Source organism: Colossoma macropomum, unplaced genomic scaffold (assembly GCF_904425465.1).
Source record: "Colossoma macropomum unplaced genomic scaffold, Colossoma_macropomum, whole genome shotgun sequence".
Lineage (NCBI taxonomy): Eukaryota > Metazoa > Chordata > Actinopteri > Characiformes > Serrasalmidae > Colossoma > Colossoma macropomum.
Window position 1 is genome coordinate 5911116 of NW_023494801.1, and position 144179 is coordinate 6055294.

The 144179-nt window shown below is 39.9% G+C and overlaps 2 protein-coding genes across 5 annotated transcripts; one reads left to right on the plus strand and one right to left on the minus strand.

The window, feature by feature from the left end:
* The first annotated feature begins 6993 nt into the window (after positions 1–6993).
* Positions 6994–45192, plus strand: ezh1 (enhancer of zeste 1 polycomb repressive complex 2 subunit). Of its 4 annotated transcripts, none has more exons than XM_036589190.1 (20): positions 6994–7182; positions 9601–9747; positions 11495–11620; positions 17911–18033; positions 21093–21210; positions 22344–22532; positions 23062–23164; positions 24073–24236; positions 25642–25751; positions 26125–26287; positions 30900–31081; positions 34477–34568; positions 34948–34976; positions 35224–35349; positions 36672–36850; positions 38397–38492; positions 38628–38709; positions 38832–38912; positions 39486–39570; positions 40866–45192. In XM_036589190.1, exons 2-20 carry the CDS (start codon positions 9604–9606, stop codon positions 40897–40899), a joined length of 2226 nt encoding a protein of 741 aa, XP_036445083.1. In that variant the 5' UTR covers positions 6994–7182; positions 9601–9603; the 3' UTR covers positions 40900–45192. The 4 variants fall into 4 exon arrangements, with proteins under 4 accessions (XP_036445083.1, XP_036445080.1, XP_036445082.1 ...); XM_036589187.1 differs by having other exon boundaries at positions 40877–45192; XM_036589189.1 differs by having other exon boundaries at positions 25642–25733; positions 40877–45192.
* Positions 45193–53435: 8243 nt separating this feature from the next.
* cntnap1 (contactin associated protein 1) lies at positions 53436–117563 on the minus strand. The gene is made up of 24 exons (XM_036590259.1): positions 117315–117563; positions 91253–91354; positions 89104–89297; positions 87038–87191; positions 86471–86674; positions 85469–85653; positions 84848–85000; positions 83340–83601; positions 82904–83053; positions 82516–82687; positions 77974–78080; positions 77764–77886; positions 75571–75774; positions 74253–74409; positions 71320–71447; positions 67867–68040; positions 67346–67564; positions 65479–65718; positions 63741–63983; positions 62290–62417; positions 62093–62186; positions 60317–60547; positions 59946–59990; positions 53436–56378 (listed from the first exon to the last, which is right to left on the minus strand). Exons 1-24 carry the CDS (start codon positions 117379–117381, stop codon positions 56179–56181), a joined length of 3936 nt encoding a protein of 1311 aa, XP_036446152.1. The 5' UTR covers positions 117382–117563; the 3' UTR covers positions 53436–56178.
* Positions 117564–144179: the final 26616 nt, after the last annotated feature.

Consider the following 144179-nt stretch of genomic DNA (forward strand, 5'->3'; position numbering starts at 1 on the left):
TGAACCGTCAAGTTTCTCAGTGCATGTATATCCACACTCTGACTTTTTCTATGTAAGTGAAATCAGAAGCAGATTAGAGCTGCCCAGAAAACAGTAAACACTAAACACCTATTCAAAGTTGTGAAATTGCAACATCACTACATTATATACAAATTGACACCAAATAAACTCCTAAACAAATATTTTCTTCATGTTAAAAAAACTGCAGCAGGAAATTTGAATTTTCATCACATCATGCTTGTTTAAGTTTAATGCTGCGTTTCTCACCAACAGTAGAGGTGCATGTTGTGTATTTGGAGACCCAGTGTTTTCTTATTATCAGATTACTGAAGGGCCTGTGAAAATGAATTATTGCCAAAGTTAGATTTTCTGCAGTTACAAAACTGTCATGTCAATGTACAGGGATGCCGTATGGGGGGAACAATTAGGACTATTCTAAGGGCCTGTGACTGACAGTGGCCCTAAAAAAAATATTAGAACATTCGTTACTTTTTTTCAGTATTAAATTATTAACAATAATAGAATATTTTATTTATGATGCACTTATAAAACTAATGGTTTCTTTTTCTTTTTTCTTTTTAGCAAAAAGTAAACATCCAGAGAGCCTCTATACTGCCCAATACCTGCCTCTATTTACATAAAATTGTTCAGTCCTGCCCCTTTATGTCTCCATTATGTCTCAGCTTTCTACTGTTACACTCCTTATAACTTCCCCACTTCCCCTCAGTTCATTTTAAAAGAGCTTGGGCCCAGAGAAGGTGGCAGCACTGCTGGATCCTGTTTATATGTGGTTTCTTCTTTGCATTTTAGAGTTTTAACTTGCTTTTGTGGATGCAGTGATGAACTGTACTGCCCAACTTAGTTGTGAGAGGGTGGAGCTAAACTGCTGTAGGCTGAATAGATGGATTGATATGTTTGTTGAAATGTATTGGTTTATATGACAGCATAGCAATGGGAGTAAAAATGAACTCTTTTTTGCAGCTTAGTTTCCATAAATGGACTGAGAGTGAATGGTATGTTTTGAGAATTGAACATGGTTTACATTTTTGTCAAACTATTTTATTTAATAAAAAAGGAAGAACAGCTTTTTTTCATGTTTTCCATGATATGGGCTCCTTACACTCAGCAGATAAACAGTAATCGTGCATTAAAATGAAGGTGTCCAAATGTAAGTTGCTATTATAAGCTATGTATAAGGAATGTTTGCATGTGTTGAAATTAGTTTGGTTTAGTTTATGTGTCAGCTTTCTGAAATGTTTGATGGATTATCAAATATTAGTCTGTGTATAAGAATGGCTAGCAACACTTAGCCTACTGAACAGCCGATACTTAAAGGGGAACTCTCTAAAAAGGGAATGTCTCTAAAAGCTCCCTAACAGAAAATTGTTAAACAAAATAGTTTAGTAATAGTTAATACGCTGCCTGAATGCCTACAACATTGTTTTATAATAGTTTTGTTTTACAAAGGTTTTGGTCTAAAACATCTTGTTAATCCATTTATTTGAATCCATTTGTGGCAAAAGGGTACATGTAGGACATTGTAAGGCAAAATAGCCCCCCAAAAATATATGTCTTTCAGATTTCCCACTATTTTACCATCATAAACATTATATATAAAATTGTGTGTAGGTTTATCAGTGGTTTTGGATAGTAAATAAAATAGCTATATTTGTGTTGACCCCTGGTTCCCATCACCACCAATGTAAAGAAATCTGAGTCTATAACTTTCTCTGCAACAAGCTGTTTTACATAAAACCACTCTGAATTACTGTGTTTACATTGCAACAACTGAATTATGCAAAAATTCTGAAAAATCAGTGGAATTCCCCTTTTAAGGTCAATGAGCTACACAATTTGTACTGCACAATGCTTCAAAAGGCCAGTAAAGTAGTTAAATATACAGTATGCTGTTTCCTTAAATGCAGGGATTGAAATGCACCTGCTTTCAATGAGCATAACAAGTTTAAGGACAGCATGTAATTACATATTTATTGATGTTTTGCCTGCCACATTGCATTATTTGCTTGCTAGCTTAATGTCATTCCAAGCAACAGTGTATTCCCCTTTCATTTGACGCACAGTCGTCTTTCCAGTGACGTGACAAAGCAGCCTTGTAGATTGTCTGTTTTGCATTATGTAATACAAATGAGGAGTCTTCATAGGACCTAGTCCTACTGAGGATCCGTCTTTTTACCTTTTAGAGCCCAGCAAATGATACTGACCTTGTATTCAAGTGCAACCGACGACACCTGAATCCTGTATTTGTCACAGCACCAATATTTCCAGTGCAGTGTTCCCAAAAGCTTTGGCTTCTGTCATGGTTTCTTCTCCAATTTCTGCTCCTCATCACCAGCTGAACCACCTGAGCTTTTTGGAAAGTGCACTGACTGTGGATCTATGGAGGAAAACAAAGTGAAATTTTTATTCTGTAACAGACAGTCACTTGTCGTCATATCATCACAGCGGTAGCTCACTAGGTCTTATACAGCTACCCATGCACTACACTTCTAAAAAGATGGTTCTTCAAGGGTTCTGTGGTAAAGAAAATGATTCTAAATGAAACCACAAACACTCAAAGAACCTTTTGCTTATGATTAAAGGGTTCTTTTGCATTGAGAAAGCATTCTTCAGATTGATATGGGTATGGTAAGACATTTTTTTGAATAGGGTACCAGATAGCACCAAAAAAGGTTCTTCTATTGTTACAAGCTTGACATTGTAACAGTAGAAGAACCCTTTTAGGGTTACATGAAGCTGTATGGAACCATCCTAGAGATTCTCCATCAACCTGAAGAACCCTTTCACAATGTAAAGAACCATTTAATCATGAAAAAAAGGTATTCTGAGGGTGTGTGGTTCTATATAGAACCATTTTCTTTACTAAAACCCCTGAAGAACCATCATTTTTAAGAGTGTACACAGTACTGTGAAAAAGTCAGAGGTCCACCCTTTATTCATTGTATTTTCCAGTGAGTACAAGTCAGTCATTTTTCAGGCGATCTTTCTGAAGAATTATGGTAATAATTTACATAATTATGAGATAATCAAAGAAAAATAAGTGAAAAAAAAACAGAAGTTTGCACACGTGGCCTACAAAAAAGTATTAAAATATGTGGAGGACTGCTGGAATGCTGGAATGCTGGCTATACTTGTGCTGTAGCCTGGAGGAAATGGACCCCTAACAACCATGCAAAACTGGGTAGACCACCAAAACTGTCCCCATCCCATAAACTTACAGCTTCTTTCTGACTTCCTGTCTTTTACACTTTACAGAGTGGACACAAAGTTTGTGGACACCTGCTCATCAAGGCTATCAACGCTCTATTGCACAATGTTGCCTCAGGGCAACAAACCCATTTTCCTCGCTTTACAATAATATTATACATATTTAAAGACAACAATACAGTTAACAATAAAGGGAGGAGCTTGACTGAGTCAATTAAAAGCATTTACTTGGTCATACTGTCTCTTAGTGGGCGCTTTTTAAACATTCACAAGAATTTTTTCTTGCTGGAAGAATTTGCAGAAATATGTTTGTTGCCTAGAAGCAACAATGTGTGACAGTTCAATCAATTTAGCCAGTCAAAAAACAAGTCTCACCACTTCAGGGAATATGGGTCTACATCATTTCTTCTCATTGTTGCACAATGTTGCCTCGAGGCAACATCCCCCAAAAGAACCCCAGCACACATTACTGTTATTAAATGTTTTTGATTTTAATAATCAGATCCATTTTATGAAAGAAAAGTGAATCAAACTTTTTTTTAATCTCTGCTAATACGTGCAGGGTTAATAGGGAGCTACTCCCTTTTTGCTGCAGTAACAGCCTCTTCTCTTCTAGGAAGGCTTTACACTAGATATTGGAACATTGCTGCGTGGATTTGATGCATTCAGCCATAAGAGTATTAGTGAGGTCAGGTACTGATGTCGAATGATCAGTTCTGGACACTCCAACTAATCCCAGAGGAATTGGATGGAGCTCCATCACTTCAGAGATCACAGTTCTACTGATCCACAGCGCAATGCTGGGGGCTTTATACCCTTCTAGCATACATTTGCCATTGGGTTTGGTGATTGTAGGCTCATGAGCGGCTGCTCTTAAGTGCCCCATTCTATTGGTCAGTGCTTTTTATGGAGATTAAGTTTTGTGTGCACAGTTAAATGCTTGTGTCAGTAATATGTGCACCTTGAAGTAGCTGAATTCACTAAATAAGGGGTGTCTGGATACTTTTGGATATATATTGCCACTTAACTAGTCCTGGACTGCAATTTTCATTTGATGGCAAATCTCCATTCAGAGTGCTGTGTAGTCCAGGACTAGGCTTGATCCCTGTATGGAAAGCCTGCCCATAGTGTGTATGTCAGTAAGAGATGATGAAAAAGGCTTCTGTGCCTGAGTTGCTTTTGTTTTTAAACAGTGGAAAGAGCAGCATCTACAGCGTCCATTCACTAATCATAATGACATCAATATGGCATCAGTGGAGGAGCTGCAGACTGAGGAGTTTGTGCTGTAGTGGGTTTTTGTGTGGGTCTCTCTAATGCGTCACTCTATAAAACGACTTTATGTCGCCATCTAGTGGATCATTTGCTCGGTGCATCTTAAAGAACAATCCCGTTAGAAAAACAAGCGGAAAATATGTCAAATGTGGAGGGAGGAGGGGGAAAGGCAAAGAGGGTCCTACTGTACACAATTAAACGACCTCTATGAGTTAATATGGGCATGAAGTAAAACAAACAAACAAAGAAATAAGAAAAAGAATACGTTGTCTGGTGCATGTACCTGCCAAAAAAAATAAATAAATGACTATATAAATTAATTAACTGAATTACTATTATTATTATTTTATTTACATTTTAGCTTTCTATTGGTTTACCTGTCTGCTTGCTTGCTTGCACGCCTTTAGTTACTTTAAGCTTTGTCTGAAGGGCTTTTAAATGGCGAAATAAAAAGCAGATTTTATGTTACTTTTATACTGTTCTTGTAATTGTATGTATTTGTTGTAAACTGTTTATTTAGTTGTTTGTGTTATTTGTGTATTCACTCGTGTCTGCCGCCTTAGTTCCTCTTCTGGCCTTGCATGTCTGCGCTTTCATGCAATGGAGAGTTACCGGCGCTGTCCGCTGGGCGGCGCTGCGCGCTTAATCCGAGTCACGTGTCAGGCAGTCAAAGCAGCTCGGTTCCAGCGTTTATTATTTTCCACCCGTATTCCGCCAAGCCCCGCCCACCCGCTCTCAGCTTTAGCGTTCTAGAACAGAGCGGTCCCACAGACGGTGAGTATCACCGATTAGCCAATCCCAGTTCAGGAGGCTGGTCAGGCTTAACCAGTCATAGCGCGGACGGGGCGGGGCATGTCGAAGTACAGTTAGGAAATAAATAAATAAATAAATAAATAAATAAAGTCAATATTACTCCCACATAGATTTGTGCATCTACTAATAATGAGCACAAGGATTCTAATCAGTGCGCTCTAAATGTAGTGCACGCTGGCGTTACGGACACCGATAAGAAGTAAGACAATATGAAATTATGAAGTGTTATTATTGAGTTATAACTGGTCTAGCAGGCGCTCCCGTGCACTTTAATTTCTCTCCAATAGAGCAAGCTAAAATAATAATTGGAACATTGCTGTGTGGATTTGATTGCATTCAGCTATAAGAGTATTAGTGAGGTCAGGTATCCATCACTCTCAAGAGAACACAGTTCTACTGATCCACAGCGCAATGCTGGGGGGCTTTATACCCTTCTAGCATACATTCGCCATTGGGTTTGGTGATTGTAGGCTCATGAGCGGCTGCTCTTAAGTGCCCCATTCTATTGGTCAGTGCTTTTTTTATGGAGATTAAGTTTTGTGTGCAAGGTTAAATGTTTGTGTCGGTAATATGTGCACCTTGAAGTAGCTGAATTCACTAAATAAGGGGTGTCTGGATACTTTTGGATATATATTGCCAGTTAACTAGTCCTGGACTGTATTTTTCATTTGATGGAAAATCTCCATTCAGAGTGCTGTGTAGTCCAGGACTAGGCTTGATCCCTGTATGGAAAGCCTGCCCATAGTGTGTATGTCAGTAAGAGATGATGAAAAACGCTTCTGTGCCTGTTTTTAAACAGTGGAAAGAGCAGCATCTACAGCGTCCATTCACTAATCATAATGACATCAATATGGCATCAGTGGCATCAGTGTGCTCTAAATGTAGTTACTGACACCGATAAGAAGTAAGATATTATGAAATTATGAAGTGTTTTTATTGAGTTATAACTGGTCTAGCAGGCGCTCCCTTGCACTTTAATTGCTCTCCAATAGAGCAAGCTAAAGTAATAACAAGCTAATAAGACAATAATAACAACAGTGGTGATTTAGCAGCCGAATTTGATAATAATCTAAAACAAATAGATTAACAACAACAACAATAATAATAATAATAATAATAATAATAATAATAATAATAATAATAATAATAATAACAACAACAACAACAATAATAATAATAATAATAATAAATCTACATATAACACAAATACCAATGCTAATATTATTACCTTTATTGTTACTATTGTTACTAATCATAAAGATAATAATAATAATAGACTTTCCCTCTGGGATTAATAAAGTGATCTATCTATCTATCTATCTATCTATAAAATACTGATGCTACTACGTCTAATACTTCTACTACTACTACTACTACTACTAATAATAATAATAATAATAATAAGTAGTAGTAGTAGTAGTAGCAGTAGTAGTAATAGTAGTAGTAGTATATTCTGAATAATTATATGTTATCACAATAATATTATCATGTACATTATCATTATTTTATTAATTGTTATTATTTCCTTAAATAATTTGCATATAATTCATCAAACTTTTATATAATCAGTGATGTGATGAGTCATGTTTGCTGCTGTTGAGTGTGTGTGTGTGTGTGTGTGTGTGTGTGTGTGAGACTCCGTGCAGTCGCTCCTAATAAAGACGTCACACTCCGACCAGCCCCGAGTGCGCAGCTCCTAAAAAACTGGAAGGCAGCTCAGCTCGAGCCTGGGCCGCTGCGCGCGCTGCGGTGCTGCCCGGGCGCTAGCGGGGGGGATTAACCTGCGCTCCCTGCGCGGAGTTTATCCGGAGGCTGAAGAGGAGGAACTGTGAACGCGCAGCCATTTAACCGCGAGGACACGAGAGTCCAGAGGTATTTCACTAACTGTCCGTGCGCGCGCGCGTGTGTGTGTTTGTTTCACAGCAGCAAATCCTCTGCAATGTTGCACGCGTGTTTATAGCCGCGTTCCGCGTGCGTGCTGCCATTGCTAGCACGCGCTGGTTTGCGCGGAGCGGCGTGTTTTCTGCTGTTTCGCTTCTTCGCTGCACTGAAAGCTTCTCTGCCATCTCAGAAGTGTTTCCGAGCGAGGCTGAAGTTGGCTTCCTATTCGCCAGCGTCTTGCTCGAATTTTCCCGTTCCACCTTAAATGGTGCAAGCAGTTACATGAATGCTTGCACCATTTAAGGTGGAACGGAAAAATTCGAATAAGAAGCTGACTTCAGCTTCGTGTTTTTTCGACGCTAACGGCTCGTGCTGTTGTTGCTCGTGAACACCACCACCACCACCACCACCATCTCCCCCCGCGCGCCCCCACTCTGCTTTCCCTTCACGCGCTGCTGCTTTGACTCACATTTTATTTAAATACATATTTTCATTCGGATTGAAAAAGACATCGAGGGCTTGTTGTGAAAGTGCACTGCGCACTTTTTAGCCGCGAGGAGGAGGAGGAGGGGTCACGCCCACTTCCAGTCTCGAGACGAGAGAAGCTGCATGTGTGTTTTTCTCTCCACACACATGCCCTGACGCACACACACGTGCACGCGCCTCCGTGATGGCCTTCACGCGCACTATAGACCCCCCCTTTGTACCTCCGTATGAAATATCAGGGCTTTATGAGGAGAAAGGCTCTAATGCTGTGTGTGCATGTGAGTGTTTTTCCAGGAAGGGCTTTAAACCCCTTTAAAAATGGTGAACGGCAGTTGTGCCGTGCTGCCAGCAGGGGGCGCCCGAGCGAACAGGTTCACAGAGTGAACAGCGGTCAGTGACAGAGTTTGAGTCATGCGTGCTGTAATTCCCATGTGTGAGTGTTTGTAGGTGTGAATCACTGCAAGTAACGGGAAAAGCTCTCTTATTCCCGGAAAGCTTCTGGAAAGCTGGAAATGCTGCTATATGTGATCTTATCACATCTGGAGGAGTACGCTTGGCATTAGCTTGAAATAGCCTCTGTAAAAGTTGTGGGCACATAAAAAAAAATGTTTAAAGGCTCATGCCCCACATTTTTTTTTTCTTAAGGACTTTTTTTTTTGACGTCATAGGAACTCAAAACATTTTTCCTAACCTCTCTTTATCCACTGGAATTACACAGGCTGATATAAATAAATGAGCTCTGCTCTGATTGGCTGTGCCTCGATTGTCTTGGCTGAAACACTCCTTATAACGTCAGTGTGAATGGGCGTGGCTAAACTGCAGTAGGCACAGTAGGTGAACATACACCAACCAGCCATTGTCCATTTTATCACCTCCACTTACTATATAGGTGCACTTTGTAGTTCTACAATTACAGACTGTAGTCCATCTGTTTCTCTGCATACTTTGTTAGCCCTTTTTTACCCTGTTCTTCAATGGTCAGGACCCTCACAGGACCACCACAGAGCAGGTACTATTTGGGTGGTGGATCATTCTCAGCGCTGCAGTAACACTGACGTGGTGGTGGTGTGTTAGTGTGTGTTGCGCTGGTCTGAGTGGATCAGACACAGCAGTGCTGCTGGAGTTTTTAAACACCTCAATGTCACTGCTGGACTGAGAATAGCCCACCAACCAAAAATATCCAGCCAACAGCGTCCTGTGGGCAGCGTCCTGTGACCACTGATGAAGGACGAGAGGATGTCCAACACAAACTGTGCAGCAGCAGATGAGCTATCATCTCTGACTTTACATCTACAAGGTGGACTGACAAGGTAGGAGTGTCTAATAGAGTGGACAGTGAGTGGACATAGTCTTTTAAAACTCCAGCAGCACCGCTGTGTCTGATCCACTCATACCAGCAAAACACACACTAACACTTGTTTCGGTGTTCTTTTTCCTTTATTGGGTATTCAAATAAGTCATGTATGATTTTTAATTTTAAAAAAGAAAATAAAGAAGGTTTTGCATTATCTTGTTATGCAAAATGTGCCATCGTTCATACATACAAGTATGAAATATTTTGGAAATTTTTTAACATGGGAGAAAATCACTGCCAGTATACTTGGGGGGCCACCCAAGTATAGCCTGAGTGTGGGAAACACTGGGCTTGTAAGTGTGTCTTTAGTGTGTTTGAGGTCATGGAGGTGACACACACACACACACACACACACACACACACACAAACTGTAGCATCACTGCCTCCAATTACAGTGATATTGTTTTGTTCTCTGCCTCAGGAATGCAAGTGGCTGTGGCTCATTAGAGCTTTGTGGATAGATAAAGACAAAAATAGAAGCTAGTATTACAGTCATCACTGGAGCGTGTTTCCCTGTGTGTTGTGTAAGGCCTGTGCGTGTGTGTTGAGTGTGTCCTCCTGTGTTTAAGGTGATGGAGGAGATGGATGAAGCATCCAGCACCCGGCTGTGCCCCACTAAAGCCCCCCGCAGCCTCATGAAGTGGAGGAAGAGGGTCAAGTCTGAGTACATGAGGCTCAGGCAGCTCAAACGCATCCGCAAGGCCGAGGAGGTGAAGGTGAGGATGCTGGAACGTGCCCTACCTCACTTAACACCCACCTGCATTATGGCTGGCGGGGGGTCACTTTGCAAAACATCGGAATAACAGTGTATAAAACAGTTAGTTCCAATCTGATTGGTTGAAAAGTGTTGTACTCATGTTATTAGAGCTGGGTATCATTTAGAATGCTTTGATACTGATCTGTTCATTTTGATACCAATTCCTGAATAATTCTTTCTATTTGATGCCTTATTCTGAAATAAAAACCGACAGTGGATGTGGCTAAAATCAGTGTGGGATGCTGGAAGTTGGTATATTCACTGAGTGCAACTGGCTACAGACTAATCAAGAAGCGCTCAGAGCAAGCATTATGGAATGTAATTTGCACAGCCAGTCAGAAGTCTGGAACAGGCTAACCAATGGGTCATTAAACAGTTAGTGGTGCAATACCAGTGCTAAGGTTATCACTTGCAAACATGTCCACTACTGAAAAAATTATTAGTTTGATCATCCCTCAAAAGAGCTCAGTAACACTGAGATTAATAACTAATCATCACATTGATTTATCAGTCTACTCAGGCTTTAGCAGAGCTCAGTAACACTGAGATTAATAACTGATCATCACATTGATTTATCAGTCTACTCAGGCTTTAGCAGAGCTCAGTCACACTGAGATTAATAACTAATCATCACATTGATTTATCAGTCTACTCAGACTGATGTCCTCTTAAGGGTTCATCTAATGAGCTGATACATGCAGTGTGCTCATTTAAAAACCAGCATCAGTGGTGTTTCTTTTTAAAATGTTATGTGTTTTTAATTTAGTGGTATTTTAAAAGTATTTTCCTTGGACTGTTCTGAAATTCAGAACAGAACATTTTCTAAACAGAATGTATTGCATAAACACAGCAAAAACATTTGTGGAGACAAAAAAGAAAGCATGAATTAAGAAAAGCTCACCTCTTACCTTTTTATAGTGCTTACACTTGATTGGCAAGTTTACAAATCAAGTGTTTATACACCTGACGGCCATGTTCCATCAGTTCACAGGTGTGGTGTTTTGACAATGGCAAAGAAGTGACATCATGTTAATTTCTGTGTCTAATGTGGAAGAGTGTGTTTAGTGGTCTGCAAAACACAGTGTGTAGTGTTTTGCTAAAAGTGTGAGGCTGAGAATGAGCTTTAGTAGTGCAGATCTGGGCTGAGGTTTTGCTCCTTCAGTTCCAGGTTTGACTGACCATGTTACTTTTAAATTTAGCATTTAAGCAATCATAAAAAAAACTGTAAATGATTTGAAAAAACAAATGGAATATCACGAGATATATATATTAGAAATAATAAGACGTTGTCATAATGGCCTGAAATCCAATCAGCTAATTGTTACTATGCAGTTAATGTGGTTCTTGTTGTTTACAGGTTTCCTATATTTGTCTAAATTTGTCTTCGTAAACGTGGTTATTCAGTGTCCTTCAGATGATGCCCATGAAATACTAAGAAAAGCGTATTGTGAAGTATTTTATCCTGACAGCAGTAAAATGTTGCCATATTACTCACCCCTAACTCAAAGCTCTCTTCACGTGGTCAGTCATGTTTTACCTCATCTGTGTTATCACGCCTTCATCACCTGCTAATTTAGATAAATTTCGCTAGTGAGACAAGTGATTTTGTCCCCCCTGCGAAACACGTTATTATGTGTATTTGTGTACATAAAAGTCACTTTGGCTGGCTCATGTAGGTCCTTTGTGTGTGTGCTCGTACGATCTAGGCGCTGTTCCTGTCAAACAGGCGTAAGATTGAGGGACGGACGGACCTGCTGAATGAGGAGTGGTCAAAACTCAGAATCCAGGCCATTCCTTTCTCCACACCGAGCGGGTCACTGCCCAACAAGAAGGTCAGAAAGAGAGACATACTCAAAGGAAGATGTTTAGGAATAGAACCTGTCCACAATTAGCATTGGTCACTAAGGTTACACGAAGGTCACTAAGGTTACCATTTATTTGTATGGTGCTTTGTAGATTCTCACCTAGTGTTCAAATTGAACTTAGATTGAACTAAATATCCACTGCTTTCACCTTAAATGAGAATTGTTCTTCATAATTCAGCCGTGGAGATGTAAACAAAGTCATTCTATGTGGTTTGATGTGAAATTGTTAGTTGTAAAGAAACACTGACACCTGTTTCTCTACACTGGTGGTGACAGGAACCAGGGTTCTCCATGTCCATACTGCACAAATGTAGGCATTTTATTAACCATCCTAAACCAGTATAGAACCTAGAAGTCTTCTGAGGTTTTATATGTAATGTTGATGATGCTAATAGTCATAAATCTGAAAAAAAAAGAGTTTTCTTTGGGGATTATTTTGCCTCACAATGCTCTGCATGTACCTCTGTGCATTTCAGGCTGAGAAGTTCTGTAAAACAATGTCTCAGTCGTTAAGCAGCATATTCATAACCATTTTGTGTAAAGACATTTTAGAGACATTAAACTCTTCAGACGTCTGGTTCCTATCACCAACACTGTGAACAAAGTTTCTCTAGAACTGAACATTTCACACCAAGCCACTCTGAATGACTTTGTTTACATCTCAATAATTTAATTATGCATACATTTTGAAAAATCACTGGAATTCCTTTTAACTTCCCCTGATCTTAGACCTAACACTCACACTAACCCTCTCTTCAGTCTACAGTTATTACTGTTTTGCTATATTATTCAAATGTACAATATGACTAATATTGGTACGCAATGAACTACATTTAGTTTTGATTTACATTCTATGTAAACAACTTTTGGTCTTTATTAATGTCAAAATATCTCAGAAACATGGCAAAATTGTAAAAAAAATATGCCTTTTAAAACCAAGACTGCAGACACAAAAACATTTTTCATCAAATTCAAATCATAATGTCTGCTTTTGAACACAAATGTACTGTTGTTGTATGGAAGTTTAGAACCCTAAATAGAATTTCTGTCCTATGAATGAGAAATAATCTATATCAGAATTTTCTATGCTTTTGTTTTTGTTTTCATAGTCATATACAGCATCCCTGGTCAAATTACACGTTTTGATGATTTTCTAAGTGAAAATAAGTGAACACATCTTTTACAGAGATCAAACTTGAATATGGAATCTTTCTGCAAAGTTTAGGGCACAACATCTATTTATTTGCTGAGTTTAACATTGAGAAAAAAATGTAGAACGTGCCATAACTTTTCCACAGAGCACATTTTATGTTTATGTGTTTAGCCAATATGTTAAATTCAGTAAATGAACAGTAGTTGTGTATTAAAATGTGCAGAAGTGTGTTCTCTGTATAGAATGTGTTCACTTATTTTCACTTAGAACTTCAACAAAACATAATTTGACCAAGGGCACCCAAATTTTCACATATGACTCAATCTAGCAATCTAGTCTAATCTAATCTAATCTTAACTTTAAACCTGAGTCTGGTCCTAAACCTTAGACCCTGCCACTATTCCTAATCAACTGAGTATGTTAACAGTTTGAGCATCTGCAGATAAGCTGTAGTGGACCATCAAAATAAAGTGTGACCGTCATGGTCTAAATTAAGGCTGCCCAAAGTCAGACCCATGAGCCAGTTGGCCCACAGGGACATTTAATTTGGCCTGCCAGAAGGTTTCAAACCCCTTTACCCAATGAGAGAATGAATATATTTATATATCACTTATTTTCTTTTTTTTGACTTTTGAGTTTTGATTTTTGTTATCAACAAACCATTTAATGTGAAGTAAAATTTAAAAAACCCTTAACGCCACACATTCGTCACTGTGACGCACATATAATAATACGTTAGTAGCTGCCAGTTATGAGCTAATAACAAACATGGACAGTAGTCATTACAGATAGTGGCACAGAGACAGGAGGAGATTTAGGAACTATTGAGTGAAGGATATCTTTGTCAATTTAAAGAGCCCAAATCTTGTTTTTTCCTGATTTTCCCCTCCCCAAAGGTCCAGATACAATGTTTGTGTGGGTTTCTATAACCAAAAACAGTCATAATTCATTTTTACATGACTATTTTAAACTGGCTGTTTTTGTTACTGTGCCTTTAAGACTGATATACAGTCATATGCATATATTGTTGATCTTTGAAGTGAAAAGAAGTAAACATAACATTACAATATACAATTGTTCTGCAAATCATTATACACAGTTACTTTATTTGATTAACTAGCAATTGTGGCATGTGCAAATGTTCTGATACCCCGCTAAGTTTTTGCACCCACTAACCTTTCAGAAGCTTTCCTGCACTCTTCGTTGCGGAATCTTTTTTAGTTCTGTGATGTTCTTGGGCCGTCCTGCATGTACCGATTTTCAGTGATGTTCAAATCATGGGACTTTAAAGTCCAATCCAAAAACTTCAGTGTGCATTTCTGGAAGTAGTTCATGGTGAATTTTGAGATATTTTGGATCATTGTCCATTTGTAGAAGTCAACCTCTTTCTATCGTCAGTTTCTTCACTGGCTATGTCACATTTGCTAATATTTGGAGGAAATTAATTCTTCCCTCAACCTATGCGATGTTTTCTGAACCACTGGCTTCCACACAGCCCAAAAGCATAACAGATCCACCCCAATAATTAACACCTGGCACGGTGTTCTTTTCATCGAATGCTGTCCCCAGAGAGTTACATTTTTACTGCATCAGTCCACAGCACTTATTCCTGAAATGCCTGTTGCTAATCAAGAATTTGGAGTCTTCCAAGCAGATCATGTTTGTGCAAGTAATGCTGCACAGTAGAACAGTACACCACCACTCCTGTTTCAGCTAAACCTTCCTGCACCTCCTTTGATGTCATGTGGGGGTTTGCTTTGCCTTTCTGTTCAGCATATGAGCAGTTCTAATTGAGAACTTTCTTGGTCTTTGAGTTCTTTTCTTGAATTCCTCAGTTCCCCTTAACTGCCATTTCTTGACATTTGGGACCGTGGTGAATAGTGAACCGGAAGTGCTTTGAGACCTTTTTAAAGCACAAGGTTTGAGATTTAGCACAAGGTTCAAAGAGGCAGAGAATTTAGTGCACTCTGGGATAGCCACTGGCTGACGATTCCAAACTCTTGACCAAACTCAATCCCAGCTCTTGACCTGCCTAACCAGTCCTAATATATCAGTTAAGGCCAATCGAGTTGCAAGGCTTAATGACTGGAAGAGTGTACAAACTTATGCACACGCTTTAATAACTTTTTTTCTATTCTTAGGTTAATTAAATCTAAAGTAACTGTGCCAGAAGAATATTACTTTTTAAAATAGTTTGCCGCAGACAGTGTGTTTACAGCTTTTCACCTCAAAAATCAACAAAATTTGTGATTTGGCCTGGAGTACCAAAACGTTTACATACAACTATATGTAAATGATCTCTGTTCTGATTGGCTGCCATGCATTGTATCTCATTCAAAAAGCAGTCTGGGCTAAAACACCTCTTATAACTTTAGTGGGGACGAGCAGAGCTAAACTGCTCTAGGCTAAATAAGTGAATGTAAGTAAATGTGTTGGTTGTTGTGACATCACAAATCGGGCCGTTTAACAGTTTAACACTGATTTTGCAGCTTGGTTTCCATATGTGGGCAGTATGGCCGGTTATATACTACTTCATACTGTTTTGTTTAAAAAAGGCAAAGAAAATGTCAAATTTTCCATGATAAGTAGAAAATAGTCTGTTTCCTGTATAAGAAAACCACAGCAGGATGTAAAGAATACAACATTCATTAACATTACAAACACTAGCTGTGACACTCTGGTAACATCACACTTTTGTCCCCCCAACACAGCAAGTTTGGGCACCCTTAGTATAAATTCAAAAATGCCCCTTTGAAGAAGTCATTTTGCATATAAACGGTTTAAGAAAATCAGGTTTCAGTCTCTGCTACACATTTCCATTCAGTCAGCATATGAAGATTTTATCTCAAATTAAAATGCATTTTCATTTTCAGTCAAACGTCCCACCTGGTTCATTCTTTTCTGAGTGTGAACTGATTTAGCTGCTAATGATCTGATAGTCAGCGGACCCAGAACGAGCCTCTCTGCTGCTGTTTTTCCGGAGCTGCTCCATCATATCTGACAAAATCTGCTCACGGCCAGAATGAAAACCGTGGAATACCAGAAATGCTGTGCACTGTAATTTTTCTCTAAATGGAACAGCAGCGCTGCCAAGAAGCGTGTTTCTAAGGCCGCCAGACGGAGGCCAATAAATAAAGTCTCTCTGAAATCCACAAAAACAAAACAGCCTGAGGTCAATGCAGACTCGTCTGCTTTAAACAGCACATTTCAGCACTACAGTTACACAAGCCAGATCAGTCGATGGAGCGGCTTCACAGAAAATACAACACCATAAAACGTTATTTAGCTGTTTATGGTGCCAGTTTAGTGGAAGTATTTCACTAGTGAGCATCATTTGTTTAGGAATAGTACAGGAAGTTTTAATTTTACACAGTTCTCCTCTTTACTGCAAATATAGTTGATCAGCCAAGTTTGGTGTCTGAAGTTTGCTTGTTCAGTTTTACACAGGAGGTTAATGTAGCTCTCAAGTAATGGAAGTGTATACATATGACAGTTAGCATTGTGCTAACTGTGTGGCTGCCCCAGTGTGGAGTTGTTCAGTAATCTATTACACACACATACATATACATATATATTTAAACACTGTTACCTATAAACAGCAAGTCAAATTTATAATTTATTTTAATTTTTTATTTATTTATTTATGCACTGGGACCCATAAGATCTTAGTTACACAACAGTTTCATACAGCGTGAGGAACCACATCAGCAAGTCTGTTCGCTTGCGATTATTTTGCCGTGCAGTTTGCGTGATGCTAATTGGTGAGATCGCTGCTTGTCTTGGCTGCATTACATTTGCTGTGGGTGGGACAAACTGTGTAAATTCAACTTTTTGCCAAATTACTCCTCAAACTAGCACTATTAAGTAGAACAATCAGAAGACCAGAGCTCCACAACTGGTGTTCTTCATTTAGTTCAGTCGTGGGCTTCATTTTCAGTTGTTTCCAACCTCCCTTGTTTTGAGTAACTATAACGGGGTCGGCAACATGCGCCTCTTTGACTGCCCTGTTGTGGCTCCACAGCAGAATCAGATTTGTAGGTAATAATAAAATAATCCTCCTTTACAGTAAAATAAAGCTCTGCTGATCGTTCAACACAGTTTAACTATAAATGGTCTTAAATGCTGGAGTTAATGCAGAACTGCTAATTCATCCTTTAACCCTCAGACGGCTTGTCACCATAGCAATGCAGACAACAGTCTCGCCTAGCTAGTATCTAACGAAAAAGCAAAGAGAGAGATTTAAGATGAACATCGATAATTTAGAGATAAATGGACTTATTTGCATTTATAATGACTCCAGCTGGTTTCCTGATACGTTTAATCTGCAAGGAGAAACTGTCAAACACTAAAATGTCGTGAAGCTGAAGCAGTTTCTTGGAGTTTCTTCGGCAGTTTCTTGTTTGAATTTTCCCATTCCACCTTAAATGGTGCAGCAGTTACATTCTGCCAACTCAGGTGCCATTTAAGGTGTAACAGGATAATTAATAAAATGTTGTGGCTCCCAGTGTGGTTTGATTTTTGTTGAAAGGACAAAATGGCTCTTCTTAACATTTGGGTTGCCGACCTCTGAACTACAACAACACTGTCCAGTTATGTGGCGTAGCATTTTAAACTGGACACTCAATATTATGTAGCAGAACTTTGAATTTTAAGTCATTATCCCAAAATAATTTTTCACTTTTCGTAAAACCTGATCGCTTGTTATACTGTAATGGTAGGTTAAATCTTTGAGAAAATAAGTCAGTATTTTGAGATACTAAGATACTAAGTTCTGAGAATGTGATTGTTTTAAGATACTCAGTCAAATTATTGCAATAATAAGGTCAATATTTAGAGACTCTCATTCAACATTTTCTGAAAATAATGCATATTTCATGACACTAATTCCATATTTCAAAATAGTAAGTCATTATTTAGAGATACTAAGTGAAAAAATTTGTCATAGTGCTGCCAGAAACAGAGAAAGCAGAAAACCAGGTGATGGATTTCTGCTGTGCCTGTCAGGAACGAGCTTCCATATTTAAGTGAACTGAGACTGTTCATAGTTTTTGGAGACATGCTGACCCTCTTTCTTGTCACACCCCCCTTCCCCATCCAATCACAGCAGTGCATAGTGGAGTTCGGCTTCCCATCCTTTCCCAACCAGGCAGTTGCCATGCGACCCCTGACAACCGTTGCTGGGATACCATTCATGTACTCCTGGTCCCCACTGCAGCAGAACTTCATGGTACTGCGACACTCACACACACACAGCCTTGTTTTTCAGCCACTGAATTGTGTGTGAGCGAGAGAGAGAGAGAGAGAGAGAGAGAGAGAGAGAGAGAGAGAGAGAGAGAGAGAGAGAGAGCGCGAGAGAGATTTGTGATTGGTCATTTGTGAAAATAGGTCACCTTGCATCAATACACACCCGCACTTGTTCTGTTCATGTCCTTTTTTTAATCTTCTCTCAGGTAAAGAAGAACACGGGCCCTCAGAAAGAACACCCACACTCACATAGACTAAAACCATCACTCACCCGCACAGCACTGCAGTCAGAGACCACCCTTTTATTTAGTTCATTTACAGTCAAAACGGCCATTAAGTACAAGTTATATACTTTATAAGAAAGGACGTCAAAGGAAAATAAGGGAAAAAACAGGAGTTTAAAAGAGAGAGAAAATCTGACTCCGTACTACTGTGCAAGACCTGGTAGACACCAAAACTGTCCCCATCAGATAAACAGCACTTAAAGCTTTCATCTCTGAGAGAGAGGAGAAAATCAAGCTGCTTCAGATCTGAAAACATCCACAGGTGTTTCTGTCCATCCTTCCACTGTGAGAAGACGACTCAGCGCTGTGGGTCTGAAAGGATGTGTAGCTGTCAAGAGGATTTCTGAGAAAAGGAGACACATCAAACAAAGAAGCTGAACAATGGACTGATCACCCCAGAGTCCATATCCCAACATCACTTAATGTGTTTGGGATTATTTGGATCGTAAGAATCTGAAAATGCAACCAACTTCTAAGACTGAACTTTGGAGTTGTGTAAAAAATATCAGATTTCTATGAGAAACTGAAAGTGAGTCTCCTGAAAAGAGCAGAAGCTGTAATGAAGGTAAACACAGTGAACACAGTAGATACTGATAAAGTTATATTGCATTCATTGAGGGTTTTGTGTAATTTTCTGTATGTGTTTTCGTTTTTTTTTCACTGAAAAATAAATAACTTGTACTTAATGGCCAATTGGACTGGTTAGGGAACTAGCCTTGTGACCATAAGGTCGCCGGTCCGATCCCCTGAGACCCCAACTGCTCCCCAGGCGCTGTGGATAGAGCAGGGCAAGTGTGCTCACTGCCCCCTAGTCTGTGTGCGTTCACTAGTGTGTATGTGGGAGTTTCATTGCACGAATGAGTAAAAATGTGGAGGTGAAATTCCCCTGTTGTGGGACTAATAAGGGTCACTTAAGAAATTAAGTACTGTATAAAAATGCAGTTGCCAAAACCGGACAGTGCAGTTTTGAGTTCCGTTGTCCGGTTGGTAGTCACATTCTAAATGCGTTCTGAAGTAGAGAGCAGTTCTAGTCTTATCATTGTCTTTCTCTCTCTATCCTTCTCCCATACACACCTACAGGGTGTTCCACTATATTATTAGTACTGTAGTGGATTGAGACTCAGTCTGTGTGCAGGCATACAGTTAAAGCTAGACTTTGTTATGGAGGGGAGAAAGTATCACAAGGCCAGACGTGATCGTTTAGCAAGAAAATCTGGGGACAACCATGAGAAATTTTGGATGTAACGTGGGTGCGAACGTAGACTTATTGGTGTGGTAACAAACTGAGTGTGAAATTTCTTAACAAATCCAATGTTTCGTGCAGACGGAGCTGAGAGTAGTGGGCGATGGTGGCTTCAGTAGGCTTCTATGGAATGAGCTTCCACAAACACATTCATAGACTATGCCATCTATCCATCGGTGCAAATTCAGGGGGGGGGTCGTAAGGGGATGCTTTATGAAATTATGTGAGATAATCTGTGTGAGAGAGCAGGATGGTTGTCCAAAAAAGTGCATTGTTTATGTTATGGATAATATAAAGTATCCATACATGTAATTTCTGTTATTAATATTGTTGTCTTAGGTTTTAATACTGACATGCAGTTGAATGCAAAGGTTTGAACAGGGAATTTTTAGTGCTTAATTTCCATTTAATTGGGTTTAGAAAAAAGAACAGAAAAGATATTTACTATAACATTTGCACAGGATTTTCTTTATATTTAATATTAATATTTTAGATCATCATCATAAGTGAAGTGCTTCAATTAAATAGAGCTCATTTTAACGCTTAGTGGTTTTAAAGAAGAAATACTGGATTAGCATCAGCCGACGCTGTAGATTTCAGTATCAGTATCAGAACAGAAACAGTGGTATCGTGTCATCTCTAGCTGCTAGCACTGCGTGTAGGCTATAGCCTCGTGATGTTGCCCCCCTCACCCCGCCACTTGTCAGACCGAATTTGCACCAGTGCGTCAGACACAGCCTGCGTTTAATAAACAAACAAACAGTGCAGAGTGCAGTGATAGAGTAAATATTTCACACCTTTAACGGCTAAAATACTGAACTGCAGGTTGTGTTGCGAGCAGTACAGACGCATTTTTAACCGTTTCAGTTATGAAATTCGAAGGAAAGCTGTGTTTCAACTCGAAGCAGCCGCCTCTGTATCACACTGAACACCCACTTACACACAGTGATAAACACACACATACAAACACATTCATGCTCACACGCCAAACACCCACACTCACACGGGAACCCACCCACAGATCAGTTCAGTACAACCTTTTTCATACTCTCTCCCTTTCTTTCTCTCCCTCCCTTCCTTCCCCCATTGTTTTGCTCCTTTTTATCCCCTTTTAACTGTCTGGTTCTCTCTCTCTTTTCTCTTCTCTCTTTTCTCTCTCTCGTTCTCTATTTCTCCTTCTCATTCCCGCTTTCTCTTATTCTTTCTTTCTCCCTGTCTTCTTTCTCTAACACCTCCTTGCTCCCATGTTTTTATCTCTTTCTATTTTCTTTCTCCCCGCTCTCTCCTCTCCCTCCCTCTCTTACTCCTCGCTTCTCACCTCTCTCTTTTTCTTTTTTCTTATTATCTCTGTCTTTTTTTTCACCACCTCTCTGTTCTCTTTTTATCTTTCTCTCCTTCTCTCTCTGTCTCTCTCTCTCTCACACTACCCTTTCTTCTCTCCCTCTCTCTTTGCATCCTCTCCCTCTTTCTTTCTCTCTCTCTCTCTCTCTCTCTCTCTCTCTCTCTCTCTCTCAGGTGGAGGATGAGACATTTCTCCATAATATCCCATATATGGGTGATGAGGTACTGGAGCAGGATGAAGCTTTCCTGGAGGAGCTCATTGATAACTATGATGGGGTTCATGGAGACAGAGGTGAGGCTCACATACAGAAACAGCCTCCTGCTTCTTATACCATTACCAGCCCACCCCCTTCTTGATCTTCTCACAAGCCTGAGGTGGGACAAAATCACGCCAACGTGCAAGTCCTTGAAAGGAATAGTTTAGCAAACATGCTAATTTATATACACTATATGGACAAAAATATTGGGACACCCCTCCTAATTGAGTTTGGGCGTTTCAGGTACACCCATTTGCTAACAGGTGGATAAAATTAAGCACATAGCCTTGCAGTCTCCATAGACAAACACTGGCAGTAGAATGGGTCGTACTGATGAGCTCAGTGACTTGAAACATGGCACCATAGGATGCCACCTCTGCCACAAGTCAGTGTGTGACATTTCTATCCTGCTAGTTCTGCCCCTGTCAACTGTAAGTGCTATTATTGTGAAATGGAAGCACCTAGAAGTAACTACACCATAGCCACGAAGCGGTAGACCACGCAAACTCTCAGAGTGGGGCTGGCGAGTGCCGAAGCACACAGTGTCTATCCTCTGTTGAATCACTCACTAAATAGTTCCAAATTTTCTCTGGAAGCAACATCAGCAAAAGAAATGCACATTAGGAGCTTCACAAAATGGGTTTCCATGGCCGAGCAGTTGCATGCAAGCCTTACATCACCAAGCATAATGCCAAGCATCAGATGGTTTGGTGTAAAGCACACCATCACTGAACTCTGGAGAAGTGGAAACGCATTCTGTGGAGTGTCGAATCACCCTTCTCTATCTGACAGTCTGATGGCCGAGTCTGGGTTTGGCGAAGGCCAGTAGAACATTACCTGCCTGACTGCATTGTGCCAACTGTAAAGTTTGGTGGAGGAGGGATGATGCTATGGGGTTGTTTTTTCAGGGGTTGGCCTAGACTCCTTAGTTCCAGTGAAGGGAAATCTGAATGCCACAGACACTCTCCAAAATATTGTAGAAAGCTTTCCAGAAGAGTGGAAGCCATTACAGCTGCAAAGAGGGGACCAACTCCATATAAATGCCTATGGATTTAGAATGGGATGCCATAAAAGCTCCTGTAGGTGTAAAACAAAAATAAAACGCATAGATGAACTCCTCCTGTCTCTCACTGTGCTCTGAATGGCACTGTGTATGTGTTGGGGACAGAGGGAGGCTTCATAAACGACGAGATCTTTAAGGAGCTGGTGGAGGCCCTGAGCCAGTACTCAGACCAGGAGGAGGAGGAGGAGAGCACGGAGGAGGAGGAGGAGCGAGTGACAAGGAGGAGTGCAGGAGAGAGCGCGGAGGACAGCAAGTCGCTGTCCTTTAAGAGGAAGCGCAGAAGAGTTCCTGAGGGTAAGGCTGGACCAGTCACACGCAGCAGCCTAGTGTCCACATTCACAGTGTCCAGAATGACCCAAGCATCTAATGAACATGCGGAGAAATGTGCGGTATTGAATTTGCTTGATTCATGTAATTGATACATCAGCACCTTTTTTATCTTTTTGTTTACTTTTGGCAGTAATTTTGTTGATGTAATATATTTTATTAATATGGAATAATGCATCACCTTTTTCAGTGTATATAAACTTAAGCATATGAACTGTCGGTGGTCTATTTCAGTGCAATATTAAACTACAATGTACAAAATTTAAGCATAAAATTATAGATTACTGGCTCCTAGTTGCATTTCTTTCACATTAATTTTCTGTGTTGAAATGATGTAAAAAAATAAAAATCAACAATAAGGGAGATACATTAAGGAAGTCCAACAGCCCTCTGATTCTTTTTCTTTTTCTTCTGAATGTGCATGTTTCTATCAAATGAGATTGATTTTTTACCAGTATTTAAAGTGACTGATGTGTCTGATCTTCTGTTCTGCTAGGAGGTGAATTGCCTGCCAGTCAGAAGTTCCCTCACGATAAGATCTTCACCGCCATCGCCTCCATGTTCCCTTACAAAGGCACAACGGAGGAGCTGAAGGAGAAGTGAGGCACATTTTTCACCCAGCCTCTCCTAAATAAGCACTTAGACCTATGATAGGTGTGATAGGGTCTCACTCTGTCCAGTTCAGTCCAGTCAGACCATTTGATATACTAAGGATTTATCCAGCAGCACCTGCAGTTCAAAACTGACGCTATACAACTGTTTGTGTATTAAATATCATGAATGTTTCGTCTAATTAACCCTCTGAACTGTTAAGACTTTGTTTGTGGGTCCACAATTCAGTTCCTCCCTCTCATGAATACAGTATGTGTGTTAGTTTTATAGTAGTTATTGTAATAATTAGTATTAAAGGGACCATATACTCAATTTTTCTTCTATGTTATTTTCCCCCAGAGGTCCACTTACAACATTTATGTGAATATAGATACCAAAATCAGTCAAAATTGATTTTTGCATGATAATTTTCCAACCTCTTTATGTATATTAAATTACATTGAATAGTTTGTCTTTCTTACTGTGCCTTTAAGACTGATATGTACATGAAATTTGTTCTGATTGGCTCCCTTATATTGTGCCTCATTCAAAAAGCAGTCCAGACAGAAACACTGCTTAAAACTTGAATGTGAGCAGGTGGGGCTTCACTGCTATAGGCTGAATAGGTGACATCACAAGTTTGTTTGTACATTCATTTCCATATATAGACCGTATGGACTGGGGAATTAATGGTACAGTTTGGAAACTTTAACAGTATTTATTAAAAAAAAAAGTTTTATTAAAAAAAAAACAGAGGAAAACATGTTTTTTCCATGAGCCCTTTAAGATTAAGAACAAAATAATAAGTTTAAGTTTAAGGGATTCATTTTGCTGTTCTCTTCTTTCTCACGTTCTCTTTCAACCTTTCAACCCCTCTCTCTCCCTCTCTCTCTCCCTCCCTCCCTCTCTCTCTCAGGTATAAGGATCTGTTGGAGCCTCCTAGCTCAGTGAAGCTTCCTCCACTCTGTACACCCAACATGGACGGCCCCTTCGCCAAATCTGTTCAGAGAGAGCAGAGCCTGCACTCCTTCCACACTCTCTTCTGCCGCCGCTGCTTCAAATATGACTGTTTCCTCCACCGTAAGAGCCTTTTTATTCCTCTCTCTCTCTCTAATAAATTATAGTATATTATATTTGTATAACAGTTTTCAGTACCAGAATATCATTTTCATTGGTTGAGAATACACATAAATAGATAATAATAATTATTAGATCGGTCAGTCACAATAAGTAATCAGAACGAATCGCATTCTTTTGTGTAGTTAGTTGTGATGAATCGCAGTTGTGTTATTTTCTCAAATGTGATGCCAAAGAAAGCTTCTTTTCATTTGTAAAGCAGTGCACTTCACTATAGCTGTATAAGCTTCATCAGAAAGACTGAACATCACATGATTTCCACAGAGTGACCACAGTTTCCCATTTTCATCGGAGCCACAATGGCTGCGTGTTTCAGTATGAGTGTATATATTTTATATGTCTTACATACAGTCAGTGATTCAGCAGTGGTGATTGTAGCCTCTCGCACTCGTTCATACAGCACATGGTTTCTTGTTACAGTGGAGGCTCTCGAGGGGAACTGGAGCTTTACACTTTGCTGATTCTTTTGTTAGTTTGCTGCTCATTGATTTATCCATAGCTCTCACATAAACTTTGTCCATTGTAATCAGCTAAGGGTGCTAAAGGTATCACTTCAAAAACGTATCAAAAAATGCTTAAAAGCTTATTTAAATGAGAGAGCTTCACTCACGGATTCTATCACAGCAACATACAGTGCGCTGCAGCTGGGCTTCAGCCTGCACTGATACCGATGATTTGAAGGGACATGGAAAATTTTATACAAATTTTTTACAGTAACAAATTATTAATGCATTAACTTTGATAGCCCTAATAAAAATACATTTTACTATTATAATAATACATTTTAGTTAAATGTGTGTGACGGCTTTGTAGGAGTCCGACGCTCGCAGAACGGGCTGTGGTTAAAATGTCTAATAAAGGGTAATCTAGAAACAAAGTACAAGAACAGGCAAAGGGTCACACACAGGCAAACGGGCAGTAAAGGCTAAGATAAATCAGAGTGTAAGACACAAGCAAAAGGTCACAACACGAGAGAGGCAACCAGAGTCAAAAAGGGTCAGGCTAGAATCGTAAACGAGCGAGGAAACAAACCGGAAATGAAACACTGGAACAAAAGGCTTGGTAATGCACAGGAGGCTGATACAGTACTTCGCAAGGAGGCGAAGGAAACACACAGGTTATATATATATATTGGCACATGAACAAGCGACAATCAATAATCAGGTCAACTGGAGCGTGGATGGTCCGTCATACTTACCACCATCTCTGTGTATTCCAGCATGGTTAATATTATTTCTTGCTGTGTAAATTTGTCTAAAGGAGTCTGTGTGTGTGTGCGTGTGTGTGTGTGTGTGTGTGTGTGTGTGTGTGTGTGTGTGTGTGTGTGTGTGTGTACGTATGTGAGCAGCATTCCACGCCACTCCTAACGTGTATAAAAGGAAGAGTAAGGAGATCCGAATGCAGACAGAGCCATGTGGATTAGAGTGCTTTCTGCTGCAGGTACAACAAACTGCTGACGTAAGCTCACCATATTGATACAGTCGTTTAAAAAAGTTTGTGCACCCCCCCTTCTTAAATGACCTGTTCACTTTCTAGGTGAAATAAGTACACATCCTCTACAGAGACCACACTTCTGCACATTTTAATCCACAACCACTTTATTTGCTGAATTTAACATATTGGGAAAAAAACATAAAATATGGCGTGTGCAGAAGTTATGGCACATTTACATTTTTTTTTAATTGGTGGGGTTTGCACTCGCACTTTCATTACTTGGTAGCCACATTATCCTTGTAGCTCCAGCACAAATGTAATATTTTTTCCCTGCTCTCCTCCGCTCATCTTTTCTCTCTCTCTCTCTCTCTCTCTCTCTCTCTCTTTCTCTGTGTAGAAAGGAGCTAAAGAGTTTGCAGATCAGTACATGCTGAGGTCTCAGAGATCTCGTCGGCGACGCCGTCAGCCCCGCCCCTCCAGCTCCACTGGCCCCTCCCCTTCAGGTTCAGCTGAGGAGGGAAAAGATGGAGACAGTGACCATGAGACCACCAGTTCCTCAGGTACACACACACAAACCAAATCACAGGTGCACACTGACTCTTCAAAGTTTGAACATCCCTGGTCAAATTACATGTTCTGTTGATTTTATAAGTGAATAAGTCTAAATAAGCCATTTCTCAGAGAATTTAGTGCACAGCTTCGGTTCATTTGCTGAGTTTAACATGTTGGAAAAAAATTAAAAATAGCATTTTAAGTGTGCCATAACTTTTGCACCAGCCACATTTTATGTTTTATTTTTCCAACATGTTAAATTCAGCAAATAAACTGTAATTGTGCATTAAAATGTGCAGAGGTGTGTCCTCTGTAGAGGATTATTCACTTATTTTCACCTAGGAAAATCAACAAAACTGTAACTTAACGAGGGGTGCCCGAACTTTTGCATACGACTGCATACCAGTAAGGCCACACAATGCATTATTTGAGAAAGGTGTGGCGTAATGCGATAAATAATGATTAAATTAATGTGTTTTTTTCTGGATGTACTGAAATACAGATTGCTTTTTTGGTGTAAACAGGCCTAATCTCTCCTTTAAAGGGAACCCCACCATTTTTTCTAAATATATGCATAATTAAGGTTCATATGTCAGCAACATCGTTCAGAGTGGTTTGGTGTGAAATGCTGTGTTCTGGAGAAACTCACAGAGTCTGAGAGAATGGTTCACCATGGTGGCGATAGGAACCAGACGTCTGAGGAGTTTCATGTCTCTATAAGCTCCCTCACAGATAGTGATTACAGGAAATGGTTATAAATAGACAGCCTGATCTCTGAGACATTGTTTACTGTACTTTTGGTATGAAGTTTTGGTCTAAAACATATTTTAATCAATTTATTTTAATCCATTCAAAGTGGAGGGATACATGAAAGGGTGTTCTAAGGCAAAATGGAAAAGAAGAAAACTTTATTTCATAAAAATAATTATTTCAAGTTTCATAAAAAACTCAGAAGACATATGAAGGTTCACTGGTTTCAGCACAGTCCTCATGGGAGGGCAGGGTTCAAGCCCAGTGCTAGGAAGCTAACATCACGTTCCCACTAATCTTATTATGTCACGTTAATAGAAACGCCTGCCTTTACTTAGAGTTATTGGCCATTTTACACCTAATATAGGTGCACTTTGTAAGTTTATTCCAGCTCATCTGTTGTTTACGCAGTTTGTCAGCCTCTTTCTACCCCATCCATCAATGAAAGCGACCACCATAGGACCACTGCTGACCGGTTATTATTTGAGTGGTGGCCCATTCTCAGAGCAGCAGTGACACTTGACATGCATACCAGAGGCTTAGCAACTGTTAAGAAGCAAATGTGGAACCAGGCAACAGTATCATTAGAATGCATGAGCTAGTTTATGATCATTCAGAGTGAATAAAACAGCGTGGTATGGACCACATTTTCCCGAAGTGAGAATGAAACTATGGATGGCAAATGTGTTTTTTCCTTCTTACAGCAAAGTAATTAGCTATTACGGACGAACAGCAGATGCCAGATGAATCTCTTGAAAGCTTCTGCAATTCGCACTGTATTATTAGAGCTCCATGAGTTTTTAATATGAATATACTGTTGACTAGTATCATCTAAAGAGGCGGCCTTGAGTCAGAGGATTTCCAGGTAGATGATAGAAATGACATGGTGGAAAAACACAGAAAGGGATGAAAAATAGTATTTTTAATTGCTAAAATAAAAATGGTTGCTCATAAATAAATTGTATTATATGAACACAATAACTGCCAAAACAAGTACACTTAAGGAAGGCAACTGAGTTGATGTAAAAAATTTCTTTGGATGCAACCACTTGACCCAATGAAATCAAAAACCTCTTATTTCAGTGTATCGGCTGCTGAGCTGTTGAAGTACTACTTTTTAATTGGAGGGGGTGCATAATATTTGAATGCATGTGATGTATTACATTCAGGTGTAGCCGGTCACATCCTGGATATTTTGTAGAAAATGGATTAAATGGCCACTCTTTTTTGAAATCTAATTAATGTATTGTGATATTGTATTAAAGTATAACATATTGTAATAAATTAGCATAATGTAATATATTACAACACAAGCATAAGATGCAGGAGTTGCTTAGTAAGTGTAACTGTTAACTGATTGTTATTAACTGATCAGTTGATCAATTTAACAGTGTCTGATTATTGGAAGACTGATGTCAAATGCGGTTTCCATTTGAATCTATATATACAGTCATATGCAAAAGTTTTGGCACCCCGATCAAATGTGATTTTCACAAATGTGATGCAGGGAACATTTTATAGTTTATGTTTAAGTGTTGTGTTAATCCTTCTTAAAATTCCTTTTAATGCTGAATACTGAATACTGCCTTGCTGGACAGGCCGTACTGGACAGCTTTTGTGTCTGAGAGTCTTCAATTGGCATCCACAGCTTAGTACCATGACGGTCCTGATGCCCAGAGAAAACAAGCACAACAAAGAAATTACCTGTCGTTTACCAAAACATGCATTTTCTCTAAACAGCACAAATTATTTTTTTCAAATGAGCATATGTGCCTTTAAACACATTGAGTGAGTTTACATGCACTTTATAATCCGATAACTGCAGAGAATCAGAATTGTCAGTAATCTGATCAATGCATTTACATGCACTTGAGTAGTCAGATAACGGGGAAACTCCAGGTCTACATGAGTCAGACAGTGATCAGATTTCTGCTTTGCAACCAGCCAATAAACTCACAGAAGAAGACCTGAAGGGACGTAAATGTGGTTGGTGTAGTGTGGTGGTTAACACCTCAGCTTTCTATGCTGTAGACTGGGGTTCAGTCTCTGTCTGGGTAAGCACCCTATACTATACCAATAACAGCCCTTGGGCAAGATTCCCAACTCTGCCTTCACCTACCTGTGTAAAATGACCAAATTGTAAGTCGCACTGGATAAGAGTGTCTGGCGAATACCATAAATGTAAGCATAATGTAAAATTTAAACTTCATGCTGTGGCTTTCTTTTAAAACTTTGCACCACTTTACCTGAAAATATGAACGTACATCGTTTAGAAGATGAAGAATATTTAATCCTTCATTTCATCAATTATATAGTTAATTTCAAAGTCACCCTAAAAGTGGTTTGTTGCCGTTCTGCGTTAAACTCTGCTTGCTTATTTCTGATACCACAGTCTGTTTGGGCACTTTGACTGAGAAATCCGAAAGAAATCTGAGTAAGAGTTTACGTGCACTGATAAATCTGATTACTGGGCTAAAATCCAGCTCTCTTTATCAGATTCCCCTAATCAGATTACTAGACCTTAATCCAATCTAAGAAATCAGAGCGTGCTGTTTACATGACCATTTGAATAATCAGATAACTGCAGAAATCTGATTATGATCGGATTACTGAGTGCATGTAAACGCACTGATTGTAATGCTTGCATTTGCATTAGAGCTGGCTAACTAATTCTAGTTTTATCAAGAAACAATTATCAGTAAATCATTTTCTGAGAGGCCGTCTTTTAAAGTATGGAAACAGCAGCTCTGTTGCAGTGAGAGCGACCAGAGAACAGAGATGAAGCAGCACTTCCAGTCAAAAATAGCTCAACTCTCAGAAATAGCTTTACTGCTCTGGAGATGTGTGCAGAGCTCCATCATCCCAGCAGCCCTGCAGTTTATAGTGCACTGAAGAATCAGGACTGAAAAAAGATTTTAAATATCAGTGCTAAAAATAAGAATTTTTAATTTAAAAGCAGGTCTGGAAATAAAGAATTTTAAGAAAAAACGTGCTGAAAATGCAGACTTTGTATAAAAAAATCAGCTCTAAAAATAAAAAAATTAGCACAGAAGCTGATTTTACAGCTTGAGTAATAAGATGAATAAATATTTCATTTTACACTGAGTTTCCATTTTATTAGAAATACACACTGGACACTTCATTAAGTGCACCTCTTTGTATCTACACTGTGTATCTCTTTGTATCTACACTGTGTGTTGTGCTGGTAAGAGTGGATCAGACACAGCAGTGCTGCTGGGGTTTTTAAACACTGTGTCCACTGTCCACTCTATTAGACAATAGCTCAACTGTTGCTGCACAGTTTGTGTTGGTCATCCTCTAGTCCTTGATCAGTGGTCACAGGACCCTATTGGCTGGTTATTTTCAATTCTCAGTCCTACAGTGACAGAATGATCCACCACCCAAAAAAACCTGCTCTGTGGTGGTCCTGTGGGGGTCCTGACCATTGAAGAACAGCCTGAACAAAGTATGCAGAGAAACAGATGGACTACAGTCTGTAATTGTAGAACTACAAAGTGCAATTAAATGATAAGTGGAGCTGATAAAATAAACAGTGAGTGTAGATACACTTTGTAGGTTCACAGTTAGAAATTGAAGCCCATCTGTGGCTAGACAATTTATCACCCCCCCCCCACCCCATCCATCAGTGCATAGGGACCACCATAGGACCCCCACTGAGCAAATATCTTTTGGACGCTGGTCCATTCTCAGCACTGCAGTGACACTGACATGGTAGTGCATGTGGTGCTGGTACGTGTGTATCAGGCACAGCAGTTTTGCTGGGGTTTATATTTGAAGACAATTTACATTTCTCTCTTTCTTTTTCTGTCTCTGTTGTTTTGCGTGTGTGCCCACCTGCATGTGTGTTAGAGGGTAACTCTCAGTGTCCCACCCCCACCAAACTGAAACAGAGTGATGAGCAGGTGGAGGATAGTCAGCCTCCTCTGCAGTGGAGCGGCGCAGACGAGAGCCTTTTCAGGGTCCTACACGGCACGTACTACAACAACTTCTGCTCTATAGCACGACTCATAGGCACCAAGACCTGCAAACAGGTACACCCACAAACAGGCACGCACTCCAGCAGCGTACACATAACCACAGAAAATACAGCAGATAACGAGGCCCAATCCCGTTTTTTATTTTTACCCCTACCCCTTGTTTTTGTCATCTTGCCCCTTGGAACGGAGTTACAAGGGGTAGCGGTTGAAATCTTCCCTACGAAATGGGACCCTCAAATAAAAAGAGCATTACTTCATTAACAGCTACTGGTGGCGCTCTATAGGCGACCCTGCCAGTCTGCAGTGACAGCAGAGGAGGGTAAAGTTCAGCTCCTCACTGCGGGTCTTTAGTTACATTTAGGGCATCATATGCTTTGAAAGAGAGGGGGCAATTATTTATTATCACCCTCCCCTAATTCTTCAGTGATACGAAGCTGAAGTCAGATATTCACCAGCTTTCTCGTTCCACCTTAAATGGAGCAGCAGTTACATTCTGGTGCTTCAGGCGTCAGAACTGCTGGACTATTTAAGGTGGAACGGGAAATTTAGCTACTGATACATTAGCATACTAGTAGTGATTTTTTTATGGTTGTTCTGAAGAAAAGGACCATAATACACTGAAACAACATTAAACTAAGATAATACGATGGTTATCGTAATTTGTTAACGGAGAAAATTCTCACATTTGTGGGTTTCTTTGGTCTCTTGCTCAGCCGTCTTGCCAGTTTTTCTTTTTTCCTCACAACACTCTGTTCGGAGTGAAGCTCTGAAAAACCTCAGTTTGGAGGGCCATGTAGCCCTAATACTTCACCCTACCCCTCTATCTCAACACAAATAGGGACACCCTACCCCTAAATGTGAATGCGCAACATGGAGGGCTAAGGGCTAAGTGGTAGGGGTGAAAAGGGATTGGGACTGTTAGCATTTCTAACAGTAAAAAACCAACACTGTGGCTACACCCACCAGGGTTAGATTAAACTAAGCTTAAGAGATTATCTGTAATTTAAATGGTAATTTAAATTAGACTTTAATTTTATAGAAAATCAGCTGGCAAAATGGGGACCCCAAACAAATCCTGCTTAGGTTTTTCAAAAGGCTAGGGCCAGCTCTGTTTACAGCAGCAAGATTTGGATTGATTCATATACAGTTAACCCCTTAAATGGCCAACAGGTCCAAACTTTTATTACACACTCCTATATATTAATTTTCCACTCCAGATGTAGTCCATCAGCCAAGACATGTTTGGTCCAAATTTTGCTTCTTTAGTTTAGAACTGGAGCTATGTGGCTAATTTAGATAACAAACAAGCCATGGGACGAGCCACCTGGCGGACACTAAAGGATGGTCTTCAGTGCAGAGCAGCTGAGAGCAGGGATAAAGGTGCAACTCAGAAAAGAAATGAAAAGGGGCTAAGAGCTGGGAAAACAAACTAGACAAAGGATGAATTAAAAAGGGAATGTGGTAAATAAGGAAAGTAACAGGTCACCGGGGAGATCAAACCCTCAAACACTGCGTTGTTACAGTACTAACATGCTATGCAGCGTCCCACTGAAGGGGCATAATGGCCATGCTAACTAAAGACTTAAAAGGTTGAACCAAACTAAGAGCTCCCTGAAACCGAAACCAAAAAACTCCCTGCTTATAAATCCTCCTCGCCTCCTCCTAAACTCGGAGATTGAGACGCAATACTTATGCTGGAGAACAAATAGAGAAAAGCAAAGACTCGAAACTCGAGACAGATACTGAGATTACCGGCTGAGTCAGAGTAACGTGCTCGTAGCAGCCTGAATTCAAGACTAACTGCTGATCAGCGTGTGAGCACCTCTTAAGTAGGGTGCCTACAGCTGCTACCACTCAGCCCTCATTACTCAAGTCATGGCTCTCCAGCCCTTCCTACCGGCCAGAGGTGGCCTAGCAGGCTGCATGGACGTTATAGTTGATGCATAAATCTGTGGTGATTCAACTGCATTTAATTTTGGAATGTTAAAATCAATTATGATGTATTATAATAAAATCAAATAGAAATGTGGTGACATACCTGGAAAAAAAGGTTTTGTTTTGTTTTGTGAATGTATATTATATGTCCTCTGTGTGCTTAGATGCAGTCTAAAGACACAGTAACACCAAATAAGTGTAAAATCTTTTGAATGGCAAAGACAGTTTAACTTTCGCTTCGCACCGAATGCATCTAGGTGAACCTGAGAAGCATCAGCCAATAAAAACAAGAGGGTGGGGCTGTGGAATCTTCTTTCTGAGAAATACTAAACAAAGAATCTGTTTCACAGTGAACATAAAGTCACTTGTCACTCACAGTTACAAGAAAACAAACTAGTTACCCAGTTATCTAGTTATGTTAACCATTTATAGAACTATACGTTCCCTCCAGAGCCATCATATCACTACTGTACTCCCCTGACTTCAGCTCCACTGTTGCAAAGAGAATAGTAAGGTAGTCACAGTGTCCAGTCAGAATGAGACTGTAGAGTGTAGGACAGTTGATCCAGTATAATAACAACATAATAACAGCTTCAAACAGCTCTTTATATCTCTCTGTCTGTGTGAGGTGTGTGTGTGTGTGTGTGTGTGTGTGTGTGTGTGTGTGTGTGTGTGTGTGTGTGTGTTTTTCTCAGAAAGCCTGTGGTTTGGCCAACTGCAACAGCGCTGACCTCAAATCACTCCATGTGCTTTTTCATTTAGGAAACAGTCCAGATTTGATTCTGGAGAGTGTCATTTATTTTAGTTGTGTGTGTGTGTGTGTGTGTGTGTGTGTGTGTGTGTGTGTGTGTGTGTGTGTGTGTGTGTGAGAGAGAGTGTGTTTGCTTGTGTGTTTTGTTGCATGTGCATGTTTTGTCGTGTGTGTGTGTGTGTGTGTGTGTGTGGGAGTGTGTGTTTGCTAGTGTGTGTGTGTGTGTGTGTGTGTGTGTGTGTATTTTGTGTGTGTATGTTGTGACTGTGTTATGTTGTATGTCATCATTTGTCACATTTATGGTATTTGTATGTTGTGTGCGTGTGTTTTATTGTGTGTGTGTGTGTTTTGTTGTGTATCATGATTTGTCACATTTCTTGTATGTGTGTGTTTTGTTGTGTGTGTGTTTTATTGAGTGTGTGTGTGTTTTATTGTGTGTGTATGTCATGATCTGTCACATTTCTTGTATGTGTGTGTTTTGCTGTATGTGTGTGTTTTATTGAGTGTGTGTGTGTGTGTGTGTGTGTGTGTGTGTGTGTGTGAGTGTGTGTGTGTGTGTGTGTGTTGTTGTGTGTGTCCTGATAGCTAACAGTCCTGATTAAAGAGCACTGACACTTGTTCCTGCTAGATCAGCAGACTGACGCAGCCTGAGTGGGTGTTTGACGTTGTTGTGGTGAAATGAAATCTTACATGTTTTTGTTCTTCTGTGTCCTCTCTCACATGTGTGTGTGTGTGTGTGTGTGTGTGTGTGTGTGTGTGTCAGGTGTATGAGTTTGCCAAGAAGGAGGTTCTTATTCATCGTGTTCCTCTGGAGGATGGAGGGATCTCACCTCAGAAGAAGAAAAGAAAGAATCGGTAAAATGGACGACTCTTTTCTTCTGTCAACTTCTGAACTGTTACAGTTCATCAGTACTACATCAACAACAATAACAATACATTTTATATTTCATTAACTGCATTATTATATGAATTTTACATGACTGAATACATTTTAATATTATATACTTTTGTATTATAAATTATAAATATAAAATATAAATTATGAAAAGTAATATTGCTATTTGATAATAATAAATGCTATATAAAGATAATAACCCTGTGTCTGAACCAGGTCCTATATGAATAATACAGTACAGTGAATTCTAAACTATATAAAACTGTTGTTATGAAAAATAATATAATAATATTGTTAATAATAATATTCTGACCCTCTCTCTCTCTCTCTGGTCTTTAGGTTATGGGCCAAAATCCAGCTGAAGAAAGGTGAGCTCCTTTTGTTGTACCTTTAAAATAAATAGATATGAGGACAAATGCAGAAATACATAGTGAGGAATATGGGAAAAGATCTTTCTGTCTGTATGTCTGTCTGTCTGTCTGTCTGTCCATCCAGTCATTCATTTGATCGTTGAGCACATGAATATCGAAGATTGCTCCCATTTGTGAAGCCATGATTTAGTTTGTTCCTCAGTTTTCTTTACACTTGTCATTTTGTTTGCTATTGTTGCCTTAGATAATTCGTCCAATCAGGTGTACAACTACCAACCATGTGACCATCCAGAGCACCCGTGTGACAGCTCCTGCCCGTGTGTGATGACCCAGAACTTCTGTGAGAAATTCTGCCAGTGTGATCAAGAGTGTGAGTGATGCACACAGACACACTTGTTTTCATATAGGTGTGTACACCAACCAGCACAACTCCTTGTAGCTTTACTGATTGTCCATTTTATCAGCTCCACTTACTATATAGGTGCACTTTGTAGTTCTACAGTTACAGACTGTAGTCCATCTGTCTCTGTGCTCTGTTAGCCCCCTTTTACCCTGTTCTTCAATGGTCAGGACCCCCACAGGACCACCACACAGCCGGTACTATTTGGGTGGTGGATCTCAGCACTGCACTGATGGGGTGGTGGTGTGTTAGTGTGTGTTGAGCTGGTGCGAGTGGATCAGACACAGCAGTGCTGCTGGAGTTTTTAAACACTGTGTCCAACGACTGTCTACTCTGTTAGACACTTTCGACCTTGTTGGTCCACCTTGTAGATGTAAAGTCAGAGACAGTAGCTCATCTGTTGTGTTAGTCCTTCATCAATTTAAGACTGGGTTCTGTAGAGGACGTGTTGAAATGAGCATCACAAAATCAGACATTTTAGCCTCTGTGAGTCTCTCTTTTATTTTTGTCCCGAAAATGCACAAGCCCCCCCCCCACACACACACACACACACACACTAATGCTCAAAAGAGCCTCTTTGTTTTGCATTAGGGAAAGTATCCAAGGGCTATTTTTGTTTTCCAAAGAGGCTTTTTATCTGTCTCTCTTTCTGTGGAATGAAAGCTCTCTCTCACAAAGCCAGGTAAGATGAGAGCAGGTGTCTGTAAAAAGCCTCTTTTACTCTGTCTGTTTTTCCTTATTTTCTCTTGCTTCTTTCCTCTTTCGCTGCTTTCTTGTCTCTCTCTCCCCCCCCCCTCTCTCTCTTTCTCTCTCGGTAGACATACAAAAACATGAAAATTGTGATCTTTTATTTTGTCTTGGCTAGGTAAGGTAGTACAGTCAGTTGGTATGCAGCTTTGGGGCTTTTCCAGTGTTAGGTTTAATCTTGGAGTTCAAAAAGAGCCAAAAATGCTTCTAAACTGAGCAGAGTTAAATGTTTCTGCAGAGTGCTGTGCCACACCTCTTTTTTCACTATGCAGAGATGTTCATCACCACTAGAGGGCAGCAATGCACAGACAAGTTCATTCCCTATGTTTATTAAGGACCCGTTTCCTAAACCTGGATTAAACCTAAGCCTAAGGCTTAGCAGAATCCACACTGACATTGTAATTTAGTCCAAGGCTAGGCTTAATCGATGTTGGCAGCCTGGCCCCATGTGTTTTGCCCAGAGAGAAGCTGTCAGAGTAAATCAGCTCCACTAACACTTCCTGCCTCTCTAGTTTGCTGAACTAACCCGGCTGTTATCGCTGTAGGTCAGAACCGGTTCCCAGGCTGCCGCTGTAAGACTCAGTGTAACACCAAGCAGTGTCCGTGTTACCTGGCAGTACGGGAGTGTGACCCTGACCTCTGCATGACCTGTGGAGCTTCAGACCGCTGGGACAGCAAACAGGTGTCCTGCAAAAACTGCAGCATCCAGAGAGGACTGAAAAAGGTACGCATTACAAATAAATAACACACTCTTTACTAGTTACATTAAACATGTTTCATCGTTATATGTTATATTGTTTGTAGTAGTAATAATAATAATAATAATAATAATAATAATAATAACTCTAGAGCTGCTATTGTGGTTTTGCAATATTATTTAAAGGTAATTACTAATAACATATTACAAAAGCAGTTTGTTTGTTATAGCTGAATGAGTGGATTCACCAGAATATATTTACTTGCGTAATCAGATAATGTGAAACTCCAGTTCTACGTGAGTCAGTCAGTGATCAGATTTCTGCTTTGCAACCTGCCAATAAACTTACAGAAGGAGGCGTGACGTAATGTAACGTAAAGCTCAAACTTCATGCTGTGGCTTTTTTATTAAAACATCTGCCACTTTACCTGAAAATATGAAAATACATCATCTAGAGGAAGAAGAATTTCAATTCAAGCATAAAGTCAGTTTCAGTGTCGCTCTAAGAGTTTTCCTGCCATCTTGTGGCAACGCTGTTTGCTAATTTCCAGACACAGGTCCGTTCTCGTGCACACCTGCACAGACTGAGAAATCTGAAAGAAATCAGAGTAAGAGTTTACATGCGCTGATAAATCTGATCACTGAGCTAAAATCCAGCTCTCTTTATCGGATTTCTCAATCAGATTTCTAGGCCTTACTCCAATCTAAGAAATCAGAGCGTGCTGTTTACATGACCATTTGAATAATCAGATAGCTGCAGAAATCTGATTATGATCGGATTATTGAGGGCATGTAAACACACTCGTTGATAAACAAATTGGTTTATCGAGAGGGCCATCAACAGAACTCTTCATTTAAAGCTGTATCTAAATTCAAGGGCTACAGTAGCTTCAAGTCAAGTTACAGCGCACAAGCAGCTGGGCTTTAAGGTGTTTAGTATGGAACTACAACAAGAACAAGGTTGGCCTTTTATTTGAATTTGCCATTCTGCCTTAAATGGTACAAGTGCCACAATGTAACTACTCCATTTAAGGTGGAACGGCAAATTCAAATACGAAGCTGACGAACAGGAAGCTACATTCAGCTTCATGAAACGATGAAGGGTCTGAAAGATAGGAAAATGCATTAACAGTGTAAAAAATGTTAATAATTTATTGCATTAAAGAAATTATTAATGTGTTAACTTTGGCACAACTAATAATAATATAATTCATTACATAGTAAATAACATATTAAATTAGTCTATTACATTCTGTATCGACAGGTTAGAGTCGGCACTTCAGTTTCAGTGTCACAAAATCATAATTAAGGTTAACGTGCACCTATAACTTTGTCAAATTCAGATCATATTAAAATAACTACCTCCTGCTTACAGACACAAATATGGTATGGATTGACAGTTTAGAATCTACATGTTCTGCAAAGTTCTCTGCTTGTCTAAATGAGCCACAAGTGAGAAATAATTAATGTCAACATGCTTCTGTTATTTACAGCAATAACTGTGACTTCTAAGAGTTAATAATATTAATAGTAATAAAAGAGAATTCAAAGCTCTGTTCACTGACCTCTCTAGCACCTCCTCCTGGCCCCGTCTGATGTAGCAGGTTGGGGAACATTCATCAAGGAACCCGTCCAGAAGAACGAGTTCATCTCAGAGTACTGTGGAGAGGCAAGTGCAGCCCAGACCTGATCGAGTCCACATGAACAGAGTTTTACATCTTTAATTCTCACTGGATTAGAAGTTAAAATGATGAGGATTTTTCCATAATATGATTAATATTGATCTGTATGTGTATGTGTGTAGCTTATTTCCCAGGATGAGGCAGACAGAAGAGGTCGGATCTACGACAAGTATATGTCCAGCTTCCTGTTCAACCTGAACAACGGTAAATATCATTACGTGCTAAGAAGTGCTTTGCTTGGCTTCATTTTATCATCCACACCACCAAACCCTCCACTCAGAGACGTCTTACGCTGCCTGTGTTTTAACCGATTCTGCCTTAAACAGACTTCGTTGTGGACGCCACTAGAAAAGGGAACAAGATTCGCTTCGCCAACCACTCTGTCAATCCCAACTGTTATGCTAAAGGCAAGTCTCGCTTCTGAAGTCAAAACCTTACACTTCACCAGCAATGCATTCAGAGCCCCTTTATCTGGAGCTGTGCGCTACTGTGTTTCCTATCACTGTGTAAAAGAAGCTCCATGCTGCCTTTATTGTTGGATGCACTACACTAAAAATTGCACTGAATTTACTTGATTCAAATGTGTACTTTGGTTCCACACTTATAAAATATATCACATCAATACGATTCTTGCCAAATCTATTACAAAGATGTGATATATTTCATTCATGTGCACACATTTCAAATTCAAAGCAAAATATGGTTCAATGTACGATAGTTTCAGAGCACAAACCACATCACTATTCATGTGAAGTCTATTCCCATTAGTTTTCTTGCTCAAAAGGGCAAAAACCTATGACCCTTCAGATTTGCTCAGTTACGTTCATTACACATAAAAAGATATGTGACAGTAGCATTAAGTAGTGTTATTAAAAGGCTAATCTTTTTCTCCACATAAGAGTAAATTGAGGATTATAAAAGGGAGAATGATGTCAAGGTTTTGACGTGTTTTGATGGGATGTGACTGCTCTGCGTTACAGTTGTGATGGTGAACGGGGACCACCGTATCGGAATCTTTGCCAAACGGGCCATACAGCAAGGGGAGGAGCTCTTTTTTGATTACAGGTATGCCTTGGGTATTCATTTGCTTGTAAGGACCAAATTTTTTCTACCATAAAGACCATTTCACACTGACCCACCTAACAAATAACGCCACCATTCTGATTGTGATTTGGCTTTATATTGTTCCAAAATAAGTACTGATAAGCCAAAAGAACCCACATGAAATGTAGAACATTCCAGAACAGTATGGATGCAAAAGAACATACTAGAGTGGGGGAACATTTTAAAACGATGTGAATGGTGGAGAACATTCTCCACGTTCTACTCTGTAAAAAAAGATTGTGTTTTAACTTAAAAAAGTAAGTGAACCATTTGCCTTAAAATTTTGAGTTAATTGAACTTCTAATAGTAAATTAACAGAACAATCCATGTTTTACATCCTGTTTAAGTTCAATGAACTCAAAATTCAAGTTACCAAGTTATCTTAATTTACCAAGTTACTCAAACATTAAAATCATTTTACAGTGAAGATCAGTGCATAGGGGGAATATTCTAGCACTATATGAACTGAGGAGAGCAGTCTTGAACAGTGTGAATCAGAACATGCTAGAACAGTATGAAGAGGGTAGAACAATCTAGAACAGTGTGAATGGTGGGAGAACAATCTAGAGTCTCCCATTCTAGAGTCTCCCCTTTGTGTTTGTCGGTGTTTGTAGGAGAACATTGGGTCAGTGTGCTCCGGGCTTCATTGCCATAGAAGAACCAGTTTTGGTTCAATAAAGAAACTTTTAATAAGTGGTTCTTAGAGAATCTTTTTTGTAAATGAGATGTGTGAGTATAAAGAACCTTTTGAAAGAACCTCCACCGAATGTGAAGGTTCTAGGGAGAACCCTTAAATTGGTAAAAGAACCTTTTTATTATTATATTATATTAAGCAGTGCTATATTATGATCTATTTATTATTATAAGACAAAAGTTAAAGATATAACTGAAATATTCAATGATGGTCGCCTGAGCATTCTTGTTCTCTTTCAGCAGTCTATAGTTGCTTGACAACAACACCATACTGTTAAGGAACTACATTTCATGTTAAAATTATTGTTTATCTCAATTATTATTAATAATTACTTTAATTCTTTATTGAAAATGGTGTATTTTCTCATATTTCATGCTGTACACCGTTTGTAAAAGCAGTAAGCTACTTGTGACTGTGCATTACAGTGATTTTATCATGGGTTAGATGGGTTTAATCGTGATAAAAATCACTGTAACATGCCACCTTTTGTGGCTTGTTGCTGTAGTGTATGATAGAATTTGTCCTCTGTGCAGGTTGTAGAAAGTACTCTGATGTATCACAGTTCCTTCCTAGGTACAGCCAGGCTGACGCCCTGAAATACGTGGGTATAGAGAGGGAGATTGATGTCGTGTGACTTTACCCCTTCCACCTGGCAATGCTGTTACTGCTACTACCCACAACGCGTCTCTCCTCGCTCAGGACTGCGGCTCTAATGTGGGCAATCTGGATCCGTTTCTGCTCACAGAAAAGGATTCTTTGATGTCATTTTTGATATGATATCACAGAATCGTCCTGCAACTTCACCCAACTCGAGGGTAAACATGCTCTTTCTGGTCATGAACTTGAGGTCAGTCGAATAGTCTGAACTAGCAGGTTTCTTGGTTTAAAAGGAATCAGTGGACTGAGGATTATTAAAGCCTGCTTGAATTCTCAGCCTAAGAAGAATAACCTCAGATAGCTGCATCACTTTCAATACCGTCTTTCAGTCTGACAGCATTTCGGGCGAAACGAAGCTGCTAGTTCAGACCATTTATGGCCAATTGCTCTAGTTCTTCACATTGTGGTAGACTCTGTACACAAGCTTGTCAACCATACACAGTTCTTGCCATCCTTATATACTTAATATAACACAAAACTAAGAGAAACGTTTTTAGTTGGTTCATTCAGGCACGAAAGCCTAGATCGTTCTTTCAGTTGAGTTACACGTTAACCGGTAGTATTCAGTCGTCTTCAGCGTCTTTCCATCACTGAACGACCTTCACTTTTGACAAAACCTGCAATAATATCGTCTTCAACTATACTGTAGTGTACTGTGATGTTAGCCTGTTACTGTAATCTGCAATGCTCTGCTGTTTTCCAAGCCTGTTCGTTACCTTTGCTAGCCTTGCCGTTCGTTTTTAGCCGTAGCCAGGCTAGCAAATGCCCTCTGTTACGCCGCAGTCTCATACTGGCTAAGCTAATCTATCTCTAGCCTGGATCCTCTTCTCTTCCAGCTGTAAGCTGCTCGGCTGCTGCTAACTATGTAGCACAAAAAAAAAAAATGACTATTTGTAAGAGGTAAGCGTTCAAAGCTAGTGTCGCGCTAAATGGCAGGTATCCTTCATTTCAGTGTCTGCTTAAATTGTGGAATAGGTCCAATGGCAGCGTTCTGCAACACAAAACAAAAGAAGTAACCATACAAACCGACAGACTGAATGTGAAATTTGAGCTGGAGAGAGAGACTTTTGAAGCAAAGAAACGTGGGAGATTCCTTCTTAGGGCTTTTTTTTTAAGGGTTTACAAAAATCCAGAGTGGGTTCCGCTGTCATTTGTCCCTTTTGTCTGTTAAAATAAAGAGTAAAACCAAACTACAGCCGCCATAGTGACTAAAAAAAATGCCCTGAAGTTATATTTGCACTTAGCATGGTCACTTCAGGAAAGATTTGAGAAGGCATGCTAACGCTAACTCATTCATCCACATTCTAGATTCTGTAGCATTAAAGAAAGCATGATAATAAGAGATTATTCTTGTATTGCTAGATCATATAGGCCTCATACTTATTTCTAAGATGTATTAACCACATATGGCCAGACAATTATCATAATTTATTGTGTTTATTACAATATTAATTTATTGCTATGTTATCAATTACGTTACCTTTTTTTTTTTTACTATATATATATTTTATATGATGGACATCATCGATGTAATCCTTAATTACATTAACCCTCATTCCTCTAGCTGAATTTGCCTCCTCAAATCTTGCCTGAAGAAACATTTGTTTGCTGTTTGTTATTGGGAGATTCATAAGCCTTCAGTACTGTTATCATGCTGAATGCCTTGTTGTCTAATTCCACACTGTGACACATGGGATTAAAACACTCTTTACATGCATGGTTAAGGATGCTATTGATTTATACTTATTTCATCATCATGATAACATCTCAAAATCTTCACAAAACTGATTCTGCCACTAAATAACCGGCCATTAGCCAATGCACCATCTAAGTTCATATATCTTTAAACGCTCTAAACCATCTTTTCAAATATTTTCTCAGTGAAACATCAGGTGCACACTGATCAAACAAGCTTGGGTGGTGATGCAAAATGAAATATTCATTTATTCTTATAATTATCATATAAATAACAATGACAAAGTCTTCAAGCAAATGTATCTCCAGTTTACATTCAGTTCCTTTAACGTGAAGCCGTGCACATATTTGCAGATAAACAGTCAAGAGCAGGGATGTGGGAAGGTGTTTTAAGTTGGGGGTGCTGAAATTTTAAGCAGTCTGACGTGACTGATGAGGTCATTCAATATGATTTGCCATTTGTCATTTGATTCTTTTTGTTTTTTAGGGTTTTGAAACTGAGCATGTCATACAGCGCTATGTTGAGGCGAGAGGCGACAATATTTACGTATAATTGACACATCAAACCGGTGACGCCCATCAGCGCTCTGCTCTCTAGTTCTGGAGTTCCATCTCTCCATCTAAAATTATTATAAAGCTCAGATTTATTAATAGTAATATTTTTAATAGTGCAATCCTGAAATCGGGGTGATGCAGCCCCCTCAGCACCCCCCACTTCCCACATCTCTGGTCAAGATTCACAGTTTGTCGCATAGAATGGGCTGCTTTCCACAGTACTGTGCAAAAGTCAGAGGCCACCCTTCATTTATTTCATTTCCAGTCAAAACAGCCATTAAATATACATTATTCATTTTTCAGCGTCAGGAAGAAAACAGAAAACATGCATTTAACAGAAAATTACACAGGATCTTCTTCATCCGAATATAATATCACGCATTTCAGTATTTATTGTGTCCACTCTTTACGTTTATTACAGTTTCTGCTCTTTTCAGGAGACTCACGTTCAGTTTCTCAAAGAAATCTGCCGAGATATTTTCCACACCTCCAAAGTTCAGTCTTAGAAGTTGGTTCTACTTCTTTACGATCCAAATAATCCCAAACACATTCAGTAATGTTGAGGTCTGGACTCTGGGGTGGTCAGTCCATTGTTCTGAGTTGTCATCTCACAGTGGAAGGATGGACAGAAATTCATATGGATGTTTTCAGATCTGAAGTAAGAGTGGACCTTGATTTTTTCAAAGATGAAAGCTTTGAGTGCTGTTTGTCTGATGGGGGCAGTTTTGGTGTCTACCAGGTGTTCCAGGTGGTTGTTAGGAGGCCCATTTTCTTTATAATTTCTATTGATTTTTTGAACACCAGCTTTAGAAACTCATGTTTTTCCACTATTTTCCTTTGACTTTCCTCTTCCTGATGCAAGTGGATTATCTTATATCTGTTCTTCTCAGAAATATCTCCTGAAAAATGGGTAATAATAAATACATAAAATAAATACATAACTATAATAAAATAATACAATTAATGAAGGGTGGTCTCTGACATTTGCACAGCACTGCATTAGCAAAACTACTTCTATTCATCTGAAATTACGTGGCTTCATTACATGCAGTATATAAAGCTGATAAAACTCTCCTGGCTGAAGTTAGACATTCCTGAATGCCTTCAAAATACGGTACTGTGCATCTGAGAAACTGGTGTAAAGCTGTTTATCTGGGCAGTAAGTATTTATTAGTTTAAAAACACTAACATTAGAATGAATACAAATAATAAACAAAACAATACATTGTGATTTGATGCGCGTTAATTTAGCCATTTCAACAAATCAATACAGTGGCTGGAGTGCAGCGAACCAAACCTGTGTTCCTTTAACTGATTTATTCTAACCAACATAATATCTTTAAAAAAAAAACTTGTTACATTTTAATGTATTTATGCTTATTTGTAATTATTCTAATGTTTAATAGCAAAAACATACTTACTGCCTAAATAAACTGTTCTAAACAATTTTCTTGGGTGCCTAAGACTTTTGCACAGTGCTGTAGTTGAAACCAAAAATGGCCCGTATTAAAACGTCGTAGCTGCGTGTGTTCATTTGTCTGATATTACGTATAATGATATTTCCGTTGGGTTCTTAATTCATCTGTAACACAGAAGTCTTCCCATTTTACAGTATATGTGCCAAATACAGAAATGCTGAATCAGATGACGAAGGGTGGTTTAATAATAGAGTCACTTTAAAAGTGTGAATTATTAAGTGTAATAATGATTCTGTAAATGGAAACATTTCAAAGCCCTTTTTGTAAAATACCATGTACATTCTACATGTATATTGTGCAGTCTTCTGGATCTTCTGGATGTCACAACATCGTTATTTGTATTATTTCTCTAATATACACTGCCATCATATTCATCCCATGCCATTCAAGCCCACTTTATGAAGAGAGCTCTCGGCAGAAGACTGAAATGCTATGGAACTTAGACATGTATGTAAAAGCAAGTAGGTATGTGTATGGAAAATAAATTTATAAGTTACTTTGAAATCTGTCTTGGTTTTTTGTTTTAGATTTTATGTACCGTAAAAGAAGATTTTATAACACAATTCCAGGCTCATTATTCAGTGACTACATAGACGGCAGTGCAAACTAGCTGAGTTATTAAAGCTACACTGTGTACGTTTTGGGGATTTGGAGACCTCTCTGGTGGAAATGTGTTATTGCGCCCAACATGCAGAAAAACATTTTGTAACATGGGTTGTGCTTCGGGCCCCTTACCTGAGTAGATGAATATGATGACTGCAAGCGCACTGAATGAGTATTCAGAGAGAAGCCTGTCTAAACCTGGTAAAGGTTGGGGGTTCTGAGGATGTCAAAGAATGATTTACTCCTGTCATAATATCCTTATCAGTATGTTGATTTTGCATTTTTGAGACCTAAACATTGAGTCGGGCCTTCTTTTTGAGCCTGTGCATATGACATTAATACGTAAAAGGCGTTTCACGTGGTCCGAAAAATTTCCACAAAACCTGAACCTCTAAATTAAACAAATAGGTCTTTAACTTTTAAAATGATAAATTAAGGCTTTACAGGGTGACTCACAGCAGCACACGCATCATATTCTATGGTCTTTTTTTATTTTAACTGAATGCTTACATAGTACGCACCTTTAAGTTGTAGAAGTGTGTAATAAAAGTCATTTAAGGAGATAAAAAAGAAACATGGCCAAGTTAAAAATTTGACTTGAACCTCTAATACCCATGTGTCAAACACAAGGCCCGTGGGCCAAATCAGGCCCACGACACAGTCCTCTCCGGCTCATTGAATAATTTTAATTTTTTATTAATATTAGCCTGTTTCACAATGCACTGCAACGTTCTGTGCACTCTGACTCTCCTACCCCAGCAACAGTCTATGGGACAGCAGTTACACCTCAGTTTCACACAATTCTACACCAGTTCCACACCAGTCATATCACCAAACGCTCTAGCCTGATTTCAGCTGCAGTTCAACCAACATAAACACCTACGGTCAGCTCAGCAGCTCAGAAACTGAGCCCAAGTATTAATGAACTTGCAGCAAAGAAAGGATGGCAGGTGTCCAGTTCAATCAGATAGGTAGGTTTAAAAGACTGAGCTCCTGGGGACATTTAAATTTTGAATATATTTCAAGTATTTATGACATATTTTAATGTTCACTACACGTGCCTATTTTAAATAAACAATGGTCAGTACGGGTTATAGCACAACAACAATAATTAAAAATAAAATAAACATTGTTTTGAGATTTTTAATATGACCCTTTTACTCGTTGAGCTTGACACCCCTGCTCTAATAGTAAGTAAAGGGAATGTAACCATCACTACATCTGTTGTACACATGCCTACTTGCCCCCTATGGCGGAGCCGCAGTAGACTATAGAGTGAGAATTTCCAGTTTAAAGGATAGAAACACCCCCTTTTAATGTACCGTGAAGGTGGGAGGAGCTGAAAAGCCATAACAGGTGGATTTTCAACAGTTTGGAAATGTATTTTTTCTGTGTTAGCTGGTGAATGCAGAAGACAGATAACAGCTATCTTTACTACTATATTTCATTGCAGCCATTCAACTGTTTTCATATAATCATTACAGTAGAAACAAATGAACTACTTGAATTGACAGAAATGACTCGGCAGGCGAGGAGAAGCTGAAAGCCGAGTTACAGTGATGCTAGCTTGGTTGTTTTTATTAGACTTTTAATTAGATCAGTGGCTATTTTAGAAGCCAGGATTGATTGACACCACAGGGATTCCTACAGAAGTTCAGAGAGGCCATGAGGTGGTTGCAGATTTCTTAATTGTTGTCTTGAGATGAGTTAATTATCTTGTGATCGAAGATAAAGTTGTTGAGATAACAAGATAACTATCTTGTGATCAAGATATCAAACACAGTTGTTGTCAAGATAACGAGTTATCTTCAAGATAAAGTTGTTGTCTTGAGATATGGAGTTAACTGTTTTGTGATCAAGATAAAGTTGTCTTGATAATGAATTAATTATCTTGTGATCTCAAGATGACAAAGTTGTTATCTTGAGATCACAAGATAATTAACTCGTTATCTCAAGATAACAATCCAGAAAATTATAGCAACAGCCCATGGCCTCTCTGGACTTCCGTAGATTCCCAATGGATCTATGATGTATTTGCGTAATGCATGCTGGGTATTGTAGTGAAAGAACACTGATGAATGAAAACAAGCAATATAAAATCGTGAATTCTGTCGAATGATGGGGTGCAGTGCTCTGCTACATAAGACCACAAGTTAAAAAGTTTTCAAATCAAAGTAAAATCACATTTACCCAGGTGTGAAGGTCAGTGAAAATCTTAGGTGCATAGTTTTAGACTGGAATTGGTGGGTTCTGTCCTGTTATTATTTGAAGTCCAATCAAATCTGATGTTTAGTTCAACACATTACATCATTTATTCTACTGTGTGGAGCAGAATGCAAAGCTGACCAAGCTGAGAGAAAGTAGAAGAGGGAGAAGTTTCCTTCAAGCTTGTTTTATTGAAGTGTCAGTTTGGTGTTGCTTTCTACACAGTCATGGTACTTACAATGAAGGTGTCACAAAACAAAACAATTAAAAATAGCAGGAAACTTCCACATTACAGTTGTGTTAAATTTGCCATCATAAAGCCAAAACTGTATCTCCTAACTAGACTGTGACGGGTGAGATGATGGAGATTAGTCTGATTGAAGAGTGTTAACCCATTAAACTGCATTTACACTGAAAAGATGCTGCATTGAATTTACTTGGTTGAAATGTGCCCATCATTTCCATACGAATATAAAAAGATATTACACAGTGTTAACAGTTACTGACAAAAGGAAAGCAAAGCTGCTGATGCAATATATTTTATTAAGGTGTAAATGAGCAAATGTACACATTTAATTGAAATAAGTCCAATGCAGCACTTTGTTTAGTATATTTAGTCATTTTTGTTAAGACTTATTATTCAATAACTACCCTGAAACTGTTAGTTTTAATGAGAGAGGAAGTAAATAGGACCACATTCAGGCCCTTACAGTTGAAGTGGTTAAACTGGGCCCCTACATACATGTGGTTTGGCCCTTGGGGTTATCATAGTGTCCAAGCCCACCCCAGACTGGTGACACTGCACACACAGATTTGATGACTGAACAGCATTAGAAGCCAAGTGACAATGTGTAACACAAAAAAAAATGGTGCTTTGAAAAAATATATAATATATTAGCTCGACACAATCACTGCCTTTCAGTTCACTCTTGGCAATAACTGTGTTATAATACATTTTATTCAGTCAGCACTTGAATTATTCTGAGCTTACAGTGTATCAAAGGCCTGCACTGCTCAGGCCAGGCAGGACCTTTAACATATCACTGTCGTAGCAGAACCTCTTAACTCTGTTTTACATTTTAGACCACATGTGTCAGGCTCCAGTCCTCGCAGGCCAAAGCACTGCAGACTTCAGCACACTGCCTCAATAAACAAGGCCTTCATGACCTGAATTCAGATGAGGGTAAATGCTAATCTGACAGCACGTTGGCCTGGAAGGTCCCCAGTTTGACATGCCTGTTTTAGACTATTTGAAACCACCAGCTGACTTTTATATTAAGTGAATGTTCCATGATGAATGGAACAACAGAAATGGGCCAAAAGTGCTTGAAAATAAATCTGGTTATATTAACATATTAGCACTATCAGCCTAAGAAGGCTTTGGCGCTTAATATGCATTAGCATTGTTAGCATTGAAACACTTCATAGGAGAAGGTAGAAGTTACCATTTTACAGATGTGAGGTTTTGTCACGACAGCAAATGTGATAAAGGTACTCGTCAGAACATTTCACAGCACATTCATGTCAATCTATGAAAAGAAAGATTTGTACTACAGGCGCACAGTGAAGCTAGTAAAGACCTGTGATAATGTGAACTTTAAGGTAAAATTGGAGAACATTCTGTTTAAGAGCCTTCAACCTAATACAGTAGAGGTTACATTCCAGTTAACAGAAACTGAGCATTCAAACATCTGCTACACATGGTCTTACATTAATATCATACAAGCTCCTCAATCAAAACAGATATCGTTAGCTGAGATTAGCCAAGCTGTACATGAACCATCACCTCAGCGCTACCGGGGAGAGATATTTTGCTTTCATGCTCTGCCCACAAATGTGGTCTTACATAGCACTTTTGCTAGCCTGGAAAAGCTTTACAGTCCAAAAATCCCCTTTCAACATATTAAAATTTCAGTACAAACCTTGATTTATATAGGATAAAATTTACACAGGGTCATTTCCTCTTTTATCATCTCCATGATTTTCCAGGCAGATGTTCATGAACACTGATACTTGCCCTATTTACACTTACATTACTGTTATGGCATCTGGCAGTCGCTCTTATCCAGAGCAACTTACAATTTGATCATTTTTACACAGGTAGGTGAAGGTAGTGTTAGGAGTCTTGCCCAAGGACTCTTACTGGTGTAGTGTAGGGTGCTTACCCAGGTGGGGGACTGAACCCCTGTCACTATTAAGTCTTCTAGCACACATATCCATCTGAAACACTTCCCAAATTGCGAACTTAAATGGGATTTTTACCAATGTTCCGTAAAGCTTGTCCACTTTTGGTTCCCTAAGTAACTTTTTAAAGGTTCTTTAGAGAATCTTTTTTGAAAAATCAGGTGTATGGGTGTGAAGGACCTTTTGTTTAAGTGTACAGAACCTCCACATAATGTGAAGGACTTAGAAAGAACACTTAAGTTGGTTTATAGCATGTGAAGGTTCTTTAAACCTTTAACAGGTTGTTCACACTCATACATCTGTTTTTCAAACATGGTTCCTTAGGGTACCAAAAGTGGCTCTTCTATGACATCATTCAAACTTTTTGTAGCACTAGAGGGTACCCTTACAAATCACTCCCAGAGAATACCAAATTCCGGATTCGAAATCATTTCCACAGAGAGACTTCCTATATAAATTATTCCCATAGAAATCATTCCCGCATTCCCATTCCCAAATTCCCATAGAAAGACATCCTATAGAAGTAATTCCCATATAAATCATTCCCAGACACTTTCTATAGAAATAATTCTCATAGAAAATCATTCCCACAGAAATAATTCCCACAGAAAGACGTCCTATAGAAATAATTCCCATAGAAATGATTTCCACAGAAAGAATTCACATTGAAATCATTCCCATAGAAATACTTCCCACAGAAAGATTTCCCATAGAAGTAATTCCCATAGAAATCATTCCTACAGAAAGAATTCCATTGAAATCATTCCTACAGAAATCATTCCCATAGAAAGAATTCACAACGAAATCATTTTCACAGGAATCATTCCTATTGAAATAATTCCCATGGAAATCATCTCTACAGAAAACATTCCAACAGAAAGAATTTACATAGAAATCACTGCCACAGAAAGAATTCTTTTTAAATAACTTCCATAGAAATCCTTCCTACAGAAATAATTCCCACAGAAATAATTCCTACAGAATTCACTGTGTTTGTTATTCTAAACTGTACAGTTGGTTGACATTTGATCCTGAGTGAAGGGAGGCAACAAACGAGGAAACAAAGGGATTGAGGAGGTGGGAATAAACACGGAGGAGAGGTTTAAGGAGGAGGAAGACAGCTGCTTAATGTCACGAGTTTGAGGCTGTAACATCCGTCTGCTCAGAACTCCCTCTACAGACACACTAATCAAAATAGCTCCACTTGTCTGTTTTACTTAATTTATATAAATTAGATTCATAAAAATCTACTCTTCATTTACACGTCACTAAAACATCTGAAGCACAACAGACACCACAGAACGTGTGCGGTTGATGGAACTAGCACTGGAAGCAGCTGATTATTCTTCATTATTGCATTTTAATGAAAGTGCTGTCGTCATGCAGGATGCATAGCTGTTAAGGGCTGCAAATGTCTCCTACTTCTTTATTGTTATTATTATTTTTTAAGCACTGCTCCTAGTTATACTTCATTATGACTCATGATGCTCTAAACTTTGGTTATGATTGTTATTGAAAGCAGCTAGAAAGCAGTGTTAGCAGCAGCAACTGTGGTTTTAATACAGCGAACGCAAAACTAGCCCGACGTCGAGAAAAAGCACTAAACGGACATTTTTACATTGTGGTTCTCCCACATGGAGCCATCATGACCAGAACAAACAGAAGCACCTCAATATAGGTTTCTTGTGAACTGGGTAAACAGATTAGATGCCATATACAAAATAAATGAATGAAAATAATAATAAATAATAAATAAAAAAAAACACAAAAGGGAAAACGCAAGATATCGCAACGTATTACTTTTGTACTAAAATCTGAGATTATTCCGTTTATATCAGCAGTAAAGCACCCTATAAGACTGGCTTTCCTGCTACTTCACAGGGAATTAGGAACCAAATAATGGAGGCATTGATTAGACATTTTCCCACAAAGTTAATATCCCAGTAGGCTGTGATATTAACATTACTGACAAATTGGGATAACAGTTTCTGTTCAGCATTGGGCCTCATTTCCATTAGAATTTACATCAATGGTACAAATTATAAGATCTGTGCTGATTCATATAAATAAGACAGATTCAACATCAAATATCAGTAATGCTTGTATTAAGTGTATATGATGTATTTGATAAATTGTTCGCCAGCCTATTCAATCTATATTAATCTATGTCTGTATTGTTAATCTCTTTGATTAATCTATGTTAGAGGTCAGTTAATTACATATAGACTGAACTGGTTGACAAATACTGAAATATTTAGCTATTTTAAACAAATTTCATAAATAAGGACCACGCTGAAATGAGCAACGCTTACACTCGCAAAAATGACGTGTCAAACAACAACTTGTGTCATCTGTTTACATTTTGTGTCTTATTGTCCTGTAATGATGTGCCAACATGTCCATTTGTCAGAGAAGTATATTGTCATTGTTTCTGGATCTAGCTAACATCTAGAGAAGCTAGCTTAGTTATCATTAGAGCTGCACTTCTCCACCTTCTCAGTCACGTCCTTAACAGAGGGTCATTGGCTACGTCCACATTCAGGCACTCGTGTTTCATAGTAGCAAAGTGTAATGCAAGTTTACAGACCTGTTAAAACATAAAATCAGTGTCGCTTCTCTGTATATTTTCTGATTTCAGTGTTTGAATATTGACAGTACAAACAGTTAACCAAGTACTTTGACCTGTATTTGACATGTAATGTTTTACCTTATTAACTTTGTTGTTTTTTGTATCTATGCTCATTCTGAAACTGATGCCTGCAGCATGTTCCAAAAAAGTTGGGACAGAGGAAATTTAAGACTAGGAACATTAAGAAATGTTCAAAGAACATTTTAAACAGGTAATACAATCATGCTCGGATATAAAAGAAGCATTCAGGAAAGGTCTACTCTGTTATGAACAAAGACGGGTCGGGCTCACCACTGCCAAAAATGCATCAGCAAAAAATCTGACAGTTTAAACATAATGTTCCTCAGCCAGGGATTGCAGTGACTTTAGGTATTTATGCCTTGTAGAGGCTAATCATCAAAACATGCAGGGAATCCAGAGAAATCTCCGTGCTTAAAGAACAAGGCTGAAAACCACAAGTCCATGACCTTCCATGACCTTCAACCCTTCAGACATTACAAAACGGCATGTTTCTGTGATGGACATCACCACATGGTCTCGGAAAAGCTTTGCCAAACCACTGTCGATAAACACTGTCTGTTGCTGCATCCGTAAATATTAGTTAAGACTATACTCTGCACAGTGGAAGCCAGAAACACTGCCAACTTCTCTGGGTTCACATTTTGGAGCGACATATGCTACTTTCTAGGTGCTGTCTTTTTCAGGGGTGTCCGTATATGTTTCAACATATCAAGTCACATTCTCAACGTATTACAACAGCATGGCCGCGTAATCAGAGGTGCTGGAATGGCCTGCCTGCAGTCTAGAACTGTCTCCCACTGAAAACAAGTGCCTTTCTAGGCTCCAAATATGACAATAAATGCCCTGTACGGTCGCACAGTGGAGGGCATGTGTAACAGAACAATGGCAAAAATGCTTTCAAAACTAAATCAGTTTGTGTCGTATCCACAGTTGTGTTACTGTGACATAACACAGTGCCAAACATGCTCCCAAAGTGTTTGAAACATGTTGCAGGCATCAAATTTGTGTGTATATTTACAAAAACAATAAAGCTCTGAAGGTAAAACATAAAATAGTGCGTTTTAATACCATTTTTAATTTAATGCCGGTCAAACCGAATGTACTAAATCACTGCTTTCTGTTTTTATTAGCATTTCATACACTGTCCCAACTTTTTTTGAAATGGGGTTGTAGAAGAAAAGAAATGAGATGTTAAAGTAATTAGTCATTTGTAATGGATCTATTTCTTAACTACCCCAACACTGGTTTTAACCCATTTTGTGTTAACAGTAACACAGTTGTTAGTGTTGTTTCTGGCACATCTATTTTGAGAGTGTACAATGAATAAATCAAAGTTGCCATCACTTCAGCTACATGGAATGTGAAATCTCTATGAGTGCTCATTTCTGTGCCAACTTTCAACAGAGCAACGGGTTTTTGACTGTTTGTAACATCTGTTTGGGTCAATTTGTAGCACTGGAGCTGAAGCTCAAATCATGAGATTACATTACAAACCACAGCATCTGTGTCCTGACACACTTGGCATGTTAAAGACCCTCATAAGACAGCAGGGGAGGAAGTAGCGCTGGGAATACTGATGGCTTGAACGCAACTATCTTTCAATAAGATGTGGACAAAATACTGTGTGAGTGTGAAGGGGGTGTTAATGGTGTTAAGCGCCTAACAGAGTCCAGCACTTCATCTGACTCATTAACTCTGGTTAGTGTTTGGGCAGGAACAGACCCCAGAAGGAAAACCACGTATGCATATCAGACTTGATTCACACACACAAAGACAATCACGCCTGCTGCTGATTCCTCTCAGCGCCTCCCCCTACTGACATACTGGAGAGCTGCAAGTGAAGTACTTCGTTCACCACGTTGGTTTACAAGGTTCCAATATGAAAAACGCTGGTAAATATGAAAATAGATTAATGAAATTAGGAGTTTTAGAGTAGAGGCAGTGAAAGGAATCAGGACCGTAGTCTTTAATCTCAGCAGCTGTGGAAACAACTGTTTTCAACCCTGAGTCAAGGCATACCGACACACGACATACAGTACATTACTCGTCCTCGTTTCATAGGGTAGTATTAGTGAATGTTGAGGATTTGAGTCCCTCGCACAAAAGCTAGAATGTAATAAGATTAGGCCAGAAACATACCTCATGCAAGTTGGCAAATGCTTCAAGCTAAGCGAAATATGTTTTTTGCGCAACCAGCACAAGCTGCTTTCTAAGCAGTGCTGCAAGGGGGCGCTATAACCTACAGATACCTGGATTGGACATTAAAAAAAACAAAAATCCCATTGTGGAGGGACCATGGTATCAGAATCATATCACTATCAGGAGGCCGTCATTTATCTTTACTGTTTATCGGCATTGGACAGATGTTTAGACCTGACCGATAATTCTTGAACATTTAGATTTGCACTCTGTCGCCCCCTTGAGTACTGAACTTTATAACTGGCATGGTAGCGTAAGAACATATGTTGAGTATGTACAATGTAACCGTGTGCTCGCAGTGTTCTGGCTGGGCAAAGTCATTTGCGTTTGGTATGTTTCTAGCCTTAATGATTCCTCAGTACATGATCAAGCACAGTATGGCTCTTCTCCATAACCATAAAAACCATATGGGGAGGTATATTTATGCTATATTACCAGTATTTAACGAAGCTAATGTTCCTTCTAAAAAAAATCTTCAGTCATTCAGAGCTGTTACATTGTCCTGGTCTATCAGCAAGCAATAGTCATAGATGAAGGCAGTAATATAACAAATATATACTTACATCCCATCAGCTATTACGAAGTGATATATCAGATAATAGCTAACCTAAGTCTTCATTTTTTACCAGAAATACTGTAGATACAATGTGTGTAAACATGTACATTTTTCAAAACGGCTGTTTTCTAACACTGATATTCTTCGTTGTGCATTTTGTGCTGTGTCTTTGATAAAATCTGACTTTCTTTTTATAATGCGAACATTGCTGACATACCAAGCCATGTTACGCTGATGGTTCTTTCCAAAGTGCTTCTTGGTCTGTGATTCCTGCACAGTTACTGAGGCACTTCAGCTGGCCAGCATTGCTATGCAGTGTGGGACACAGACTCTGAGGGAAAAATCGCCTTCATTCAGTCTCAAAACCCTGCAAATGTTCAACACTCAGCCGAAAAAAGCACCAGATGTCAGATTACACCCAAATCACGCCTGTATGCAGTGAACGGAAAACGAAAAACACTGAAAGTGCTGCGCTGAATTTACTCGTGTACATTGTTTCTACATGAATGAAATGATTATATTGAGTGAATTTTTCTTTTCCTGTTTATGTACTTTTGGAAAATGGGAAACCCTCACTGCCTTTTAGGGACTCATTTTTATCTGTATAGAAAGAATCACTGTAAAACAGCTACAAGCTTCAAATGAAACAGAGAATGTCTTTAACAAGCTTTAAATATCCATGTTTAATCTTGAGCAATGTGCATCACCAATAGCATAGGGTTAACATACTATTAGAAATCCCATAGGGGTGCTAGCAGAGATTACCATTATCATAGAGGTGGGTTTTTCTCATTTTTGACCACATTTTACTGTTTACCACTGCTTTTGGAAATAACTGTGCAGTTGTGTGTTTTATTCATGTAGAAACGATATACACATTAAAATTGTGTAAATTCAGTATAGCACTTTTTTCCTTTATATACTGTAACAAAGTTGAGCTAAAAAAAGACAATAGAGGAGATATACAGGAAAAATATAGACACGCTCTGCAGTAGTAATTTAACTCATTTTGCACACTCATCCCGTCCTGTTCTCTCTTTTTCTCACTTGTCCTCCTGTTCCCCCCTCCCCTCCCCATTTCTATCATTCTGTGTTAGTCGCTGGGCACCTCCTCCTGTATTTCCGGAAGACTTTTCTTCTCCTTCCGCAGAGTTTCGGTCAGCGGCCGTGCTGAACTGGGGGACTCCAGGTTTTTGGGTTCGTTTGTGTGGTAACTGCCCTTATACCTGTACAGGTAAATGTACATGCCATACAGGATCAGGAAGAGCAGCATCAGAGATACGGTGACAATCACTGTGGAGACACAAACACAGCAATCAGCAATTATTAACCTTGTAAAACCCTATCATAAGGCTTTGAATGAAGCAATTACAATGCAAAATGGTTATTCTTAAGCTACTGAAGTTATTATAAGTTATTAAAAAAGTTACATGTAATTAATACGTTGAGCCTATTGGTAAGTAGGCCTGGACAATTGGGCGATGTAATCAGATATCAGTATGTTTTCCGGAGTGTGACAGTCTGTCTGAGGAAAATTCTTAGCATTTTTCACATAGATTAAGAGTCCTGATGACTTAAATGAGTTGTAAATTTATGAAAATATGAAACTATAATACTTCAGTCTCCCATGGGCATTTATAGCTGAATTCCAGAGTGCTGCAACTCTGCCGATGGAAAACGCCTACTTTTTGTAATATGTAGAGCATGAGGACGTGGCTTTAGAGCTCACTAATTTAGAGCATATGCTGCAGTATGACGCTTCTCCAGCAGAGGGAGCTATTATAATACAAGCCATTGTGAACCCACACCAGCAGGAGCTTATTAATATCTGTGTTTCAAGTAACAACTTTCAAAACGATTTAAAAAAAAAATTGTTACTTAGGACTATATTATTTAATGTGATTTTCACTGAAGAAATCCACCAAACTAATTAATATTTTAAAAATATCACATAAGGTAAAATGAAATACACACAAATATTATTTTTAGATATGACCCAGGTCTATTGACAAGTGCTGGCTGTTTAAAGAGTTAATACTGTGCATAATATCTGTAGAGTATTCATGCAAATCTCTTCATGAGTGATGTTTGGTATGCTCATGTCCTACTGACTCATCCTCTGCATAGACACTGTACTGTATTTACTCGATTTAAATGTGTATATAATTTCCATATGAATAAGATATATTTGATCAATACTGTGATTGCCAAAAGTAAGTAAACTGAAAATATATATAAAATATATTTTATTCATCTGGAAATGTAATGATGTACATATCCATTTGAATTATGTTCAATGCTGTTTCTCAGTGCAGAGTCTCACAGACAGACTGGATGATTTCTAATCCCATACACACACACACACACACACACACACACACACACACACGTCTTTAATCTACTGCGGAATCTGTGCCCAACTGGCAAGGGGGATTATGTACGTGTGTTTGGCACATCACAGTCTAATCATCCTTGTTTATCCTGAGAAAGAGATATACAGCTGTATAAAACAAGGAGAATATTGGATGCTGGATGAGCGAACAAGAAAACAATTATGAGTGTGGTATAAAATGTGTACCCTGTATTTATTTAGTGGTTCAGTTTCTGTTGCATTTTTATGGTTTTGATAATATATTAAACCTATGCTGTCCTTTTAAAACAGTAAAGCACAAGTGAAAATTAAGCTAATTAATTGGGCTAATACATCACACAAACACAGCTATTCTCTCCAAAGTTCAGTGCACAATTTCTGTTTATATGCTAGTTTAACTGTTACGGGATGGCAGGGAGGCGGAACCGAGTGCAAAGATGAAAACCCGTGAAAAAGGGTGTTAAATAAATTTATTGAGGCAATGGAGTATGAATTTGGCATGTTGGGGTTGAGGTGGGGTTGAGGTGGGTCTGGGTCACCTCACCTGGGTCTGTGGAATTACCGCTGCACCACTGGGAAGCTTAGGCGACAGTGGGTAAAACACCTCAAAGAACACGAAATAAAAAGGCAGGAAAAAGGGCAAACAAAGGGAACGCTGAAAGCAGCGTGCTCAAACAAAGGCTGAACTAGAAACGTGAAATAAAAGATAATGAGAAAACAAAAATGACTTCCTCTGTAATTATGAGGGGAAGGCAGACTTTATGTTTCACTTGTTTGCTCTTAGTGGAGCAAACACCTTTTGTGTGGCTTGGAGGCGTTTGTAGCTCAAGCCTTCTTGTGGGGTTTTTTTTTGGAGTAGTTTTGGGGCAATTACTCTCTTCTGTTTTTTTCCAGCCCTCTTTTCTTTTTGTTTCTTTTTGTTTAAATACCCACCTGGGCTGCGTACCATACCGGTCACCCCTCTACAAAGGTGTGACAAAGGGCTGCTGTTTGCCACAGCCTTAAGTAGAGGAGTCCACAGGTGTGTCAGGTTGGGTCTAATCAGCCCAAGGGTTTCTGGGAATTGGAGTTCCATGAAGTTATGGCCCTTCGCCGCCGTCGCCCGCTGCTGGCGGCCGGCAGGGCAGGCTGGACACTTACGTTAACATATGCAAAGTATAAAATGTGCCATATTTTTGTGGCACAGGCCACATGTTATGTTTTATATTTGTTTCAAATTCAGCAAGTAAACAGTAATTGTGTATTAAAATGTGTAGAAGTGTGTTTTCTGTAGAGGATGTGTTAACTTCACTTCACAAAACATGTAATTTGAACACCCAGTCTTTTGTTTGCGACTGTCTCTATAATTTTTATAATTTTATAATTTTATAATTTTAATATAATTCTTGTCCAAGGAAACGTTTGACTCACATAAGCCGTTCTGTATATTTCATCACTTTTCTTTAAATACTTTGATACGAATAATTTAAATATCTTCAAAAACAATATTCTTCAGATTCTTTCATTTTCTGTTAATGATTGTAAGACACTTAACTTCTCATTCATTTAAATGAAATCAGTGCTGTCCATCTGATTTTTCACCAAACTATCCCTTTGAGCCTCATTTTCTTATTTCAGACAGTAGGAAATATCACTCGGTACACGTTACATAGAGTCTTCCACAGAAAGACTCAGGTTAATCCCAAAAGGCCACACCCTGATATGCTCAGGTCCAGTGCAATACTTCAGAGAGAGTAGAGTCAAAAACAGACAGAGAAATACAAACAAACAGGAGATCAGTAAATGAGAGAGAGAGAGAAAAAAGGGAGATAAGAGATGAGACAGAGAGAGAGAGAGAGGAGGGGAGGAGTTAAGAAAGAGGAAAAGAGAGAAAACAGACAGAATAAGAGAGAAATAGATGAGAAAAGGAGAGAAGAAGAGGGGAAAAGATAAGCGAAAGAGATGTGAAGAGATGAAAGAGAAACAGGTGAGACAGATAAAGATAATAGAAGATGAGATGTCAAGAGAGAGAGAAAGATTAGGAAAAAAAGGGGTAAGAGAGAAAGAGATTAGAGAAAAAGAGAGAAAATGATGAGAGAGAAAGAGATAAGAGTAAAAGATAAGAGAGAAAAGAAAAAATTATAAGAGAGAAAGTGATAAGAGATAAAAAGAGAGACAGATGAGAGTAAAAGATAAGAGAGAAAAAGAGAAAAAGATAAGAGTGGGATAAGAGAGAAGAAGATAAGAGAGAAAAAGATAAGCGAAAGATGAGAAGAGATGAAAGAGAAAGAGGCAAGATAGATGAAGATAAAAGACAAGATGTCAAGAGAGCGAGAGATAAGAAAGAAAAAGGGGTGAGAGAAAGACAGAGAGAGAGAAACTGAGAGCAGCAGATAAAGGGAGAGAGAGAGAGAGAGAGAGAGAGAGAGAGAGAGAGGTATAACTGGGTAAATTAAGGGCACAGAAGTGCAGATGAATAATTCAGTGAATGCGTGAATGTGAACACTTACACGTCATCCAGGGTGGAGTCACGTCATCATGAATATAATAAAAGACTGCGGAAAACAGATGAACACAGCTTCAGCACAGAGGACTAAACATCACGACCTGCTATGACCCTCACTATGACCTGACTCAGAGCAGAATGATTTATTTAAAAAGTTACCTTTTCAGGATATGCTTTACAGTTTAACTATCACATTATTACTATTACTATTAATCATATTTGAAGTACACTTATGTTCTAAAGTCTGGAAATACAGTTTCCAACAATATAAAACCAATTTGAGATGTAAAATTAATATAATGTGATGACAGTGCTTTGCAACCTCAAACCGAAAACTGCAACTGAAAAGGTGCATGCTGGGTAATTTAGTCTTACACAGTCCAGTGAACCACGGGTCATCCTCCCAGGGCACGTAGCCTAAGACTGGCGGGAACGCCCCACAGTTAGACTCCACTACATAGCCCTGGGTCGTCACAGGTGGGTTGGTTACATTGGGCCGGAAGTAAGCCTTTAATGGGGCAAAGATGTTGTAGCGGACCCCCGAAATACAGCCCACTAGACCGGGACTGTTGTGTCTTTGAATGTCGTAGTCAATGTCTCCAACCTCTGAGAAAGCAGAGCAAGGTCAGCATCAATAAATCAATCAGTTAATGAGTTTGTTACTGAAGATTTTCAGGTCATGATTTTTTATGTACCAAAAATAGTGGTAATTTTTTTTTACATGGCCATTTTCCAACCTCTCTTCTATTTTCGTACTCATTTGGAAATAAGCCTGTTAAATGCTGTTCGGTCCAGCCCTAAAACCTGGTAATCAACTGATAATTTTAATCAGGTGTGTCTGAGGGAAAATCAACAAAAAATGACTCCAGTCCTCCAAGACCAGAGCTGATCTCCCCTGCCTGAAAATTAAACATGCTGTTTTTGTTACTGTGCCTTTAAGACTGATATATGCAAATTAGCTCTGTTCTGATTGGCTGCCCTATACAGTGCCTCATTCAAAAAGCAGTCCAGGCTGAAATGTACAGAATAAACTGTTAAGTTCAGACTGAAATCCCAATGCATGTGGGAAGAAATCAACTTAAGCTGCTTCTGTGTTGATCCTTTGAAACACTGCAGTGATGCATTTGCTTCCTGACAGCCAGGAACAGTACAACGTTTAATCAAGCGGTCCCCAACCCTGGTCCTGGAAAGCTACCTTCCTGCAGAGTTTAATTCCAACCCGTGTCCAATAAGCTGCCCCGCCCCTTACATAATACTAATACATCTGTTCCAGCCAAACCAGGGACTTGTGGAGAGTTTGATTAGCTGGAGTAGGTGGTTGAAACTAGGCTCTGCAGGAAGGAAGCTCTCGAGGACCAGGGCTGGAGACCCCTGGTTTAATCATTTTCCCACATCTTTCACTCTAATAACTCTGCTACAGGCTGACTACAGGAGCAACACTCCATATCACTTCATCTTTAATGGGTGAGCCTCAGTGCTGTGGAGTGAATGTATGATCGTATGTAAATATATTCATGGTTATGACATCACAGCCATGATGAACTGACTATAAGATGTTGCTTATGATATTTAAGCTCTTAATGGTCTAGCTCCAGTATGTCTTACTGATATGTCAAAGCTTTATAGCTTGTCTCCAGACCACTTTATTCAGCTGAAGCAGGCTTACTGCAAATGCCCAGATCCCTTACAGCTCAGTTGGTGACAGATTAGGAATGCAAGCATGTTTTCTAATTCAGATTAAAAACTAATTTGTTTGAGTTCATATATACCTTAAATATTGTTCCTTATTTTTCCCATTTGTAATTGTGCTATTTGTGTTATTTTCATTTAGGAACACATCAGCATCTATAATTAGAGCTTTCTGCGTGCTGCCATGTTTTCTATGACTATATAAAAGATGCATGAGGCTTCCTCTATTGTTGGAAACACTGCGATTTGTTTACTAGCAACTATGTGAGCTCATTCAGAGTGCAATTCAAATCAGTAAGTGCTTATTATTGATTTGTTTAATCAGAGTAATGATAAAGCACAACTACAGGACAGAGAAGCCACATTATTGATGTGTTTAAACGGCAGAAATAGCTACATTTTTGCTTCAACATTAAAGGGTTAAAGAACATATTTGAATATGAGAGCCAGCCTTGTTCTTACCCATCACTCTGCCCAGAAAAATGGACTTAGGAGAGTCAAATCTGGGAATCTCCCCAAGAGTCAACCTCTCGACCCACGGCTCCATGTAATCCACCTAAAACACACTTTCGTATGAGCACATATTGACATGCACACGTGGTGTTGGTGCACTGTGTAAAATTCTTTAGTTTTTACCTGCATTCTGTGTTAATTCATACCTGAGTCCATACAGTGTAGTTGTGTCTGGTGATGTTGACAAAGTGAGGGAAGCCGTCAGCCAGGTTTCTGCTGGTCAGCTGAAATTTATGAGTTAACAAGCCTAGCCGGTACCTCAGAGACAGAGAGCCTGGAAAGAAAGTGACACAGTAAATATTTATGGTGGTGACAGAAATAAGTAAATTAAGCCTCCATCAAAAAAAACTTAGCAGCTGGAACTGTTGCACACACTTTCTTCACGGAAACAGTCTGAACACCTGAAAATTTATAGAGCTTGTCCTGTTCCTTGCTTGACGTGTGTTTTTTTTAGATTCCTGTTTTGTGCATTTATTCCTAATATTTTGTGCTTTGTTTTGTAGATCCAGTACTTTCTTAGGTAGTTTTCTTGTTTAGCCTCTCCTTTGTTTCTGGTTTTTCCTTGCTGCCTTCATCATGGACACCAATAAAACTATCAGCTTCCTACTTCCTTGTCTCCTTCATCCTCCAACATGTTACAACTAGTCTTAAGTGACAACAAAAGCATCTTTTAATTTTCTGTTTCATGCATTTGGCAGATTCTGCAATCCAGAGCCATTTACAATTTAATGATGTTACAGTATGAGGTGAATGTAGTGTTAGGAGCCTTGCCCAAGGACTCTTATTGGTATAGTGGGGTGTGCTTGCCCAGGCAAGACAGTCGAATCCCAGTGTGCTTCATGGAGGGAAACAGTGTTACTACACCAACTATTTTACATTAAACTATAAGTCGCTCTGGATAAGATTGTCAGCCAGAAGTGTCAATATAAACGTAGATATATATTTTTTTCTCACATTTAGCAAGCAGAGAAATTCTGTCAAAAGTGAGGATTCAAAACTTAAGTTAGTGTTTACAGTTTTACATTTTTGCCTTGATTTGGTAGTTTCTTAACCCTGTAAATGGCCAGGGCCCACCAGCAGGCCCAAAGTTTTATTACCCACTTCTATAATCTAAGAATAGCTCAGCTAGTTTGCTCTGGCGTCCCTGTAGTTACTAAATACTAAGCCTTGGTATGTAACAAGTCTGTGATTTTAAGGGGTTAACATAAAAAAAACAAAAACAAAAAGCAAAAAGTCAGAAGTGCAGACTCGAGCCTGTAGATGGAGAAGGAAAATCAAATGTATATGTAATTCTTGATGTAACTATGTAATTAATTATACAATCATACACACACACACATCATCTAAACCGCTTATCCTTCTGGGTCGCGGTGGGTGCTGGAGCCTATCCCAGCTGTCATTGGGCGGAAGGCAGGATACACCCTGGACAGGTTACAATCATACAATTATATGTAACTCTTGTAAAGGTTTTGTCAGTGTAAACTGTCAAAGAAAACGTTCATCTATTAAAATACGTACATTCACAAGCAAAGTGCACGCATGTGTGTGTGTGTGCGTGTGCGTGTGTGTGTGTGTGTGTGTGTGTGTGTGTGTGTACCATCTTTCTTGAGCAGAACAGCGATGTAGTCTTTATGAAAGGAGCTGATGTAGAGCAGGACTGCTGGGGTCTGCTGGGTGCTGAAGCTGAACTCGATGTCGTCAGTGGTGGTGTTGTAGCCCAGTGTGAAGTTGTGCCAGTGGGGCTCGATCCAGAAGTTAGCCCACCACGCATCATCTGGAATAGGCTCTTTACGGATGTCATAGCGCAGCCACGCCCCGACATCAAAGTACGCTCCAATGTCTGAGAGAGGAGACCGAGAAAAGAACGTACTGGTCACTGTTGCTACTACCTGTTATATAGCAGGGGTTGTGTACACTCTGGTTGCAAGACACACCTTTTTATTATTTACTTTTTCACGCAAAACACATTACATTTACCATTTGAAGCTTATCCCTGGCGGTGATGAAAGTTTTCACTCATAGCTCTTTGAAACAAGTGAAAATGGTGAAAGTGCAGGTTTAAACTTTAAACTATGAAACTTTGAAGTGAAGAAATAATAATGTCTTCTACGTTTTTGCCATGTTTTTGTTATTGTTTAGCATCGACACAAAGCAAAGTTAGAAGTACCAACTCAAAGCTGTTGATACAAAATGTCAATCAAATATAAATTAAGTCATTACATAACTAACTTTAATTAATTATGCAATTACTAGGAGTGTAATGATTCACAAAATTCATCATTTTAAACAAAATTCTGTGTATCTTGATTTAATACATTTAAGTTTATTAAAGCACTCAATATTACAAAGGTGCGGTATGTAAACAAATCTGTTTCATAGCTTAACATGCTAGCTATGAGCTAATGTGTTAGCCCCAAGCTAACACTCTAGCTACAAGCTAAAATGCTAGTCACAATGCAACGATATGGTTAGTGTAATGCTGTATTGTACTGAGTAAATCAAATGTGTAGCAAAATGATGTCGGAGCACAAGTCTAGACTTCTAATCATATTAGGCACATATTTGGACAGGTTATGACAGATTAGGGTGAATCAGATAAGGGATATGTTCCCTTTGAACATAGATTTCCACTATTTTTGCTTCTGGCAGCTCTTTGGAACATATCTAAATCCACAAAATAGACTTCAGCATTGATCCTGAGTTACACAGACAGATTAACCGCACATAACACGGCTTGCACACAAACGCCTAAACTCGTTATTCTCCATTGATTTTCAATGCTCAAATTAAATCCACTTAATCTTGATTAGATTTAGTTATATGAGATCTAATGAAATGATGCTACAGAAGCATGGCGGTATTAAATAGCCATGCCAGTGGCTGTTAATAAGGAGCGTCACAGTAAAACATGATTCACTTCAGAATGAGGATTTTGGTGACATAAAATATTACCAACCAGATTAGTTTGAATAACACGCTGATTCACAGATCAGACAAATCCTTCTGACCCAGACCGAGTCACTGCAGCTACAACATTAGGACATTTCTGCGAATAGTAGTCTTTAAAATTGTTGTTGTTTGAACAAAACCGAATATCTACAAAAAAGTAACTTTGCAGGTGAAGGAAAATGGAAGTTCATATAAAAAGATTTTATTTGGAGTCATTTTGGGCCATTTCTGTCATGATCCATTCACCATGAACTTTCACACAAAGTAAAACAGCAATAAATGATGCAAGATTTTGTTCAAACAGAGACAATATGATACTCACTTTTTTTAAAAAAAAGCTAATTGTCTCCAAACCTTTGACGGGCAGTGTGTCTGTGTTGTCTTACCTAAGTGGCAGTAGTAGCCGTCAAAGGCTGTGTTGTTGCAGTCGCAGGTGTATGACGCATAGCCGTCGATGCACTGGCCTCCGTTTCTGCAGGGTATTGAGGCGTTTAAACACGCTCCTGTACAGTTCCTCCTGATCCCGTTCCGCTCGTCCACTTTTCCTTCCAGATCCACAGGAACCCCGTTCATCCGCAGGCCACGCAGACAGCCCAGGAACGGCCGCAGGGTGTGATTAGCAGCACCTGCACACAAGGTGTTTTAACATGAAGATCAATTATAAATAACAAATGAGATCTTTTAGGAGCTTTTTAGCTCATCACAGGATACAGCTCAGATTAACGCATGTGGCAAAATGACCAACATTAAATAAACATGCACTTACATATCTACAGCGTACATTTGAGAGTGGAATAACTACTGTTTTTTCAAAACCCCTACTACTATAATTGATTCAGTAACTGCTGTAAATGATTCAGCAGCTACTATAACTACTATAAGTTATTCAGTAAGTACCATATATTATTCAGTAATTATTACAAGTGATTCAGTACTATAAATGATTCAGTAACTACTGTAAATGATTTAGTAACTATTATGCATTATTCAGTAGTTACCGCAAATGAATGCAGTAACTATTATAAATTATTCATCAACTACTATAAATGATTCAGTAACTACCGTAAATGATTCAGTAACTACCATACATTATTCAGTAATTACAACAATTGATTCAGTAACTACTATAAATTATTCAATAACTACTATAATTGATTCAGTAACTACAATAAATGATTCAGTGACTGCTATAAATGATTCAGGAACTGCTGTAAATGATTCAGTAACTACTATACATTATTTAGTAATTACTACAAGTGATTCAGTAATTGCTATAAATGATTCAGTAACTACTATAAATGATTCAGTGACTGCTATAAATGATTCAGAAACTACTATAAATGATTCAGGAACTACTGTAAATGATTCAGTAACTACTATAAATGATCCAGTGACTGCTATAAATGATTCATTAACTACTATAAATGATTCAGGAACCACTGTAAATGATTCAGTAACTACTATACATTATTCAGTAATTACTACAAGTGATTCAGTAACTGCTATAAATGATTCAGTAACTACTATAAAAGATTCAGGAACCACTGTAAATGATTCAGTAACTACTATACATTATTCAGTAATTACTACAAGTGATTCAGTAACTGCTATAAATGATTCAGTAACTACTATAAATAATTCAGTGACTGCTATAAATGATTCAGAAACTACTATAAATGATTCAGGAATTACTGTAAATGATTCAGTAACTACTATACATTATTCAGTAATTACTACAAGTGATTCAGTAACTGCTATAAATGATTCAGTAACTACTGTAAATGATTCAGTAACTACTATACATTATTCAGTAATTACTACAAGTGATTCAGTAACTGCTATAAATGATTCAGTAACTACTATAAATGATTCAGTGACTGCTATAAATGATTCAGAAACTACTATAAATGATTCAGTAACTACTGTAAATGATTCAGTAACTACTATAAATTATTCAGTAATTACTACAAGTGATTCAGTGACTGCTATAAATGATTCAGAAACTACTGTAAATGATTCAGTAACTACTATACATTATTCAGTAATTACTACAAGTGATTCAGTAACTGCTATAAATGATTCAGTAACTACTATAAATGATTCAGTGACTGCTATAAATGTATCAGTGACTACTATACATTATTCAGTAATTACTACAAGTGATTCAGCAACTGCTGTAAATGATAAAAATCTGATGCTGAGCAGGCTGTTACAACTATCGTAACCAAAAACCACGCAGAACTGTTTTCGCACCTACGAGCAGGGGTTGGGTAAACTGCATGTTGATGTAAGTCTGGCCAGGAAGCTTGTGTATGGCTGGAGGGAAGAAGTCCACTTTGAGACGCGCCATTTTAGGGTTGATTTCTGCCTCCACGTAGTGCCACTCGTTGTCATTCAGAGCCTTTGGAGTGCGCAGGGTCACGTTTCTGATCCCATCACCCACCATGAAGATGAATATCACCTCAGTAGTGGCTGAGAGAGAGAAAAAGAAAGCGAGAGAATGCAGTGAGAGAGTGCATATTTCAAAAGGCTGAATTAAAAGTGAATTAAAACTTTTTCATTTTCTAACCTCTCCTACTTTCTTGACTCCAGCCTGTTAAATCTATCTATTTCCCCTTTATTTACCTCATTGCTTACAATATAATGAGTGGGGTGTGTCTTAAATGCCTGGGTGGTATCTGATGCATCATTGACTAATCACTCTGCACTCCAGGATACAGCAGAACCACAAAAGAGGTCTCCAGGTCTGAGAATGAGAAAACATGAACACTCACAGTTCAGCTCGATCCTGATGAAGTTACGCAGGTGGTCGTCAGAGTTCTCCAGGAAGACCCCGTTGGTGCGGTAAGTCCTGAAGTGGAAGGTGATGTCAGCACTGTTGCCAGGTCTGAAGGTGGGGAAGGTCAGGTAGGTGGGCTTAGTGATGGCAATGGTGTTCCAGATGCTTCCTGTAAGAGGGGACCAAGAGAAGAAAAGCTAAATTGCCTTCAGGAAATAAATAATGAACTACACTGATAGAGACAATAAATACTGGACTACCTACAGGAGGGTGGGACATTAAAGGAAAAATCAACATCAAGTGTCTCATTAAGGTGCTGGACCACCATGAGCCACCAGAACAGCTTCAGTGCACCCTGTCATAGATTCTACACATCTGGAGGGGTGGAACATCGTTCTTCCAAAAGATATTCCCTCAACTGATGTTTTGATAATGGTGGTGGAGAGGACTGTCTATCATGAGAGTCCTAATTCTCCCTTAGGAGTTCAACTGGGTTGAGATGTGGTGAATGTATGATTTACATAATTTTCATACTCTTTAAACCATTCAGAGACCCCTCGTGCCCTGTGAATGGAGGCACTGTCATCCTGGAAGTGGACCACTCTTATCTGGTGATCTGTCAGAAAAATATTGTATTGCTTTGCTGTAATTGTTCCCTCAAAGCCAAGGGTGTGAAAGTGGGTTCCTCCTGGGCTGCAGCTTTGCAGAGATTAGCGTTTTACATCTGGTATCAACTCACAGAGATCTTGCTAAGGAAGGCCTGAGATGGAACGTTACAGTCTACAGATTTTTCATCCTGACAGGACTGAAGTCTGACATGCTCTAAGGCCCATGTGTCAAACACAAGGCCCGCGGGCCAGGTCAGGATCAGACGCAATCATTTTAATTGAGCATTTTAATTTTCTATTAATATGAATATGTTTCACAATGCACTGCACTACAGTCCCCAGCATGCACTGCAATGTAATGTGCGCTCTCATACCCCAACAACAATCTATGGGACAGCGGTTACACCTCAGTTCTACACAGTTCCACACAAGTCGTATCAGCAAACAACTAACTGCAGTTCATCCAATATAAGCATCCAACATCAGCTCAGAAATTGAGCCCAAGTCTTAATAAACCTGCAGCAAAGGAAGGATGGCAGATGTCTAGCTCAAGCAAATAGGTATGTTTAATAGACTGAGCTCCTGGGGACGTTTAAATTCTGAATATTTCAAGTATTCATGTAATATTTGAAGATCTACTACAAGTGATTATATTTTACTGTTAATGTTTTTGCATATTTTTTAAATAAAAAATGTTCCATTCGGTTTATAGCAAAATGTGAATTAAAGATTAAATAAAACATAGATGTTCTCTGGCCCACGGATTTGTTTGACACCCCTGCTCTAACGGGACAAGCGGACCCAAACCATGCCAACAAAACACCCCCAAAGCTAAATAGAGTCAGTGATCCCCCTCGCTGCAGGGGTACAGCATTCAGGCCTGAACCATTCCACTGGCCAAACATGGACTTGCCCACTTGTGGAGCACATGGTGAAGTAGAGGTGGGCAATATGGCAAAAATGTAATATCAGAAAACTTCAAGACATTTACACGTTACACGATATGTCACAATATTTATTTTTCCTATTTTTAGTTTTTCAGACAGTGCTGTAGTCCAGTGCTATGAGGGGTTTATGCACTGCAGCTCTACTGTAATGTCCCTCTCTATGAAGTTATGGACTGTTAATACTGACATGGTCTGATCACGTCCTGCACTGACATTCTTAGCCACCTGAGGAAAAGCTGCTTCTCTGTTTTCCTTACAAACCGCTCTAATGCACCAGCATCACATTTACTCAACGTGTGCTTTTAACCACAATTTCCAAACGTATTTACTGAAGTCTTTCCCACAGATCTACACACAGATGTCAATTTAATCACTGTTCCTCCTGAAGCACTGGCAAATCTCCTGCCATCCGTTCCCCAAGAATGAAACCTCTTTCAAAGGCACTTTGAAAGGCCAATTGTGCTCTCTTGGACTCCCGGCTATGAACGGCTGTAGCATCACCAGGGACAGAACCCGTGATCTCCTGATGATAGGGCCAACGCTTAGATGCTTGCTCCACTCGGGAGCCCCAAAATTTTTGGCTTTTACAAAAATGATACTTTTTCTGCAAATGCTGATGCACAGTTACTCTTTATTTAATTAACTTCAAAAATAGAACAATAAATTCATAATTAAGACGTGCAATATTTTGGACACCTCATTAAGTCAGCGCTTCGTAACACTCCCTTTGGCAGATATCACAGCTTCGTAGTCTTTCTAATCTGGTTTTAGGAATTTTACCCCTTCTTCAAGTGTCTCTTCTAGTTCTGCAATATTCCTGCTTGCATGGCATGTTTAAGATCTACTCACAAATTTTCAGTGATGTTCAAGTCATGTGACTGTGAGGGACATTCCATGTACTTTATCAGTCCACATCACTTGTTTCCAAAATGCCTCTGGCTTACCTAGATGTTGTTTTGCATACTTCAGACACTGACTTTTGTGATGAGGTTAAAGTTCAGGTTTCCTTCTGATAAGCCCTCTATGCAGATCATGTTTGGCAAGCAATACTTCACAGCAGAATGGTGCACCACCACTCCTGTGTCAGTAAAACCTTCCTGCTGTTCCTTTGCTGTCATATGGGGATTTTGCTTTGCCTTTCTAGCCAGTATACGAGCAGTTCTATCTTGCCCTTTCAGATGTTACCTTGGTTTCCACAGTTCCCCTTAATTGTAATTTCGTAATGACATTTCAGTCAGTGGAAATTTTGAGCTGGAAGTGCTCTGATAACTTTTTACAGCCTTCTTCTGCTTTACAGGCATCAGTTAGCTTAATTTTCAGATCCTCAGCCAGCTGCTTAGAAAAGCCCATGGTTGTTGAAAGTTAGAAGAAAGTTTGAACAGTCAGAGAATTTATTACACTTTGGAATTGTCACCAGCTAAACAAAGCCTAATGAGTTCTGAGACTTTACAATTAGAAGTGTGTCCAAACTTTTACACGTTATTTACAATTTACTATTTTTTTTCTATTTTCAAAGTTAAAATAATGGTATAATAAAGTAACTGTACATCGACATTTACAGAAAAAACGTTCTTTTCTTAATGGTTTGCTGCAGAGGTTATGTTTACTTCTTTTCACTTCAAAAATCAAAAGAAGTTATTTGACTAGGGGTGCTCAAACTTTTGCATACAACTCTATCCTATTTGTGTTTGACTGGTTAATACTGTGGTGTAAATGGTACAGAACAATGCATTTCGGGTGGAGACGGGAGTTTGGAGGGTACAAACTATTCGCCTCAAGTGGGTGCATCCCCTGCGGACGATGTTCTTCATCTCTTTATGAAAATAAAGGAAACTTCTCTGTTTTATTCGACTTCAATTTAAGTACTTTGCCACCACAATATCTAATACTCACGGTCTCCATAACAGCGCAGTGGTCCTACGCTGAAGTGGGCCTCCGAGCCAGTACGGTTCGTGTCACCAATGACAACTCTCCTCACAGGCAGGTGGTCTCGGAACATCACATAGCCCTTATCAGCGTACCTTAAACAGAAGAACCAGGCAGAGATGTCTACATGTATCACAGGTCTACACAATCTCATATGATTGGCTGTAGAATTCTAGTCCAATATCGAGATGTTTTGTCTTGGACATGTTTTGGACTCGGCAGTATTTGTACTCATCCTTGTCTCAGACACTGGTACCTGCCACCTGGTCACAGCCAAGTTCAATTACTATTTACAAAAAGAACACTTTCTTCCTTTTAACTGTCACCAACACTCACTCAGGAGCAGACTTTGCAGTAGGTAGGCAGGCGCCTAAGGCCCCCATTAGCCTAGGGCCCCATTAAAATAGATATTGTATGTAATATATAAATATATATATACACATGTTCAAAATAGCTGTTACTGGCAATTACAGTGATTATTTTCAGTAATTTCAATGTAGCTCCACCCTACGGTCGTGGTTGCTTTTCCATATTGTTACGTGATGACACAACTGCATAAAGACAGACTAGTATGAAAAAGGCAATTAAATGATAATTAAGTGATAATTACTAAAAAGGAATTTGTTACAACTTACTAATCTCTTCTAGTGAACTATGATGGGAATACATTACTTATTGTTTCTTGGAAAAAAATGACTCATTCCTTTATTTCTTTGTTATTAAGTATCAAATTATCTCACTATATTGTCAGATCATTTTGCTTGTTTCAAGCACATTTCTTAAAATGAGCTTACTCATTTTCACTTCATCAGATTAAGTAAAAATGTCTGAAAATAAGTTAAATAATCTTGTATTATTCTTACAACAATGTCAAAATGACAAATATTATACACCAATCAGGCATAACATTATGACCACCTCCTTGTTTCTACACTCATTGTCCATTTTATCAGCTCCACTTACTATATAGGTGCACTTTGTAGTTCTACAATTACAGACTGTAGTCCATCTGTTTATCTGCATACTTTGTTAGCCCCCTTTTACCCTGTTCTTCAGTGGTCAGGACCCCCATGGACCCTCACAGAGCAGGTACTATTTGGGTGGGGGATGATTCTAAGCACTGCAGTAACACTGACGTGTTGGTGGTGTGTTAGTGTGTGTTGCGCTGGTCTGAGTCAAGCTCACTCAAGCTGTTTAGGGGTTTGGCCAAAGCGAAATGGAGCAGAAATACAGCTTCGGTTTGTCTCAATGGCAAACAGAGCTGAGCTCCGGTGCTGTAAGCTAATGGGAATGTAAACAGTTTGGCATAACATCTTTGTGAAATCTACTGAAGTATTTACAGTGATAAAAATCCGTCTCCAAGTTTGTTTTTGGTCTTTGTTTAAACGGTTCTCCTCATATAGTGCAGAGTGTAGTGACAGTGTAAGTACTGATTGGTTCTATCTGTATTGATCTGGTACTATTTCATGACCTCTTAACTAGATAAAGATATTTGTTTCAATTTCATTACTACTCAACAAGTAGCCTGGATTATTGGCTGGTGTTTATCCTGTTAAATCTGAAAAAATTCAAAGCATTCTGGAACAGAGACGTCTAGTCAAGTTTCTGTTGGTCTGTTACATGTAAATGTGTCTTTACTGAATTTGATAGCCTGGCTGGCATAACTGTGATGTTTATTCTGCTGTTTTGCTAACTGACTGTTGCAAAGTCAGTTAGTAAAACAGCAAAATAAACATCACAGTTTCACCAAGAAGCTGAAGGAGTTATTTTAGCTAACAGTGTTTGTAATTTAATATTAGTGATATAATATGTCTAATCTAATATTTCTAAAATAGAGATACATTGGTTTTGTTATGATAGGTAGGAAGGCTAGAATTATTACATTAGTTTGAAAAGCATCTTTGATTTTGAAATTTGATTGGATGGCACTGAACTATTAATCAACCATTGATTTAGACTGAGCATTAGTTGCATTAATTCAGAATGGGCTTTGGTTGGATTCACTCTGGACATTAGGTGGATTCACTCAGAGTGGGCGTTGGGTGGATTCATTCAGAGTGGGCGTTGGGTGGATTCACTCTGGACATTAGGTGAATTCATTCGGAGTGGGCGTCGGGTGGATTCATTCATTAGACAGTAGGTAGATTCATTCGGAGTGGGCGTTGGGTGGATTCATTCATTATAGACAGTAGGTGGATTCATTCGGAGTGGGCGTCGGGTGGATTCATTCATTATAGACATTAGGTGGATTCATTCAGAGTGGGCGTCGGGTGGATTCATTCATTATAGACATTAGGTGGATTCATTCAGAGTGGGCGTTGGGTGGATTCATTCAGAGTGGGCACCTGTTAGACTCTTTTAGCGCGGGCACTGGCTGCATTCATTTAACACAGGCATTGATTGCATTCAGAGTGGGCACTGAATGCAAAGAAACTTTCAATCCCCACCACGTTTGTGTTTGTAAGTCGAAGAAAATCCCTTCTTCATATTTTTCCAGTAATTTGTACTGGAAGGAGGTAATGAAAGGAGACTAAGTAAAGCTTGGTCTTGAAGGAGAATTGGTTCCTGGGTTTTGGTCTTGACTCAGTCCCAACTAGTCATGATCTTGGACTTGTCTTGGTCTCAACAAAGGTGGTCTTGACTACAGCCCTAGTCCATATGAATTTCTTCAGGTTTCGTTGAATTGGTGTCATTTTCAAAGGACTTTCATTCCAATAACTCCTTGTCAAATGTGATAAGGCCTAATGCAGGGACATGAATTCTCTTTTCGGGAGGCCTCTTCTGGGGAAATTGGGAATTATCTTAACTCACGAGTCTGACATTTTCATTTGTTTGTTCATTGATTTATCCATTCAGTCTCATGCATGCATTCATTCATTCTCACTCTTGCTCCCTCTCACCACTGCCGGTAGTCTGCATCACAGTTGCACCAGAACTTTGAGTCAGTGCAGGTTTGATTGATGGCACAGCCACACTTGCCGCTCTCAGGGAAAGAACCACCCCAGTAATCATGACTCTCATTATGACGACCAATCCAGTATGTGTAAGGCCTTCCATCTAAGTCAAGAAGAGAAGATGGAAAGGTACTATTATTAGTCTTGTCTCATACACCTTTTCTATTATTCATGACCATAAAATGACACACAGGCCAGTGTCAGTTACATAAATCAACTAAACATCAGTTCATTTTGGTAAATCGTTACAGTTCCGGAAATCTGCTCTTTTAAAAAAGGTGTTGCCTAGGGGTGTTACAGGGGAACTCCACAGATGTTTCAAAATTCCTGCATTAATTCAGTCATTGTGAACAAAAGTCATTCAGTGTGGTTTGATGTGAAATGATGCATCGTCGAGCACCTTTCCTATCCTGAAGTATTTAGAGTGGTGGTGATAGAAACCAGACGTCTGACGAGTTTAATGCTTCTAAAACCTCCCTCACAGAATACTTTGACACCTGGAACACCGTTGTTTGACATTTTTGAGATAAGATTTCGGTCAAAAACATATTCTTAGTTTGAATACATTTAGGACGGAGAGATACTTGCAGGGTGTTAAAAGGAAAAACAGCCCCCAAAAAACATTTTTCATACGCATCACTATTTTATCATCATCTATATTAACGATCTATATGAACAAAACTAAGAACAACATATTATACATAATATATATGTATATATAATTTTTTTTCCAACCTCTGGTTCCTATCACTACCACTGTAAAGAAGTCAGAGTTGCTCTATAATGAACCATTTCACATTTCACATGAATCACTGTGAACTACTTTGTTTATATGTCAGCTGTTTAATTTTGCAGAGATTTTTGAAGTCTGAATGTGGCAATTCAATTGCACCAATTTTAGAATGTTATAATCAATTAGAACTGATTATAATAATTTCTGTAATCTATGTGCTCATTTTTTGGCCTATTATTTTTGAAAATCCACAAAAAGTTTGGCGTACTGTTTTTGCTGTCTATATTCCACTACAGGTTACAGTCACATTTGTGCAATTACTTGATTTTTAAATATAATTCGAAATCACAAAAATACTGAATTAAATTTTGCTGAAATTTGCAAAGCCATGATGCCATGAATTGTGATCAAATCTAAATCGACATGAGATCAGAGATTTAAACCGCTGGACAGATCTACTGCATTAACGTCAGCCAATAGCCTCACTTAAAACCAATCACTGGCGTCAGTAGAGTCCAGTCGGATACTTACGTGGCGTGTTTAGGAGGCGGGACTTGTAGCATGAGAACTCGATCCATTGTTCACAATATAATGACGTGTTGGCCAAAGCAGTGACTTCGTCCCACGAAGCGTTCACATACCGTAGATCCCCTATGTACGGTCGGTCCACACTGGAGCCAGTTACCTTAGTGCTGTCAATACGGTTGTGCTCAATAATCGTCCAGGCTCTATTCACTAAAAGGAAGTAGACAGAAAACAAAAGAACTCACAGGATCAGAGCCAATGGCCCATGTTTTTACCGCCATTATCTGGCCAAAAATCCAATTTACACAATTACACAGTACACAATCTACAAGACTGAACACCTGGACTGCTCGGCACTTAAAGCTTCAAATGGTGGTGACCGGGTAGACAAAGCCTCAGTAATTGTTTGGGAAAGACTGAGGTTTTATTTTCTCTGCCACAAAATAAAGAAACCTCATTACCTATATTGTCTTTGGGCACCATTTAACGCTGTACGAACCTGGCTTTGCTTGTTTTCTTGTAGTCGTGAATTAATTACCTAGCTCTTCCACAGGAAATGAGTTTGCACAATTGCCTGAACTCTGTAATCTAGTTTAAAGTGCTGCTTTTGGCACAAAATACTCTTTCCCTGTCTCATATACAGGTTAAATGATCTCTGAAACAGACTGAGTGGACTTTAACTGCCAGACAGGCAGGGATCAGTAAAATGTGACCTAAATGAATAATGCAAACAGGATATTAGACTATTTTAATCTGATCTTGAACATTTACTTCTAAAACTTACCCTGAGGTTATGTGAGGTCATCTAAAGTGAGACAAGTTAATAAGAGGCAACATGGGGTAATGTGAGGTGATGTGAGATGAGGACACGTGAGATGACGTAAGGGTAAGGAAATATGCAGTGTTTTAAAGAAAATGCAGGTAAGGAAACTTGAGAAAATGTGATGTAAGGTAACATGACGTGTGATTTAAGGTAACATGATGTGGGGCAAGATGAGTTGACAGGTGATGAGGTGAAGAAACGCGCTAATGCTAGAAAATGTAAAGTGGCAAAAAAACAAGGTAACATGAGAAGGAAACGTAAGGAAATTTGAGGTGAGGAAACATGAGGAAATGTAAGGTGCAGTAACGAGATGAGGAAAAATCAGTTGACAGGCTGTAAGGTGTGATGTGACGTGAAATGGGAGGTGATCTGAGGAAATTTGAGGTAAAAAGTTGAGGAAACAAAGTGATGTGAGGTGACATGAAGTGAGGAAATGTGATGTGAAGTGAGGCGAGTAAACGAGGAAATGTGAGGTAAGGTTACATGAGGTGAGGCAGCATACTGTTAGAAAGTGTGAAGTGAGGAAACATGAGGTAAGGAAATGTGGAGTGATAGGAGGAAATGTGAGGTGAGAAATCGAGGAAATGTGAGGTGGGGACACATGAGTTGACATGAGGTGTCGTGAAGTGATGAAACATGAGGTGACGTGAGGTGACGTGAGGTCAGGAAACGTGAGGTGCATGTGAGGTGATAAAAGTTGAGGAGACAAGGTAATCTAAGGTGACATGAAATGAGTTGTGATATGAGAAAACATGGGGTGAGGAAATGTAGGGCAGGGAAACGTGAGGAGATGTGAGGAAACGTGAGGTGAGAAAACGTGAGCTGATGTGAGGTAAGGAAATGTGGAGTGAGGTGAGGAAATGTGAGGTGAGAAAACATGAGGAAACGTGAGGTGGGGACACACGAGTTGACATGTGGTGCTGTGACGTGATGAAGCATGAGGTAACATGAGGTTAGGACACGTGAGGTGCATGTGAGGAAACGAGGTGATAAAAGTTGAGGAAACGTAATGTGAGGTGACATGAAGTGGGGAATTGTGATGTGATATGAGAAAACATCAGGTGAAGAAATGTGAGGTGAGGAAATGCGATGTGATATGAGGAAACATGAGGTGAGGAAATGTGAGCTGACGTAAGATGAGGAAGCATGAAGTGAGGAAACCTGGGGAGGCAACATGTGAGGCAATGTGAGGTGACATAAGGTGGGAAAACGAGCAAACATTAGGAAGCGTGAAATGAGGAAACGAGGTAAGAAAACGTGGAGTTAGGTGAGGAAATGTGATTAAATGTCATGAAGTGATGAATGTGAGGAAACAGTAGGTGATGAGAGCTGGAATGAGACAGTGTGAGGTGACATGTGGTGAAGATATGTCTTACTCTTCATCTTGCAGTAGACGGTGAAAGGCTTCAGCGGGCCACTCAGGTCAGGGTCTATGGTGTAGTTGCCTGACCAATACTTTCCATTCAGTCTGTACGCTTCACATGACTCTCTATAGACCGCTGTCAAGATAAAAGAGAGAAATCACTTATTTTTAGTAGCACAGACACATCAGACTAATACTCATATGTATCATCCCTGAAACTCACAGTTATGACAGACTTCCCCTTTGTAGCCCGTGTTGTTGCAAATGCACAAGAAGTCGTTCCAGGACTGAATACACCTGCCCTCATGTTCACATGGGTTTGGAGTACACCTGAGAAAACACAAGCCATGACGTCATGACAGGGTGTTAATTCACCCACAGCCCCTAATGTGAGTAACAGTCCAGTGAACGTGTCCGAATCTCAGCTGTCTGACCAGTCTTTGAGCGGCAGCATATAAATCTGATGTGTTCCTCTTTATGTCTCTAGTCTGTCACTCCTGAGTGATGAGCCTCATCACCTACATTATTATTCCTCTGTGAAGTAAAAGAGCAGCCTTGATCCCATCAGATACAACCATACAGAAGCTGGGGGGGAGCAGACAGACAGCTTTATCATACGTGAGGGCTCAGAGGAATACTGGTGTGACATCTAAGCCATTGCTCAACAAACCTTCAAGCCTGAATCTCTGGCAATTTTGTGTGATTTGTCTGTCAGTCAGTCAGAATTGTGGGATTAACCCATTAAACTCACAGCTGTAATTAGCAGTAACACAAACATGGTGTAATTCAATACTTATCTCGCACTCATAGCTTGAAACATGTAGAGGACTACTGTTGAAAGAGTGGAGTAGCTAAAAATGAGTGTTTGTACACAGGGTTAAACTGGGGTTGCCTTCTAAGCCACAGCTCTGCAGATATTTGCATTCTGATTCAACTCGTCAGCTAAAAGCCTTAATGAGACATTTTTGGAGTGTCAGAAGAGAAAAAAATCATTTTGGTAGGAAAATGTCTGAGTTTTTCTATGTCTCAGGAGAAACGAAGCAGATATCAGCATTGCATTAATGAAGGATTAATAACTTGCGCATTTGTCCTGCTAAATCCCCCTTTAGGAGAAAAAAGGAGATTAACATGAGCATTTCACTGTAAGATAAATTAGAAAAGAGTTCGTCTTCTACACTGATTGACTGAAGGAAGTGTTCTGAGATGTAGAACTCGGCTACGTAAGAAAATGACGAACTCAATCTTTTAACATACGTATTATTCAGACTAAGACTGTTAATTAATCTGTGAGACTATATTGAGATTAAAGTGAGAAAATCAAGAGTGTTGTTTCTCAGGAGCTACATTTCAGAAACGTGGAAACTGCTGAAGTCTCACATTGATTTCGAATTGAATTTAAGAATGAGAAGTAAATGAGATATAAAAGAGATGACAATTAGAGTAAGATACTTTCTCTAGGTAGACGAAGCACTTTTTGTAAGTCGCTCTGGATAAGAGCGTCTGCTAAATGCTGTAAATGTAAATGAGTATTTTCCCCCAGACAGTTTACCCAGTTTCACATCCCTGTGTTGGAATATATTCTACATTTCTGACACATTTTTGCCTTAAAAGAGGAAAAATATTTCGTACAATATCTTTCATACAACAGCTTGTCGTGGTTTAGGCACGTATGGCTTAAGTTTGCAGTTTGAACAAAGCTAATTAGTGATAATACGCTTCCATATTTGTTAGCTACCTTAGCCCTTATAGCTTCAGTACAAAACTAAAGAAACAAACTTCACTTCATTAACATCTCAAGATTGGTAAATTCAAGTGGCTGCAGCAATGATTGTCACAGACACACAACTACTGAGTGATACATACTTGCATGAGAGTAGATGGACCTTAACTGAAGCAAGGACCACATGGGATTATTTCCAATTTAAGACAGTAGTAAAAAATGCTCCCTGCAAAAAAACTTTCTACAGGCGTTCCACAAATAGGTGCACAAATGAGCAGAATGAAGACGTTAGCCATCCTTCTGCATCTCCCGCTACGTTGTCAGCTACAGTCTGAGTTAACGTTAGTGCAGGTTGTTACAGAGGGAGCCGACGTTAGAGAGACCCCAGAGGGAAAAAAAATCTGTCTTAAAATTGTCTCAGAGAAATAAAGCAGATCTCAGTATTGTATTAATGAAAGATCGGTGATTTCTAAACCCCCCTTAGGAGAAAAGAGGAGATTAACATCAGCCTTTGATGTTCTGGTGATGAATGAGAAAAAAATTTGTTCTCCTTTTGCACTGACAGATCTCGCACTTTTCTTATGGCAATATTATTCAGCTCAGACTGGGGTGAGACGAGTCAGACTCTAAAGAGTTAAACCACATGTGTGACAATATTTTGATAAAAGTGAGAAGTTTTATGTCTCAGGAGACAAATTTCTGAAACAGCAGAAAAAGTCTCACTCTGATTTCAAACTGGACTTAACCACGTCTAGGAGAAGTACCCGAGATAAGTGAAGATCTCATTTAGAATATTTCTTTCCTCTGGTACACATCGAAAGAACTGCCAGTCTCTTGGGGTAACGACAGCCTTTAGCCTAGGGTTAGCCTTAAGGATACCCGTTAGCCACTTCTGCACCATCTGCAGTGTCATTTTGTCAGTCAGGTGCATCCAACAATGGCCTTGCATCAAGCTGAAATCCATGGCTCAACAGCTGCTACTGGCAGCGTAAATGACAGTGATATTCACCAGACTCCAGGAGTGCCTGATGCTGGGTGAGAGAACGGGGCGTATGAGCCATTTAAAAACATTTAGCACAATTTTTGCCAAGCCAGAGAAGCTGCTGTGTACTTATGTGTAAGACTGTCTATTTTGGAGATACGTGATTTTGTTTCAGCATCAATGAGATGTGTACACACACACACACACACACACACACACACACACCCACATATATATTAGGGGAGGGAATCTCTAGGCACCTCACAATTCTATTCGATTACGATTCAGAGGGCTGTGATACAATTATAAAACAAATATTGACGCATCTTTTTTTTCTATTTCTGTTTTCTCACTGTGTGACAACTTGGAACTTTTAAAGTAAAGTATTTGTAATGATCCATAATGAATTTACTTCCAAGATCTTTTATTAATAAAACAAATGGAAGTGATGTGGCAAGTGAACTGGAAGGCTCTCATTCACTGGAGCACATGAGACGCTGGCTGCCACTCATGTATGATAAAATGACATCAGATCCTGTGGTAATAGATGTCCACGCAGCACATGTTACAGCCATACCACCCGTTTTCTTTAGTGATTTCATAACTTTGGTTCTGCTCTCATTGTAGAGAGTGAGGGGTGGGGGGTGGGGGGGATCGCTGTGTCAGTAAAATGTCTTCGAGACGGGACGCTGTATCTCGGCTCCAAAGTGTCTAACACAGCGCGAAAGACCTGACTGAGTACGGATGCAAATCCTTGGCAATAAAAGTTGTGATAGAGTTTGTAATAATTTGGATGATGAATTCAGGAGATGAATAGACGTTATAATCATTCCAGCTGGTTTCCTGATATCTTTTATCTGCAACGAGAAACTGTTAAACACTAAAAAAAACGTGAAGCTGAAGTCAGTTTCTCATTCGCCAGCTTCTCGTTCAAATTGTCCCGTTCCACCTTAAATGGTACAGCAGTTATAGTCTGACACCTCAGGCACCATTTAAGGTTGAACGGGAAAATTCAAATAAGAAGCTGGAGGATGAGAAGCGACTTCAGCCTCGTAAGAAGTCAATCGTTGAGAGACATTTTACAAGAAGCTGTTCTACTTTTGTGGAAAAGTTTCCTGCTAGTGATGCAAGAAAAGCGGCTACAGCTGAGCTAAAGCTTAAAGCAGAGCAAAGTAAGTCTGTGATTTTGTTTATATTGTACTTTTAGACTACACTAGTACATCAGCACACACCGAGACATTTACAGCCAAGATGGTAAAAGGGACTCAAAATCTTGTGGCTCTCAAGGTGGTTTGATTTTTGTTGAAAGGACAAAATGACTCTTGTTAACATTTGGGTTGCGACCCATCCGCTAGCTTTTAATGTAGTGTGCACGCCACAGACTGTCCGGCACTGCACCTCCGCATGTTCCGTCAACATTACGTTATCAATTAAAATTAAGAAAATCAATTTTTTACACTACTCCTTCATCAGTGGTCACAGGACGCTGCCCACAGAACGCTGTTGGCTGAATATTTTTGGTCGGTGGACTATTCTTAATCCAGCAGTGACTGTGGTGGTCCTGTGGGGGTCCTGACCATTGAAGGACAGGGTTAAACGGGGCTAACAAAGTATACAGAGAGAAGATAAGAAAGGTGTACTTAATAAAGTGACAGACTGGTGTACATACAAGTAAATGTCATTCATTCAATCTTAGTATGTTTCATTTGTGACACAGAACATTCCAAAATAAAATAATGAAAAATATTTAAAAAGTTATTGTACAAATATCAGGACTTGCCATTGATAACAGTACTCAATATCGCCAGATTCTTGAGGATTAGGGATGGGTATGGGCTTCAGAAGGGGAAAAAGTGGCATCAGTGTGTCCCAATTACATTAGACAACTACAGTAGACAAAATGTGTGTTAAGCATCTGTGTTATGACAGAAACAAACACACTGTGTTGCTGTATAATGTGCAGTACAAAATATGAAATCACACATATTGAGAGACAATTGCATACACTCACACACACACACTCACACACACACACTCACACACACACACACACACACACACACCTGTCAGTGATGGCACATGTCCCCAGCAGCAGCTCGGTGTATCTGCCCCATTTCCTCTGCAGCATCACGTCGATGTCCACAGGCTCGTCATCAATAAAGATTTGCTGCATGCAGCCGTGGAACCGGGCCAGTTTGGTCACACAGCGAGCCGTGTTATTGGTCTTAGGACAGCCTGGGCAAAAATCAAGCATATCAGTCACACCTACGCTTGACTAACCCACTGAACAAACGCTTAGACTCAAACTCTTTCTGTTTTATGTGCCAGTGTGAGAGAAGAATTGGCTTTAAGGTGAAAGTGAATGAGCCTGCATTCACTTCCAGCCCTGCAGAGCCAGTGTCATAAGCGATAGCCGTAATCTCTCCTCTACCAGCACACCCCATTACTCACCCCCAAAAAAGTAGCGGTCTCCAGTCTTCACTTGGAACGGGTTAGTGATCTTCAACGGAGAGCTTTCGTCTTCATCGATGGTGATGGTCAACAAGTTGTCTTTGGCAGCCAGGTCCACTGTGTGCCAGAAGCCATCGTTCAAACGGTACCCTGTGAAAAAACAGAAGTTAGCACACATCTGATGAAAGACTGACCTCAAAACAGCCTGATATTAATACAGAGTAGCAGTTTAGTTTAGGGTGAGGTGGGATAAAGTGGGCTAAGATCACTGTTAATACAATAACTAGACCTTAGCAATAAAATTGACTTGACACAAGTTATCTTTATTTAATATTTTTTTCAATATCAGTATTCACAGTAGTGCACATTCAAGGTATTTTTGAGAAAATGATATTCATATCATCCCATCCTGAGGTCAGATGCATTTGGCTGTTACCTGCAGCAAAGCGGAGTCTTTTGTTGTCCCTCTGGATCAACGTGACATTGACCTGACCTTCACTCAGGCCCAGCTCCAGAGAGCCCAACTCATCTGCGAACCTCGTAAACATCAGCAAGCCAGTATAATCCCATGAGCGGAACTTGAACTTCACCGCCAACCGATTCCTCCGGAAAAATCCAGGCACCTGTAGATAGTTGTTGGGCCCTGCGAAGCTCAAGGGTCGCCAAAGCAGGTCACGGCACGTATAGTGCATCTTTTTCTGAGGGAGGGATGAAAGGAAGGAAGGTTCATTTACAGATTCTAATGCATGTTCATCCTGTAGGTGCATCTAATACAGATGGATGAGATTAGTATTCCCAAATATCAAATGTTTGGGAATACTAAGCTCTAAAAAGAATGCAAGCTGTCTCCAAACCTTTGATGGACTGTGTCTAATTTCTCTAAACAGATATCCGCTTAAAGGGGAGTATTAGTATGCTCATTTTCAACGTTAATAATTGTATTTTGGGGTCTACTAGAATAGATTTACATGCTTCAATGTTCCAAAAAAACACACTATTTTTCTCATAGTGTAAATCTCTATTCACTCTCTGTCTGAAATGCTCTGTTAGAGGGCCTATTTTTTTAAGCGCCACCTCCCGACAAGCCTCTGAACTCTGTTCTGGATGGTCAACCACCAGAGCGGGTGTGCCCCTTGTCATGCAGTCTGCAGAGAAAGGCCACATCAGCAAACAGCATTCACACAAAATCCTTTCCGCAGGGCTGTGAAGGTTTATTTCTCTGATTCGCTGCATTGTTCTCACTAACGCCGCTCTCTCCCTTCATTCACTCTCTAGCTCGCTCGACCAGTGTTGTTCCCTCTCTCAGTCAACTTTCAATGGCGTGTTTAAACAGCAACCGACAAATCCTGCTCATTCTACCTTTAAGGAGCCCAACACAACCACGGCTGTCTCTTGTGACTGCCTGGGAGGAGTGGAGAGGATTTAGGGCAGGCAGTATTTGGGCACAACAATATAAAGAACAGCTCTGAAGTATGACTCGGCTCTCACCTGAGCAGCTATAAACACTGCTGTGACTATTTTTCCAATGGCATCAGTTCTGCCCTATCAGCTTGAGCCAGAGTCTGATCCTGAAAACAGGTCAGCGTCTTCTCAACCTGGCTATAAAGCTGCTGTGCGTTGTATGAAGGGCTACCAAGCTTGCCGGTAGGCGGGGAATAAGAACTGTGTTACATGCTGATGTCATCTTGTAACAGACAAAAGGGCTGGAATTCCAATGATGTTTCAGGCTGCTGAAAAAAGGGGTTTCTTTGGGAGACAGTTAGTCCCTCTGGTGTGTACTTTGGGCTTTATTACTTTGCAGACCGTTTATATGCACAAAAAGCTACGTAACACACTAAAGAAAGAGCCAAATCAAAAAGTACAAGAGATCCCCTTTGCTGTATTTTATCAACTCTGATGGATATTTTATCACAGTCTACTGTCAATGTTGATACTGAACAGTACCTTTTTAGGAGCAAGCCGTACATCAGGCTCTTGGTACTTGGTCTTGTAAATGATATTGATTCCGTTGATGAAGACGTTCTCCATGCAGCCACGGAAGTTAACCTTACCAGGGAGGTGGGGCATGTCCTTCTCTATGACCCCTCCCACATATATCTGAGGAGGAAATGGACAAGAGCTGAGCTCAGTGTTACAGTTCATGTACCAGTTGCACTAATACTTACCGTTGGTGTCACTGTTGCCTGCTATGACCCTAAAAGCATATTCCAACCAATTAATCATGTATTAATAAATCATATATAGAGGCCAAAGATTCCAATGTCCTCCATGATTTTAGCCTTTTCCTCTCGTTCATTCAGCTTGTGGATTCTTGTTACAGTGGAAGCTCTCGAATAGAATGCACAGATCTCAAACAGGATGAACGCATCCATTTAAAAGCCATTTAAAAGCTTTTGAATGAGTGACCTACAATCATAGATTGGACCAGAGCTCTCTTTTTAGTGCGTGTTGTCAGGTAGCTCCTCTATTTCAGCTGTAAACAGCATCACAATATACTCAGAAGAAGTCAGAATGAACCAAATCGATTCATTCAAATATTTGATTGGTCTTGTCTGGTTGACTCACCTGCTTGTCCAGATCCAAGTAGTTAAACTCCCCATTGAGGACGGCTCTCTCTGTCTGGCTGTCCAGGGTGAAGTTGACCTCTCGGCCGTAGCGTTTGATGGTGACATAGTGCCAGTGCTGAGTGTCCAGCAGGTTCCCCACTCTCATTGTGGTCATTCCATTTGTGTTATGAACTGTGCTGCTCCCTGTAAAATCAGCCACAACTAAGCTGTGTGCTTTAGGTATATAAGCAAAAGTACATTCTTACCACCTCCTGTATTTCAGTACTTTACTTTCCTCCTTACATTTTGTTACATTTAATACATTTTATTACAATTTTACAATATTACAATATCATATGAAAAAAAAACTCGTCACACACATCAACATAGACTGCATGCACTACTCAAGTAGCCATTATGTTGTCGTTATGTTGCTATAAATGAAGGTAAGCTGTTAGAAGACAATTAAGATCATGAAAATTAAATCATACAAATTAGGCTTTAAATGACTGTTAACTGCATTCAAATTTTTATTTCTAAGATCTAATAATAATAACAATAAAAGAAAAAAAGAAGAGCAAGATGATTTGTAAACTGTCTAATTCTATGTACATTAATTTAATATAACTTTAATTTGGGATAGGTGACCAATTTAAAGTTATATGCAACCCCTTAGTAATAGTAATAAGAACCCTTACATATTCGTAGCTTAGCAGTTACCAAATAAAACTGGCAGTTACTGAAAAAGAATCCTTTTTATCAATAACTGTAAAATTAGCCTGGAGTTTAAAGGATTAACCCTTCAAATTATCTGTTGTTTTACATCCTAAGGCTTATTATTTAGTAAATACATGGAACTGGAGTTACTCTTAACTTATGACTTTAGTTAGGTGTGTAATGAAGGTCTGGAACGTGGACAAGCTATGGCCATTTAAGGAGTTAACACATTGTGTAGATTAGGTACAATACAAGATTGTACAAGAGTGTATCCATTCTCCCAGTTACTGCTTATGGCTCCTACCCAGGCTAATATGCAGGTAAAGTCGCCCTGTTTTCAGCTCCAGCATGATGGAGTCTCCCTGTAGGCCTTCACTGTACAGCAAAACCCCATCTTTCTCCAGCGTCTTAAAGTTCAGAGCGTAGTGGTCCTGTAGTGTCCGCATCCGCCCGCCAGGAAATGAGTAAGCCACCATATCGTCCCCCTCTAACTGCATTACATACGAGTCTAGAAGCCAAAGAGTCAGAGGTTAAAGGTCTGAGAAAGCTTAGAATATGAAAATAAGTTGTCTGTTCATTTGGCACACTATACAGACAGCTTTAGCTAGACAGCTTTAGCACTGATTGACAGGAGAAACTGCTCTGTTAAGCGGCTTTGTGGAAAATGTGATTATCAGCAGCGCTCGAATGAAATGTATTTGATTGCTGCCCTGCAAGACGCCACCAAATCTTTAGTAACACAATGAGGCAGTGAGTGGAGCTGCAGTGACGTTTTATTCTACTGAATGTTATTTTTGGCCAGAAAGTGAGATAAAAAATAATTGCGGCAGCCACTGAGGGCCCAGTCTGTGTTCTCTTTAGCCCTCTTTACCGTAGGGACAGCCGTACACCTCCAGCCGGACGCCAATCTTGCCGCCATTTTCTGTGTTCCAGCCCATGGGCAGGAAGCGCAGGTGTTTGGCAGTGAAGGCGTAGTGGAACACATTCCTCTTCACCTGGTAGTAATTCCAGTTTCCAGGCAATGTCTGAGAGAGGGAGGGAGACGACAGTAGAAAACTGTTTTATATAAAGCTGGAGTTTAACGTTATCATTATATCCCTCAGTCTCATTGCTTTGACAGAATTCACGATTTTATATCATTTTCATGTTTTAGTTCATCAGTGTTCGCTACAATAACCAGCATACATTACATACAACCACATAACCACTGGGAATCCCTGTGGTGTCAAGCAACCCTGACTGCTAGCCTAGCCACTGATCTTTAGGCTAATAAATACAAGCAAGCTAGCATTAGTAGGACTCTTAACTTGATCATCAAACATCACAAAGAATCATAGAGAAAACAGCGATTCTGTCTTTATTTAACACAAAATGAACCCCACAGACAGGATTTTACTCTTTCAGTCTGAGAAAAGAGGGTAAATTAAAGGTAAAGAGCCTAGATAGCCAGGTAGCTAGCCACCTAGCTAGCTAACTTGCTGTTCTTCTAATCTGATGAGTCATTTCCACTGTAATCCAGTCAAGATATTAACAAAAATAAACATGTTAAATCATAGCTGCATTTTTTGCAGTGTATCAATACCTACAACACTTTCTTTTGCCATGTTAAAAGTTCATTTGCTAATATTTAAATGTAATATAGAAGAAAATTAATTCCTTTCAAAAGGTATTCCACACTGTAAAGTGTATTAGACAAGTATTTGGGCTATTTTCAGTCATTTTCAATTGAATTTAATAAATTCCTTTACATGCATTTATTTTTTATGGTACATTTCTATGTGTAATATTTCTTCATACTTAAATGTACTTTAAAATATATTTGGTTGATATGACAATATATTCTGAAATGTATTTTAGTGTGTGGGATGTATTTTGGCCTGGAGTGCAATGCATTTGATATGTACATGTATGTATGTATCAAATACATTGAACTCCATGCCAAAATACATCCCAAACATTAAAATACATTTCAGAATATATTGTCATATATATGTATGTCCATATACTTTTTTTCCATATGGGTGGTGACATTTTTACTCTAACTCCTGTGCTGTCTCCAAGTGGTTTGTCAATGGTCAAGCTAATCCTATTATCAGTGTTTTTTTCAAGTAATTAAAGGCTTACCACCCAAAACGGCTTTAAACGTACTTTTCTCAGGTGGACAATTCCCAAATGCACATTAGGCGACATCAGGCTATTGCCTATTCCTGACAGCAGTACAATCATCACCCTACATCAATCCAATACTTCCACCCAGATACAAACCAATAGCACATATTTTCAAGATTCACAGAAACGCAATCAATACTGCAACATCCTTCGCTAAAAAGCATGCTTCCACTCAGCACAAGCACAACTTCTGCACAATGAAGACAACATAGCCGAGTTAAAATAACACAGTGGAGATGTAGCAACACAACAAACTTAAAAGGCTAAACCTAATCTTCCTCAGCTAAAGCTACTGCCACTGCAGACCTGCAAAACTTTATGGACCATTTATGTCTTACCTTTGACGACTCAAAACACTTCAGTAGATGTTTGTTTAGCTAAGTGCAAAATTGCAACTGACAACAACTTGGTTTTTCCTCTATCAGTGATGGTATCTCACTTTTAAAGCTCCCTCAGTTACATCTTTTAACTGCAACTGGATCTTCAAATTCAAACACTGGTGCACTAACACACTGAAGGCTTGAGGCAGAGCAACAGTTACTAAACAGTTATTGAAGGGCTAAGAAAATAAGGTAGAGAGCATTTTGATTAGCAATAATACAATGACAGCACTCACAGAACACAAATTAAATTTTTTCTTAAAAAACAAAGCTTAATAAATATTCTGTCTACGTTTGATTGAGTAGGCCTGTGGTCAATCAGTCCGTGGCTATGCCCCTGCTGTGTACATACAGGCACACACAAAATTCACAAGCTCAGTGACTCTACCATGTTGCCGCCTCTCATAACGTAGGGTGTCCATGCATCAGGACGGTCTCCATAGAGGAGTGTATATTTGGTGACCCAGTCGTAGGAGTTGAAAGTCCCCTGAGTGGCGATGGCCACAATACGATACTTCCTGCCCAGGTCGATCTGCATCCACGGCTGTCTGTCCCGTGGGGAGGGAGACCAGCCACTGCTGCCTAAACACACACACACACACAGGTTATACACAGATAGGCTGACATATTGTATCAACGTTTTACGTAATGAAAACAACTGATTAACCCCTAGAAGTTGGTGTTATCTCTGGCAATGAGAAGAAAACTTACATATTGTAGTTAATCATTGTTATTATGTAACTGTATTACTAGGTCTGTTAATTAAAATAATGAATTGAGATAAATCACATTTTTTGAGTAGTTATTCACGATTAATTGCATTTGCTCAAAGTAAAGAAAGATTTGTTCTATTCATAAAGCAGTGCATTTTGTTACAGCTATATGAGTGAACAAAATGAGCTTCATCAGAATGTATTCATTACTTTCCATTGACTCAATAACATTAGGTTCACATGAACTTGACTGAACTAAACTGAACTGAACTGAACGCAGGGTGAATGTGAAAAATAAGGTCATCGCAGTTTTCAATACTATTATGGGTGTGAGGCTGGGCAGTGTGGAGTGTGCCAGATTTAAAAGATAAACTTGTGTCGTGTACCATGACACACTGTCTGAAGGTGGCAAAAAAAGAAGCTGCTCCTAACACCGACAAAATTGGGATCTTAACTGGCACCTTTCTCCACCTTTGTCCAGTAACCCATTTCGGTACGGCAGGTTATGCACTAACACCTCGCTGCCTATTTAAACTGGAGAACATAAACATGCTTTCTAGTCAGAAATGTAAGTTAACTTTGTTCTTGGTATAGTTTGGTAGTTTAATAGAATAGGTTTAATAAGTCACATGTTTACAGTCTATAAATCACTTCTTGTTACAATAATACAATGGCTAACAATTAATAGCTGATGTTATTACAACATAAAAATCTTTTAAGCCCCTGTTTAAATTTGGTGAGGGAGGCCATTCAGTGCATAGAAGGCTGCGGCACGGCTTTATCATTTTAACATGCACGACAAGCCAGACAGCAAATAAAGGCTGATTCAGGACACATACTAAAGTTACAGGTATAAAGAAAGAATTACTTTTGTGCATCGTCTGACTTGTTTGGCAATCGTGATAGACGGAGACTATCTAAAGCCTAAATGGCTGCATTTTTCAACTCCTCTGTGAGTGTAGCCCTCTCGCTTTCATACCACTTCGCTGTTGCGTTTCTTAGTTTTTCTTCCATAAGAACTGTCCAACATAGTTTGGTCAATTACTGATATTGCCAGCATCAGCAGTGTTTTGCTTTTAAATTAAATCTAGATTAGATTAGCTTTATTATCCAACCAGGGGAAATTTTTCTTAGGCAATCCAAGACTGCATGTCATAAAAGAACCACCAGACATACAACCTCCACCCCTGATTAACAACATTAATCACATTAATAATACCCCATGGAAAGAAAAAACAAAACACTGCATTGCTCACTTAACAGAACTGAGAATCATAATAGATAAAGATACAAAAGAATTTCTAAACCTATTTAGCATTCTGCATCTCCTGCCTGAAGGAAGAAGCTGATACTCTGGAAAAAGAACATGATCTGGGTCAGAAATAATTCTCTATGCCAATCTTGTGACAGACTGCTCATAGACTGAAATGAAAATCTGAAATGCCAATTCCTTAAAATGCTAATATGGCAATATAGAACAGGGTCATGAGCTTCTGATATTCAGACTCTGTGTACTTCTGCGATAAACAAATTCCCTGCACTGCAGTAGCTGGAAATAACTTTTTATCAACAGAGCCATGACGGAACCTGCCATTTAAAAGTCAGACAGAATTGGAACATACAGTGCATTGCAGCTGAGCTAAAGGTGTTAAAAATACTGCAGATAATAATTCACTGTGTTAGCATGTTATTAACATCTAAACTTTGACACCAGTGGTCAATATACTTAAATAGTACAGCAAAATGTCAGTAATAACTGTAAACCGTTAAGGGTTAATGCTCAGAATGTTATTAGTGTCTGAGCCTCACTATTCAATAACTTACCATAGAGCTTTGCAAAATGAGCAGAGTAGAGGAAATTATATCTGGAGGAGGCCAGGAAAGAGGAGGCATAAAGTGGAGAGATCAATGGATCTAAACATGGCCCTGAAAGAGAGAGAGTAAAGGAGAGAGAGAGAGAGTGAGAGAGCATAAATATAAAGAGAATTAGCATAAATTCAAACATCAGTTTCTACTCTCGCCATTTCATAAGCGACATTAAAGTGTCCCGATAACATCAGATAATTCAGCGGAACTGCAGACTGCAGAGCAGTAATTACAGACTGATCTGTCTGATAACACCCAGCTGCTCAGAGGAAAGAGGTAAGTAGTAAACAGGTAGTGTTTTTATCCCCAGAACTAGATGAGAATATTATTTAATAACTGCAGTAATAAGTGTAAAATAATACAGTGTAGATTTCTATTATCTATGGGGTTTTCTTGCATTTGGGGGCATCAGAGGGGACGTGGTGGAGTCACACACGGTCCTCGGAGCTGAAGGATGTTCCTCTGACCCAGCCTATGCTGACCGCAGCCCAATTATCCTATTTAGTCAACAGAATCAAGGTTTGTTTTGTTAAAGAGGCCAATTATTAAAAGTATTGATTTTATGGTAAAAACAAGAAATCATATAACCAATTCAACTGATTTACCTGTAATTTGCATTAAGGTCTAATCATTCTGGGAAAGAATGGAAAGAGAGTGAATGGAGGGTCTGCAGCTGTTATTGGATTTTATGTTCTGCTTTCCTCCTGGTTTCATCTTTAGAATGTATTTGCTGTGTTGTTTATTTTTTACTCTTCTTTTAAATGCACTTTTTGGTGTGTCTGTGACTGAAATGAGGTCTGAAGTCATTACTCTGAAAGAAATCAGAGTAAGAGTTTACATGCACTGAGAAATCTGATTACTGAGCTAAAATCCAGCTCTCTTTATCAGATTTCTTTATCGGATTTCTAGACCTCACTCCAATGTGAGAAATTGGAGTATACTGTTTACATAACCATTTGAATAATCAGATAACTGCAGAAATCAGATAGTGATCAGATTATTGATTAGTTCATGTCTAATCTTAAGGTCGTAAAGATCTTAGAAGTTATAAGATGTTGCCAGTAGGATAGAAGAGCTTTAATCACATCGAATGAAATCTGCCCAGAAACTCTAGAAAGACTGCATAATATATCATTTGTTAATCATTTCAATATAGGCCTTTGCAATACTGATATCTCAGTATACAAACAAGGCCTCTAACAAACTAGTCACAGTCCTATATTAGTTTCTGTGGGTGCTTCCATAAATCAACAACAATATTATTGATTCACCAATGTGTTGTTAATGAATTACAAGTGTGAGGCCGAGAGGCGGAGTTGACATCAGAGCCTCGTTCATATGCAGAGAGCTTCACTGATTGGAGTCAGCTGAAGTGAATCAGTGGGGAGTTGTAAAACTTTAAAAACAAGTAGAGAACAGGATGCACTTCAGGCTGCGTTTCAGTTTATTTGCCTTTGTTTTCATGTATTAAAACTCCTGGAAGCTCAGATCTTGCTCTTGTGGCCTACATGACAGACAGGCAAAGTATGTCCAGTGAATAAGTTTCCAATGCGATTATGGCCTGTAAATGCAAAGAGCTGTAACAATAAAATGTTTATCAGTGTTCTGAAAAACTGAGGACCTATTCACCAAAGTCTAAATTACTACCCAAAGAAAAACACATAGCACTTTGTTTAAGCCTCAACATAATTTTGAGCTGACCATTCTGCTGCTTCAGAACCCAGAGCGGCATGCTTTCTTTTCCGGTGGTTGAAGGTAATGTGCTTCTGTGGAAAGCTAAGTCACACCTGGTGACTACTTTGTCCTGATGCTGCCAGACTTTGCTGCTTTTCAAAGAAAGCTCACACAGGTATGACACTATAAGTGAACTGCAGTCCTTTTCAAATGAAGTTGTTAACCCACTCCAGGATGGACGTCACTTTAAAAGTGTAAAAAAAAACAACAAAAATATTTTAGGACTGCAACTAATGGTTATTTTCCTAATCGATTAGTCGGTCCATTATGACTTTGATTAATCGATTAGTTGGGAACTGAACTCTTGCAGATATGAGTGTGGCAATAATGTTCCACACAAACACACATAATTTAAGCAGCTTATCCTTTTGGGTCGCAAAGGGTGTTGAAACCTATCCCAGCGGTCATCAGGCAACAGGTAGGAAATACCCTGGACAGGTCGCCAGTCCATCACAGGGCAGCAATGTTTTATTCAACAAATTAAACATATAAAAATTATTCTTCCTTTACAGAAAACATTAAACACTTCTCCTCTTTTCCTATTCCTTTTTTCTAAAAAGACTTTTATCGAGGGCACAGTAACAGAAAAACTCTATTTTTGAAAGGTGAAGAAACAATAAAAACTCATTGTACATGGCAGTTCAAGATTGGCTGCTTTTCTGTATTTCTCCTATAATGACAAAGCAAAAACACATTAACAGCTTCTGTGTGGTCGATTACATCATGCAAAGAACCAAAAATGGTTCTTCTATTGTTACTATGGACATTGTCACAATAGAAGAACCCTTTTGGGTGCCATATAGAACCCTTTTCAAAGAGGTTTGATATAGAACCATAAACAACACATTTTCCATCACTCTGAAGAACCTTTTTATTAATCAAAGAACTCTTTAAGCACGCAAGAGGTTCTTTGAGTGTTCATGGTTCTATATAGAACCACCTTCCTTACTAAAGAACCCTTATGAACGCATCTTTTTTAGGAGTGTAGTGTAATGGGTAACACCTCGGCCTGGTGCACTCTATGCTATGCCGATAAGAGTCCTTTGGCAAGACTCCTACGGTCCCTGGGTTCGTGCTGCCCCTGCTCTGGTCTCTGTGACTCGTCCCCTTCGTGACATCAGAACTGCACTATAACTCTGTTACTAGTATTTCCTTGTCCATACTATGTATGTTTAGTGCCATTTTTGGTCCATAAAGTCTGGCCATTTGGTTTTGGTTTCACCTCCATTACTAACAGGAGTGGGACTGTGTGTTGTAGACTGGAGAATAAAGCTGGACGTGTGTGTTTGCCGTGTGTTGGTGGTTGAATCAGCCTGAGATGCTGCCCTCTCTGATTCTGATATCTTTATTTTGGCTCCATGCTAATGGACGAAGATCAATCCAGACACACGGCCGGTCCTCTTAAGCGTTAGAGGGGGGGTGGGTGGGGGGGTATGATGGATTGTTGTCATTACAAGAACAAATAAAAGCACTACATTTTCTTCATAACATTGGCAGCAAGGAGTCTAACCTCGAGCACAAATCCGTTCCCCTTCAGTTCAGAACAAATAAGCTTACATCTGTCAAATGCAATCAAATTCACACTCCTTCCTCATTCTGTGAAGCCTCAGCTCTCATTAGATTATTTCAAGGGCACGTAGATGTTCATGTTCATAATCAGGGGAAGGTATTTTGTGTAAGGGGTGAGTCAGGGAGGAGGCTCATTTTGAAAATAACATTAAAACTCCCACATCATAGAAAAGCTCCCTTTCTTCATCTGAGGTCCACTCGTGATGTTAGTGTAGTTTTCCATAACAAAATACAGTCCTAATTCGGTTAGCAGGGTCTGGCCTTCCACCACTGCTGAAAAAAATCCCAGAGGAAACACTGACTGAGATATGTAAATGACCTCTGTTCTGATAGGCTGTTCTTTTTTGTGCCTGATTCAACAAGCAGTAATGTGTGTTTTTTGGGTTTTTTTCAGTGGCACAGCATCAGTTCCTGAGTAATATAAATCCTACTTCAATTAGAGCTGGCCACCATTCAGCCTAATCTAAACAGCAGAGACAGATAAGCCCACCTCAATCTGCACCACTGCACTGCACTCGTTTAAGCCTGTCTGCACAAAGCGCATCACACCACACCCACCACTCATTTCCACTCACTCGCAATACAGCAAAGAAATACAGAGAGAAGGCAGATAAGAGAGCAGATAAAGAGCTTTATTAAACTATAGATAGAGAGAAGAACTGACTCAGCAAGATTGTCTGATGGATAGATGCATGGATGGATGGATCAACTGATGTACATACAGATGAATGAATGAATGGATAAATAGACAGATGGATGATGAAGGGATGGATGGATAGACTGATGGATGTAGGAATCGATGGACTAACATATAGATGAATCAGTAGGTGGATGGATGGCTGGATGGATGGATGAATGGAAGGATGGATGAAGGGAGGAAGGGAGAGATGGATAATGGTTGGATGAATGGATAGATTAAATTATGGATGAATGAATAGATGGACAGATAGAAGGATGGATGGACTGATGTATATACAGACAGATGAATGGATGACTGATGTATTGATGGATGCATGGATGGATGGATGAACTGATATATAGATGATAGAGGATAGTTAGATAGACAGATGGATGATGGACAGATAGATGGATGGATTGATGAATGTATGAATAGATGGACTGACATAGATGGATCAGTAGATGGATGGATGGATGGATGGAGGGTTGGAGGGAAGGATGGATGGATGGACTGGTGTATTAAATGATGAGTGGATGGATTGATTTATGTACAGATGTATGTATGTATGGATGTATGTATGTATGGATAGATTGATTGATGTATTGTTCGATGGATGGATTGATGGATAGATAGACTGATGGCTGAAGGGACAGATGGACTGATGGGATGATGGATAGATGGATGCATGAATGGATAAAAGGATGGATGGATTGACCGATGGATGGATAGACAGGTAAATAACTAATTGAGGATGCATGGATGGATGGATGGACTGATCGATAGATCGATGATTGAATGCACAGATTGAAGTACAGATGGACGGATAAATTAATGGACGAGTGGATCGATATGTGGATGGACTGATGAATAAATGGATGGATGGATGGATGGAAGGATGAATGAAGAGAGGGAGGGAGGGAGAGATGGATGATGGATGGAAGGGTGGATTGATGTGTGAACGGAGGGATGGATGGATGAATGGCAGGATGGATAAAAGGATAAATGAAGGGAGAGAGGGAAAGATGGATGATGGATGGATGAATGAATGGATGGATAGATGGCCAAATGGAAGGATGGATGGACGGATGGATGGATGAATGGATGGATGGAAGAATAAATGGAGGGAGGGAGGGAGGGAGAGACGGATGATGGATGGATGAATGAATGGATGGATAGATGGACAAATGGAGGGTGGGAAGGAGGGCAAGATGGATGGATGGATGGATGGATGGATGAATGAATGGATGGATAGATGGAGGGATGGATGACCTGATGTATATATGGACTGATGAATGGATAACTAATGTACTGATGGATGCATGGATGGATGATTGAATGCAAAGACTGATGTATAGATGGACGGATACATGCATAGATGGGTGGACTGATATGTGGATGGGCAGATGGACAGATGGAGGGATGGATGGACTAATGTATATATGGACAGATGAAGTAAAATTTGCCTCTTTCTTCTTGTTTTTCCCTTTGCCAGGCCTGGACAACCTCCTCTTTGAGTTAAACTGAGGACGGCTGTGGTTCAAATAAAAGACCCTCTATTGAGCGTGAAATGGACAAAACCAGACTCTCTCTGTCTGTGTTCAGCCCTGAGGGCTCTCATGTCCCACAACAGCTACTGTGTTTTTGGGCATTCACAGTATTATGATGATGTCATGCAATCGCTTGAGCCCCATTTTGGTAGGCATTTTGTTTTTCAGAATACCAGTAAGTGAGGAAAAATGAAGGAGAGGAGGCCAGAGAGCTCATCCAGAGAAGAAGGGCTACACAGTTAGCCGGTATAAACAGAAAAGACTTCCAGGAAGAAAGCAGCAGAGTGTGTTATTATCACATATGTCATGTTATTACACACTTTAAATTATACAAGCAATGATTCGTAGCAAGACTATTAACCTGTTATGACATTAGCCTGTATTGATAACCAGCCACGGACTGCCAACATCAGTATCTGTGCTATCTTGTTATTTATTGTTTAGCCAGATAGTTTTGATCTATTTTAAATAACTCAAGTAAAAAACAAAGAGCTGTCATACACACTGAAAAATAATGGTTCTTCAAGGGTTCTTTAGTAAAGAAAATGGTTCTATATAGAACCATGAACACTCAAAGAACCCTTTGCATGATTAAAGGCTTCTTTGCGTCATTTAAGTGTTCTTCAGATTGATGGTGAATGTGCTATATATGGTTCTATATAGAACCTGCTTGAAAAGGGTTCTATATTGCACCAAAAAGAGTTCTTGTATTGTAATAAGATTGACATCGTTACAACAAAAGCTATCTAGAACCCGTTTTAAAAAGGGTTCTATATGCGTATGATTAAAAGGTTCTTTGCATCGCGAAAGGGTTCTTCAGATTGATGGCAAATGTGCTGTACATGGTTCTTTATAGAACCTTTTTGAAAAGGGTTCTATATAGCACCATAACAGGTTCCTCTATCGTTATGATGTTAATCTTGTTACAGTAGAAGAACCCTGTTTGGTGCTATATAAAACCCTTCTCAAAAAGGTTCTGTATAAAACCATATACGACACATTAGCTATCAATCTGAAGAAACCTTTCACAATGCAAAGAACACTTTAATCATGCAAAGGGTTTTTTGAGTGTTCATGGTTCTAGATAGAAGTATTTTCTTTACTAAAGAACCTTTGAAGAACCCTCAGTTTCACATGTGTTGTTAGTTATAGACATAGTCGCTTTTTTATTCCTTTTACATACAGGCAGACCTTCTTATCTCCACGACAGCAATGTTCAGAGACTGGGCTCCTTCTCTGACATTAGGAGTAGCAGTCACTACCGGTCATCCATACAAATGCAGCAGGGAGAGCAGTTCTGTGAGTGGCAGGTATCAGCGAGCCACACTCAGAGGAGCTGCGACTAAATCAGGCAAGATGAGGAAAGCACTGCAGTGGAAGCACTTCTTAATATAGCTCAGATGACACCTGCAGAGGACAGTGAACAGCCAGCCATCAGCACAGAAGGTGCTGAGGTAGAAGCAGGAGCCACATGTAACTCAGTGACCTGTACAACCATCAACACTGAGTGTCAGAGGCTACTTACCGAAAATACTGACATTAAAGAGCAGTGTGAACATGCAAAGACAAATTTTGTGATGATAAAAGGTGAACTACTACACTGGCCTCCAAGTTCACACACACTGACAGTATTATTTGGATTCCTAGAAAGTTTCATTCTAGAGAGTTCCAGGAATGCATTAACTAAATTTCAGAAAATGTCATTTTACAGTCAACTGTATCAAAGACATTTCTGACAGTTATAGGCTACATCTCATGTATGAGCACCTGAAACAAGTCATATTCTGGACAGACAGAAAAGAGCTTATTAAGTCAATGCCAACGACTTTCATAAAACATTTTGGATCTTAATTGACTGTGAGCATTGACTGTTTAAAGATATTTGTTGAAACACCATCTAACTCGCAAGCCTGGTCTTCATACAAGCATCATAACATTATCAAATTCCTTATATGTATCACTCCTCAAGGATTAGTTTCATTTCTCTCTAATGTATGTGGAAGCAGAACTAAGTAGTGAGTTCAGACCATGCCTTTAACATGGTGGTGGTAGTATGAGAGAAGACTGATTGAGGGAGGGGGGAGAACTCTGAGAACTTCAGCTGGAGGTCTGGGCAGCTTCTGCCTGTAGCTAGAAGGCCAGATCCCCCTCATAGCTGCAGGATAGGGAGGAGATGGAGTGGCAGTGGGGATTGTGAACACTTCGTTATGGGAACGGAAGGTTAGGAGGTGAATTTATAGGGTTAGCATATCACAGAAAACTCTGGATTACGGGGAAAGCTTGTTCCAGGGTATCGATATGAGCACATAGAGGCTTTGACATACGCAAAACTGTTGGCTTAAATTTTGCACAAGTTAAAATAACCAGTTTTACAAAGCTGTCGGCAGCTTAGGTTCAGACTTCATGTAATATTGATCATGTCCACTTTCATATGGAAGGGGTAATAGGGTTGGTACGTTACAAGTACACCATACTGTCAGGGACACTGTCAATTATCCTCTGCAAATACCTACAGGTGATAAGATGATACTGTGTGCTGCAGCTTAACTAACATGTGTAGTTCCATTGTGCCATTCAGTTAGATCAGAGGTCGGCAACACAATAGTTAGAAAGAGGCATTTTGTACTTTCAGCAGAAATTCAACCACCTTGGGAGCCAAAACATTTTATGTCCAGTTTACCATCTTGGCTGTAAATGTGTCTCAGTATATGCTAATGTGTTAGCATAGGCTAAAAATGTAATATAAACAAAAAACACAGACTAACTTTGCTCTGCTTTAAGCTTTAGCTCAGCTATAGCCGCTTTTCTCACATCTCCGGCAGGAAACTTTTCCAAAAGTGTTATAGTTTCTTGTAAAATGTCTCTCAACGTTCGACTTTTTACGAGGCTGAAGTCTCTTCTTTTTCAAAGAAGGCACCATTTAAGGTAGAACCGGAAAATTTGAACGAAAAACTGACTTCAGTTTCATAACTTTTTAGTGTTTGACAGTTTCTTGTTGCAGATTAAACGTATCAGGAAATCAGCTGGAGTGATTATAAATGCAAATAAGTCAATTCATCTCCAAATTATTGATGTTCGTCTTAAATCTTTCTCTCTGCCATTTCATTAGCTACTAGCTAGGCGAGATTGTTGTCTGCGCTGCTATGGTGACCAGCAGTCTGTGCGCCAGTCTTCAGGGTTAAAGGGTGAATTAGCATTTCTATTAGCAGTTCTACATTAACTCCAGCGTTTAAGACCGTTTATTGTTAAACTGTGTTGAATGATCAGCAGAGCTTTATTTTACTGTAAAGGAGGATTATTTTATTTTTACCTAAACATCTAATTCTGCTGTGGAGCCACAACAGCGCAGAAAAAGGAGCTGCAAGTTGCTGATCCCTGAGTTAGGGGAACACTGCTGTATATGACACATGTGCTATACCAAAACCAGAATACTGACATGTTAATATGTGATGTAACAGTAATATATATGTAGCATGGCAGCCAGGAAAAGGTTTGTTTTTTGTGTCTGGAACAAATTGCAGTTTTAATATGAACATTTTAATAACAGCTTTAATATCTCTGTTAGTCTTGCAGTTGCAGATACATGCCAATAAATGAAATAGTAATTAAATGAGTCGCCCATTGAACAGTTAATATCAGTCGTTTTTATTTCTTTATTTCCTTTCTCCTCTGTCTAACTGTCCTCTCTCTCCGTTTTCAACCTGTCTCTCTCTTTCTCCCTCTTCCTCTCTTTCTTTTCTATTCCTTATTCTTCTCTCTACCCCCTTCCTCTCTTGTCCTTTTCTTTTTGAGATCTTCTATATCTTTTCTCTCCTGTTTCACGCCCGCCTTCTCCTCCCTTTCTCTCTCACTCCTTTTGCCTCTATCTCTCACACTTCTTTCTCTCACGCTCCTTCTTTGCACTCACTCTCTCTCCTTTTCCTACCTTTCTTTCTCTTTCCCCTCTTACACTCTCTCTCCCTCCCTCCGTCCCCCTTCCTCTCTCCTTTTTCTTTTTCCTTCTTTTCTCTCCTCTCTCTTCTTTCTTTCTGTTCTCTCTCCTTTCCTTCATTCTATCTTTCTTTACCCCTTTCCCTTCCTCTCTCTCTCTCTCTCTCTCTCTCAGAAAAGGACAGAAAAGTCCTTCGAGGAAAAAAGCTTGAGTTTGACCTTCAGCTGGACAGAGAAAGGTCAGCATTTCTGTGTGAAGGTGCTACTGTTTTATAATAAATTAATAAAATAGTAATTAAAGGCGTAGCACATTGAATAGTCAATGCAATCAGCATTGCTGATGAGAGAATGCAAAAACAAAAATCCCATCCAGCTTTTATTAACACTGTTACTGAAACAGCTTCAAAACAGTCATTTCATACATACATATTACAAACTGAAGGCAGTTTACTGTAGAGCTACACACTGACAACTGCCAGTGTAGTTTACAGTAGATATACAGTTACATCAGGGGTCATGAATCACATGCTTAGTTCATTGGTTTGGCTTCAAGTTGTGCTGTTCAACTTCACTGTACTTCATTGGAACTGAAGTACATCTTGGTTGGATGCTGTTTTGAGTATAGTTTCCCAATTAATTCAGGAAGAACAACTTCGCTGAAAAATGCCTTTGACCTTTCTTTGATAAAATCCCACAGTGACCGGTCTGGATCTACTCTTTCCCTGTGTGTCCTTTTCTGTCCACACAGATTTGGTATAACTATAAATCAGTATTAAAGCCCAGCACTAATCGTGATCATGTGATCACTACCATCGTGCTGTAAGGAAACAGAGGGAGAGAGAGTGAGAGAGAGAGAGAGAGGGAGAGAGAGAGAGTAATAACAGAGAAAATAGGTGAGATTTGTCTGGCTGTGAGTTCCAGAGTGCTATCAGCTGCTCAGGGTCATTTCCCAGCAGACTCAGCTCAGTTATTCTGCACTGACAGTCAGCAGAGCAGAGCTGAAAAATACATTGTTTTAAAAAACACCTTCATATGTAACATTTCCATCTCCTTCATCACCTACCTGCTAAAATCTCCCTCTCTCTGTTCTGTTCCTCTCCTCCCGCTGCCGTCGTTCAGCCTCATCATGCTAATCCCTTCACATTATGTTACATTTCGCTTCTTCATGCTTCATAAATCTCTCTGACTCTTATTGTCTTTTTCCACCCTTTCCTCTCTTTTCCTTTTTGCTCTTTCCTGTCTTCTTTTCTTCTCTTAATGTCTCCTTCACATCCCTCTCTCATCCTTTTTCCTCCCTTCCTCTCTCTCCTTCTCCTCTCTCTCCTTTCCCAACCTCTCTTCCCACTCTTCCTCTCTCTCTTTCTTTTCCACTCTATTCTTGTCTCCTTTTCCTTTGTCCCCTTTCCTGTCTTCTTTTCTTATCTTAATGTCTCCTTCACATCCCTCTCTTACCCTTTTTTCTCCCTTCCTCTCTCTCCTTCTCCTCTCTCTCCTTTCCCAACCTCTCTTCCCACTCTTCCTCTCTCTCTCTTTTCTTTTCCACTCTATTCCTCTCTCCTTTTCCTTTTTTTCCCTTTCCTGTTTTCTTTTCTTCTCTCAATCTCTCCTTCACATCTCTCTCCCCCTTTTTTCTCTCTTCCTTTCTCTCCTTCTCCTCTCTCTCCTTTTCCAACCTCTCTTCTCACTCTTCCTCTCTCTTTTCTTCTGCACCCTCTCTCCCATCCCTCCTTTTTGCTTTTCCCTTTCCTGTCTTCTTTTCTTCTCTCAATCTCTCCTTTACATCCATCTTTCCCCCTCTTTTCTCCCTTGCTCTCTTCTTCTCCTCTCTCTCTCCTTTCCCCTCGTCTCTTCTTCTCTTGCCCTTTCCTTTTTTAGATCTTCTATATCTTTTCCCTTTGTGCTCTCCTTCTCCTCCATTTCTCTCCCCTTTTCCTCTATTTCTCACTCTCTTTCTCACCCTCACTCTTTCGCTCTCTCCCCTTTTCCTACCTTCCTCTTTTTCCCCTCTCTTACTCTTTCGCTTTTCTTTTTCATCCTCTTTCTCCCTTCTTTCCCCTCTCTCTTCTTCTCTCACTCCCTTTCTTTTTTTAGATCCTCTATATCTTTCCCTTCTGTTTCTCACTATCCTTTCTCTCTCTCTTATCTCTATCTCTCACTCTTTCTCACCCTCACTCTTTCGCTCTCTCGCTCTCTCACCTTTCTCTCTATCTTTCTCCTCTATTCTTCTCTGTCCTGTTCCTGTTCCTCCCTCTCCGTCCCTCCCTCCCCTCTTCCTCTCTCATTTTTTTCCCTTCTTCCTCTCTCCTCCTGTTCTCACGCTTCTTTCTTCCCTTTCTCTCATTCTATCTCTCTTTACCCCACTTTTCTATCCTCTCTCTCTCTCTCTCTCTCTCTCTCTCTCTCTCTCTCTCTCTCTCTCTGCTCTGTGTAGTAGTGATAAAGGCCTCGGACAGAAAGACCCTTTGAGGAAAACAGCCTGAGTTTGACCTTCAGTCGGACAGAAAAAGGTCAGCATTTCTGTGTGTGTGTGAAGATGTCTGTGCTGAGGCTCATCGTCCTTCAGCTGCTGAATCACAAATGGTTCACAGTAATCAATCATTAATGCTATCCATTCTCTGCTGTATGAGAGAGCATCGCTCATGTACAGACAGTGCATCCAGTACCAGTAACTCCAGTATCTCTAATAATAATTCTGAGCATCTCTGCAGCCTCTCTTATGTAATTACAGCACTTAGCATTGTACATAAGTTTAAATGAGGTGTACGTTTTATTATTTACAGCAAGAGACCTCACTGTAGTAGTTTGTGTAGATGAAATGCTTCCTGTGTGTAGAAGCTGCTGGCTGAGGTGATTACAATCTTTCTGAAGACTCCACAGTAGATGGCTCAGTACAGAAGAGCATGACCGTTTTTAAATATTGTTTTCCACTTATCCCAATTATTATTATCTATTATCGTCACATGGCTAAAAACTGGGTCATCTCTACGTTCCCAGAGCCCTTTGTTTGCTCGCTGACATTTCTATGTATCCAGGGCCTGATGTTCCCTCTTTGTAATTTTGGGAACAGCCTTACAGTGGTGCTCGAAAGTTTGTGAACCCTTTAGAATTTTCTACATTTCTGCATAAATTTGACGTTAAAGATAACCATAGAAGTCCTAACAGTAGATAAAGAGAACCAAAAGAAACAAATCAGACAAAAATGATACCTTTGGTCATTTATTAATTGAGGAAAATGATCCAATATTACAGATCTGTGAGTGGCAAAAGTCTGTGAGCCTTTAGGATTAGTGGAGAATTTGAAGTTGAAATTAGATTCAGGTGTTTTCAATCAATGATATGGCAATCAGGTGTGACTGACCACCCTGTTTTATTTAAAGAACAGGGATCTATCACAGTCTGATCTTCACAAAACATGTTTGTGGAACTGTATCGTAGCACGAACAAAGGAGATTTCTGAGGACCTCAGAAGAAGAGTAGATATAGAGGTTCATATACTTTCAAGCACCACTGTATATTCCCAGAGCCTCACTGAAATGTTCTAAGAGCAAACTCATATATTCACATGGCCCATGTTGCCACAATCATTTTTCCTCAAAGTGAAAAATAAGACTAATGTTAATATCTTTGGTATATTTACAAATGTACATACTCAACTATTATACACTCATGAGAACTTTATTGGGAACACCATAATAATACTGGCTAGGGCCTCTCTTTGCTCTCAAAACAGCCTCAGTTCTTTGTGGCATGGATTCCACAAGATGTTGGAAACATTCCTTTGAGATTTCATGAGAGTTCATGTTGACAGGAAGGCCACTGGAGAACACTTAACTCTTTGTCATGCTCATGAAACCAGTTTGAGACGACTTTTGATTTGTGACATGGCGCATTATCATGCTGGAAGATCTTTAAATTGTGGCCACAAACAACAATCCTCAAATAGGCCGTGGCTTTCAGGCAATGTCTGATTGTTATTAATGGGCCCAAAGTGTGCCACGAAAACATTCCCCACACCATTACCCCACCTCCACCAGCCTAGGCTGCTGACACAAGGCAGGTTGGGTCCATGGATTCATGCTGTTGGTGCCAAATTCTGACTCTACCATCTGTTACCACAATTGTACAGAATGGTTATGTAAGTTACCATAGCTGTCAGCTCGTAACAGCCTGGCCATTCTCCATTGGCCTATTCATCAACAAGCTGGTTCTGTCTACAGAACTGCCGCTCAGTGGACGCTTTTCCTTTATTGCACCATTCTGAGTAAACAGATTTTTGTGCATGATTAAACAAATCTTGCTATTAAGACAGGAAAAATACTTATGCCATTGAACTTTGGTGTTGATGAAGACTGTTGAGAGAACTTTGGATGGTAAAAAAATTAACAAATGTATCTTAAACCAAATCAAGTCTTACTTCTCACTCGAAGCCCAGATAACCAAGCTGAAGCTCACTTATTTTGGACATATTATGGGAAGAACCAAATCACTGAACAAGAAAATTATGCTTGGAACAGCTGAAGGTAAAAGAGGAAGAGGACCACCAGCAACAAGATGAATGGAGACAATCAGAGGAGTCATGAACCAGCCATTCAGAAGCCTGAAGACCCAAACAGAAGACAGGATATTCCAGAGAAACACTATCAATATGTCTGCTTGGATTTTGAATCGACTTGACCGTACTAATGATATGCACGATATGTTCAGAAAAACATATTCTGACATAAGCTCACCAGACAAAAATTTAGTCACCTTGTATGTTTAAGGTGTTCAGGCTCCTGCAGATGTTGTTGCACAAGGAAGATCAGGCTATGAATACCTGCAGGGTGTGCAACGGGATTCATAGATTGAGAAGAGGTGGTACAGTGCAGTTAATGTCTCGTTTGATGTGTGGAAAATGGGTCACAAAGCAGATGTTATTGATTGTCAAAAGGCAGTGATTACATTTGGGCATGCCAAAGGCCATAGTGTAAAGGAAGCAGCTGAATTAGCAGGTGTATTGAAGCGTGCAGTCATGCGGGTCGACCAGCAGTGGCAAAAACCCCAGTCTACAGGAAATTCTTGTCAGAATTGTGCCCGAAAGAATTGCTTCTAGAAGTCAATGCAGGTTCTTCACAACCAATTTCTGAAAGAACACAATGCAGAGAACTGAATACCATAAACATATGGAGCATGGCACGCAAGAGGCCTTTGCTCACTTCTGCACACAAAGTTGCCTGGTTACAGTGGGCGAAGAGACACAAAACTTGGACTGTTCATGACTGTAGAAGTGCTATCTGGTCAGATGAATCCCGTTTCTGCCTGTATGTGAATGATGCCCAGCGTCGTGTTCATGATAGACAACATACTCTGTCCATTTCAGTACTGTTTTTAACATGCTCTCAGTGACTTTCCCTTAGGGGGAATCCTCAATGCCATCTTCAGTGCTATTCTATTACAGTATTAGCTCAGCTGACCCCTTGGAGTCAATATAAATAGATTCTTCAAGAGCAGAACTGCAGCAAAAGTGTGTTCTGACACATCCTTTTCATATAAGATTTCAAAACTATTACAATTGGCTACGTTCAGCAACAACAAAAAATGAGGACAATACACCACTTTTAAACCAGACAAAGCAAAGCTCTTTCTGCTAACACAGGTTTCTTAGCTAGCTAATTAGCTCAGTAAGGCTAGCATAGCCAAGCACAAGAGCTCGATTACTCTAATACTCACCAAAATAATTGCTAGATCATTTTTATACTAATGCTGTTTGCTATCCGGTGTCGACCAGAGGAGGATGGGTTCCCCCTTTGAGTCTTGGTTCCTCTCAAGGTTTCTTCCTCTTGCTCTGAGGGAGTTTTTCCTTGCCACCTTGTTTTTCATTGGTGACGCTCATGGGGGCTCGGACCCGGATTTTTCTGTAAAGCTGCTTTGTGACAACACCTGCTGTAAAAGCGCTATATAAATAAACTTTGACTTGACCTGACTTGACTAGATTACTCAATTACTAAGAATCAGAAGTGACAGTCCTACAGTCAAAACATAATAACTGCACCTGCATCATCAGACGGGCAGCCAGAGAGATTTAAGCTGGTCAGAAGGTCAACACCACAGCATGGCCTGTTTAATGACCACTGTAGTCTCTGCCCACCTGGCACACCAGCATGTCCACTCAGTTCCCACTCCCTCTCCCATTTTCCCCCATCTGAAGCTGTATGGACTCATTAGAATGGAGTAATGTATCTGGCTCTTAGTGCAATATCAACTTCACATCTTCACCACATTAACATGTGCCTGTAGACAGTGTCCAGTCTCTAAATGCACTGATCACCGCTCTGTTTTATTCTATTAGGAACTTAAGCTATTAAGAACACAGCTACAGAGTTCAAAGGAAGAGTCCAGTTGCTTGCCAACTTTATAGGAGTAGTTTGGTGAAAAATCAAGTACACACAGTTTTTCTCCTCACCCCAAATTCAGCTGATCAGCCAAGACATGACTGATGACTGATTAATTGATTCTAAATGATTACTTGGTTTTAAAAATGACTCAGTTCAGATGTACGCCACTGTTGACTCAGCTTAGTGTTTAGTTTACAATTTGAATCATAAATATGGTATCCACAGGTCATTATAAAGTCAGGTTTCGCACACTGAAAATGGTCTACAAGGTTAAGCTATTAGCACACAGATCGCTTTTGTGAGTGTCATTGAAATAGAGGAAATCCACACCAGAAGCATATGTGGACTGTGTGTATGTGTATAATTATAGATTGCTTGTATATGAGGATAAACTGAAAATCTGTGTGTGTGTGTATATATAATATATATATATATATATATATATATATATATATATATATATATACATACAGTAACACCAGATTTTCAGTTTATGAAATAAAAGTATATATGAAGTTAAATACTTTTTTAACTAGACTAAACAGCTCAGCAAACATGCTAAAGGGTATTCCAATAATATTAAGTCAGGCTTTACTGAGGGATTCACAGTAAAATTATGACATATGAAGTAAAAAATATGCCACTTAAATGTCTGTTACAATGTTCAAATGCTTCAAACGTCTGTGTTTAAGTAGAGCTGGTCTAAGTGCTATTAAACCCTGGCAGAACGTGAGCGTACACCAGCTAATATAACACTGAATCATGCCAACATTAGCATAGTATGTTACTGCTCAGTTAAGCCCATTAAAAACATTACTCGATTCATCACCAAAAGAATCATTATGTTACTTTATTATTAATATAATCAGAAGTGACAGCCCTACAGTGAAAACATAATTACAGCACCTGCATTATCAGACGGGCAGCCAGACAGATTTAAGCCAGTCAGGAGGTCAGCACCACAGTGTGGCCAGTTTTATGACCACTGCAGTCTCTGCCCACCTGGCACATCAGCATGTCCACTCAATTCACACTCCATTTTTCCACATCTATCTGAAATGAGTAGAATGAAGTAACACAGCTGGCTCGGGGTACGCTATAATCTTCACTACATTCACCTGTATCTGCACTGGTGTGTAAACAGTGTCTGGTCAGTGAAAGTAACATGTCTCCTCTTTAGGAAATTTAGGAAATGGGTAAAAGTGGGTAAAATTGCATTCCTCTTCCGAACACCTGGGATATTGGCTATCTGATTCAACCTTGCAGCACTTTCTGTAATTCTTAAAGCTCATCTGAGGTGCCTGGGCCTAGTTACAGCTGCTAAGCTATGACTGGACATGGGGGAAGATTTAGTGAAAGGTACTCTACGATTGGTTTGATTTATTTGGTTTATACATCCATACATATTGTATATTGAACTGCCATTTTGCGTATGCATCGATATATATTGCATACTGCACTGCCACTTTGTTTATACATCCATACATGCACCACTGCGTTGTCACAGGCATAATATTTATGCAATTTTCCTTTTTTTTGTACTGCACATTAAATTTCATGGTTGTTTTAGTATATTTTATTATACATCTCTACTCCTTCTGTTTATGCACCTGTGTATAGGCATAGGCAATACTTCTGCTCTTCTTTTGCTCTTTACTGTACTTTGTGCTACTGTAACAGACGACTTTCTTTCTGGGATTAATAAAGTTATCTATTTATCTATCTATCTGGCCCAAAACCCAATATTTTGGCAGACCTGTCAGGTTCTCGTGGAGGAGCTCAACAGAGCTCTCTCTCTATCTGTGTCTCCAGCACTGCTGATTTGCTATGTTTGGTAAATTCTCAGAAATTCACCAATTTTCATTCAACCCTAACCTTTTCCCTCTCCCCCAACCACCCCATCTCAAGAGGGCGTCGCCGTTCATGTCGCAGTTTCTAAAATTATTCACCCTCCCTCCATTTCTTTGCCCTTCTTTCCTCTGTTTCCACGCACTCTCTCTCTGCTGCTCTCTCTCTCCTTCTCTGTCCCCTTCTCTCCTCTCCCCTCTCTTCCCTTCTCCTTTCTCCCTCCTCTCTTTCTACCCCTTCTCTCTTATTTTTTCTTCTCTCTCACTCTCTCTAACCTTCTCTCTCTTCGCCCTTTCTTTCTCATTTTCTTTATCTTCATTCTTCCCTATCTTTCTCTCCTCCCCTCTTTTCTATCTCTCCCTCTTCTTTCTCTCTACCCTCCTCTCTCTCTCCTTCTACACTGCTCTCTCTCTTTTTCTCTTACTCCTTGTCCTCTCTCTCTCTCTCTCTCCCTCTCTCTGTCCTCTGAGGCTCACAGTCAATGCTGAGGAGGATAGAATAGCAGTGAGAGTGAAGGAGAGTCCTGCAGCAGTCCCAGCGCTGACAGAGCATGTGCAGGCGCACACACACGCCGCTCAAGGCTGACGCAGCAGTTTTAGTACAGACGTGTGATGCATATCACATGAGCTTAGAGTGGAGCACCTACAGTCCTACAGAAGGGCTTCCTCAGGGGGTCGTCACTAAAGGCAGCGCTTATATACAGTCTCCTCAATCCAAACGTCCAGTATACTGGACATTCTGTCTCAGGTACTGTAGCTCTGTAGAAGCTGGACTGTCACCACACTCGCTTTTATGTTTCCACAGAACTCAAAAAGCACACAAAAGCACTGCGGACTCAGTAAATGATGCTTTGATTAGTATGATAGACTCATCCACCATCTATCCACTCATCCAGAATGCTCCACCACCCAAATAGTACCTGCTCTGTGGGGGTCCATGGGGGTCCTGACCACTGAAGAACAGGGTAAAAGGTCGCTAACAAAGTATGCAGAGCAACAGATGGACTACAGTCTGTAATTGTAGAACTACAAAGTGCTCCTATATAGTAAGTGGAGCTGATAAAATGGACAATGAGCGAAGAAACAAGGAGGTGGTCATAATGTTATGCCTGATCGGTGTATGTATACACACACACACACACACACACACATATATATATATATATATATATATATATATATAAACATGATTTTACTGCAGAATATTAAAGTAACTGACAACCAAATCATCACAGGTCATATGCCAATATACAACACACTATCAGGTGGTCATTTAACCCCTTAAAAGTTTTATTACACATTTCTATAGCCTAAGAATAGCTCAAGCAGTTTGCACTGAAGTCCATGTAGTTACTGAATAATAAGCTTTAGTGTGTAATAATCCTGGGATTTTCATCAGATTATGTACAGATTAAAAGGAAGAGACTTTTCTGTAGTATATATTAGCAGACCAGCAAATCTTACCTAAAATCATCTATGAAAATACAGCTCAGAAAGTCTGACTGGTTTGGGAGGTCAGCGGGGCAAAAAAATAGATCAGGACACCCCTAGTTCATTCATATGTGCCATATGTGTCTATAATTAGTAAACTGTGGCTTAAAGAACATTTTAAAAATAGTTCAGCACCACAAAAGGTTACTATTGTCACAAGTCATAGAACCATTTCTTGATACTGTATAGAACAATTCTGCTAACAGTGTAAGCTTTTAGAATATCCCTACAGACTGAGCATCTCAGAAGGCACAGTCCACTGACCGATATCACATCAGTAAGAGTGGACATGCAGGCTGTCCAGGCAAGTGATTATGAATAATTCAGAGAGACTCTGGCAGCGCAGTAGGTGGCTGGCTGGGTATGAGGAAACAAGCTCAGGGAAAACTACAAAATCCACACAACACAAAACAGAGGCAAGAAACTGCACAGAAACGTCAGCCTCCAGCAAACTGCACCTCCCTAAGAATAGATCTGTCCACACCTGCAGACACACACACACACACACACACACACACACACATTTGTTTCTGTATAATGTCAGGACATTGGGTCACACAAATGCCCCATAAGATTCTCTCTCTCTCTGTCTCTCTCTTTCCTTAATCCCCCTTGGCTTTCAGACAGTCACAGTATGTCAATATCTTTATCTCACCTCCCAAACACAAACACACACTGTCACCTCCCCGAAATCCCACTCTGGCTCCTCGGCTCGCTGCTGTGTGGCAGAGCATTAGGAGTTTTCTCTTTTTTCTGTTAGCACACTACAGCATCCATTTTGGATCTGGCCGGATTCCACTGAGAGATTTATGCTGCTGAGAGTGTAGCGGGAGAGCTGAGTTAGTGCTGTCTCATCTCTCTGCTCCGAGACTGGCATAGCATTTATCCCTCTAGGAACTGCATCCCATTACGGACTCTCATTTACTGAGTAACCGGAATACAGAAAGTCATCAACAACATCATTTAGCCATTCTAGAGAGAATCACTGTTATACATGGACATTATCTACTCTATTTTACCAATTTTATACCAATTTTATGTTTTAATAAGGCTGTACAAACGGGCATACAGTCATGTACAAAAGTTTTGGCACCCTAGTCAAATGGCTTGTTTTGTTCATTTTCTAAGTGATAGTAAGTTGACACATCCTCTACAGAGAACACACTTCGGCACGTCTTAATTTTGTTCAACTTTTTAGGTTAAAAAGCCAAACTATGCCTAATTTACATTTTAGTGACTTCTTAATTTTAAATACAGGGCATCAAACAATGCCAACCATGCTTATATGACTTTATCACATATACCATGTTTTGTTGCAAAGGCTCAGTTGTTTCCTACAGAGGATGAACGAACTTATTTTCACTTAGAATTTGGCCAGGAGTTCAAATCTTTTGTATGCAACTGTTTATACTGGCGTACGCTTTGCTACTCCGATAAAGACAGTGCCCGAATGTGGGCGCCTTGGCAAGGATGCGATGTTAAGGACGTGACCTATAAAGCAGAGGGTGTGGTCGGCTCTGGTGCATCTAACTAGCCTAAATGGTCTGGTCTAACTACTCTAGCTGCTGCTAGCCATGAGATTAGTCCACAAACAGTGAATATTATTTCTCTGGCAAACCAGGAGGCTGCCACATCATCCACTAAGGAGAAAAGACCTCGTGTAGAAGATGACATTCAAAAATCAATGTTGTACTGCTCTGTCAGCTTATTAGCTCATCTGAAGAGGCAGCCTCCATTATTCAACCAATTTTCCTCAGCTATTTTTCATTAATAAAACACATTTTTAAATTTTGGCCTCCAGCACTTTCATTTAAAAAGTAAATCTAAATCCTGGCGCTAATTAAGGACAAAGTCCAAAATTAAAGCATGCCACCACTGATCTCCGGAGCAGTGGAAATGTATTCTATGGAGTGACGAATCACACTTCTCTATCTGGCAGTCTGATGGACGAGTCTGGGTTTGGTGAATGCCAGGAGAACATTACCTGCCTGACTGCATTGTGCCAACTGTAAAGTTTGGTGGTGGAGGGATGATGCTATGGGGTTATTTTTCAGGGACTGGTCTAGACCGCTTAGTTCCAGTGAAGGGAAACCTTAATGCTTCAGCAGAGAAAGACATTTTGTACAATTCTATGCTTCCAACTTTGTGGGAACAGTTTGGGGAAGAACCTTTTCTGTTCCAGCATGACTGAGCCCCAGTGCACAAAGCAAGGTGTATGAAGGCATGGCTGGTGTGGAAGAACTTGACCGGCCCCTCACAGAGCCCTGACCATCAAACAGCTTTAGGATGAACTAGAACAGAGACTGTGAGTCAGGCCCTCTCGTCCAACATCAGTGTCTGACCTCACAAATGCTCTTCTGGATGAATGAGCAAAAATTCCCACAGACTCAAACTCTTGTAGAAATCTTTGTGGAAGCTGTTACAGCTGCAAAGGGGGGCCAACTCCATATTAATGCCTATGGATTTACAACCCCATTTCCAAAAAGGTTGGGACGCTGTGCAAAATGGAAATGAAAACAAAATGCAATGATGTGCAAATCATTTAAACCCTGTATTTATTTGAAAATAGTACAAACACAACATATCAGATGTTGAAACTGAGAGATTTTATTGTTTTTTGAAAAATATATGCACATTTTGAATTTGATGGCAGCAACACGTTTCAAAAAAGTTGGGACAGGGGCCTGTTTACCACTGTGTTTCATCCCCTCTTCTTTTAACAACATTCTGTAAGCGTTTGGGAACTGAGGAGACACTGCTGTAGTTTTGAAAGTTAAATGTTTTCCCATTCTTGTTTGATATAGGATTTCAGCTGCTCATCAGTTTAGGGTCTTCTTTGGCGTATTTCTCATTTTGAAGTGCCAAATGTTTTCAGTCGGCAGGTATGGACTGCAGGCAGGCCAGTTTAGCCCTATTACTCTTTTACTACAGAGCCATGCTATTGTAATATGTGCAGAATGTGGTTTTACATCATTTTGCTGAAATTAACAAGTCCTTCCCTGAAAATACATGATTTGCAAAAAGAATTTAAAATGTTGATTTGTCAAACCAACATTTTAAATTCTTTTTGCAAATCATGTATCAGGACACTTTTCCTCTTTGCCTCAGTCCATCTCAAATGAACTCCAGCCCAGAGAAGGTGGCAGCGTTTCTGGGTCCTGTTTATGTATGATTTCTTTTTTACATAGTAGAGTTTTAACTTGTATTTGTGGATGCATTGATGAACTGTGTTCACAGACAGTGGTTTTCAGAAGTGTTTCTGAGCCCATGCAGTGATTTCCTCTACAGAATCATGTCTGTTTTTAACGCAGTGCTGCTTGAGGGCCCAAAGATCTTTGCTAGCCAATATTGGTTTTCAGTGTTATTCTTTGCATACAGAGATTTCTCCAGATTCTCTGAATCTTTTAATGTTATTATGTACCGTAGGTGATGAAAAGCAAAAGTTCTTTGCTATTTTACATTGAGAAACGTTATTCTTGAATTGTTGCACTATTTAATCGCGCCGTCTTTCACAGAGTGGTGACCTCCTCCTCATCTTTCTTCTGAAAGACTCAGCCTCTCTGAGACGCTCATTGTCTACCCAGTGATGTTACTGACCTGTTGCCAATTAACCACCAGGTTTTTTTTTTATGCATTACACAACTTTACTAGCCTTTTGTTGCCGTCATCCCAACTTTTTTTGGAACGTGTTGTTGGCATCAAATTCACAACATGCGAATATTTTTCAAAAAAGCAATAAAATTTCTCAGTTTTAACATTTGATATGTTGTCTTTGTAATCTTTTCAAATAAATACAGGATTTAAATGATTTGCACATCATTGCATTTTGTTTTCATTTACATTTTGCACAACGTCCCAACTTTTTTTGGAAATGGGGTTGTAGAATAGGATTTTATAAAAGCTCATGTGTGTCCCAATACCCATATAATGTCCACATAATGTGTGTGTGTGTGTGTGTGTATGTGTATATATATATACATATATATATATGTATATACATACATATGTATGTGTGTATATATATATACATATATATATATATATATATATATATGTATATGTGTGTGTGTGTGTGTGTCTGTGTGTGTGGGTGTAAATTTGTTCTGATTGGCTGCCTTGTATTAGGCCTCATTAAAAAAGGAGATCAGGCTGAAACACTCCTTGTAATTTCAATGTAAATAGGTGGGGCTAAACTGCTGTAGGCTAAACAGAAGGATATATGGAAATGTCTGTGTTTTAATGACATGACAAACACAATGAATTCAAATCCAAAGCTGAACTGGAGAGTGAACCGTACATTATGATACTTATTATTTACACCCTACGGCAAACTTCTTTATTCCACAGATAATCAGCACAGCAAGACATAAGACACATCACTCTTTGTGATTTGTAATTTCCTCTGCAGGACATTTTACCTCAGCTACCATATTCCTGTCACTCTGAAGCACACTGCTACTCATAACATAACTGAACTGCCCAACCCCACACCTGTAGTGACGTCATCAAAACCATCGTCCAACACAAGTTTCCGCAATCCATAGATTAATTCTCCCAAACAGGATTTTAGGCCCCGGTGCAGACACCATCAAGGCTAAAGCTAATATCTGCATGATAATGCAGTGATATAATGTAAAATATATGAGATAAAAAAGTATGAACCACAACTGACAGCTCGCTGTTTGTGAATATAAAGGGAATTTTAAGATTTTTCAAAATGGCCAGTGAGTCTAGCTACAACATAGGTGTTTCTAATAAACTGGTAACTCTGTGCATATACACCTGCATTAAAAGGAGGTTTCGGCATATTTAAATGGTTGAGTTGTAAACTAAATGGTGGTTTGGTGTGAAATGCTCCATTCTAGAGAAACTTATCAAGTCAGAATTGTTCACAGTGGTGGTGATAGGAACCAGACGTTTAAAGAGTTTAACTGCTTCTAAAAACTCCCTCACAGAAAGATACAACATGAAACAGTTACAAATACGCTGACTGGTGTCGGAGACATTGCTTTACGGTAGTTTGTTGTAAGATGTTCACTTAAATCATGCTTTTTAAAAGCAATGGCAGAGAGGCACACAGGGCACGTGAGACAAAACAGTCCAGAAAGAATATTACATATTAAACTGAAGACACATGTAGGTTCTCTGGTGGTTTTGGATAGCAAATAAAATGGCTATATTTGTCTAGTAGACATTGCGACCCCTGGTTCCCATCACCACCACTGTAAAGACATCTCAATAAGTCTGTGAGTTCCTCTACAATGAACCATTTCACATCAAACCACTCTAAATGACTCTGTTCACAACTTGGTAACAAAATAATGCAGAAATTTAAAAAAAATACGTGGAATTCTCCTTCAAGCCTCCTCCATCAAAGAATCACTGAGATTAGAGTGTATTGTATCATGAAATCAACACCTGTGCTTGCACATATAACTGTAATACCAGCATACACAGCTCTAGTCATGTCAGTATTAAAGGGAACTCCACCGAGTTTTCAAAATTTCTGCAATATTAAATGGTTGGATGTAAACTAAGTCATTCAGAGTGGTTTGGTGAAATCTGAGACACTGTTTTATGGTAGTTTTGTGATAAAAGTTTGGCCTAAAATGTATTTTAATCAATTAATTTTAATCTATTAACGGTGAAGGATGTTCTAAGGCAAAATAGTCCTCAACAAAAACTTATTTTTTTTCAGATTCAGATTATTTTACCATTTTTACCATTATTACCATTATTTTGGATAGTAAGTAAAATAGCTGTATTTGTGTTGTAGTCATGGTGACCCCTGGTTCCCATCAGCACCACTGTAAAGTAATTTGAATCGGCAAGTTTTTCTACTATGAACCAATTAACCCCAAACCACTCTGAATGATGTATCTTACATCTCAACCACTGAATTATGCAGACATTTTTTTTAAAATCGCTGGAATTCTCCTTTAAGTTACACCACAAACTCCAGCACCCCCCCCCCACACACCCCTCCTCCCTCCACCCCTTTAATTCTGCAGCTTCCTTTACAAGCTCTGAGCTCTTCTAGCTGACATCATAGCGACTGTGCATCTCTCGAAAGTTCATTTCCTCTGCAGTGCACGTCGTGCAAATGTGTAGGCACCGTCCACGCGCCCAGGTGATGCTCCCCTCCTCCTCCACGCCCCTCTCTGCAGTGGGCTTGTCCCACGCACGAGGACACCGCTTTTACACCCATGATAAAGATATTTTAACCCCCCTTTTTTGCGGCTGCACACTAGAAAAATCATCAGTGGGCGTTTTCCCGCTCACTGCTCGTGCACGGGCGACTGAGTTAAATCCGTGTCCTTCCCGCGTGCCCGGGCTGGCAAGGGTGGAGGGGGGGGTGCGCGAGAGACGCACCTTTCCATGCAGAAACTTCCAAGCACTGCAATGCAGAAGGCGCGTGCGCGCACGAGCACACCGCCGCTACTTTTTCCCCCTCTGCACGAGCGCAAAGCTCTCAGACTAAAACCTGTACTCGAGCGAGGAGACTTAAAAAAAAAAAGATCAAAGCACCTTTTTTACACTGCATTTTCACGCGGGATGGATATTAGCAGTGCTGCAATGTGCGCGCGCGCCTTTCAGACGCTGTGTTGCATTGCATCGCTTCGCACCTCACCGCACTTCACGAAGCTGAAGTCAGCCGGCTTCTTGTTAGAATTTCACCGGTCCACCTTAAATGGTGCTGCATTTAAGGTGGAACGGGGAAATTCGAGCAAAAAGGCGGCGAATAGGAAACTGACTTTAGCCTCGTTCGCACTTTACTGTACTGCATTGAACTGCATGACTGCAAAAAAACCCCAACGCTACTTATTAACGCGATTTCTCCGGACTTACGTGACGAGCAGTGATGGAGGGCGAGGAAGAGGAGGATGAAGCTGCTGCTGATGATCCCCATCTTCATCCTTCGCGGTGCACGCGGGCTGTCCAGTGCATCAGATTAGCAATTGTCCTCTGCTTTTTTTCTCCTCGCCGCAGGGCATTTTCCGAGCCACCTTCCCGGATAACTTTACCTCCAGCAGCCACAACTCTCTTCCCCCACCTCTCTTTCTCTCTTCTCTCTCTCTCTCTCTCTCTCTCTCTCTTTCCCAGGCGCGGGGGCGCGCATCCGTGTCTGCGCTTGCGGCGGGAGCGCGCACAGCCGCTCTAGATGTCGACGCGAGTTTTAAAGAAAGCTTTGTGTTTGTAATGGGGTGTGAAAGCTGTCATTCAGTCTCACCCGAGCTGCTGCTTGGTCCCACTTTAACAGCCGGGCTTTAGGGTGTCAGGGTGGGGGAGGAGGGGAGAGGGGTGAAGAGAGGCTGAGAGTGAAGGAGAGAGAAATAAAGAAACTTTCCTGGGCTTTGCTCGCTTCTTTCAGCATAAACTTCCCTCACTTAACACCTCTCTTATGTGTCCCCCGTGTGCCCGCAGATTTGATGGTACAGTCCAATTTCCATCGGGGCTCTGCAAACCGCATTGCCCCGCCCACCCCAGGTAGGAACGTCATTGGCTCCCAGTGGCCTTATTTACATTCATGGAGGATGAGAAAGGCAACAGACGCAGCAGTGCTGCTGGAGTTTCTATACACTGTGTCCACTCACTGTCCACTCTTTTAGGAACTCCTATCTTATTGGTCCTGAGAGCTCATCTGTTGCTGCTCAGTTGATGTTGGTCATCCTCTAGTCCTTCATCAGCGGTCACCGTCTCAATAGACAAACGCTGGCAATAGAATGGGTCGTACTGATGAGCTCAGTGACTTGAAACAAGGCAGCGTCACAGGATGTCACCTCTGCTACAAGTCAGCTTGTGTTCTGTCCTGCTGGATCTGCCTCTGTCAACTGTAAGTGCTATTATAGTGAAATGGAGGCATCTAGGAGCAACAGCAGCTCAGCCACGAACCGCGTGGCGAGTGCTGAAGTGTACAGCACCTATACTCTGTTAAATCACTCACTCAAGAGTTCCAAACTGCCTCTGGAAGCAACATCGGCAAAAGAACTGCATATTAGGAGCTTCACAAAATGGGTTTCCTTGGCCGAGCAGCTCCACACAAGCCTAAGATCAAAATGCACAATGCCAAGCGTCGGAGGGAGTGGAGTGAAGCACGTCGCCACTGGACTCTGGAGCAGTGGAAGCGTATTCTGTGGAGTGACAAATCACACCTCTCTATCTGTCAGTCTGATGGACTCCATGCATCTCCATGCATCACATGCAATGCAATGTTTTTAATTAAGTCTGTATGGCAACGTGTGTATTTAGCTTTTTGTGGGGACCAGATATATCTCCAGGATAAAGAAAAGTAGGATATTTTGTCATTAAGGGGAATTTGGGTGCTCTCTACGAGAAAAAAAACACAGCTCTTATTGTATAAAGTAAGGCCAAAGCTGATCTTTTGGTTGCCAAGTTGACGGTTACAGTCGGGTTAGATGGAGCACAGCAACACATGGAACAACCCCACAAAGACAGGAATACAAACGCTACGGTGTCTGGCTGTGGGGCGGGGAAAAGTGAGATTTGCAGTGCACTAGGCGAGTGAGGCAGTCTGGCCATGATTCCAGCTTGTAAAAGGCTTTGGGCTTAAGAAGTGGGTTTGTGGGGCAGAGGCAGGAGCTCAGGTCAGATTGGGTGCCCAGGAGCATCGTGGGATTTGCGTTGTTTCCAATCAAATTGAGTTTTGTTTTTTTTTCCATAAGCCTCCACCCTCCCACTCCCCTAACCAATATCCACCAATGGATGTGATAGCATATGCGATCAGCGGGGCAGTGGGGGGTTGTGATGAGAGTGGGGGCTTTAAGGGATTTATCTTCGTTTGTAATACACTACTGCTGCCTCTGCCAAATCATTCTGAATACAATCGCATGCTTTATGCTTTTTAATCCTGTGCACCAGTTCTGTATTATAGAAAACCTCCCAGCTAGATCCTGTGCTGTTTGTGTTTGCTGCTGTGAGCAGGTCATGGTCAAGGTAAGGAGAAAACATCATGACCAAGGGTCAGGGATTGTTCCTTTCAGAAATAGGCACTATAAAGCTCAAAGGCAAATGATGCTTCTTTGAATGTCTTGTACAATTCACACATATATATATATATATATATATATATATATATATATTTTTAATATTATATATAAAATACCTGTTTCCTATATGTATTGTATAAAGTACCTATATATGTACAGCGTTGAAATGTACCTTTAAATAAACCAGAATTACACACAGTCTGAACATACACAGCAGCCTATTACTCCACCCACATTGTCAAATCCATCTGATCACCATCTGTTTCCTTGACGACCTGTCCCTCCAGTGCCCTGCGCCTCTGAGAGAAAACGTCCAAATGTGGGCCAGCTGGGACGTCCAGCGCTGGTCGCAGATGTTCTCTTTGTTACAGAGATAGGTCACTTCTGCATGCGTCCACTGATGGTTAGTAAGTGTGGTTGAAAGCTGTAAAGTAGAAGTTTTAACACTTTGAAAGCTCACAGGGTTGAGACCCTTTTGAACCTGACTACATTTACATTTACATTCATAGCATTTAGCAGATGCTTTTATCCACACAAATGTGCTTTGTTTCCCACTCAGACCGTGAATCCAAGCTTGTCCATACAGGTTAGAGTCCAAACTACGCTAAGACACTGCCAGAAATAAGAGTCAGTGCTGACACCCAGAAAGAAAGATACACAAACAGAAAAAAGACATTACACAAGAGCAACACAAGACGTTTTACTAAGTGCAAGATTAGTGTTCATTTAAGTGCCTTGGGAAGAGATGGGTCTTTAGTTGGCATTTGAAGACAGTGAGGGACTTTGCTGTTCGGACATCCAGTGGAAGTTAGTTCCACTGTGTGGATTCCAGTATAATATCTTACCTAGATTTTTCCTTTTTTCTACAGCAAACGGGTTTTGGGCAGCAGAAGGCGGACATTACTGCTAGAGCGTGATGATTGATTGGCGAGCGGAGCAGCTCATTGGTTGTTCGCAATTACTGATGTCATTGACGTACATGAGCCGCTGTTTTAAACTCCTATAACTCGAGTTTAAAAGCTCTTAAAAATATAACAGCAGTGTTTAAATGTTTTATGCTGTTCCGTGTTCAGGAAATGATTGTATTTTACATTAAAATGTTTCAGCATTTATAAACTATGATTTTGCTCAAATGCTCCATATCAACCCCTTCATTTTGGACTCACCCGGGAGCGCCCTCTAGTGTTTGAGAAAACTGGAAGACATTGCAGAGTGGGAATTCTCCCCATACAAATTTTCTGGTAAGGTTAGCTAATTTTGCCTAGCTAGGTAATGCTAGCTTTCAAATGGCATGCTAACTTGCATAGCACAACCTGTACTAACATAAAACAGGATATTTAAAAATGACTTTTTTGTCATATGTATTATTATATAGCAGAAACTTTCACTTTTGTAATTGTGCTTTTCTTTGTAAGTATCTAATTACCACTGCTATGATATTTTCAGCTATCCAGTCGATTTGTAGTCTCATGTTAGCACCAAGCTAACTGTGCTGTACACTCACTTTCCTACATTGAGTTTATTGTTATACAGCTCAAGCTTAAACACTGACCTTTGGAGCTTGTAAGACACACATGTAGCACATTTTTACTATATTGCAATTTTTAAGTGAATCTTCTGGGAAATACTTCAACATAAAGCCTAACTATGAGTACTAGTAGAGGAGGCTGTTAGCCTGTTAGCTTGTTAGCTTTTGATAGAATAACTGAAATGAAACAAATTCATTGTTAGGAGGTGTGAAATGTATTTAAGATGCAATTTAACAACAATTTAATACAACTGCTGTTTTAATATGTATGTGCATGTATACAGTAAAACATAGCTCAATATGTCATTACTGTAAACAAACCCTGCTGAAACAACAATAGAAACCTGGTTAGAACCTCATTTTGTGATGTGTTTTGGCTTTTTTGATGAGCTGATATCACAATGTAAAGCATCCTAATGGTCCAACAGGTGACCAATGGCTGATTCAAAAGGCATTTGATGGTTTCCTCATAGGATCTAAAGGTGTTCTACAAGAAACTAGGTTCTAATTCTAATGGTTTCTAATGACCCTTTTTCAGCAGGGAACAAAGAGTGTGAATGCTGTACATAACGAATATTAATAAATGAATAATAAACACTTGACAGAGTATGTTTTTAGAATTCAAACACATAGTTCCTAGCTTCAAATCAGCCAAATAATAAGTAACAAAAATAACTTGTACATTACAGATAGTTCTGGTTCTGATTGGCTGAACCATGTTCGAAGGCCTCTGCGCTAAAATGGCTCTTCACACCAGCTCCTTTAACAGCGTAATCTCATCATCCTGTAAATGCCTGCATGACTCATGTTGCTCATCTCTCATTCATTACTGCTGAAAAGTGAAGTACTGAAAGCGCTGTAAGTCTGTAACTGCTGTTAGGAGGCTTCTGATTCATGTTACACCAGAGCATTAATGCCCCCACAAGCTCAGTGCTGCACTTTAGTGATCAAAGGTAAACTGCTATTTTTGTCTGCCTGTAAGGCACCAAATTCATCCTCATAGGCCAAGCCTGTGATATTCCTGCCAGTACAGGCACGACTGAGCAGTCAGCAGATTTCTCAGCAAAGTATCACTGCTGGCCAGCACTCAAAGACATTTGCTGTAGGTATAATTCTGAAGCCAGATTTGTAGGCTACTGACATCTGGTCTGAAATGGTTTGAGACGGAGGTTACTGATTCAATATGAGTTGAATAATTGCCAAAGTTTAAATAAAACCAATGGGAATTAATCAGGGTTTCTGTACATTATTAACTACAAAAGAGTAATGGGTATGATTTTAAGGATATGATTCCAATATCATTCAGATATAATTTGTATACTGTTGTGGAATCATATTGAGTAATCATTAATTATCCTGGGATACTTGATTGAAAATTATTATTTGAATATGGTACATGTGTCATTTTTTTTTAAAGTTTTAAGATTTAACTTACATTCTTCTAATTTAATGTTAGCTAGAATGATCTGATTATGATTTGATTATATCTGGTTGAATGTTTGAAGGGTAGATTATCTTTGCACAAACATAGCCTTGAGCTTCCTGAGCTGTCTGGGATGGATATTTAAATTCTGCTGTCTGTCAGCATCCAATTCTGTATGCAACCATAAAACTCTGATCTTTTAGAACGGTTAACTGTTTGATTTTTTGAATTGTTGTGGGCAGCAGGTTAACTTTCAGCATGTTTCAATTCTTAGTTAATCCTGAGACAGATGACGTAATCGGGCATCAATTCGTACTTTAGTCAGTTGTTATTTTGACCAATGATTTTTGTACCATCTCTTTTAAAATACACTGTATGAACAAAAGTATTGGGACACCCCTCCTAATGATTGAGTTCAGGTGTTTCAGCCACACCAATTGCTAACAGGTGGATAATATTAAGTACACAGCCTTACTGTCCCGATAGACAAACACTGGCAGTAGAAATGTTGTGAAATATTGTGCAACAGCAGCTCAGCCACGAAGCGGTAGACCAAACAAACTCACAGTGGGGACCACCGACTGCTGAAGTGCACAGTGCCTATACTCGGTTGAATCACTCACTAAATAGTTCCAAATTGCCTCTGGAAGAAACATCAGCAAAAGAACCGCACATTAGGAACTTAACGAAATGGGTTCCTGTGGCCGAGCAGCTAAACACAAGCGTATGTGGCAGTCTGATGGACGAGTCTGGGTTTGGTGAATGCCAGGAGAACCTTACCTGCCTGACTGCATTGTCCCAACTGTAAAGTTTGGTGGAGGAGGGATGATGCTATGGGGTTGGTTTTCGGGGGTTAGATTAGGCCCCTTAGTTCCAGTGAAGGGAAATCTTAATGCTTCCGCAGACCATAACATTTTGGACAATTGTATGCTTCCAAAATTGTGGGAACAGTTTGGGGAAGACCCTTTTCTGTTCCAGCATGACTGAGCCCCAGTGCACAAAACAAGGTCCATAAAGGCCTGGCTGGGTGAGTTTGGTGTGGAAGAACTTGACTGGTCCACACAGAGCCCTGACCTCAACCTACAGAGTGTTGTAAGGCAAAGTTCTACAAAAAGAAAACTTTTTCTAGATTTACTACTATTTTACCATCATCAACATTACAGATAAAAGCTTAGAAAGCATGTGTAGGTTCCTATCACCACCACTGTAAAGAAATCAGAAATTATAGAAATTTCTCTGTAGTGCACCATTTCCCATCAAACATCTCTGAATAGCTTTGTCCACCTCTGAAAAGTTAAATTATGCAGAAAATTTGAAAACTGGGTGGAATTCCCCTTTAGGTTTAGTTACGGAAAGTGACACTATGCAGTTCTTTTTCTGCCCACTAGATGTCACTACTGACCCATATCTAAATTCACACCCAAAGCAAATTACAGTGCAGCCACAGTCAAGCAAGTTCAGCTTTACCTTCCCCAAGGCCACAAACACAGCCGGGATTGAAGCCATGAACGATAGGATGGGGTCACGATTAGGTTTCGAAGTGGCCCAGGCATCTGTATATATTCTCTTTTCAGTTATCAGCTAGAGGCTAACGATGGTCAAAAGTGAACAAGATTAGATATGTGGAGATTCATGCTCTGAACAACATCCCTTCTTCCTTCTCTCATTTTTTATTCATGCTCCTCTTAATTATGGCAAATGAAAAGGAGAAGGAAACAGGCCGTAATGGCCAGTCAGTTCTGTACAAGAAGCTTGTGTGTATAAAAAATGATAATAAGGCAAAACATCAGCGAACCATTACCCCAAATGTTGCCAATTAGCATGTCTGAAGTTTTTGCTTCTTTACCTTTGCACTGGAGCTTCCAGGCAAACGTAGCTAACCTGTAATGGAAGCTAATAAAAAATCACTTAGCATTGCGCAAGGTGAATGCCTAAATCAAGCTACTTCAGCTTGTTAAATACTCTCAAACAGACTTGCTCATGTGGTTTCTAACACTGTATGTCATCCTGTTATCTATTAAAATGGACTAGAGTACAAAACAATAGAATTAGCCACCCTGAAGCCTGAATTTTGTCTGTATCTTTGTCCATTTTTAGCTAACAGAATGTAATACAGTGTCAGAAACCTCATGAGCAGGTCTACTTGAGATTACCTAACAACTGATGTGGTTTGAGGCTGGTTTGTGATGATTTACACATGCAGTGTTCACAATGCTAATTGTTGGATGCTAATTATAAGCTATCACTAGCTACATTAGGCTCATAGCTCCATTTTTCGCTCTTATACTTTAGTATGGTTTAAGTTTGACTCCAGAAAATGAGAATGTACAAAGAGAGACTTCACAAAAAATAACTGGCTGTAGATTTTCACATTATATTTATGCTATACTGTAAAAGGCTGGTCATACTTCCTCTGAAAATCTTCCTCTTTACTCTGTGCTTCCCCAAACTGTGCATCACTACCACACACACACATACACGCTTATTCTATATGATTATGGCCTTTACATCCTAATTCTTCTCCAGAGTCTGCTAAGTCTGACTGCATATCAGCCCTAATCAGCACCCTTGATTGTGTGTTAGTGTGTACAGTACGGTACAGTCTCTCAGTCCTGTCCATGCATTTTCCATAAGGGTGTCTGTTTGCAAGGATCAAAACAACTTTACGGGACATTTCTGAATCATCATTTACCACTCAAGCATTCCCTGACTGCAAATGTCCCATAGCATGCGTTTCACTGATCCAGCATCCTGTAAAAACACATGACATGGTGTGAGAACGTTCAGGGAAATTCAGGGACATTAGCTGAAAAACAAGCCTAATGATGCGACTCCATAGTTAATTATCTGTGACAAGCACTAAACATAAACATCTAGCTAACACCACATTAGGCCTTGTTAGGTGGAGCATGCTAGCATATTTGCGGCCGCACCTGCAACAACATGACAACATGACATGCCTGTAAGCTAATGCCTAGATTGCAAGACAGATTTGTCATATTTCTGTTTCCATTTGTAACATCTTCCATGGAAAATGCTTAAAGTGTGTCTTTTTTATGCCTTGGCAAAGCTGGAACCAGCCAGTCCCTCATTTTTCACAAAGCATTATCAAACATTCTTCACTTGATGTATTTTCCCAAGCTAGCTGATGTTAGCCTGCTAGCAAGTTTCAGCAACTTGCTAGTAATGCTCATAGTAAATATTTTAAAACGTTAATGTTGTTAAATCTTCACAGACAGTTCACTTGGGTTATGTTCCCTAGCTAATTACTGTTAGCCTGCTAGCTACTGGCAACAAATTGCTAGCAATGCTCATATAAACGTTTTTAAATGTTTCAAATGCATTTCCCAATGGGACAAAGGAATGGCCCCGCTGAAAAACCCATTGAAAACATTAAGTGTTTATCCTGGTAATGTGTATAGTAATGTAATACACATAGTAATGTGTATATTGTGTACATGTGTATGTATTTAGAGTCTAATGTGTGTGTGTATTTGAGTCATTCTACAGAAACGTCCACTTAAAAGACATGGTTTTTACATTTTCAAATAAAACAATAACAATTACAACAATTACACCTGCTTCAGCCAATTTAGCCATATTGGTTTTTAAATCAATTTTCTAGAATTCCAAGCACCACAGAAGAGCTCGTCCCCACAGTCATGCGTAAAGCGTGAGGCCATATTTTGAACTGAAATTTTAACTACAATAATATATACATGACTATGAAATATATAAATGAAATGACATAAAGAAAACAAATGCCAAATAAATATTATAAAATATATAATGAAAGTTGTCCCCAGGAGTCGTGTCACTGATGTTACAGCGCAACAAAAAATCTCTGATTTTGAAATAAAAGTCACAGTGATGACATCACTTGACTTCCTTTTACCTATTTCCTGAAGATCTATGAAAAAAGCACATGGTACGTCCAGTGTGTCTTTTCAGTTATCAGACATTTCCTCATTTAGCTCATGATTTCATATGAGGCTTTTAGTTGAAGTCACTGGTGTGACCTACTTTATTCTGAGGTAATTGTGAAAAAATAGAACACGAATGGATTAAGTTACATATTTTAGTGGATATTCCATGATTGACAACATGTCGGTTTGATGCTCTGTAGCAGCCACTTTGTAAAATACATTTTTTATTAAAAATGTCACTGGTGTTACTGTTACTGGTGTTACCTTTCTTATGTCTAACACCAATGAGGGTTGGTAACACCAGTGACACCTATGGATAGATAGAAAAGTGGACGTTTCTGTGGAATGACCCGTATTTTTTTCTTTTCTTTTTTTTGTATTTAGTACTACAAGGGGGCTGCCCACAAGATTGTCACTCACGTTCGCACCTGTGTAAATGTAATGTGACAATAAATGTCATTTGATTTTGATAAACATCATTTCATTTGGTTCCTAATGTTTGTGAAACAAAACTTTGGTTCAAAACTTTTTGCTGTCATTTATTGTGACATTTTCCAGTTGTTTGTTTAGTACAGCGGCCTGCAGCTCTGACAGTCAGGTGGACTTTAAGATTGCACGGCTTTATTACACTTTGGGGTTCATATTAATAAATTGTTCCCTCAGGTAATTTTCCCAAGCTAGCTGACGTTAGCCTGCTAGCTGGCAACAATTTTCTAGCAATGCTCATTTATCATTTAACACAATGTTGATGTTGTTATATGGAATAAAATGTAAAAAACTAACGTTCTGTTTCTTTGATAGACCTGCTTGGAGCTATGTCTTGTAGCAGTTTATGGGGGGAATCAGACATATTGTGCATTTAACATCCATTCCAGCTGAGGAAAATTAGCCTCAAGGCAAGTTTACCACAGATGATGAGCTGGAAATGTCCTGTCCTCTGTCTATAAGCTGTGGATGCATTTAAAGTATGTAGATTTCTTACACTCCTATATAGATTTCATACAGTTCTCTGCATTATTGTTACTGTTCAGCAGCTGCATTATTTAAATATATTTCTTCAAGGGGCAAAAGTGGGATGCACTACTGCCTCTAGTGGTTGGGAGGAAATGCTTCAAAAACTGAACCAACACAAGCCGGTGACACTGAGGTAAAGATTTGTGCCTGGTGTTTTTGTGTTGGACAACTTTTCACACTTTGCTTTTTCTCATATTATTCACTGCCTCCCCTGCTAAAAGCAGCAGCACAGGCCAGCATGCATTTCATGCTGGTTTAAGCTGGTTTAGGCTGGTTTGGTGTTGGTTTAGCTGGCCACACAGCATGGTCATGCTGGTTAACCAGCATACCAGCATCCAAAACACCACATATGCTGGTTTTAGTGATGACTAGCCGTGCTGGTCTGTGCTGGTTTTTCTTGCTGGGTCTTATTATTGGTAAAAGAATAATAATAATAATTTCAATTGTAAAATTTTTATAAGAGTTTAAAAGTATTGCTGGAAAGCTCTACTTTTCATTTGAAAACAGACTCTTTCAGCAGTAAAATCCTCTCTCTAGGAGTCTTGCCAATGGACTTGGAAAGGCTGAAGAACCATGTGCAGCCTCCTTTCTCATGTCTGCTCACTGTGTAGCATTTAGCCCCACGAACAGCTGCTAAAACAAGACGTCTGCCTCTGAGTTTATTGGACAAATAAACAAATAAATACCCAGACCGCAATGTCTGGCCGGTTGCCTGTTGTCTTTTGCTTTGTTGAGAACTCTCCGTAACTTGTGTCAGCCAGTTACAGACATACAAGCTAAAGCGAAATGTGTCATGGCTAAACCATGCTAGCTTCAAAAGCCCCATGTAGGTTCCTGTAATTTATACTGGCTTTTCCAAACGTTCGTTTATTAAAGTGGCCTGCGGCTCTGACGGGCAGGTGGGGTTGGAGATTGCACAGCATTATTGCACTTTGGGATTCATATTATTAATACATAAGACATATTAAATGAACATATGCCATAACAACAAACCCTACAGCTAGCATGGCCTTGTTTTGGCAGAGAACTGAGCAAAAAAAGAGCATTGATTGTCATGCTGTGATATAAATTTTTTTTTCTCAAACTATTATGTGCTCAGATGTGTTATGAAGCCAAGCATAAGAGCAGTAATTGAGTATTTTCCACAAATGCAAGCCAGCTAGCCCTGTCAGCGAAAGCCTGTCAGCATGCTAATGCCGTGCTTTACAAACCCAAGACTGATGCTGTCATCAAGTTCTACTCTGCTGTGTTAAATAACCATGACTACAGCTGAATGGTCACAGCATGGTGTTTGCCTTATCAGAGTGTGAATGGTCATCCACCAACACATTCATAATGAAACTAGCATCCCTCTATTCTTTTTGACACCTATGGTCAACAGCAGAGATAGACTAAGTAACCTAAAACCACACTCCAGCAAAACTCTTACTGCTAATAAAATAAAGACCCAAGTACAAGTAAAGGTATATGCTGGTTCTTCAAGGGTTCCTTAGTAAAGGGAATGGTTCTATTTAGAACTATGAGTTCTATATAGAAGCATTTTCATGCTTCTAAGGGTTCTTTGCATGGTGAAATGGTTCTTCAGATTGATTGAGAATGTGTTGTATATAGAACCTTTTTAAATATATATATATATATATATATATTCTACTGTCCTGATGTCAATCTTGTACCAATAGAAGAATCATTTTTGGGCCTCATTTGGGTCCTTTTGGTCTAAAATGAAATGCTAAAGCTCCAAAGTGAGAGGTGTGAGCAACAGTAAAGCAAACACTCTCAGAAAAAAAAGTACAAAACTGTCACTGGGGCAGTACCCCTCTTGTCACTGGGGTGGTACCCTCAAGGATACATCTCAGTACCTTTAGTCAGGGAGCATAACTGTACCATAATCCACTGAAAATATGTTTTCTAAGACTCCACACACCCCGTCTCGTCTCCAGACTTTTTATTTTACATTTATTTTAGGTTATGAAAAGTACAAATACGTATTTTTCACCTGGAAAAACCTATTTAAGGTTCACAATTGGATCTTCAAACCACTGTTGTACCTTTGAGGGAACTGATGAATGAAAAATGTACCTGCACAGAACCTTTATTTCTAACAGTGCATGTGAAGGATATGTAAGTAGATTGGTTTTCTTTGCTCAGTTTGGTTTTCAGTAGCAACTTTTACTTGACTTACTATTTCACTATTTCACTAATTGAATTAAATGGTAATTCCACCAAAAGTTCTGCTTAGTTTAATCATTAAGATGTAAACAAAGTCATTCAAAGTGGTAATGTGAAATGCACATTTCCACAGGGTCAGAATTGTTCACACTGGTGGTGATAGGAACCAGATTAATGCCTTTAAAATCTCCCTCACAGAAAGTTACACAAAATAGTTATGAATGTGCTGCCTGACAAGTGAGACGTTGTTTTAAAACGTGTGTGAGATCAAGTGAATTTTTTTTTATTCATTCATGATGGAGGGGTACAAGCAGAGCGTTGCGAGGCAAAATAGTCCCCAAAGAAAACTTATTTTTTTCAGATTTGCCTCTATTTTACCTTAATCAGCATTACATATAAAAACTTAGAAGACACGTGTAGGTTCACTGGTGGGTTTGGATAGTGAATAAAATAGATGTATTTGTGTTGTAGACATTGTGACTCCTGGTTCCTGTCACCATCACTGTAAAGACATCTGACTCAGTACATTTCTCTCTAATGAATCATTTCACATCGAACAACTCTGAATGAGTTTGTTTACTTCTCAGTGACCGAATAACACTGAATTAGGTCTTGTTAAGTCATGGAAATTGGCATGCTCACCTCTAGTTAGAGGCAAATAGCCAGTAAGGAAGATCATTCAAAGCAGCAAGACCAATATCCCCACATCAGTGTGGTAGAATGAGGCCTGATCAGTGCCTCTACAGTACATACACTCTTTCCTGGTATAATAAGAGAAACGGTGCCTGTGTTAGGGGCTTTAGGTGGGTTTGAACCCATAACCTTCACTAATGGTGTTGGATTTAAAAAGGACCTTAGTGGTAAAAGCACAGTGTATGTCTGTGATCCTGTGGGGGATTATCTTACTGTTGCTGGCTGCTACACAAACACAACTCACCCAGAAAGGCCTCAACAACACACACACACACACACACACACACACACACACACACACATACAGCTGCACTGATAAAGAACAGAGTGAACATACAATTCACACACACACTGTCTCCCTCTACATCTACACATTTGATCCCACTCACCACATGCCAGACAAGCCACATGAGTTTAGTCTGTCTGCCTGTTTGTTTATGTGCCAGAGAGCATGGAACTTCATAGAGGCTGCCAGCGCCCTGTCTCTTTTATGTATGCATAGTGTGTAAGCGAGTGTGTATGACTGTGTCTGAAGGGTGCATGCCCTGTTTCCCCAGGGCCTTGTGTTCCCAGGGCTGTACAATCCCATTAGCTCTTTAAATAAAACATCAAACTTCAATATGATACATTAAGGAGAAATTTGAAAGGGTTACTGAGGCCATGGTTAGGGTCCTGGTGCTACCAGAGGTCATACAAGCAGGGAGGCAGGAAAGGAGGTTATAGAGACATATATCAACAGTCTGATTGGTTGCCGCTCAGCTTATTTGCATTAAATTCATCCATGAGAGAGTAGAGTGTGCATCAGCAGTTTGCGTCAGATATATATGATGTATATTATTGCACGTTGTGACAATCAATTTCATGAAAATGATTCAAAACATTCAAAAAACAAAGGCAATGCTGCATGATGTCACTTCAAATTTCAGCACCCACTAACTTAAAATACTTTATCACCATCCTGCTTACAAGGGACAACGAGAAGCAGGTTTATTGCCCGGGCCATGTGTTATAATATATCCTGAGAACACAGGGCTCTGGTAATATAGGGCCCTGGGAACACAGGGCCCAGAAACATAGGGCCCTGGCATTATGGGGCCCTGGGAACATAGGGCTCTGGGAATACAGGGCACTGGCAATATAGGGCCCTGGGAACACAGGACCTTGGGAGCATAGGGCTCTGGGAATATAGGCCCCTGGGAAAATAGGACTCTGGGAACAAAGGGTCCTTCCAATATGGGCCACTGGGAACATAGAGCCCAAGGAATATAAAGATTACCCCTGTGTAAGTGAGATATGCATGCTTGAATGTGCACATAATGTCATTGCTTTTATGTTATATTTTTTTATATTATATTTATTATATTTTATTAGTGCTAAGATATTCAGATTGGGCCATAAATGTCAAAACCTGGTCAAAAAAATACAAAAAAAAACACCTTAACAATAATGCTTATTTCTGCTAGCACCCCTATGGGATTCTAGTAGTATGTTAGCTTTAAGCTAACAGTGATTAACATGAGCATATCTTTATAGAAGAAACACAGACATTTGAAGCTTATAACAGGCAAATACATGTTTTATTTGAAACCTGTACAAGACATTAATAAATATTTTACTGATGTTGCAGTTTTACAGTGGCATTTATAGTAAAGAGTCCTCACATAGAGCTGCTGCTGCTTTCCGTCTCTAACACCTGACTGAAACCTGGTTGAATGGCTTCTATTCACAGTCAGTGAGGTATCTAGCACTTCCAGAAGGCCTATAGCAGGGGTCTCAAAGGACCAGCCTCTAAGACAGCCTCATATGGCCTGTCACATACTAAACAGTCTGTTTATACTTCATATATACAGTTCCATATATCAACCTACCAGTTTAGCCCTGCCCATTCAAGCTGAAGTTATAAGGAGTGTTTCCACCCAAACTGCTTTCTGAATGAGGTTGAAATATATATATATATATATATATATATATATATATATATATATATATATATATGTGTATATATATATATAAAATTAGTCTTGAAGGCACAGTCACAAAAACTTTAATTCTAAGGGATGAAAAGATGATGGAAAGTCATTGAATTATGAATTATGACAAATATCATAAACAGATCTCAGGAATAGAAAAAAAAATGCAAGAAAAATGCAAGGTATGGTCCCTTTGCACATAAAAAATGAAAATTAAAAACTAAACATAGAGGAGTAAAATGGACCTGAGGGAAAAGTAGATCAGTATTTTCATCAATTACATGGAATTGAGTAAATGTAACCATTTATGACCCACCTTTTACAGTAATGACCACCACTCCACCACAGGATGCCAATGTGCAGCCCTTTCTGGAGTAATTGCAGTGCAGTTTCTGTGGAAGTATCCAGAAAGCAATCAGCAGACTGTTAAACAAACACACACACAAACACACACGCAGCTTACTGACTGGGGTTGGTGGAGGTGGGGGTGTCTGGTGGGTTGAGGTGGTCTGAAGTTCCTGAACCATATACATCTCACACTGATCTTTTTCCTAGTAGTCTGAAAGTGAGTAATATAATTCGCAGAATTAGATTCATGATGAAACATCCATCTACAGTGTCTGTGTGTCTCACACACACTCCGCTCCAGAGGTTTGGCAGTGATTTGTGGGTTCTGAGTACTTTCACACAGTCTGGAAGCTATAAATAGAGCAAGGCCTCTGGACGACTGCCCACTCTTCCTTAACCCTTCATAAACAGCCAGTGTGTGATCCGTTTTTACAAAATCTGGACTTACACACATCCTGTACACACATACAGAGTCTTTTGGGATATATGTAAGTGGGGGTCATTTACACAGTAATGCATATGCATTACACGCATTGCAATAATATGTCCCATTTATATTTCATATACAGAGCCGTGTATGTACTTTAGTATACTTTAGTATGTATATATATATATACATATATATATATATATATATATATATATATATATATACAAATATATATATAAGTTTGTGAACTCATTAGCTCTGTTATGTTGGTGGGTTTCCCTCCTTAAGGTCAGGACTTTGACTTGGCCATTCTAAAACACTAATTTTACTCTTCTTTAGCCATTCTGTGATTAGAACCACTTAGGGTTGTTGTCTTCCTGCAAGCCGTTCTGGACCAGACGCAGCAAAACATGTTCAAACCATGATACTACCACCACCATGTTTCACAGATGGGATAAGGTTTTTATGCTGGAATACAGTGTTTTCCTTTCTCGGTGAAACAGGCCTTTAGTTGCCTAGAAGTTACCCTGGGTTCCTTTGTTACCTTGCAGGCTATTACATGTCTTGGTGTGATCTTTGTTGGTCGACCACTCCTGGGGAGCTTAACGATGGTCTTGAATTTCCTCTATTTGTACACAATCTGTCTGACTGTTGGTTAGTGGAGTCCTAATTCGTTAGAGATGGTTTTGTAACCTTTTCCAACCTGATGAGCAACTCTTCTTCTGAGGTCCTCAGAAATCTCCTTTGTTCATGCTAAGATACACTTCCACATATAGATCCCTGTTCTTTATCACACCTGATATACACATACTCCTGTATGTGCATGTACATGAATAAACACATACCTTCCTGAGGAGGTTAAATAAAGGATGATCCACTTGGATAAAAAGGGAAAGTCAAAGTGAAAAAACTGAAGTTCAAAAAATGATTAAAAGCTACAGAGAAAATGGGACAACCTAACAACCATGCAAGACACGGTAGCCCACCACACCTATCCCTATCAGATGAATAGCACTTAAAACTTTGAGAGAGAAGAACATCAAGCTCCGCTCTTGCTTCACACCTGAAATGTGCAGTAAGGTTTTAGGGCCTGAGTCTGAATTTGAGATTTTTGGAAGTAACAGCAGGCTGTATGTACTGCACCAAAGCAATGAAAGACTCCTCAAACCATGTCTGGGACCATCTGTCAAGCATAGTGGAGGATTAAAGCAAGTTTTGAGATGTATAACAACATCTGGAGTTGGTGATTTGTTTCGAAGGTTGCTTGAATGCTTATAAGTACAAAGAAATTTTAATGTATCATTTAATGTCCTCTAGAAAATGTTGGTGTGTTATGTGTGTTGTATGTATGTGGTGGTGGTGTGTTAGTGTGTGTTGTGCTGGTCTGAGTGGGTCAGACACAGCAGTGCTGCTGGAGTTTTTTAACACCTCAGTGTCGGGCTCCCGATTGGCGCAACCGTCTAAGCGTTGGCCATCACCAGGGATCGCGAGTTCGACCCCTGGTGATGCTACAGCCATCCACAGCCAGGAGTCCAAAAGAGCACCCTTCACCCTCCTAGCGTTGGTATTATCGTGTGATTGGGGGAGTCCTAACTAGCGGGTGGAACTGGAGACGACTAAATTGGGGAGATAATTGGGTAAAAAAAAAAAACACCTCAGTGTCACTGCTGGACTGAGAATAGTCCACCAACCAAAAATATCCAGCCAACAGCGTCCTGTGACCACTGATGAAGGACTAGAGGATGACCGACACAGACGATGATCGTAGAGTGGACAGTGAGTGGACACAGTGTTTAAAAAGTCCAGCAGCACTGCTGTGTCTGATCCACTCATGCCAGCACAACACACACTAACACACCACCACCACATCAGTGTTACTGCAGTGCTGAGAATGGTCCGTCCATGGGGGTCCTGACCACCGAAGAACAGGGTAAAAGGGGGCTAACGCATGAGACGCAAGTATGCAGAGAAACAGATGGACTACAGTCTGTAACTGTAGAACTACAAAGTGCACCTATATAGTAAGTGGAGCTGATAAAATGGACAATGAGCGTAGAAACAAGGAGGTGGTCATAATGTTATGCCTGATAAGTGTGTGTGTGTGTGTGTGTGTATATATATATATATATATACATACATATATATATATATATATATATATATATATATGTATATATATATATATATATATATTATTTCGTAATCTCTAATCCATTTGTTTAGATAGTTTCACTGTATGACACACTGTTACGTGTTATTAGGAGTGCAGTAGTAGCAATCATCTTAAATGAGCCTGAATTTTTATCTGCATTTCTAACATTTTTATGAACTGAGCACATTTGGATTAAGCAGAACATTTCGGCTGCCCAGGCCTTTTCGTGACATAACTGTTACTCACAGCAAAACAGAAAGAGATAATAATCAGCTGACTGATAACTGCTCTGATTTCTCAAACTCAAAGAAATACTAAAACAACACTGAAACAAAAACACAGGCTCTCTTATCGATGTCGTACATCAGGGTCACAACAATAATCAGGAAGACACAGAGGGACACACACACGCACATGCACATATACATCCACTAAGGCGTGCACACACACACACACACACACACACACACACACACACACACACAGTGAGAGCAGGATGGAATTAGGGAGTAAGGGTGGAATAAGACAAAACAGCCACAAAGTCAAACAAACAGTGCTGTGGCGAGAGAGCCGCTATCAGAGAGCCCTCATGCTCAATGCTATGTGCACATTAAAGAGAGAGGCAGATAAGAGCTGCTGGAATGCACCGTCTCTAAATTATCTGGTCCCCTTTCAGTCTGCTTTCCTCTTTAACGTTTATCGTGTTTATTACACACGCAGGTGTCTATTTGTTCTCTTTTATTGTGTTATACTTATCATCGCTCTCAAAACAAACCCCAAGTCCCCCTCTTTTGTCATCTTTTACTTGAGTGGTTTGAAAAAAGCAGCTGCTCTCTGTGTTATATGAACATTTTATGATGTATGGATCAGCAGAAATGCCATTTTTTCCAGACCATTCTCCAACCTCTCTTTATCCCTGTGGACTTAAACAGGCTGTTTTACTTACTATGCTTTTAATGCAGGTATTTGTAAATGAGCTCTGTTCTGATTGGCTGCTCTGTATTGTGCCTTATTCATAAAAACAGCCCAGGCTGAAACACTTCTTATAACTTCAGTGTGAGTGGGTGGAGCTAAACTGCTACAGGCTGTACAGGTAAACATGCAACTATGTTTGTTTGTGTGAGGTCCCAGAGGCTCGCTAATGTGTTGCTAGTCCATTGCTATGGTGTCCCAGGTAGTTGCTGAGGTGTTGCTAGGCTTCTGGTATGGTATCCCAGGTGATTGCTGAGATGTTGCTTGGGCATTGCTATGGTGTCCTAGATGGTTATTACAATGTTACTAAGGCACTGCTATGGTGTCCCAGATGGTTATTACAATGTTACTAAGGCACTGCTATGGTGTCCCAGGTGGTCACTACAGTGTTACTAAGGCACTGCTATGGTGTTCCAGGTGGTTGCCAAAGTGTTACCAGGCTATTGCTATGGTGTCCCAGGTGGTTACTATGATGTTACTCAGGCACTGCTATGGTGTCCCAGGTGGTTGTTAAGATGGTTCTAGGCTTCTGGTATGGTATCCCAGGTGGTTACTACAGTGTTAGTAAGGCAGTGCTATGGTGTCCAGGTGGTTGCTAAGATGGTTCTAGGTTTCTGGTATGGTATCCCAGGTGGTTGTTACAGTGTTAGTAAGGCACTGCTATGGTGTCCCAGGTGGTTACTAAGATGGTTCTAGGCTTCTGGTATGGTGTCTCAGGTGGTTACTGCAGTGTTAGTAAGGCAGTGCTATGGTGTCCCAGGTGGTTGCTAAGATGGTTCTAGGCTTCTGGTATGGTGTCCCAGGTGGTTACTACAGTGTTAGTAAGGCAGTGCTATGGTGTCCCAGGTGGTTGCTAAGATGGTTCTAGGCTTCTGGTATGGTATCCCAGGTGGTTACTACAGTGTTAGTAAGGCAGTGCTATGGTGTCCCAGGTGGTTGCTAGGATGGTTCTAGGCTTCTGGTATGGTATCCCAGTTGGTTGCTACAATGTTAGTAAGGCACTGCTATGGTGTCCCAGGTGGTTACTACGGTGTTATTAAGGCACCGCTATGGTCTCCCAGGTGGTTACTGCAGTGTTGCTAAAGCACTGCTGTGGTGTCCCAGGTGGACACCATTACTAAGGCACTGCTCTTGTATCCCAGGTGGTTGCTAGGGTGTTGCCAGACCATTGCTATGGTGTCCCAGGTGGTTGTTACAGTGTTACTAAGGCACTGCTGTGGTGTCCCAGGTGGTTACTACAGTGTTACTAAGACACTGCTATGGTGTCCCAGGTGGTTGCTACAGTGTTACTAAGGCAGTGCTATGGTGTCCCAGGTGGTTGCTACAGTGTCACTAAGGCACTGCTGTGGTGTCCCAGGTGGTCACTACAGTGTTACTAAGGCACTGCTATGGTGTCCCAGGTGGTTGCTACAGTGTTACTAAGGCACTGCTGTGGTGTCCCAGGTGGTTACTACAGTGTTACTAAGACACTGCTATGGTGTCCCAGGTGGTTACTACAGTGTTACTAAGGCAGTGCTATGGTGTCCCAGGTGGTTGCTAAGGTGTTACTAAGGCACTGCTATGGTGTCCCAGGTGGTTGTTACAGTGTTAGTAAGGCAGTGCTATGGTGTCCCAGGTGGTTGCTACAGTGTTACTAAGGCACTGCTGTGGTGTCCCAGGTCGTTGCTGAAGTGTTACTAAGGCACTGCTATGGTGTCCCAGGTGGTTACTACAGTGTTACTAAGACACTGCTATGGTGTCCCAGGTGGTTGCTACAGTGTTACTAAGGCAGTGCTATGGTGTCCCAGGTGGTTGCTACAGTGTCACTAAGGCACTGCTGTGGTGTCCCAGGTGGTTACTACAGTGTTACTAAGACACTGCTATGGTGTCCCAGGTGGTTGCTACAGTGTTACTAAGGCAGTGCTATGGTGTCCCAGGTGGTTGTTACAGTGTTACTAAGGCACTGCTATGGTGTCCCAGGTGGTTACTACAGTGTTACTAAGACACTGCTATGGTGTCCCAGGTGGTTGCTACAGTGTTACTAAGGCAGTGCTATGGTGTCCCAGGTGGTTGCTACAGTGTCACTAAGGCACTGCTGTGGTGTCCCAGGTGGTTACTACAGTGTTACTTAGACACTGCTATGGTGTCCCAGGTGGTTACTACAGTGTTACTAAGGCAGTGCTATGGTGTCCCAGGTGGTTGCTAAGGTGTTACTAAGGCACTGCTATGGTGTCCCAGGTGGTTGTTACAGTGTTAGTAAGGCAGTGCTATGGTGTCCCAGGTGGTTGCTACAGTGTTACTAAGGCACTGCTGTGGTGTCCCAGGTGGTCACTACAGTGTTACTAAGGCACTGCTATGGTGTCCCAGGTGGTTGCTACAGTGTTACTAAGGCACTGCTGTGGTGTCCCAGGTGGTTACTACAGTGTTACTTAGACACTGCTATGGTGTCCCAGGTGGTTACTACAGTGTTACTAAGGCACTGCTATGGTGTCCCAGGTGGTTGCTACAGTGTTACTAAGGCACTGCTGTGGTGTCCCAGGTGGTTACTACAGTGTTACTTAGACACTGCTATGGTGTCCCAGGTGGTTACTACAGTGTTATTAAGGCAGTGCTATGGTGTCCCAGGTGGTTGCTAAGGTGTTACTAAGGCACTGCTATGGTGTCCCAGGTGGTTGTTACAGTGTTAGTAAGGCAGTGCTATGGTGTCCCAGGTGGTTGCTACAGTGTTACTAAGGCACTGCTGTGGTGCCCCAGGTGGTTGCTACAGTGTTACTAAGGCACTGCTGTGGTGTCCCAGGTCGTTGCTGAAGTGTTACTAAGGCACTGCTGTGGTGTCCCAGGTGGTTGCTACAGTGTTAGTAAGGCACTGCTATGGTGTCCCAGGTGGTTACTATGGTGTTACTAAGGCACTGCTGTGGTGTCCCAGGTGGTTACTACAGTGTTACTAAGACACTGCTATGGTGTCCCAGGTGGTTGCTACAGTGTTACTAAGGCAGTGCTATGGTGTCCCAGGTGGTTGCTACAGTGTCACTAAGGCACTGCTGTGGTGTCCCAGGTGGTTACTACAGTGTTACTAAGACACTGCTATGGTGTCCCAGGTGGTTGCTACAGTGTTACTAAGGCAGTGCTATGGTGTCCCAGGTGGTTGTTACAGTGTTACTAAGGCACTGCTATGGTGTCCCAGGTGGTTACTACAGTGTTACTAAGACACTGCTATGGTGTCCCAGGTGGTTGCTACAGTGTTACTAAGGCAGTGCTATGGTGTCCCAGGTGGTTGCTACAGTGTCACTAAGGCACTGCTGTGGTGTCCCAGGTGGTCACTACAGTGTTACTAAGGCACTGCTATGGTGTCCCAGGTGGTTGCTACAGTGTTACTAAGGCACTGCTGTGGTGTCCCAGGTGGTTACTACAGTGTTACTTAGACACTGCTATGGTGTCCCAGGTGGTTACTACAGTGTTACTAAGGCAGTGCTATGGTGTCCCAGGTGGTTGCTAAGGTGTTACTAAGGCACTGCTATGGTGTCCCAGGTGGTTGTTACAGTGTTAGTAAGGCAGTGCTATGGTGTCCCAGGTGGTTGCTACAGTGTTACTAAGGCACTGCTGTGGTGTCCCAGGTGGTTGCTACAGTGTTACTAAGGCACTGCTGTGGTGTCCCAGGTCGTTGCTGAAGTGTTACTAAGGCACTGCTGTGGTGTCCCAGGTGGTTGCTACAGTGTTAGTAAGGCACTGCCATGGTGTCCCAGGTGGTTACTATGGTGTTACTAAGGCACTGCTGTGGTGTCCCAGGTGGTTGCTACAGTGTATCCTTCGTGACATCAGATTCAATATTTCACCTTTTTTGTCGAATGGAGTCATTTGATATCATTGTCATTGAACTGAATATTCACTGAGTGCTTTTAATTTCTTGTTTTATTGCAGTAACAAAGAATAAGGACTTGCTTAAAAAGGCTAAAACAGAGAGGAGAAAAGCACTACAGCAGGTCTAAAACAGAGGGCCTCCAAGCGAGGGATGATGAATCCAGGGAGAGGTGGAAGGAGGGGAAGTGGAGGGTAAAGATAGCGAGGGGGGAGAGGATAGAAGGAGTCAAGAGGAAAAGGAGCAGGCAGAGAGGGGGGTCAGAAGTTTAAGACGGCTCTATTTTCCCCCTCTGTGCCCTCTCCGTGACATCCCCCCTCCTCCTTATATCCCTCCATCCCCCTCGCTTTCCTGCTCTCGATTTCTCCCTCCCTCTGCTGCCTCTCCTTTTTACTCGTACTGCAGATGTGGCCTAAAGTTCTTCAGTGAAAACGTCCTGCAGGAAATATAGTACACAAGAATGGAGGGAGAGTTTTCTATAGAAGGAATAGTTAAGCAGAGCAAACAAACTTACAGAGTTTACCCTCGGACCTGCTCCCAATACGAATTGTCTTAAAAACAGACAAATTTTGTGCTTTAAGATGGCTAATGCTATTGATTTCAGCTACGCAACACACTTTCATCCATTTTCATAGTTAATTTGTGTGATTTTATCTTCCCAAATTGACCATACATGACCATTTTCCAACCCCTCTTCATCCCTTAAACAGACTGTTTTTGTTACTGTGCCTCCAGGACTGGTATATGTAAATGACCTCGATTCTGATTGGCTGCCCTGTGTTGAGCCTCATTCAAAAAGCAGCCCGTTCTGAAACACTCCTTATAACTTCATTCTGAGTGGGCGGGGCCAAACTGCTGTAGGCTGAATATGGGCATGTATGTAAATGTGTTGGTTTTCGTGATATCGCTGAACCAGTGAATCCAAAATAAGCTGTTTTGGAAGCTTAGCTTACATATATGGACTGTGTGAACAGCACATTTCAAAAATCAGCCCTCAGAGACCCAAGCATTGGTTTTATTGATGATTTGTTTCCTTTTCAAGCCTATTTTCTTTAGGAAGCTACTGATCAGAAAAAACATAACGCTTTTAAAAAAGTTTAATTTGATCTAATATCCGTGGGTCTGTAACACACAATAGTGTGTTGTATTTACATACACATATTTTTTAAGTATAAGCAGTAAATTAATTGGATATTTTGAACCCTAGCATGGATTTATGTGCTATGAATATAATAGTGAAGCCTGAACAAAACTTTTAATTCCCTGTATTAAAAAGCTGGTGAGTAAATAATGCTAAAATGTGCTGAACATGTATTTTGCACATTTTATTTATTTTTTTGTATCACTAAATTTGATAGGAATAGAGTAAAAAATCACAGCTCAAATACTTGTAAAATTGCCCAATTTGCACTAAAACAGAGCAAAGATGTAAAGTTTGAATTTGAAATTCACAATATTAGTTTATATTCAGAATTTAATGTTTTTATAATCACAAGTAATGCTCTGATACGGTTTAAAGTGATGCAACCAGACTGGTCGAAAAACGAGATGAGACGAATTTGAAAAACAGGTCAAGCCAGAAAAATCCAGCAGAACATTACAGAGGATATCCAGGCAATCAATCCAAAGGCCAAAGACAAAAAGGAAGAGTTGAAAAATATCAGAAACAGGATCAGAACACGAGCAGACCAATACAAGAAATGATGCTCAGTAGCTCTTATAGAAAGACACAATACCTCACAAAGTACTAAGCTAAAAGCCCGGGATTATATACTAACTAAACAGACAACAATAATCAGACACAGGTGATAATCATCAATACTCAGGCAAGGAAGAACGATTGGTTGGTGCTGGTGGTGAGACTGTCAGGTGATCTCCCAGGGAGTCCTGGGAGATTGAGTCCACAGAGGAGAGTGGTGTGCCAGTCACGTGATCTGCGAGGATTCTGCGAGATCAAGTTCTTAGCGAGAGCAGCGTTCATGGGATGCGTGAAGGCAGTGTGAACTGTTTTAGTGACATTAAGTCAGATGTGGGCATAAATTAGCACTTCAATCATTTGGTGCAATTTTCAACAGCAGGTCTTTTAGGGTTAAACTCTTTTATATCAATAACACGAGGAAAAGTCAGTTTTCCATGATTTGGGCCCTTTTATGTAGATACAGCCAAGTGAGCTCTCCCATTGGTTGGGACTTCAGGAGCTGAACAGAAGGCCTTACATGTTAGACTGACTACCAAGACAACTGAAGTGACAGTCACAATCAATCACATTTCAATCACAATCAAAACCACAACACACATGGCAAGAAACATGTTAAAGTCAAATGGAACAATGAAATGTCTTTTACAAGCTTCAAATATTCATGTTTCTGAAACACATCTAAAACAGCCCAAACGTTAATGAGAATTGCCATTAGTTTAGCTAACGGGCAGCTAGAACTCCACAGGGGCAGGTTTTGACCGAGTATCAGAAAGCACATAAGTGAGTTAAGTACAGATTACTTGACTCTGCACAGTTTGAGTCCAGTGTGTGATGATTTTGGTGTGCATTTTGCATGATGCTAATTAGCCATGCTAATAAGCTCCCATTACCTGTTAGCTATGTTAGCCTTTTAGCTCCAATGCAAAACTAAAGAAGGAAGTCAGACACTAAACATGTCTTGGCTGTAAAGGGAAAAGTCTGTAATTTAGACGTTTGTTTTGCTTTGTATTCCTTCAAACCGTGAATGTAAAGTTGAGATAATGAAAGCAGTGGCTTCAGGACAACTGGGCTCACATTAAAAAAATAAAAAAATAAAGCACAACTGAGCCACTAAAACACCAGACACTGAACTCAGCGATTACACAGCAGTCTAGTCTAGGATTAGTGGTATCTGACCTCTGACTTCCTGGACATTGGTTGACCTCTAAAGAGGAAAAAAACAGTAATGGAGCCTCAGAGACTACTCTGCAGAAGTGCTGTGTAAAATAGGCTTGATTCAAAAGTACATCAGTCCTACATGGACGAAATGTATCACATCAACACTGTTACTGGTTCTGGCAGTAACTGTTTCTGTAATAGTTTATTCATGTGGGGTTGATGAAGAGTTTTGAATCAATGCACTGTTTTAGTGTAAATACTGACAGAATGACAGCAAAGAATAAAGAATGGAGTGAAATAAGTAGGAGAGAGAAAAAGAGAGTGAAAGCGAGAAATTGTGTGTGTTTGAGAGAGTGAGAGAGAGAATGAGAGAGAGAGAGAGAGAGAGAGAGAGAGAGAAAACATCAGGAAAAGAGAGAGAGAGAGAGAGAGAGAACATCAAGAATAGAGAAAGAGAAATAAATTCTGTGTGAAAGAGAGAAAGAGAGAGAAAGACATATGAAGAGAGAAATAGCGAGTAGAAAAGTAGAGAGAAAAAACAGCAGGAAGAGAGAGAGGCTGAGTAGGAAATTAAAAAGGAGATAAAAAGAAAGACAGCAAGATACAAAGAGAAAAGGAGTTGAGAACAAGATGAAGAAATTCATGTGAATGAGAGAGAGAAAGAGGTAAAAAGAAATAGAAAAAGTGTGTGTGAGAGAGAGGTACAGCTGAAAAGAGAGAGAGAGAGAAAGAGAAAGAGAAAGAGGGAGAACGAGCGGGAAGCGAGAATGAGAGAACAAGAAAAAGAGTGGAAAAAGAAAGAGAGGAAGTAGGAGGAAGAGAAAGAGGGGGAGAAAAGGAAAGAATGAGCAGGAGAAAGAGAGAAAGAGCAGTAGAGACAGAGAGAGAGAGAGAGAGAGAGAGAGAGAGAGAGACACTGAGAAAGGAGAGCGATCTTACTGTGTTTTTCTGACTCAGCTGTTTTGGCTGAATCTCTGTCTCCCACAGCAACACAACACACGACCTACATGAGGAGGACCCCCAGACAGGAAACGTCAATCAAAACAGAGGCAGGAGGGAGAGAGAGAGAGAGAGAGAGAGAGAGAGAGAGAGAGAGAGTGAGACCATGACTGAAATGAGGCCAGTGTGGAGTCAAACTGAAAAAGCTGACCTGCAGTGATTATTTTTATAACACGAAACCCATTGAGGTTATTTAACAAAAAAAGACTCCATAATTTGATTTTTGAGCGCGTCGTGACTCTGCTAGAGTCAGGAGTTTCAGACACAGCACTGATGTGTCAGAGACATTCCTGCACAGACCGGTTTTCATTTGATTCACTGTGTTGCAGCAATAAGAGCGAAATGGAGAGAGACAGAAAGAAAAAGACTATTTTTTCATTATTGTTGATG

Excerpts from the sequence above, each read along its gene's own strand:
- ezh1 (XM_036589187.1), top strand. The coding sequence starts at position 9,604 with ATGGAGGAGATGGATGAAGCATCCAGCACCCGGCTGTGCCCCACTAAA. Across the intron at positions 24,237-25,641 it reads ATATGACTGTTTCCTCCACC|CATTCCACGCCACTCCTAAC; the intron begins GTAAGAGCCTTT and ends GTATGTGAGCAG. Across the intron at positions 38,913-39,485 it reads TCCCAACTGTTATGCTAAAG|TTGTGATGGTGAACGGGGAC; the intron begins GCAAGTCTCGCT and ends TCTGCGTTACAG.
- cntnap1 (XM_036590259.1), bottom strand. The coding sequence starts at position 117,381 with ATGAAGATGGGGATCATCAGCAGCAGCTTCATCCTCCTCTTCCTCGCC. Across the intron at positions 82,688-82,903 it reads AGACCGCTACTTTTTTGGGG|GCTGTCCTAAGACCAATAAC; the intron begins GTGAGTAATGGG and ends ATTTTTGCCCAG. Across the intron at positions 71,448-74,252 it reads GATGCAGACTACCGGCAGTG|GTACGCTGATAAGGGCTATG; the intron begins GTGAGAGGGAGC and ends CTTCTGTTTAAG.